This window comes from Hyaena hyaena, unplaced genomic scaffold (genome assembly GCF_003009895.1).
Source record: "Hyaena hyaena isolate Hyena2069 unplaced genomic scaffold, ASM300989v1 scaffold_359, whole genome shotgun sequence".
NCBI classification, from domain to species: Eukaryota; Metazoa; Chordata; class Mammalia; order Carnivora; family Hyaenidae; genus Hyaena; species Hyaena hyaena.
In genome coordinates, this window is record NW_024080994.1 from 715,712 (window position 1) to 839,142 (window position 123,431).

Below are 123,431 nucleotides of genomic sequence, written 5' to 3' on the forward strand. Positions count from 1 at the left end.
CGGACATTTTAGTGTTGCTCCCCAGAAAAAATACAAAACAAATTAAGAATATTGTTCTTATAAAAAGTTTGCTTGTACCTTTGGAAACTTGCTTTTCATATAAAAAGCAGGATTTCTTTAGTTTCGCTTTGGAAGTATGGAAAAATGATAAGAAGTCTAGTTTTAGAGGGTGGTGGATGGGCAAAATGGGTGCAAGGGAGTGGGAGACACAGGCTGCCAGTTACAGAATGCATAAGTCATGGGGATAAGAGGTAGGAATGTAGTCAATAGCATTATAATAGCAATGTGTGGTGACAGATGGTAGCTACACTTGTGGTGAGCACAGCATAATGGATAAACTTGTCCAATCACAGTGTTGTACACCTGAAACTAATGCAGCAGTGTGTGTCAACCATACTTCCATTAAAAAACTATGTTCCATAAAATAAAACAGAGGATCATTTCCCATATTTCTCGGTTCTCCATTTTACTTAAGCTAAACATACTCTCTTCTTATTCTTCTGCTAATCATGAATTCTGCTTTTATCAGCACGATTCAGAGTTTGTTTCCAACTGGTAGGATGAAAATTGAACATATGTGACACCCAAGTGCTGAATTCCCTGTTGAAGAAATGAATGATAGACCTTATCTATCATTTATTCGACTCATGTGTACACCCATGTATATTACAGACATTTTTATTTAATTATTCAGGAATTGGCCCATGAGATGCATTACCAAATTCCTCTGGGGTCTTCCGCTGACAAAAATAAATGCAAAGGCTGTGACTGTCAAGTGCAATTTTCCCTTTTTCATATATTTTAAAGTAATGTCTTTATTACCTCTACATTTAGTGATTCATTATTAAAAAATTTTAAGCAACATAGAAAAGAACTACAAAGAAAAAAATCAACAAAATCCTGACATGTAGGAATAACCATTGTCAGCATTAGATGAACATCTTTTTTGACATTCCTATCTATGTAGATGCACAGGAGGAATGATAGATGAACACACGCAGAGATAGCTTAGTACACAGAAATAATTTTCTAAAACTGGGTACATACTGTGTGTGTTGTTTTTAAAATAAAAATATTAAATCTAACGCACAAGAGAAACAGATGAAACTAACAGGTAACTATTTCTTCTTTACTAAGAGAGTAGTCCCTAAAAGAGCCTTCTGACATTAAGGGGGGAAAGTACTTAAAAACTTGAACATTTTAGGGGTGCTTGGGTGGCTCAGTCAGTTAAGCATCTGACTTCAGCTCAGATCATGATCTATCTCACAGTTTGTGAGTTTGAGCCCTACATCAGGCTCTGTGCTGACAGCTCAGAGCATCAGCTCAGAGCCTGGAGCCTGCTTTGGATTCTGTGTCTCCCTCTCTCTTTGTCCCTCCCCTGCTCACTCTCTGTCTCTCTCTCAAAAGAAATAAATAAATAACCATTAAAAAAAATTTTAAGTTTGGACATTTTAGCAACTCAAATGTGTTTTTCCATTTTATGAGTGCCCCTAATACTACATAATCTTAATTCGGAAAGCTTTAAGTTAACTCTATTTGTTCTGAGTTCAAACTGTTAATTATGTTTTACAACTAAAATTTGAAGGGAATGGGAGCACCTGGGTGGCTCCGTCGGTTAAGTATTCCACTTAGACTCAGGTCATGATCTCGGTCGGTGAGTTCGAGTCCCATGTTGTCAGGGTCTGTGTTGACAACTCAGAGCCTAGAGCCTGCTTGGGATTCTGTACCTCCTTCTCTCTCTGCCCTACTCATGCTCTGTCTCTCTGTCTCTCTGTCTCTCTCAAAAAAATAAAGATTAAAAAAATTAATAAAATAATAAAAGAAAGTTGGAAGAGAACAGAATTGAAAACTCTGAAACTTTTATTTACAAATAATCAGGGGCTAGCTCACCTTTGTCTTCGTGATGCATATGAAGTTAGGAACAGGTATAAAGCAATACTTTTATTCATCTTCGATCATTCAGACTGAGGTTCATTCAGTTCTTTGGTATAATAAAATATGTAACATAGTTTTTGTTTATGAGACTCGTTAAGAAATCTGTAACTTTTTTAAAAGCTTTTTTTAATATTTATTCTTAATTGTTAAGAGAGACAGACAGAACACGAGCAGGGGAGGAACAGAGAGAGAAGGAAACACAGAATCTGAAGCAGGCTCCAGGCTCTGAGCTGTCAGCACAGAGTCCCACGCAGGGCATGAACTCACAAACCGTGAGACCATAGTCCGAGCTGAAGTCAGACGCTTAACTGACTGAGCCACCCAGGCACCCTAACATTTTTTGTACAAACTATATAATTTCCGAAATTCAGGGCCAAGCCAAAAATCACACACTTTCAATAAAAGTAGGCTTGGACAGTTCTTGGAATGCATCACCATGTAACGAATTCCAAAGCTTCCTCAGAGGCACAAACACAGCTGGTTTTGAAGTTTGCAAAGGAACCATATGCTACTAGAAAAAAAGATTATTCTGGTTATATGTGGGCTTTTATTTGCTGTCAAAACAGAAGAATAAATCGGGCTTCTTGTCAGGTTAATCCAAGGAAGTTTAAATTGTTTTTAAAGTGGATTAAAGATTTTTAGGGACAAATAGTATGTTATCCTTGTTTGAATAAGATATATATTTTTAAACTGTATTTGTTTTGGGGGGTTTTGTTTTTTAATTTTTTAATGTTTTCTATTTATTTTTGAGAGTCAGAAAGAGACAGTGCAAGCAGGGGAGGGTCAGAGAGAGAGAGAGACACAGAATCCGAAGACAGGCTCCAGGCTCTAAACTAGCTGTCAGCACAGAGACCGACGCGGGGCTCGAACCCACAAACTGTGAGATCATGACCTGAGCAGAAGTCGGACGCCCAACCGACTGAGCCACCCAGGCGCCCCTAAACTTTTTTTTTTGAAAGAGAGAGAGATAGGGTGAGCAGGGGAGGGACAAAAGGAAAGAGAGAGAGAGAGAGAGAGAGAGAGAGAGAGAATCTTAAGCAGGATCCATGCTCAGCACAGAGTCTGACAAGGGACTCAATCTCATAACCATGAGATCATGACCTAAGCAGAAATCAAGAGTCAGACACTCAACCAACTAAGCCACCCAGACACCCCAAAAATTTTATATATTTTAACTTGTCCTTTGTAGCTTGTTATATTTATTTACTTTGAATCTTTATTTTCCACAATTCTTTTATAAGCTAGTCATTTCTTTTCTTGCCCCCTAAGGTAAAGCTAAAACACTTCATGAATTTGAAACATAGCTCAGGTTTCAAATGTAAGAGAAGATATAAACATTTATATATGATAGAGTAATTACTCATACATGCAACTGAATACTAACACTATTTTGACAATCAGGTCATAGGCATTTAGGAAAAATAAAAGACTTTCTATTTACATAGGATTATCTTGCCTTAAAATATCCCTCTACAACAAGCTTTTCTTTCTTTCCTTCCTTCCTTCCTTCCTTCCTTCCTTCCTTCCTTCCTTCCTTCCTTCCTTCCTTCCTTCCTTCTTTCTTTCTCTTTCTTTCTTTTCCAGTTTAAGGGCAGTCTTTCATAAACACACAATGGAAATACTTACAGGTTTATGCACAGTAAGAAAATTCATGATTCCTCACTGCCAGAGTAGGTAGAGGGAGGAATTTCTTCTTTCTGTAGCAACAGAATCAAAAATGTGGTTGATCCTATGTTAACTTTGATGTCAACAGAACACAGCAACCAGAGTCTCTTTTTATCTAAGGTTGATAAATTCAAACCTGGGGAAGTGCCACAATGTAGGAAACTCATGTAAATCATCACTGCAATCTAATTTATGACACCCGACCCTCAAAATACCATGTGTGTGAATTCACATGTCCTTTTGGATAGGGAAGAATTGAGCAGATGTATAACGGACTTAAGTTTTTTGCATTGCTTGGAATGACCTAGTAAATTGGAAGCAAAGGTCAATGGTCTAATGCCCCTTTCATCCTTTATTTCTCCCTGGGTGGGATCTTCTAAGGTCTTGGGATCTTAATTCAGTGAGTACTCAGCCATGGCTCTCAAGTATTCCTTAACTACCATTTTACTTTAGTCTGTTATCATGTACCACCTATAGTTTGCTAATTTTATCAGTAACCCTAAACCTTAATTATTCACTCCAACCCGATTCCCTATAATTCTTTTCTTTTCTTTTTTTTTTTTTTTTTTTTTTTTTTTTTTTTTTTTTTTTTTTTTTTTTTTTTTTTTTTTTTTTTTTTTTTGAGAGAGAGAGTGAATCAGTGTGGGGAAGGAACAGAGAGGGAGAAAGAGAAAGAGAGAATCTTAAGCAGGCTCCCGACTCAGGGCTTGGTCTCACAATTGTGAGATCCAGACCTAAGCCAAAATCAAGAGCTGGATCTTCAACTGAGTGAGCCACCAGGTGCCCCTGATTCCCTGTAATTCTTGTTCCCTTCTCTGTATCTCTTCAACTCTAGCTGTTAATACTCTGTGCCTGGCACTTAAGAGCTCAATAAATATATGTTATATATATATATATGAATATTTCTCTCCCTCAGCCTGTGTCTTTCCAACTTAGTTTCCTGTTATAACTCTCATAACCCATCAATCCTGTATTAATAATTCGTGAATGTTTATTAAGCATCAGACATTGCGTTAAGCAATATGCATGTGTTGCCTTTGTTCATCCTCACAACTCAATGAAATAAGGATGCTATTATTCCTGTCTTTAAGGGAGGAATGGAGGGCTAAGTGACATCGCATTATCCATCCTAGGATTTGCTCCCAAGCCTTTCTGCCTCCAACATGCATTCTTATAACCACTACATTTAATTGTCTCCAGACCCTTCTTGAGAAACCCCACACTAGACCTTGTTTGGTTTCAGAAATCCTCTTCCAATGGTTCTGTTCCCATAAGGTACTCAAGTTCCCACACAGTACTCAAGTTCCCATAAGTTACTCAAGTGATTATAGTAAGTAATGAATGCAATACAGTATATTACACCTCAAACAGCAACCAAAGTGTATTATACATTATATTCTATAAGGATGAAAGGGGTCCTTTTAGATAACATTCACAGTCTCTGTTGGTTTGCAATATATTCAATAAAAAGAATTTGCTTCACCTGGGTGGCTCTGTTGGTTGTGGCTGACTCTTGGTTTCAGCTGAGGGCATGATCTCACAGTTTCTGAGTTCTAGTTCTAGCCCTGCATCAGGCTCTGTGCCGACAGGGCAGAGCCCCTTGGGATTCTCTTCCTCTCCTCTCTCTGCCCTTCCCACACGCCCCCTCTCTCAAAATAAATAAATTTAAAACAACAAGTTTAAAAAAATGTGCCTTGAAGCTCAAGGAGGGAAGTCTATAGTTCATTCTTCACCTCCTTGCCTCCTATTGGTAGTTTATTGTGTGGTCAAGAAAAGCTCGTGTTCTTCTGTGAATAATGAAATATAAACAATAATAGGGCACCTGGGTGGCTCAGTTGGTTATGCGTCCAGCTCTCAGGTTGGGTCATGATCTCACAGTCGTGGGATTAAGCCCTGTCAGTGCAGAATTTGCTTGGGATTCTCTCCCTCCCTCTCTCTCTGCCCCTCCCCTGCTAGTGCTTGTGCACTCTCTCATTCTCTCTCTCTCTCAAAATAAGTAAGTAAACTTTGAAAAAAGAAAAGAATACTCAGCACGAGGCTCCTGGCTGGCTCAGTCAGTAGAGCATGTGACTCTTGATCTCAGGATAATGTGTTTGAGCCCCACATTGAGCACAGAGATTACTTAAAAAAAAAAAAAAAGAGGAACACTTAGCAAATAAATTGTTATAATGTTCCTGGCAGAAGAGGTGCTTAATGAGTAGCACTATATGTGATGATGCACTAAAACTGCATTCAACATTCAACAATGAATACAGAATCACTATTATCTAAAAGGTACCCAATGAGAGATAAAATGTATAACAATGGAGAGAAAACTAATGGGGTGGGGGGGTGGGGGAAAAGGGAGACAGTGGCAGGGAGGGAGAGGGAAAGAGAAAGAGATCTCAGCAGGGTATTGTAAGTGCTGAATGAGCAATACAAACAAATGCTACAGAAGCTCAGAGTTCACCTTAAGTGTGCATGGTGCAGAAAGATGCCACAGTGATGAGATTTGAGATGTGCCATCCAAAGATGGCTTTAAATAAGCAGAAAGAAGGTGGGAGATAATTATGAGAGAGGAATGGCTTAAGAAAAGGTTCAGAGGCAGAAAAAGCATACATTTCCTTGGGAAAAAGAATGAAGAGATCACATTAACTAAGGTGAAGTTTCTATGTCAGGTGTGAGATTAACGTGGATGGACACAGACGATGAGAGACTTGGATCTCAGGCTAAAACATTTGAGTTTCTCCCACTGGCAACCAAGAACTGCAAAGAATTTTAAAAAGAACAACATAATGAAGACAGGGTTTTAAAATGGATTGGCCAAGGGGCACCTGGGTGGCTCAGTCGGTTAAGCGTCCGACTTCGGCTCAGGTCATGATTTCACGGTTTGTGGGTTTGAGCCCCGTGTCGAGGTCTGTGCTGGCAGCTAGCTCAGAGCCTGGAGCCTGCTTCAGATTCTGTGCCTCCCTCTCTCTGACCCTCCCCTGCTCACACTGTCTCTCTGTCTCTCGGAAATAAATAAAACATTAAAAAAAGATTTTTTTTAATAAAATAAAATGGATTGGCCAGGAGGTCAACTGCAGGCAAGGAGGTCAACAGGGCATCCATGAGTAGCCAAATGAGAGATGATAAAGCCTGAACCAATGGAGAAGGAAAGAAGGGGTGAGACATTTTGAAGGAAAAATAAGTAGGGCTTGGTGACTAATGGAAAGCAGGAGCAAGTTGGACATTTGTATCTCTTTTCCTGAACAGAACAGAGTATTTACTTTGGAATCCCACGTATCTTAAAGGAAGAGAAATTCAATATTATTTCGCTATTCTGAAAGCTGTCGACTTTGAAGTATTAAGAATAAGGAGATTGAGGGGCGCCTGGGTGGCTTAGTCGGTTAAGCGTCCGACTTTCGCTTAGGTCATGATCTCGCGGTTCGTCGGTTCGAGCCCCGCGTCGGGCTCTGTGCTGACTGCCAGCTCAGAGCCTGGAGCCTGCTTCAGTCTGTGACTCCCTCTTTCTCTGACCCTCCGCTGCTCACGCTGTCTCTCTCTCTCCTAGAAATAAATAAAAATATTAAAAAAAAAAGAAAGAAAGAAAAGAATAAGGAGATTGAGAATCTGAACTTGAAGCACTGACACACATTTGAAAAAGTTTCTTTTTAGACCCTAATTTATCCATTCAAAGGGAAGTGGTAACTCTGGGGGAAGCTATCACCATTGTCAGCTCTTTTGTTCAAGTTAAGACCAATGAGAAACATTACCTAGTTTACACATACACACACAAGTAGGTGAAAATGTAAAGGCTTCTTGTTGATGCTAATCTTACACAGCTACATACTGTTAAATAAACTTTTCAGTAATAATCAGCAAAATAAGGAATTGTGGCAGAATACTAGGGTGATATGGAAACTTGATGATCACCCAGACCAAACCCCTCTGTTTTATAGAAGAAATAGAGACCAGGGAAGTTATGTTCCCTTTCACTTAAAAAACACAACTCATGCTAAAAATCCACATGTCCTCCCTTAAGAATAATGTTCTCTTTTTTTCCAGTCCTTTACCTAAGCTTCAGTGATTCCATCCTTCTGGGAAATGCTTAGAAGCCAACTGTGTAGCTGTGTCCTCTCCGGTTCTATATTTCTCTTCTGTTTATAACACTGAGAAGGAAATACAACCAAAAAGAGCCTCCTGGATGAGGTAGAGCTCCTGTTACAAGACAGTGAAATAGTTCAGCCAGCCAGTAGCCCAGAAGAGCAGAGTGGGATTGAGACACTCAGTTGTAGAACAAAGCCCCAATCTGTTCTTGTCTGCATTATCTACTACTTGATGTACCTAAAAAGGAGCAAACAGACATTCAGTTTCCAAGATGTTAGAGAGAAGCAATCATTGCTATCATCTTACAAACAATGTCTGGATACTGGGAATGAGCAACAGTTTCAGGAGGGGGCAGATAGGGATTTACCATGAACCCAGAGAAACTTGGGGCGCCCAGGTGGCTCAGTAAGTAGAGCATGCAACTCTTGATCTTCCAGTTGTGAGTTCAAGCCCCATGTTGGGTATAGAGATTACTTAATAATAGAATCTTAAAAGAAAGAAAGAAAATTAAGCTTAATGAAGCTTAATGAAGTTAATGAACTTGGGCCCTTTTGGGTCCTGGAAGATACCCTAGCAATTTTGTATTCGTGATTTTTTTTCTTCTTAAAGACACCCCCCAAATTGTAGTTTCGGCTCAACAAAACCCCTAAGAAGGAAATATGCTACTTAGTCTAGCGCCCTCTAGAAATGCCACAAAAGTGTCAGTGACCTGCTATGTTAGCTATTTCCAAGTTCAAATGACCAGTCTTTGGCCACCCTTTGAGTTTATTAAATTATATCAATAAGACCAGTAGAAGTAGAAGAGATAATGTTCAAGTCTTTACAGTCTAAGCAATAGACCTTCCTTTTATGCCAATATTTAGGAATTCTTTCCTCCTGGTTCACTATTGAATGTAGTTAAAGTTAATATTTAATTTCTATTTCTGCATAACAATTAGAACCTTCAGAAGCAGTTACAAGTGAGATGTTAAATAGAACTATTTTGTATGTTTGTTGCATGTTCATGCTCTGGAAATATGCTATAGAGGTCAAAACCATGAAAACCTTGATTTCTATTTAGAAGGAGATTTATCATTATTTATGAGATATTCCCAGTATGATTTCACTTTAAAACCACAAATAAAGTTTTAACAATGGGCATTTTTCTTGTTGAGAGGTCTGTGGTCAGACCAAACATCTCTCTGAACCTGATTAGGTCCTGGGGTTTTTAAATTCAATATTCAGCAAATATGGAGCATTTGTTAGGCTGTAAGAAATAATTAAGAACTCCAGAGCTACTGCAGTTCTCCTGAGTCTGCCCCTCTTTTCTGATGATATGATAATCGGACCTAACCTTGTCTGGTCTCGGTCCTCACCGTGTATGAGACTGGGATAGAAGACTCACATACAATTCATTTTGAGGATTTAGGTGACATTGCTTTAGGTTTTTACATGAGCAAGCCCTTTGTTTGCTAGTACTCAAGTAATGGAAATTTAAATATTATTTAATGTTTTATTTCTTCTTCCTCATTCCCAACTATCCTGAATCCAGAAAAACAGATACGTGGTATTCTGTGAAGACAAAAGAACATTGAACAGTACATTATACAACAGCCAGGACGGTCCACTGTGTATTCATTCTTGTAAAGGACTGCTGATGGGTAAATTAGCATACTTAGTTTGAATCTTTATAAAATAGAAATGGGATTGTTCTAGCAGTTTCACAGCGTGCAGAGCTACCATCATACTCCACGAACGATCTGACTCAAAATAATGCAAGGCTCTGAATAATTGGAAGGGGAAATGTTCTATAAACAATTCACATGGGTTAGGTACCTCCACTGACAAGATATATTTAACAAAGTCTAAAATTCACTTTTCCCAGGGATGTGTGGGTGGCTCAGTTGGTTAGGTCAAGTCATGATCTCGAGGTTCATGGGTTCCGGCCCTGCGTAGGGCTCTGTGCTGACAGCTCAGAGCCTGAAGCCTGCTTCCAATTCTGTCTTCCTCTCGCTGCCCCTCCCCCACTTGTGTGTGCACACAGGCATGCTCTCTCTCTCTCTCTTAATAAAGAAACATTGGGGCGCCTGGGTGGCTCGGTCCAGTTGAGTGTCCGACTTCAGCTTAGGTCATGATCTCATAATCTGTGAGTTCGAGCCCTGCATCAGGCTCTGTGTGGACAGCTCTGAGCCTGGAGCCTGCTTCAGGTTCTGTGTCCCTCTCTCTGCCCCTTCCCCACTCACACTCTGTCTCTCAAAAATTAATAAACATTTTTTTAAATTTTAAAAAAAGAAAAAACAAAAAGTAAAGAAACACTAAAAAAAATTTAAAATTCACTCTTCCTGTACAAACACAGTATCACTGTAATCCTATGGACTGCATTTACTTCCTTAGGACTGAACTTTTTTCCAATGATAGGCTTAAAATAAAATATGCAGAAGTCATTGAATTGTTTCTGTAGCACTTTCATTGCTGGAAGGGACCTCCAGAGGTCACCTAGTTCATCCCATCTCCAGCCAGGACTCACCCTAATACTGAATATAGCTATATAGTGATCTGCATTAAGAAAGCTTTTAAAGATCCCTGGGGTTGGTCAAAAAATAGCTAATATTGGCCTGATTCATAGAACAACATAATACATATGTCAAAACAGCCACCCTCATCAAGGAAGATATCCATCAGGGTTAAGTGCTAGCCGTAGCTTCAAACGGAAAAGCTTTATTTTCTCAGAGAAAACGGGCGGGCGGTAGATTAAGGAAATGACCAAGCGTGTTGGTATTTATTGTTGTTGTTGTTTAGGTATACCTTTAATGCTTATCAAAAGGGAAACATGGTCTTGTCAAAGACCACTGCGGGGAAGCCCTGAGGTGGCTAGAGCCAGGAGATCACACTCCTGTAACTAGTCCTTTCAAATAGCTACAAAGCTGGGAGTGGAAGGGTGAGATGGGGCTGTTGTGTCAAGATCTGATTAGCATCAAGTCAATGAAGGGCAGATGGTGAAACACAAGAATAATATTGACAATCTGAAACTACTATCATACTGTATGTTAACAAACAGGGATTTAAATAAAACCTTTAAATAAGAGGGTGAAACTGTGAGGAAAAAAAAAAAAGAAGGATATTGACAGGCCTGCGTTCTAAATGATCTCTTTTCCCCCTAATCAGCTGAGTTTATTAGAGCTCATTTTTATTTCAACTCCACTGTGGGTGTGAAGGACAAAAATTTAAGTGTAATTTCAATCTCCTATAACAATCACATCACAGTTTTACAAGGATAATAATCCTCCACAACTGCTTGACTTTCTAAATTATTGGATTAAAGCACGACACTAGGGGCGCCTGGGTGGCTCAGTCGGGTGAGTGTCCACCTTTGGCTCAGGTCATGATCTCGTGAGTTCGAACCCCACATCAGGCTTGCTGCTGTCAGCTCAGAGCCCTCTTCAGATCCTCTGTCCCTCTTCTCTCCCTGCCCCTCCCCCGTGCGCTCGCGCGCTCTCTCTCTCTCTCTCTCAAAAATAAATAAAACATTAAAAAATAATAAAGCACTACACTAGAAATTAGAAGTCTAGGTAAAAGGAGAGCTGAAGTTCTTATCTGGATTGTTTGGGCCTTCATGCTTTTTGGTTGACCTATAGATACAGCTTAGCTATTCACAAAGTGAGGACTTGCCCTGACAACTGTCCAGAGTATCCACTTGGCTTTGTGTATTAATGTTGCATTTTTTCACATACTATTTCCGTAAGGTTGCATGCAAGCCTGGCCAACCAGGAGTGCTTGCAGGGTTAGGAGCTAGGGGTTTGGGGTGAAAATAAGTTTACCACATACCCACCCTCTTGCCAACTTTCAAATTTTGTGCCTGTACTTCTTTCAAAGAATTCCTTTGAAAATATTTCACTTTTAAAAACAGAGAGTCACCGGGGCGCCTGGGTGGCTTGGTCGGTTGAGCATCCGACTTTCGCTTGGGTCATGATCTCGCGGTTCGTGGGTTCGAGCCCCGCGTCGGGCTCTGTGCTGACCTCCAGCTCAGGGCCTGGAGCCTGTTTCAGAGTCTGTGTCTCCCTCTCTCTCTGACCCTCCCCTGCTCACGCTGTCTCTCTCTCTCTCTCTCTCCTAGAAATAAATAAAAAACATTATAAAAATTTAAAAAAAAAAAAAAAAAGAGAGTCACCTCTGTGCTCTCTTATTAGGCCAGATGCTTAGTCTGGGTTACAGGAAGTGGAAAGCCTTTGCCAGCCTCCTTTGTAATTCCTAACTTTGGAAATGGGAATTCAGCCACTGGGAACTTTTTGATATGCAGCTGCCTTTCTCAGACAATGCTAACCCACTAACAGAATCTTCAGGTTGCCTTTTCCTCACCGGAGAACAAGAGACAAAAGAATAAGGAGGCCTTTCTGCGGTGTCTTTTTGGCTTTATGACATTCCCACAGTGGACATCTTTGAGTTAATGTGCAGTCTCCGTATTCACCATCAAACTCAGGCACTTTATGGTACCTCCTTAGTCACTCGAATATTTGGCAGAGTGGATTTTTTTCCTCCCTTAAGCTGCTCAGATAATTGTCTGTTACTTGTTTGTGTAAACAACCTATTAAAAAATTGTTCTTTTTTAAAGTTATCAGTCAAAAAATTCCCAGAGTCAAGAAATTCCAAATTGAAGAAACCCAATTAGCTCTTCAGAAAGATAATGGAAATGAAAGGAGTGTAAGGAAAAACAGAGAGTGGCAGATTCTGTAATTTTTATTACAAAAAAAAAGTTCAAACTCTTTACATGCTCTGACATTCAATGCCATGTAGAAGTTCATTGCAAGCAAACGTTTTAAAAAATATACATACTGTATATATTTACATTCAAGTCTGAGTAATTGGTGTCAAGGTGTAGTTCAGGTTCGAATCTTCACCCATCCTGTGGATTTGTTCAGCTACTAACTAAACAGCGATTGTATCTTCACTCAGGCACATGAAGAGGTAGAAACTGCTTTTTAAAGGAAAAAAAAAACTGGAGTGCAAATGTGAAGATCATCTTTGAAGCAGCTTAGCTACATCAAGGAGGCCCTAACTAGCTTTGGTCATCTCCAGCTGAATACACGTAGCCCGTCCTTTAAATTAAAATCAGAAAAACTTTGGGTAGACGTTCTTCTGAGCACATCGCGCAGGTTGGCAGAGATCAGCAACTCCACCACTCTGCACCCAAGACTTGCATATGACTAAGTTAGGCAACATAGCAGCAGGGCTGGGCTAACAGCCGGGTACCTTTTCCCTGATAAGACACAAATAAAACAAACGAGTGGCTTAAGAGACCTCACATTGATATCTGTACACCCACAGCCTGGAACTCAGAAGCCGACTAAGATATTTCGTTTCCCAAGTGCAACTCCTATCAATTTTTGCCCATGCCTACCTCCATCCCAAACTGAGCTAGTGAGTCTAGATAGGGGCGAGGTAGCCTATGACTTCTGCAGGCCAAGGCTTCTCATTCTCAAGCCTAAACCTCATGAGGACTCTTGGGCCTGAGAAGGGCTCCCTGGGTTCTCGCCAGACTTGGTGGTGCTGGTTCCTGAGAGGGGGAGCTGGAGGGAAGCCACAGGGGTGGCAGAGGGCAGAAGCCCTTCTCGTTCTCTTTTCTTCTGTTTCATCCTGCGGTTCTGGAACCAGATTTTGACTTGCGTATCATTCAGCTGCAAGGAGTTGGCTATCTCGATGCGTCGGGCTCGAGTTAAGTACTTATTGAAATGAAACTCCTTCTCCAGTTCTGTCAGTTGCTTGGTGCTGAAATTCGTGCGGATCGCGCTGGAGGGGCTAGCGGCTCCACACTCGGCGAGTTTGCCTGCAACGTAAAGACAGGGCATCAGTGAGGTGACAGCGCGCGGGCCCAGAACGCGGGCGAGCAGCGGGGCTAGTTAGAATCAAAATCACAGCGCAGGTCCCCCGGGCTCCGGGGACACAAGCTGTGCCAGGTGAAACCCTCCACGGAGAGCTCCTTCCCGAAAATCCTCAATGCCTCAATGGCACACTTTCGGAGCGTGTACTCGGGGCACGCTCAGTGGAACGCGTCTCCTCTAATACTTCGGAACGCATTTCCTTCATAAATCCTAAATCGCCGTCCAGAGGGGCAGCTGCAACGCGCTCCCAGCACAATTCTGCGGAGGCGGCTCCCAACCCCAGCTGCGTCCGTCCAAGGCCCAAGTACTTACTTTTCTTAGGGGCGTTCCTCTTCACTTTCATCCACTCGAAGGTATTGAAGGCGGCGGGGAGGCCGGAGGCCGGCGACGCAGACTTGGGGTAGGAGCCAGGGGCCGGGGACGCGCTCTGGAAGGTCCCAGGGTGGCCGTCGGCTGGCTCTTTCAGACACGCCGGCAAGGGGCCAGGGTCGCCGAAGGCCGCGTAATCCACCTGCCCGCTGAGGAGAAAGGAGCCACCGCCGGAGAAGACGGCAGAGGCGGCGTAGTGGACGTGCGCCCCGCCGTCGTCGGCCGGCCGCCCGAGCGCGCACGGGAAGTCGTACGCCGGCCCCGGCCCCAGGAAGCCGTAGTCCGCGCCCCCTGCCGCGGCAGGTGCGGCGCCCGCCTCGTAGGCGCCCTCCAGGGTGCACGGCGCGTAGGAGGGCGCGGCCGAGGGCGGCGCGGGGGGTGGCGCTGGGGTGGCCGGGGGCAAGGGCGCAGGTCGGGCGGCGGCCAGGGGCAGGCAGCTGACGAAGGCGCCGTCGCCGCTGCCCAAGGGGAAGGCGGGTTGCAGGGCCACGGGCCGGGCGTCGGCGCGGCAGAACTTGGGCGCGAAGCTGAGCACGTCGCCGCCGCCCCCGCCGCTGGCGCACGACACGTACTCCAGGTAGGAGCTCATAATTCCGGCCCACCCGCCAGAGCGGGGGCCCGAGCGCGGGGCCAGGCAGGACCGCCGCGGGCTGCGCCTCTCCGCCTTTGCTCTCTACCCGAGCTGCCTTCGCCGAGCCATGGCGAGAGGGCCGGAGGTAAATAGTGGCCTAATATAGCGGCGGGGGTGGCCACGTGGCGCTGGCCGGCCAATGGGCGCCGGCCCCGCACGGCCGGGGTCCCGACAGGCGCGCTGCTCCAAGCGCCTGCCCCGCCGCCAACTTTGCCAAACCTGCGGGTGGCCGCCGTCCAGCGACCCCCCGGCCGCTAGGAGAGCCGGCGCGGCCCCGGGGCGGCGTGGAGAAGGGCGGGGCGAGAGCGCAGGACGCCTGCCCCCTGGGACGGGTACTGGACGAAGCGGGAGGAAAAAGGCAAGACTAGCGACCCGGGTGAGGACGAGAGGATAGAGAAGCTGCTTCTTCTGGATCGGTGGGTGGCAGATCCCTCGGGGGCGGATGGTGGGCACCGAGGTGGGGAAGGGGTTAAAAAGGAGCGTGGAGTTCGACCCGAGGGCACTGCTCATAGTCCTTTTCTTGCTCAGGGTCCTGTGCGCTTTCGGTTTTCCTGGCACCGGTGTTCCCCTTCTCCTAAAGCTAGAGGACATGTTTACTTTTCCCTCGCTTTCTGCCTCCCGCGGATTCACGGGACTAAATGTTGTGCCGTAGGCGTTGTGTACCTGGGGCAGCACTAGATCTTGGCGTTTAGACTAGATTTTCACGTTACTTCGGCAGATTTCCCATCAGTTTCCGCTCGATTTCCATTTGTGGCGTCATGGTGCGGGCGAGGGCTAGAAAGCTAGGTTTTGATTGGGACAAAAGACCAGGCTTCTGCCTTGCAGGGAAGTTTACCACACTTCCCCCATAACTGGGTTGTCCAAATAAAGCGTCTGCGCTTGGGTGGGGGTGGGGGGAACTCTCGTGCTCCTCTCTGGAAGGCTGGCCCCCGCACCCGGGCTTTGGCTGGGACGCTTGGCTCGAGGGCGCAAAGGCTTCCCAGGGACCCGTCAGATCGCAGAGGTTTGGACGGGCTTGTACCTTGAAGCAATTAAAGCTTCTGTTCCATCAGATAAGTGCTGCGTCGTCTCCTGCGAGTGAAATCTGAGGGCTCACAATGTTAATGGGCTCACGTCTTTCCCTTGATAATATGGTTTTGTTTACTGAGTGTGGAGAGACGGGAAATAAAAGTGCAATTGGCACAGGAAATGAAGAGTAGAAAGGTTACGAAGACCGGCGTTACACTGACAAACTTTCCAGCTTCCTTGAACATTTCTTTGGGGCTGCAGGAAAATAACAAAATTATATAAATAAATGTTATTTACACACAGCAGTCATGAGAGAGGGTGGCTTCCTAAAACTGTGTGAATAGGGTCTACTCTTGGCTTATTTAAGTGCCCTTGAGAATTTCATCTATTATAGCCTCTTAGTTATGGTGACGGAGGTTTTATTATTGTTTCACTGATCCACTTGTCATGAAAGAGCGATTGAGCCCTTGCTTAAAATTCCACTCTGAGGAAGCCTGGAGAATAGAAGCCATCACAGTCCTGGGGAGCCAGTTCCTTACAGGGATGTGAACTTGTGAATAAACAGAGCCACACCAAAAGTGTTCCGCTAGTGAGGCTGAAGTTGAGCCAAGATGGGGAGCAGGTAGGTGGAGGGTACCCGCCTAGGAGTGAGCACAGAGCTAATAGTTCAGACGTCCCTGCAGCTGCTGGAGTTCTGGGATTTGATTGGGAAATGGAATCCCGTGCTGAAGATAGCCCTTCAAACTTGATGTTGATACTTCAGTCTTCTCCTTTAGCCAATCAGATGACAAAGGTGCTAAATTGTTTTTTGAAAGAGAAAAATAGAGCTCTCTGGACATGGTAGAGAAAAATACCATTCTCTGGAAATGGTAGAGCTCTTCACATCTAGCTCAGACTTCAGATGTAGAAGCGCTTTTTTGCTGTCCCCCACTCCCGTCTCCATACAAAAATATCAGCAACCCAGGTGCTGCTGAGTTCACGTAACACCTCTTGTGCCCCTGCCCCTGGCTAGACTTTAAGAGCCAGTTGTTGCCAGTAGAATGACCCAGTGTGCACACCCCTGTCTCAATAAGTGTTTCTCTCTCTCAAAAGGGTCTCAGTTAATCACAATTCCTAGGCCCAGAAGCCCCAGCAGGTCAAGAAGGAGGATGGCCTTGTAAACCTTTCTGGAGAAGACGTCCAGAACGTCTGCAACTCAGGACATAGGACCAAAAGCTCAGTCTGATTGCCTGGCAGATCTGACCCAAACCTATCACATTAAGGGCCTTTGCTCTAAGGTTTCAGGAAAACAGGCAGCCTAGGTGCCTTGGCAAAAACTTCATTGCAGCAGACACCAGGTTTCTGCTGCAAAGCACTTGGGGCGCAGGTTGGGTCCTTCCTGTCCCAATTAAGCATTGACTTTGATCCACCCATAACTTTGTCCACACTGTTTCTCTGAAGCAGAGTTTTGGAGATTGAATTTTTGCTGGTGGAGGAAATGTTCCAAAAGAGAATGAGATTTTTTTTTAAATTGTGTTGTTTTGTTTTCAGAGCTATGAGTGGGGGGAGGGGTGTTCAGTATTTGTTCAGACCCAATTGCAGTTCTCTGATAATCGCCTACAGAGAGCTACATTCTGTTGGTCCCTCTCTCTACTCCCTTTAACCTCTCAGGCTTTGGCATATCCTACACGTTGGGGCCCAGAGCTGCCATCTCAACTCCTGAGCTGGTTCTCCACTTGCTCAGATTGGAGCCAAGACTCTGGTCATCTCAGACTCAGAGTTAACCTTCCCCAAGGACCTACTGTGTAAGAACATTTTGTTAGGGGAGGTCTAGGCTGAAAAAAAAAAAAAAAAAAAAAAAGGAAAAGAAAAAAACCTCTCAAACCAAAGGAACAAGGGATTCATTTCTGGCCCGGGTCTCAACTATGCTATAAATCTACTCCAGAAGAATCTGAATCTATATTTCTCTAAGGAGAGATCGGGTGATACTATTGGAGGAGCTATATGCAGAAAGATGTGAACATAGGATATTTTGCATAACTTTAAAGTTTGTCTCCTAGATGTTCACAGAGTATGGGAGAAATGGCTTACTAATTTTATTGCTTGTTCAAGTCATGAATTCCCAAGGGTCACTTGCACTGCTGGGTCCTGGTGCTGTGAGTTCTCAGCAGGAGGTGACAGCAGAGGGGCCTGATTGCCAGGTTGTGTTTGATGTAGGAATGCTTTGAAATCTCTCCCATACTGCTAACCAGGGCAGCCACCCTCAAACACCCTCCACCATCCCCCCCCCACCCCATGACAACCTTTGTCTCTTACTCGAACAACAAGCTTTTTTTCCCCTGCAGACAGAAGACAGAAGTGATGGAGGGTGGCACTCTGGTCTTCTGTGTTTGCAGTTGTCCCTAAGAAGCCTCTTGCAACCCTTCTCCACAAGCCTCTTAGTGTTACTCCCTGGAGACGCTTTGAGCACATGCAGACGCTTGGCTCCACAGCTCCAAAGGGTAGAAAGGCTCTTGCTTGTTGGGGTGAAAAGGGGGGAGCAGTGGGCTTTTCTCTCAAGTAAGATTTGTAGTTCTCTGCAGAAGCCTTCAGTCATCCCATGATGGAAGCAGGGGTGAAGGGGATCCTAAGGACAGGAATTCTAAACCTATCAGAAGCCTGATAACATGACCCTCCCTGAGGAGAACAGTTTGGAGGGCTGCGCCTTTCCTTGAGAGCTCTGTGAGTGAAAGGTTCATGGGTCAAGCTTTTGCCTGGCACACAGTAAACATACAAGAAATCCTTGTTGGATAGAAATAAAAATGCACAAAATGGTGTGTTTTTACCATGATGGATATTGGATAAAGGATATCTTTAGATAATTGGCTCCCCAAACCAATTCATGTGGGTGGGAATCCGTGAAGCTTTTTTTTTTTTTTTAAGCTTCTTTAAAAGTGCAGGTCCCTGAGCTCACCCAAGAGATTTTAATCTAGTATGTCTGACTCCAGTAGGAGTTTTAGTAAGTCTCTTGAGTGATTCTAAAGCAGGGTTCTTTGGAACCATTATTTTGAGAATTTCTGCTTCTCAGAAATTGAGGTGGGCAGTGTGGGAAGAGAGGGGTAATTCTGTGGGAGGGGCCCTTGGCCAGCATCGTGAGAGCTCATGGCTAGCTGGAACATGGTATACCTCAACAGTGCCCAGAGGCCTCTGGGCAGTAGGGGCACAGAATGTGAAATGGCTTTCACATTTCAGCTTGGCACCCCAAGTCTAGTTGGGGTAAAGTTTTCGTAAAATATCCTTAAGTCGTAGTCAGTAGAAGTTTCCCAAGTTTTGCTGATAAAATAGTGCTTTGTAGAGACCTGGCTTCGGCTCCTTGCCACTTTCCTAACTTGGCTTTAGGGATGTCAGTAAGGTAGGGAGTGAAAGGGGTTTGTCTCTCCCAGTGTCTTTATATATATTTTTTTAATGTTTATTCATTTTTTTGAGAGAGAGAGAAAGATAGAGCACAAGCGGGGGAGAGGCAGAGAGAGAAGACGACAGAATCGGAAGCAGGCTCCAGGCTCTGAGCCATCAGCACAGAGCCTGACACAGGACTCAAACCCACGAACGGTGAGATCATGACCTAAGCCAAAATCAGACATTTAACCGACTGAGCCACCTAGGGCCCCTCTCCCAGTCTATTTAGAGAAAATTTAGAATATTTTTGAGATAATGGAAAGAAGGAAGGGAGAGGAATGGGAGTCTCAAGAGCCAGCTCTTCTTTCCTTCCACCTCTCCCAATTTGTCTGGAACAAGCATCTGAGCGTCAGGGATCCAGAGGGGATGAAACGCCCCTTGGCCTAAGCTGTAACTCTTCCTTTGATTAAAGATGGACGTTTCATGTCATAAAATGTCAGTACAAGAAGGCCCCTTAGAAATAAGTGACATTGAATCCCTCATTTTAGAGAGGAAGTAACTTCACTTAGAGGTTAAAAGACAAAAATGTCCTACAAAAATAAGGGAGCTAATGTGGGACTCCCAATGGCCCACAGTCTACAAAGAGGAAAGAGTAAAACAGCCCCTCCTTTGCAGTGTGGCAAGGTCAATGCTGAGCACACAGCAGTATTCAAGGAGGCACCCTTGTTTCTGGGAGACCGCACAGCCAGTGTGGCTGACTGGAAGGTTTGCTGCCCTTCCTTTGCAATTTGTTTGCTGAACTGGTGCTCCAGATTTCCGGGGCCCCACCTTGAGCTACTCCAGCAAGAGAAGGTAGAGATGGGTCTGGGTCCCCACCCTCTCCACCCAGCAAGGGTAAAGGATCCCCTCATTTCCTGCTGAGCTCGATCCCTGGGGGATCAAAACAAGAGATGTCTTTCTGAATAGTACAAATTTAGGACAGTGTGTGAATACACACAGGTACCCAGATCAGTTACATTTGTACTAATCTTTTACTTTTTTTTTTTTTTGCTCCTTTATTTTTTAAATAGGTTATACATTTAAATTTACATGGTTCAAGATTCAAAGGGTACAGCCAGTCGTATGCAGTGAACGTCTTACTCCCATCACCTAGTTCTCCTTCACATAAGCACCAGCTATGAGTTTTTATATATCTTTCCAGAGATACTTTATACGTTTCTATCTATAAATCCCCCCACATTTTTGGGGGCATAAATGATAGCATATCAGAAAGACTCTCCTGCACCATGCTTTTTCCCCTATTGTATCTTGAAGGAAAATGATTTCATATAGATGCATACAGAAGTTCCTGGCTTATTTTTACCACTTTGCGCTGTTCTGCTGTACACACCTACCACAGTTTATTTAACTAATCCCCTGTTAATAGATATTTAGCTCATTTTCAGTGTTTTCCTATTACAAACGCATGTTCAAGTTTTTAACCTATTAGAAATCCCCAGACATGGAATTACTTAGTCAAAAGTATGTGCACTGGCAATCTTGATACAAATTGCCATATTGCCCTCCTTAGAAGTGAATCAATTTATGCTTTTGCCAAGTCAGTGGGATAGTAGAGTTTTTTATTCTTGCGGATCTGATAAATAAAAAATAATACCGTTTACTTACCCTTGTAGCATCTCCAAAAATGTCATTCTTCCTTATCATGTTTGATCCTTTCATAATTGTATTTTACAAATGGTAATACTGACATTACAGAAAAGATACTGTTTATTGTTATCACACCCAATGTAAATGCCCAAGGTCAGATGTTCAACACTCTTTCCTATATTGCACTGTGCCACAGGGAAGCCTAAGGTTCAAAGACAGTGGGTGGCTTCAAGCATTCCCTGAAAGACACATGATATAAAAAAGCTTTCTGACATCTGCTAAGAGGCCTCCTCTTTAGTGGTCTGATACCAAGACCACATTTCTGCATGTGTCCCTGGAGAGTACACTCCGGAAGCAGAGGAGCTCTAATTAGCAATATGATCTGACCTAGTCCTAAGCATTAGCCTGTATTCAATATCTGAGAAGCAGTAGGTTGTTGTTTTTAATTTTCCTGAGACTTATTTCTCACTGGCCACCCAGGACCTAAATATTGATCAGCATGGGGTGGGTAAGAGTATATTTTCCCTAGGTTTGCCTACAACTCTCACTTAGACCTCGTGGAGATACCTGGTGAAGATAATACACACACACACACACACACACACACACACACACACACTACTCTACTGATAAACTTATGAGGTAGATATCTATAGACTGTTTCATTGATGATGCAACTGAAGGCCAGAAAGATTAAGAGAATTGTTTAGGGTCATACAATGTATCAGCAAAACAGAAAACACAGTGTAGACCTAAAACGGGACTTCCTGCAAAGTCTTCTCTTCCCCCTCCTGTCTTCATTTTAATGAATGACCTGACTACTTTATCAGGGCCTCTAAATAGAAGCCTAGGGATTAACATCCATAACTCCTCTTTCACTCATCCAATTAACAGCAAGTCTCGTGAATTTGTCCTCCTAAAAGTCTTCTTCATCCTTGTTACCTTAGTTCCTCTCTAGGCTGGATTATTGCAGCAGCTTCCCCTTCTTTTTTCCTTCTTGCCTCCTACCTCTCTTCCAATCAGACAGTATCCCAAAGAGCAAGCTTTCCAAATAGATAAAGGCATGTCCCAGCTTAAAACCTTCAGTGGCTTCCCACTGCCTGCAGATTAATTCCAGACTCCTTTCCATGAACCTCATACAACTTCTTTTGCCAGCCAGATGCTCTACTCCCAACTCTCTTTGTTCCAGGTCTAGACCTTGCTCTTTCTTCCCTCCCTGCTTTGTGTGTGCTGCTCTTTCCACCTGGTATGTCCGTCCTTCCTAGACCTGAAAAACTCATACTTCAGGAATCCAAATTCACCCCCTTTGAGCAGCTTTTTTTGTCACTACACTTGTGTTAGTGGCTCCTTCTCTTTATTCCAGGAACCTTTTGGCCACACCTCTGATCTAGCATCTGTCACACTGTTTTATGATTCTTTTTCTTCCCCAGTAGATCAACTATACACTATTAGTGACCTATTTTTAGATCTCAGAGTCCAACACAGTGCGCACAGGAGCTGATCAGGAGATACTGCTGAAAGGCAAGGATCGAGAGACAGACTCTGAACCAAGGGCAAGAGAACCAGTATTTTAATTGCTTAACGAATTCAGGACACTGTGCAGGACCTAATGCTACTGCTTATATCTTTATAGAGTAAAATGATAGTAGGACATCTCTCCAAAGCAAGTTAACTGCCACCTGAGAGGATGCTGAGAGGAGAGAGAGGGAGGAGCTGGGATTTTCCCTCTTTCAAGGGCTCTTTCCTATAGGCTAAGGCAACACTTATAACTGACTTCAGAAATTTATCAGCTGATGTCACTCAGAAAAAGGGTAAAAGAGAGGGTAGCCTGAAACGTTCTGGAATTTATCGAAGACTACAAGTACCCCTTAGAATGGTTCACCATCCACTTTACCCAAGCCCTCCTGCTGTAAACAGCTCTAGTGCTAATGACCGACCCCCCCCCCCCACCGCGCGCGGTGTTCAGTCTATCCCTTCATGGTATTTATAAAATGAGACCCAGAAGAGCTCAAGTAAAAATACTCCAGTCCTTCCTTCACACTAGAAAAGAGAGGAGAGGCATATCATTGTGGTTGGTATTTTAAGTGTATTTTTATTGTTCTTTTTATATGGCATTCAGGTTTAGTTCCAAGTGTAAGAGGGGTGTTACCCTGCTTCCTTCCACATAAATTAGTCCTGCAGGTAAATAAGGGAACTAAACCGGCTCCGCCCGGTCCCTGAATTCTAGTCACTTGGGAATCCTTTTTTAAAAACTCTTAGGGGCGCCTGGGTGGCTTAGTCGGTTAAGCGTCCGACTTTCGCTTAGGTTACGATCTCGCGGTTCGTGGGTTCGAGCCTCGCGTCGGGCTCTGTGCTGACTGCCAGCTCGGAGCCTGGAGCCTGTTTCAGTCTGTGACTCCCTCTCTCTCTGACCCTCTCCTGCTCACGCTGTCTCTCCCTCTCTCTCCTAGAAATAAATAAAACATTTAAAAAAATAAAAATTAAAAAAAAATAAAAACTCTCAAATAGTGTCTGCAAAAACCTTCTGGGATTTTCCTCGTCCCCTTTAGGGGTAGCGCGGCGTTAAGGGTGTGACGGGGGCGGGGACGGGAGGGCGGGCGGGCGTATGCAGAGTCTCGGGGTGTCTGGGGCGGGCGCGGGGGCCGCCTCTCTGGAGAGCCGTGGGCCGCACGCGGTCGGGAGGCGGGGCCGGCAGGCGGCGGGGCGGACCCGGAATGAGGGGTGACGGGCCTCGCGCTGCCGAGCGTGGGGCGGCGGGTCGCGCCCCCCGTGAGCGCGCTCACCCCGCGTGCCTGCGTCTCCTCTGCTTGCGGTTTCTGGTCGGCTCCCAGCTGGCCCAGACTTGCTCTGAAGTAGGAGGAACCGCTGTCGAGCGAAAAGTGCACACCGGGTGATTGATGAATTCTTAATAGGACTAACCTCTCCCGCCACCACCGCCCCCGCCACCCTCGACACACACTGAGAAATCCTTCACCCAAGCCCCCTTCCCCAGGCCTCCTCGCGGGCGAGTGGGGACGCGGCCGCCAGCCGGTTGGGTGATTAACTCACCGTTTGTCTTTCGGCAAGTGTGCCAGGTGGACGCAGGCGGCCCGGCCGCGCCGGCTCTCTGCTGGCTGCGCCGCGCTGCGGGCCGGGGAGCGCCGAGCGGGCGCGCGCGTCACATGGTGGCGCGGCCCGGAGCCGGCCTTTGTGCCGCGCGACCGCCTGGCCGCCCGCGGGAGGCGGCGGCTATTGTCCCCCGCGGGCGAGGGAGGTGCTCAGACTCGGGGTCCACGCCAGCCTCCTCCCCAGAGTGTCCCCGCATCGGAGGACGGGTGGGGGCTTCCTTTGTGTGTTTCGGGCCTGCGACGGGGATGGCGCGTCGTGGCTGCCCCAAGGGGCAGCGGACCGGGCTGAGAGAGGTTGGTGCCCGCGCCGCAACTACCTCGAGCTCGGCCCAGCCGGCCCAGTTTCTGCCCTTGCGCAGGAGCTGGGGAGGAATGTGGTATTTGTAGGGCAAGCGTTTCGAACAATAGAGCCATCAAAAGGCCTTCTCCCTGGTCTCCTTATGAGGCAGCTAGGCTCTTCTCCCTCCTTCAGAAAGGCCTCCGCCCAACAGGTCCTCCTGGCCTGGTTTTCGGCCTGCTTTCCCAGCGAAAACACTTCAACTGTACCACCAGGGTTCTCCATGAATCCAAATTTAGGGTCTTCTCCTTGGGCTCTTACTAATGTTAAAACCCGGTTTTCATTATTTTCCAGGTAGTAGTAGTCTTCCATACAAATGATCCAGACTAGCCAAAGGAACCAGTCAAGATATTTTGCCACAAGATCTAGAACAAGAGGATTTATCTAGTATTGCCTGCCTTGCAGATCTCCTAGGGACCTTTCACCTGCTTCTGCTACAGGAAATGATTGGACATCCATTTGCATTTCCTCCTCTTCATGTGTGGAAACTTTTGTTCACTGTGCTTCAGGCTGGACCTGGCCTCAAAGTGGGCCCTTGAATTCCCCATGTACCATTCCGACTTGTCAAGCTGGTTATGAGACCTGAGGGAAGTGTTGAGGCATGGACTTGGTACCAAGTAGATTTACCTTGGTACCAAAGTAAATCCACTTGATACCAACTTTGGGCCCCAAAGACAAGGGCATTTGTAGTTGTACCCGAAGACAAGGGAACAGTGAAAACTAAGATTTCACCCTCTGATGGTCTTCACCACCACCAGTACCCCCAATGCCATAAGTACAGAGGATTCGCCTACCCAAGTCATTTTTCCTCTCCATCCATGACCTCTGCAAGAGAGAGCTAAGTGAGCCAGTGCTCAGAGATGGTGAAGGGTAGGCTAGTGACTCAGTCTCAGCTGTCTGTGCCCCAAATGTCTAGGGAGAAGTTTGCACACCCAGGCAGTAGCTCTGTCCTCTCTGGGAAGTGACAGTGCCCTAAAGTGGTGAGGCTGTAAGCCTCTGGGAACTGGGGCCTCCTGCCCCTCTTTATTTTTATTTAATACACAGAAACTTCTGTTCATCCTTTGGTTTTGTTTTGTTTTGTTTCCCTTACAGTTTCTGAAAGAAGGACTAAAGTAACGCCAAGGACTCCCAGATGAAGAGGACCTTCCTGGATCTGTAACTGGGAATAACCAGTTCTGTACTTGGAAAGTTTCAGCGAATTCTCAGGATAAAGCCAAACAGGCCTGTGACTGTCCCTTGCATAGCGACATTGTAAACAGGCTTCTGGCTCCTCTAGGTCGAGCAGAGAAACACTTTTCATTAGAATGTTGGGTTTCTTCTTTGTTATTCAAACATACACCCACACACATCCTCTTCGCCCTCCCTAATGAAAAACCTCAACAGATGGAGAGCCTAGGCTCCCAAGACTTATGGCTGGGAAGATGCACTTCACTCAAGGGTGTTTGGCTGGTACAGAATGGGGGAGGGAGAAGAAATGAGTAGCGAGTATAGGTAATCACTATCTTTCAATACTCCGTACAGATAGAAATCCGAGAAATCCTGTTCAGCAAGGTTAGCAGCCTCCAGGGCCTGGGAAACCAATTTGGCTGTTGAGTCTCTGATAGGGACTAGGTTTGGGGCTGCACCAGGGGGAAGATACTCACTCTATATTCTATCATTCTCATTTGAAAGCCTGTACAAAGAAATGGTACAAATGGATGGTTAACTTAATGATTCCATCAGAGGCGGATTTTTCTCTGTCAGGTCCCTGGATGAGGCTGAGGTCTGAAAGCCAGGAGGCAGAACATTTACTTAATCGCCCTTTCTTACCCCCTTTCCAGGGGCCAGGACTGCTCTTCAGACCTTTCCGCTGCAACTTCCCCAGACCCCCCGCTAGCTCAGTTGGGTCTCCTTACCCTGCGCCTGGCTGGGACTGAGTTTCTCCTGGTAGCCAGGGCAGGTTCTCCTTCTGGCTAAAGCTTTCCCCGCTCCCACTTCCCATCCTACAGCAGGACATTCCTGCAGCCTCATCCCTCTACCCAGCTTTAATTCACATTTGATGCCTGGACAGAACAACCAGGGGCTCCCAAACAGCTGCCACCCCCATCCATGGGCCTGGGCTTTAAGCCCTGAGCCCTTTCTTCAGGGCCCAAGAGGATCCCCCACAACGTCGCTGTTCCCTCCCCCACCCTCCACCCCCAACCTCCCAGCGGTCTCTACCGGAAAAAGCAGAATTGGTCCAGGCCTGAGCCAGAGAGCCACCTCCTCCCCTGGAGCAGCAAACGAGGTAAACCTCCCAGAGACCAATACCCAAAGCGAAGCCGGGGCCCTTCCCCACCTCCAGGCGTGGGCCCAACGGCGCTATTGTGAGGCCTTTCCCCGACGCAGAGCCCTTGGGGAAGCAGCGCACACAAAGGCGCAGTGGCTCCTGGAAGCCGGGGTTGCTCGGGCGCCCTTAACCTAGCGCCGGACAGTCGAGGCCTTGTGCGCTCCCCCCGTTGTACCCCGTGCGGCCGTCACGGGCCCGCGTGGAGGCTTCCTTCTCCTGCCAACCTTCCCCTTCCCGCTCCAGGCCACACAATCCCCACGTTCCCGGGAAGGAGAGGCACGGGCCTAGGGCGCCATTGCCCAGCCAGGGCTCCCCTCCCCCACTCTCTTCTTTGCTTATCCGAGACCCGGGAGGGAGGAGGCGGGCGCCTCGGCCGATAGAGCAGCTATTGTGACCTTCCCTCGCCGAGCGGGAACCCAACCGAGTGTACCGCTGGCGGGGGAGGAGGCGACTGTCTGTGCAGACCTCGGGGTGCCGAGGGGGTGGTGCTGGGAAATAAAGGTTTGCAACCTTGGGCGCTTGGGCCCTTCGGAAGGCGTTTGGTTATGTTTAGACTCCGGTGCTTCCTAACACTAATTGCAGGCTCAAAAGGAGCAGAATTTATGGCGAGGGCCGAGGCGGCTTGTTTATAATTTATGAATTTTTAAATGGCTGTGCTGCAGGCCCTCCTCTCGCCCTGGCCGGCGGCCGCGCTGGAAGCGCCTCCCCAGGCTCGCCACCGCGCCAGGAGCGACGGAGTGTGCCCATCACATGACACGCCAATGGCAGGAAGGAATCCAAGCTATTCTGAGAAGCCTCCGGGAAACCTTTCACCAAAGGTGAGAAAAAGCCAATTTGTCCCAAGCGAACTCCCCGCCCCATTAGAGAGGGGTGCCTCCGGGCAGTTTCCCGGAGAGGGAGCCCCCAACCCCGCACCTCTTTGGAGCCTAAGTGTGAGAGGAAGCTGATGTCAGCCGGCCTAGACACCGTTTAAAGTCTAATCCATGAAACCCTAAGCCACAGATGACACTTGGGGCCTTGCAGACACCCGCAGACTCAGCACATACTCCTGCGGTAACACACCGCGCTGGAAAACGCCTGGAGCCATAATGCATTATGTATTTTTATTATTATTTATGGTAGGAAGAGGAGAGGAGGGAAAACCGGGCTGAATCTAAACAGCCTGATAATTCATCTATTTAATATTTAGCCAGTTAAGAAAGGTGGTTGTAATCCCTGCAAGGCAGCAAGCTCTTCTTTGACTTCCCTAATAGCTTAAAAAATAATTTCTTACAAGACAATTAGAAATTCTGCCTATGGATGCAAATTTCATAGAAAACCATTTTAAACCTTGAAAATGGGTAAAATCTCCCTTCAGTTGAAGTCATTTATTCTGTTGATACACTTGTACAACATATATACTCTAAACCTGCTCAGATAAAGTGAGATTTTGCAAAAGGATAATCCCTACCACCCCCAATCTAACATGCCATTTTAAAAACAGCACAAAGGAACAAGGGAACTAAATATTATTTGAGCTAGCATTATTTAGCGAAACACAAACATCCAAATAGAAACGATTGTTGTTCCACCAGAAGACTAGAAGTTAAATTATTTCCACACAATGGGAATTTCACCTCATGTCACGGGGATGTAGTAGGAGCTGTATTATTTGTCAAACCAAACAGAGATGCGTGGGCCGACTTTGCTGAAATACAAAAGACTTGAACCTTATCTGAAGGCGCTTTCCAAGTGTCTCCTTCTAGAGAAGCGAGTGGACATTGTCTGCCCCTAGCTGAAGCCAGGCTAATATTTACAAAATGGATATAAAATTTGAAGACATTTTTGCCCGTTTTGTACAAAGAAACTGGAATAAACAAGGTGTTTATACTTGCTGTGTTCCATTAATGAAACTTTTATTACTTTACATCGTGGGGAACGTTTGTTTACTTGAGAAAGGAACCACCAACCATTATAAAGGAAAAAGTCCTGACAGTATTTCCCAGAGAAAAAGCTTAGGTGCGTGTCTCCAAATGATCGTTTCTTTCTGTGCACCTTAGCTTTTTCAGAGCTCGGTTCTTCTTACAACTTCTCTTGTGCCTTTTCTTTGATTGTCAGTTTTCTTTCAAAGTTTATTTTTTATTAACGCAGACACGTGAGAGCTGGCCTCCCCAATGTAAATGCAGCCTTAAAAAGTCGACTTGTGTCTAAAAAGAAGGTGGTGGAGATAGCATAGCAGGCACAGCGCAAAGCCCTACTCAAATTTTCCCACCCAGAACATTGCTGGGTTTGCATCCTCAGATTTCCACCCCCCCCCCCACCAATGTCAATAGCTGCAGTGTAATCAAGGATCTCCAGAACCAAGTCGTATACCAGATCCCGAATAAATGAAAAATAGATCTATCAGAGTCAGCCTATTTGGGGGCCTTCTACTGGGATTGTGCAAAAGATAAAAGGCAGAGCGATCTACTTCCAAGTGTGTTTGATTAACACAGATACACTTCCGACTGAGAAATTTTTTTTATTCTAAATATTTGTTCAAATAGTACCAGACAATTTGAAATCAATAAACTGTGTCGAGTGGTGAGGGCTGCGGCTGTTGAGAAATGAGTAACGGGTGTCGTGCCACGCCACGGGGCCGCCTGACTCTATACCCATGAAGGACAATTTGCGGTCTTAGTCCTTTACAACTACAAACACCAGCCACGGTTACAACTGTTCAAAACTACTCTCTCAACTAGTTCAGACCAAGGGGACTAAAGAGGTGAGACGTGGCCCCCGCGGCCTGGGAGCGCGTTCCTAAGCTCGGCTGGAGAATTCTACAAATATACACATAAATACATTAAGACGAGGATAAATAATCAGGGAAACGAAATGACTCGCTTCAAATAATAAATACGGTCGTTGAGTCCGATGCAATCCTTACGGGACGGGAAGGAGCATATAAATTAAGGTCTCCGCAACTAAGCTAGACGCGGGCCAGGCCCGGGGCTGTTCGGGCTCTGGTCTCTCTGCAGAGGGCACCGCCGATGGATCTCAGACTTACCTTCGGGACACCATTACCAGATTAGAGTCCCTCGGTCCGCAGTATATGGCACTCACTGTCAGGGTTACAGAGGAGAATCCTTGCGGCTGATTTACGGCGAGTCACCCAAAGGAGGGAGCTCCTGGAGCGAAGGCCCAGTCGCCTGCGCCTCGGCCGCTGTTGGCCCGAGACCCAGGAGGCGGCAACCGTGCCAGAGCGAGGGAGGGGGTCACCGAGCTGCCCCGCGGGCCCCGCCCGCCACCCCCGCCACCAGAGCAAGAGAGGTAATTGCGCCGCGAGTTCGGGCCGGTGGCGGCCGCTACAGATGCGTCAGTTTGGGGGCCTCGGGCAGGCGTCCCTGAGACGAGTGGTGCGCCGAGAGATCTGTGTAGGTGGGATGAGGGTCGCACGGTCCATGGTGGTGGTTGCCAGGAATCTGCGCGGCGCAGCTGTAGTCCACGCTGGCCGAAGACGGGTGCGAGAGGTGGCCCAGGTTGAAGACGGGCCCGGACGCGGGCGCCATGGAGTCGACGAAATTGCCACCCACGTACACCGGGCTGCCCTGCAGGTTGGCGCTGGCGAAGCCGCCGCCGTTGCTTGCCATGGGGTGGGGCTCGAACTCGGGCGCCGCGTAGCGCTTCTGCTGTGGCAGGCAGCTGCTGAGCGGCGCCGTGTAGGCGGCCAGGCCGTACATGTTGGGCTGAGATTTGGCGAAGGCGGGCGGCGAGGGCGCGTCGTAGGCCAGGCCGGGCACGGGCGGCAGCTGGCCGGAGTAGGCCACGTGGCCGGCGGCGCTGCCCAGGGGCGGGCTGCGCTCCGGAGACTGACCGGCCGGCGAGTGCAGGATGCCCTTGGCCTTCTGGTCCTTCTTGTACTTCATGCGCCGGTTCTGGAACCAGATCTTGATCTGGCGCTCGGTGAGGTTCAGCAGGTTAGCCATCTCCACGCGGCGTGGCCGGCACAGGTAGCGGTTGAAGTGGAATTCCTTCTCCAACTCCACCAGCTGTGCACTCGTGTAAGCCGTGCGCACCCGCTTGGACGCTGGGCCCGGCGGGCTCTTATCCTCGCAGCTCTCTCCTAGGCAGGAAGGGAGACAGAGGGGACAATGAGCGGGGGGGGGGGGGGGGGGGGGGGGGGGGAGGACACCCAGGGCCGGAGCGGGGTGCTTCCCTGGCTCCCTCCTCTTCCTCCACCCCTCCCCCCACCTTAGCCGGCTGGAATGAGGGAGGGGCGCCTGAGACGTAAGATTCCAAGAGGGACCTCACAGGCCCCAGCCATACCTATGAGTTGCACCTGAACTCCAACCACACCCCCACATTTGCCTTCTGAGGTCCGATTCACTCTGCCGCCCCCTCCCCTCCAGCCTAGTCCATCATCCTGTCCCTAAGGCTAAGGCCGTGGAGGAGTTTAACGAGAAACCAGTAGCAGCTGGTAGGGCCTACCCCCTCTCCCAACCCCCCATTAAAGAAGGAACAGACTTCTTTGAATATTCTTCCCAGCCTCTGCTGGGGTTGGGAGAGGAAGGCAGCCCCAGCTTGCCTTGCTTAGGGGCTGGCTCCTGGGCAAAGCACCCCAGGAAGCATGGAATGAGGATAGAGATCATGGCACCTCACCCAGGCTCAGCTGCACCCAAGGGCTCTGCACCCAAACCCAGGGACGTGATAAGCCATAAAAATACTGCCCCAGGGTTTTAGGGGCTCCCAGGCCAGCCTGGGTGCATTTTGAGTATTGCAGCGCTAGGAGCAGCAGTCTCGACACTGGTTTCCACTACCCCCGCCACCTCTCTGGCTTGTCCACTCCCTCCTTGGTTACACAAATGGATTTCTCCTGGGAGGGAGGGGCCTGCACTTGCAGCTGGGAGGGAGGGGCAGGAGAAGGAGCTTACAGGCTGGAAGGCACTTTACCCCAAGAGCAGCAGCCCCAGAGAGTTGCAGGCAAACCAGAGATTTGGTAACAAGGTAGTTACATCCCATGCCTCAAACTAGCCCTGGACCTGAAGTATATTCATCTACCTGAAGATAAACTGCGTCAAAGGACACAAGGCCGGAAAATTTCAGGATCCAAGCAGGCTAAACAGAGACAGGCAGTAGGCCTCAGAGCTCCGGGCCCTGCCCCTCTTGTTCTGCCCACCCTGAATAGACCCACAGGAGATCGTCTCAACTCTAGGGTCTTCCTTTTGAGGGAGAGAAATCCAAGGCTGCTCCTGTTCCAGAGCATATCCTCTTCCCTTAGGATATGCCCCTCCCCATTATAGATTGGCTGGGATGGGGAGCACTGGGCTGGGGTGGACTAAGTAGAGTCCATGGCTATGTCTTGCAGGCTCTGGTTGGATTCCAGTGTGCCATTCTGTGGTTTTGTGATCTTGGGCAAGTGTCTAACAGTTTATCAGTAAAATGGGGATGTTATCATATACCTACCTCAAATGGTTCTCTGTAAAATTATATAGTGCTTGTAAAGCATTTACCATGGGTCTTAACATAGCACGCTACAGACTTTAGCTCTTCTTAACTTAAGGGAGTGGGATTCATATGATATGGGACACGTAAAAACCCAGGCGTGGGGAATCACCAGTTTTGAAGAGGATGTTAGAAGGAGCTAAGTTATGACCAGCTGCCCAGGAAAACAGATATTAGGTCAATACATGAAAGCGCTATCTATTAATAACTACGGGGCTTGTCCAGCAATGGCACCAGCAGCCCAGAGTGGAACACCCTGTCACTGTAAGGGCATGGGTCCAATCAGGGACACTAAAAAGAAAGGACATTTCTGCATGGGTAGGAGTTTAGACACAAGGCCTCCAAAGTTGCACTTCTAGCCCCCAGTCTCTTGATTTCCCGGGTGAGCTAGCTTCTAGGACTCAGTCTGGGGGACTTAGCCCAGGGCGAGCCCCCTCAGGGAGCTACCTGCAGTGGCACAGCTGTTCTTCTGCTTGGAGTTCTGTCGGGACTCTTTCATCCAGGGGAAGATCTGCTTGCTGATGGTGGCTGAGGAGCCAGAAGCATTGGGCCCACCCTTGGCCTTCTTGGCAGGCACTCCGCCTCCAGGATTGGTGGGCGAGGATGGGGGCAGGGTTGGTGGTGGAGGAGGGGGTTGTGGTGGCTGCTGCTCTGAGTTCAGGCCAGGAGGCTGGCTGCCACCACCGCCACCCTGGCTGTTCCCAGTGCCAGGACGCATACAGCTGCCGTTAAGTTCAGCTCCTTTGTGGGCTGGGGCTCTCAGAGGTGCGGAACTCTGGATGGAACAAGCGGAGCCTGTGTAATCAGTGTCCAGGGAGTTGGCAGCAGCAGGGGGTGGGTAAGGCTGATGGGGGGTGCCATAGCCATAAGTGTCGGTGGCTTTGCTGTAGCCATAGCCTCCGAAGAGTCCTGGGTTTTCATAGTAAGCAGCCTTCTGCATCGTGCACTCAGGAAGTTCCAGGGTCTGTTGACCCTGCTCAAATAACATTGACCACCACTTGTCTCCTTCACCACCACCTCCACTGTCTGCCGGATCCTGAGAGGGTTGGGGTAGCCACAGGCTACAGGTGACCTGCGGAGAAGAAAAGTGAAAGGCCCCAGAGAGAGTGTGACTGACAAGACAGTGGATCCATAAGGACTAGCTAGCCCAGGCTCTCGCTACCCACCCAGTTCATAGTGGGAGGAGCTGAGATTTTATGAAGTTCAACTTATCTGACCCACTGAAAAAGTCAGAAAGAACTTCTCATAAACATGAAAAGACCACTCCTTCTCTTTAGCTCAACTCCATCCAAGAGAAAGGACTCCCCCCACCACCACCACCCAGATAGTGTTCTCTTTCTTCAAGGTTGTCAAACAGCTTTTGAAAGGTATGGAAAAGCATTTATGGACTCATACATTTTAATGGCTGATTCTCCCACTGGACTTGGAGCTCCTTGCATTTTATTCATCTATATGTTCCTAACACCCAGCCCAGTGTCCTACATGTAGTAAGTGCAATAAATGCTTGTTGAATGAGTGAATGATTGGATCTATCAATCAGTCTTTGGGTCATCCCATGGTTTCGATGAAAAAAGAAAGTTCAGAACAGCCAGAACTCTCAAAAGAAGGAGGGGGAGGAGAAGAGAAGAAGAAAAGTATCTCCCTCACCTGGTTTCAAAATCACAGCCTCTTTCATGGAGACCCAGAGAGTCCACTTTCTGATGCCAGGGTGAGAATCCACCCAGTTAACTCTGCAGGTCAGCACTGTGAAATCTAGATAAAAACCAAGAAGATCACCAAGAATTCCAGACTTATTTTGAGGTTAGAAAAATGTTTCTTTTCTTTCATCTACATTTCTCTGTACTCTACTTTGTCCTCCACTGCTTTTAAATGGATATCACTAGAAACTGGCAAAGAGATTTAGAATTTGAAATACATGGAGCATGGGTGAATGTAGAATGTTTTCTATTTCAACTTTTTTATCATTTTTATCTTGCATCTAATTGTATAAGTAAATATTATAATTGACCTCTGCTCTGGATCATACACTGCACCCCACCTCCACCCAGTCCACAACCAATGAGAGAACCTCACGAGGTCCATGATGAATGGACCCAGAATTAGAAGAAGAAGAAAAAAAAAAAAAACTAAGAAAAATTCTTCCCCTTTTGTGTCCTCTGACTCTTGACGGAGGTTTTCCTTCTCCACCCCCATCTCCCGAAAGGCTCCTAAGGAGTTAAAGTATAACTAATAGCATTCAACCACTTTTGTCTGCCTGATAAAGAAAACTCATAGGTCAGCTCCCTGGTCTTAATTCTTGATCTCCTCTTTCAGGCACCTTTCCTTCCTCAAAACTCCCTGCGCTTCCATCATGGTCATCATGATGGACCACATTGTCTGGACAACTTATGTGGCCTAAAGGATTTGACCACTAGAACCAAAACCACTCCGCCGTTCACTCATTTCCCCTCCACTTTCACCAAAGAGCCTAAGCCAATTTTTAAAATCCTTTATATTAGCCTTTGTTTGGCAGTATTGTTGCCCATTTTGTTTTAATTAATAAATCAATATGGTATTTATCTTGATAAGACACAAGCCCTTTTCAATGGGATAATAGAATACTAGGATGTTATGTTTTAGAAATTGTTTCTCTTATGGTTCTGAAATGTAAGCAGTTAAGATATCTACCCAGCAAAGCTGATGTGAATTTTTCTTTCATTCAATTTCTATATCATTCTCTGACTATTAAAGGCACTGAATACCCAAATGGAAAGCTACAGCCTCATCCTGGGACTAACATTTACATATGTTTGCCCCCAAACCAAAGGCCTGGTTTAGTTGTTTCTGGACTTTTCTGGGATCCTGCTTCCAGTCTTAAACCTTGGGCCCTCTAGATATCAGAATGGTCACATTTGACACTCAACCCACCAGAACTCACTGCTACTTCTGTCATTTCATTTACAACTGTGGAAGCAAAATACTTTCCCTCTTGCCTCCAGGTTGACCAACGTTACCTCGATAGGTGGACCAGTCACATTAAAATAACTTCTTTAGGAAGCTGTTTTAGGTTTTGGAAACAGAGGGCTTCACACATATATTTTTCCTATGGTATATTCTTAGAAAAAGCTCTGTGTACTGGGCCTTAAAAATGCAAATATTTAGCAGCTTCATGAATAACCACAGAGTCTGTTCTGCCTCAGTTTTCATTGTCATAAGGAATTTCAAGGCCCATTCAGTGATGATCCACCACTCCAATGTCTGGTGCCCCAGAAGCAAGGGTAGTAGCCCACTCCCCATCAGGAAGGGCTGTGCAGCCTCCCCACACCTCCACAGCATAATACCCCCAAAGAAGCCACATCTCCTAAAACAGAACCCAAGAATATTGTTACAAAACTGGTTTAAAAAAAAAAAAAAAAGCTTATTTCTTTCTAGAAATCCCTACTCCTTGTGAACTCTGCTTGAACCTAAAAAGCAGGAATGGGTCATAAATCACTTGGACAATGGTCAACTGTTCAGTGGCTCATCTTTTCCATCACCCCCCCCTTTTTTTTTTAAAGGCTTTCTTTTCTCGCCCTTTGGTACCTCTGCTCATTTTTGCTCCGGGACCCAAATGCCTTGGGGTGAAGACTAGCCCATGTAGGGGGAGGGGCAGTCTTCGAAGTCCTCAGCTGCCCTTTTCTCTCATTCCTCCTCCCCTCAACCCCCAGGGCACCGGCCAGGGCAGGCTCCCCAGAACCCCGCCAGCACCAGGTTTGGCCCCTTCTAGGGTAGGGGCACGACACAGGGTCTGGCCCGACCTTTCTTGCGGTCCCGGGAAGTTGCCCCACTCAGCTTGGAGGCCCAACCACAAGCTGGGAGTGCGAGACCAAAGGATTCCTAGCCCGACGAAAGCGAGGCGGCCTCAGAGCGACCACCGCCCGCCGCCTGGGCCGCGATGGACCGCCACACTCGCTGCGCCTCTCAAACAGCCGAACACTGATGCTTGCTCGCTGCACTTAATTCTGCCCAGGATCAATACCTAATATGATACCGAATAAATAAAAGGCGCTCACAGCGGCCGGGGACGGGGTTATTAAGCAGCTGGAGCTCTCACGGTGCATATCAATGCACCTGTCATTGTGGTTTGTAACAAAATTTATGACTGCAAGCACGGCGGCAGTAAACGCTTCACTAAGGAATGAAAAGAAAAACACTTCCCAAGGCCCGGCACTTTTCAGAAGTGGAAAACAGGCTCCGCGTAGGAGGAAGAGCAGCAAAAGAATTCCCTACTCCGCACTTTTCCCGGCCCCGCGCCCCGCGAGCTGGGGGATTATATATAGTGGCCCGTGCCCGGCTCTCCCAACAGCTCTGCCGCGCGGCCAGACGTAGGACCGGACGCGCGCGGCTCCACCGGGGGCCGAGGACCCGCTGCCCGCCGCTGACTGGGGACGCCGGAGGCTCGCTGGATGCTCGGAGGCCCGCCCGGCGCTCGCGCTCCCGCCGGGCCGTGGAAGACCGAGGGGCTCGGGGAAGGAGGGGGCGGCAGTCGCTGGGCTGTGACTAGCGCGGCAATTGTAGTAAATTATGGGCGGGTAGAGTCAAGGCAAGTTGAAAGAGAAGAGGGAGGCGATGATGTGCCGGTTGCTTCTGTTGCTCTCAAATTTTTCTAAGGTGCCAGTTGGCCTTGGCTCCTCTCCTTTTTTTTTTTTTTTTCCTTTTTCTTTTTCCCCAACCCCCACCAAACCAGGGCTTCGGAAGCCCACAAATTTTCTGGCGGACATGACTCTTGCGGGCCATTCCCGTTAATTCACTGGAACATAACAACGATTCTTCGCTCCCGGTTGGCCTTACTATTTGGGGATTCCGAAGCCACTCCTTTTCGGGTTTGCTTGGTGGGGATATATTTGCTGCAGAGCTGGGATAGCTCTCTGCCCGAGTTCTCTCGATCTCTCAGCCTGAGCCTCTTCTGCCCTATGGGAAGCCCTGGACGCGCCTTCTAAATCATTCTTATTTAGCCCAGATAACTCAATACGTAATACACCCTCCATTTAAGGCACTGGGCTCACCCCATTAAAGCGCCATAAATTTGAAGGCCGATGATCGGTTATCATGTAACGGGCAGCAGTTCACACGGAGGTGATCCACTTCAAAGCGCCCTTTGTTTTATGTCTTGATGTATGAATCCTGAGATGGCTACCTTGAGTTGCAGGACAGATGGAAATGTAGTGGAAATTATTTTTTTAAATCACACTACTCACCACGGTTTGTGTGGGTGTGTGTGTGTGCATGTGTGTGTGCGTGCGCGCCTGTAACTCTTTTTAGGTTCTTCGGGGTCCTTTTGATATACTGTTGATGCGGATCTGGAACAAAATGGAAAACTCTCAGTGGCAGCCGCTTTTTTCTTGCACACATGTTGAGACGCTCTCCTCCCTTTGAGGGTGTCATAATCAATGTGACTATTGTATGTTGCCCGAAGCCATTGCAGGCACCCTCTCCCAGGCAGAAAGGGAGACTCGATTGGCTTCTAGGGATGAGTGGCCTTTAATACCAAAATCTTTGGCTGGATGGGGGAAGGAGGAGCTGGGACTTGAGGGGAAGTGCCAGACCCTCAGGCAAAGGGTGAGCCCAGTGGGTCAAAGGCACTAGGGGAATCTGTCCTCTCCTCCTGTTTCAGCCCAGCTCTAAGTGCTCCAGGTGCCCTAATCCCCCAGGCTGCGCCCTAACCTTTTAGGAGCAAAAGAGAAGGGCTGTACAAAATCGGGGTGGGAGGGAGGCTACAGCATTAGGTCACCTGAAAAAGGACGAATACGTAGATGGGCCTGGCTGGGTCCTAGTCAATGGCTGCCCTACTCAGCCCCAGTGGAAAGAGAGCTGGGCACTATTTCCTGGTTTGTACTTTGTATCTTGAATGGTTCCTCTGAATTTATTTTATTCCAGTAGGTAGTCACTACGCTCCTGGCCTGGGCTGCCCACGCCTGGGTAGGGATTAGGTTGTAAACAATCTAAGAAACAAACATCCCTGCCACCCAACAGACCAAGCTGCCCACCACTACTACGGGCACTTAGCGGGTGCCCGCGCAGGTCAGGTGAAAGGAGAGACACAATCCCCCCTCTTGCATCTGCCCTGTGCAATTTGTCGACTCAGTAGTTTGCAAACACTAAACCGGGCAGGAGAAAGCCCCACACAAAGCATTCCGGTCCCTTCTAAAGACCAGAGCTCACAGCCATAAGCCTTTGAAGTGACCTTTGGCTCACACAGCAATAACTCACCCCTTAATGAACACCCAACGGAAGCGCCTCAGAGAGATCCCAGCCCGGTAGGGCTCCTAATATCGAGCCCGGGGTTCAGCTTCCCAGCCGGTCTGGGCCCAGGGGGCCCAGGCCGCTAGGCCGACCTCGAGGGCTGCACAGTGGGGGCGCGATGTACTCCAGTACTCAGACCGGACCTGCGAGCCCCGAAGCCACTTTATATGATACATTCACGTGAACAAACATCAACTTTCGCCGCTTGACTATGTTTTATTTTTTTTTAAGGAGGTTCTTTAAAAGTAGGATCTTCCCCACAGAAGAGGGCTAAATTGAGAGGTCACCAAGGCCGCGATGCCTATAAGCTAGATTTTGTTTTTCCAGCCGTGGATGATCAGGGTAAGTTTGCTCCTAGGCATTCTAGGATGCCCTGTGTACCCTGCGCTCTGGGCTCAGGAGGCTTGGGAAGGGAAAAGGAAAGAGGACCCCAAGGTGGCCAGAGTTAAGCGACCCGAGTCCCCACTGCCTTCTGCGGAGCTCCCTGTTCAGCCCACCCACCCTCCAGCACAGGCCCAACTTCAGCCTCCTGCTTGCCCAGAAGCGCAGGCTTAACCCTGCTGGCTCTGGGCCACCAGCTCAAGTACCCTTTCCATAGCCAGGAACTGGGGTAGCGGGAGGAAGACCCATCTGGGAGCTGTCAACGAAGAACCGGTCAGCGGCGGGCAGGGCACTATACCCCATCCCCCACCAGCATCCCCGGGAAAAGTCTTTAGGATAGGGAGCCTTGGTGCGGATTATTGAAATTTTCGGGGAAGTTATAAGTGAGTGCTCCATGGGGCCAAATGAAATGCTGCTCGCGGTAATTGGATTCAGCTGACTAAGTTGGCAGGCGCGCTGCTCCAAGGCAGCAGGCGAAGAAAAATGTCCAGTGACTTTAAGTTCTGATGGAGCCAAGAGCAGGCGATTGACAAAACAACTTTAGTGCTCTCCTTTGATGGCGATGTCCTTGGAAGTCGGGCCTTCTCCAGCTGGGGCCTGTCCCCACCTAGGTGAAGGGACTGCTCCTTGCTTTCTGGGACCCTTCCCCACAGAGGTCCAGTCTGGCCCGGCTGTGTGTCATTCCCACAAGCCTGGAGCTGCTCACTCGGACTTACAGAGCTGCTCACTTGGGCTTTGGCCCCGGAAAAACCCAGGATGAATTGCCCTGTCTTCCTCAAGCAGGAGCCACAGGATCCAGTAAACAAAAGGATGTATGGGACGCAGGAGCCAAAATATGATTTAGCGTTCATCTTGGGTTCCTTGGGGAGAAGAACCCAGGAGCCCTAAACCTTTTCTCTGCCACTCTGGAAGTCAAAACCCAGATTACTGAGGGAGCATGTACTGTAGAGGGGCCTCTCAAACTCTTCTGAGTAGTTTGGGGGTTCTCTTGAATTTGGGAGAGAAGCCTGAAAAACACTTTAACCTCTACAGGAAAAAATATTAAGCCAACAGCAAGAGATAAAGGCGTGCGTACGTGGAGCTAGCTCCCAGAACAATGCAGGGAGCTGGCTGGTCACAGAGTTTATTTTAAATACATATAAATCAACCTGCCTATGCCCAGCCAGGCAGCCCAAGACACAGAATTAATATGACGCTCCATCTTACTTTGGCAGTGACAGTGTAAAAAAAGTTTCTTTTTATTCATTTCATTTTCCAGCCCATTCTTATAACTGTACATTTACCCCCAAAATACTTCCCTCAGCCCCCAACCCTTCACCGACCCTCACCTCAAACTGCCACCTCCCACCCCCCACCACGCCATCAGCCACCCCCCAAGCCTGGCAAGGTAGTGTGTCCTCCTAACCTTTGGGTAGGCGGGGAGCATCCCCACAAAGCGCACCTCCTTACGATTAATCACGTCTTCGATGTATATGTAGAAGTGTATCTAGGTCTACGCGGACTGCCTCACCAATTGGCAATAATCAAGATCACAGATTACACAAAATAAATCATATTTAGTATCCCGCTCAGGGCAGCAAGCAGCCCGGTGCCCAAAGATTTCCATTTTGTCATGCAATTGCTTACCTGGATCCCAATTTATCATAAGCCTGGTGTCCTCGGCCTCAGAGTGGGCGCCAGTGGGGGGCAGAGCTAGCCTTCCCCCTTTGTCTGCAGACAACACTGTCCCAACCCTGGTCTTGCGCGCTAGCAGACGCGGCCATATACCCGAGCACACGGAATTCCCGGTAGAACGGAACCAGGCTGAGGTTCAACTACCAATAAACGCAGGAGGAACGAGTTCGCAGTCCCCGAGCTGGCTTCGCCTGCGCTGCGCGCCCGTCGGTCCACCCGCCCGCCTGTCCGCTCCCAGGCCCAGAGCGGCGGCCACCCGCGCCCCCACCCACTCCTGGGTTCCTGCCCAGCCCTCCCAGACCCCCCAGAGCTCGGGGTTTGTTTTGCTTTCGGAATGTGGCCCTTTCTGGATTTGGAGAGAGCCCCGGAAACCCCCTCATAGTCGGGAAATACAGACGCTGCCTTCAAATGCGAGCATATTTGTTCACGTGACCCCAAGGGAAGATTGTACTGATTGAGGCTGAAACTTTCACGCCATCCAGCCCCGGAGCGCAGCCAGGCCTGGGGGCGAGGAGGAGGGGCGGGAAGCGTGGGATCCGGGCCCCTTCCCCGGAGCAGACATGAGTGGGTATGGAGCGCAAAGAAAGCCCCCATCTCGCAGCTCGAGTCCAACCCAGCCCCAGTCCGGCCACCGGCAGTAGGATGAGGGGCGCTGAGAGTCTCACCCCCACGACCTCTGACCCTGGCCCAGCCTTCCACCGGACCAGCCCGCGGATTGGAAATTTTAGAGGCTGCCTCTCAGAGGCGTCTCCGGAGGTGGCTAGGGAGCGTCGGAGACCCAGGGTTCCTTCTCTTAGTTCCCCGGTCGAGCCCGATACCTCGCATCTGCACGCACCCGGGCCAGGCTCCGCCTCGGCAGACCGGCTGCTCTCCCCCCTCCCCGGTCGAGGCAAATAGTTGTGGCACAGCGCAGGATCCGGCCCTAAGGTGGGTGACTCCAGCTGCCAGACCAGGCCTGTCACCCCGGAGAAACCCCACCCCACGCCCATCCCGCTGGGTCTCTGGCTTGTTCCGCGGACGCAGCAGACAAGCCTCCACTCCTCAGAGCCAGAAAAGGCGCATAAGCAGCCGGCCGGACCCGTAGCGGTGTCCCCGCTCTGCGACTCGCGCGCCGCACTCGGGCTCTGCGCGGCCTGGAGCCGCCGGGCCGCCGAGACTGCGCGCCTGCGACCCCGGGCAGGGCCCGCGGAATCCGCAGGCCCGGCGACTGTCAGGCCGCGGCTTCCCGCTTCCTGCGGCGCCTCCAAGAAGGCGAGGAGGCTGAGAATCAGTCCTCGCCGGGCTTATTCGGGAGTCATGGGAGCTGCTGTTTTAGAAACATTACATCGGGACCTGTTCCCAGCACTCTCCGAGTGGTCAGGCGGGATTTACGGTAACAATTCTGCGTGTGAGAAAGAGTTAAGCTCCCAGCCGGGGTGAGCGACCGCTTCCAGGTCCCCGCCTGCCGCAAGTCCCCCAGGTCGCCTCCCATCCCGCGCCCTGCGGAAGTCTCCACCCCACCCCCAGGTCTCCTTTTCCTGGCCAGTTCTGCCTCCCGACGGCATCGGGCACGGAGCAGATGCCCTGTCGCCGCTTGTGAGGTCTCTCCGACCGACGAAGGCGAATGTGCTCTGCAGCCCCAGAAGAGCCTGGGAGAAGGGGGTAAAGTCCTCCTCATCCCCACTGCAGACGCACAGGAAGTCCCGGAGGACAGGTCACAGGCTGCTTCGAGCCCTCAGACCTGCCGGGGAGCTCCTCCTTTTGTTCACCTGGACGGGCCTGCCTGGAGGCCCACTCGGGACGCCTCTCGGAGCCGGACCGTGGGTGCCCCCAGTTCACCCCCATCGGAGTATCCCGCCCCCTTAGCCTCCCGCCAGGGGCCGAGCAACGCGCCCGCAGCAAGTGTTAATCTCCTGCCAAAGAGGGGGGCCGCTTTGCGGGAATTTGTCTCCAGGAAAGGATCTAAGCCTTCTTCAATCGGAGCATATGTTCATAGAGCAATAAACCGGAAAGATTTACAGTCCTCGCCCGGCCCCCAACAGCCTCGCACCCTTTCAGGAATTACTTACGATGATTTATCACATCAACCCGGGCAATTGTCACACTGATAAAATAGCCCGGGCCGGTGCCCGCCAAGCCCGGGACTTGGGAGGCTGTGGGCTGCCGGGCTGCCAGCGGGGCTGGGGAGGCTTTTTGTGGGTTCCCTCTCTGGGCCTACCAGGGGATGGGGAGGTGGGTTGGGGTGGGTGGGGTTGGGGTGGGAGGGGAGCCAACTCTCATTGAGAAAAACGCAAGCAGCTCAAAGAAAGCACCCGGAATCTGCGTCGGAGTCACTTGCAAGGCACATAAACATTTGTCATCTTTGAATAATTGAATTAATGTATTATTGTTTGAATGTATAATTCATAACGGAGGAAACTTTGTCTCTGTCCTGACGGGGAAATATACACACACCAAAAAAGAAGTCAAAACATACACACAGTCCCACAACCACCACCAAACGCAGCCAGCCCCAGCTAGCGGAAATCATCCTCAAAGCCAACGACAGGGAAGGAGGCGAGTAAAGAGGCTCTCCTCCCGGCACCGGCCCTGAGTTTCAGGCTGAAGGAGGAGAATGCCTGCTGCCGCCTCCACCCGGATCGCGGCAAGCCGGGGGTGGGGTGGCGTGGGGTGGGAGCGGAGTGGCGAGTGGGACCTCGAATCTCCTCGGAGTGTGGGAGAAGAAAGGCTGCGACGGGAGGCGAGCGGACAGACAGCTTTTGCACCTCTCCGGGCGCCTCTCGCACATCCCTGCCCCAGGCTCCCCATTCGCCCCAGGGTCTCCCACCCTGGCGGCAGGGACTTCTAACCCGCGCCTTTATTTTACAACTTGCCCCCAAATTAAAACGACAAAAATAAAGGGGAAGAAGGAGAAACTCCTTGCTGGGGTGACAGAAACAGCAGCGCTTGGGTGGGAAAGGAGGGGAGTGGGAGAAGAAACTCGGAAATCATTATCTGTTGGTTAAAACCTGCCTGGGGTAAAATTTCAACTCGATTTTATAGCCTTCTATTATGACGCAAAGAAAAAATTTACGACCCTCGCTTGAAAAGAGGGCCAGGGCCTTTTCTCACCGGTTTAAGAATAGGCAGCAGATGCCGTGACAGCGACCATTGTTCCCGGTAGACACAGGCGACCGGGCAACCTCGGCCCCGCGTGCGCCAGGCGCGTCCCCCAGCCGGGCGGGTTTTTTTTTTTTTTTTTTTTTTTACAACTCCTGTTGTTTCCGAGCAGCCCGCGCACCCTCGCCCCTCGCCCCCTCGCCCCTCGCCCACCCCACATGCTCACACACACCCTCTCTCTCGCTCACATCCACACACTCGGCCGCTCTCGGTAATTTTTCATAAGTGCAAAGCTTTGCTGAACCAAAGGTCACCATCCAAGCCACTAACAACTTCTCGCCGGCGCGCGGTTCCAAATCAGGAAGCAAAGGGAACTATTTGTCAGCGGCCCTGACAGCTAAGTTCATTAAGGATTTAAATCCGAAGAAATAAAAGTCGCCAAAATATTTACCTGCTGGCCGCACTCCCGCGCCCGCCACTGGGGGCCGGGGGTGGAGGGCTGGGGGCGCCGCGCAGCCCCCCTCGGCGGGTGATATTCTTGGGATCCCTGCACTTTCCAAGTCGGAGAGAGCCCTTTGCGTGGCAGATTAATGACGACTCCGTGTTTCTTAAGGGACGTGCTGAATTAATTATTTCGCCAATCACGTGGTCGGGACTTGTAGAAATCTATTCTTATCATCTTCCTCGCACTTTGAAAATTCTCCGGGTTATGAAAGGCCCTCCCCCGGCTGCCGGCGAGCCCCGGCCGCCCAGCCAGGCGCGGGGGGCAGGGAGGGCTCCCCAACATGGCGGGCGGGCGGGAAGCGCCTTCTGCCGAGGGTCCCGATTTACTGTACTGTATGTACTCAAGCGGGCTCGGCTATGGACTCGCTTCTTCCTCGTCCCTGCCCGTGATTCAATACACACAGCGGTATTGATGTATTGGTGGGCACAGGAGGAGCCATTAACCAGAAGACGGGCAGAGGACAATCATAAAATGTGTCTGAATATTTAAACTTCTGTCTGCGCACTTATAAATACACATGTCCACGCGTCTGAGGCGAGCCCTTCCATATATTAAGGACACATGTCTGATTTTATGCATTCTGCTCATTTCCTGTCGCGAGCACACCCCCACCCCCCCCCTCCAGCTAGTTTGGGACTCCTGTCTTGGTCCACTCTCCAAGGCGAGGCAAAGAGGAGAAAAAGCCTTTGGGGGGTGGGGGGAAGCGCAGGCCACTTTTTATAGTGGAGAGTATTATTGTAGTCTGGAGGGCGGAGGGGGCTCTGGGCGAGGAGGGGCAGGTGCTGGAGACCCCAGTGGGACGGACTAGCACAGGAAAAGTAGGAGTCCAAGACTGGAGGCCAGAGGGTCTGGTCCGAGCAGCCACTGGCCAGTCTTAGCTTGGCCCAGAACCCAGCACTCTCCCAGAGTTGGGGGACAGGGAGGTCTCTCACCCACCACAAGACAAAGAGAGATTGAGAGGGTCTGGAGCTAACCAGGGCCAGGCAGAAAGCCAACCTGGAGCCTCCTGTTAGCCTGGGAAGTTACTTATTTTTCTTCCAAAAAATAATGCCCTGCAGCCTGAATCCAACGTTAGGCTTCCCAATACTCACAAAACATGGTGGCCAAATTGGGACTGTGTATGTGTGGGGGAGAGGTTAATGACAGATTTGCTAACCCTTACACACTGTAACTTTCACATGTCAGGCACAATGCAGAAAATAATAAATTGTTTATACTGAATGTTAGCTTTTAGAAGACTTAATGAAGAATGCTTCTTTGGAGGCAACAAACAGGATGGAAGTATCGCTACACCTTTTATTATTTCAAATATAGATCAATGAGTTACATCAAAACTACAGGCAACAATTAGTATAAATAATACTTTAATCAGTGGCAGCAGAACATTGGTCAATTCTATTAAAAAAGGATCCTGTGTGAACAGACACCATGGGGCTGACAGACAATGTCATCTCCCAACAAAAGGCTGCAGTGGACAAAGTGAGATGGGGGTCTGAGGAGCAGTGTCCTCAGTAAACACTTCACTCCTCCCCAGTCACGACCCCAACACAGCTTTAAAAAAAAAAAAAAAAAAAAAGCACCACCACCAAAACAAACACTTCTGGCTCATATTTGGGGGAACAAACTGGAAACAAATGAAAGCAAATGGGCACTGAGCCTTTCCACATCTAGGGTTCCCCAGAGTATGTTCCCAGATGGAAACTCATTTCCTTCCTTGCCCTAGGTGGTTTTGGGAAGGGGGGGGGGGCGCTGCTTCTTCCCTGCCCCACTCCTGTGGGCCCAAATGGATGCTGGGGTCCGATTGGGACCACAGGGTTGAGGACTGTCCCCAGGGCCATCCAAGCTCCATTAACATTTCAAAAGACAATCCCTGGAAGCTGAGGGGAACTGAGATTTATAAACAAAGAAGCTGTTTCTCTGATTAAGTTAGTTACTTTTCAAAGTAGTGAAGCTATGTTTGAGAAGGAGCATGGGTTTTCTTCATCAAAACATGCCTCTTGGCTTTCCTCCGGGACATGGGTGAAGTCAGTTAAGTAGTTTTGGCATTTGGTCTGAAGCTGGGGTGAATAACCTGAACTTCTGGGAATGGGGGAATCTATCTAATAATCTTTATAATATATATGTAGTTGGGTGTTGTGAAAATATATACTTTTCCCCCTCCCAAGGAGAAGGTTCACTATATTCACAGATTTGGGCTTTAGGAAAGAATCTCAGCAACTTTCCAACTTGCCTAACGATAGCGGCTCTTTTCAAATGCTACATCCAAAGACTGCTCTCCGTGTTAGAGGGGGGGAAAAAAAGAAGAGAAGGGTAGTTAGAGTCCAAAAGGTTAAGGGTTTAGAGGTCAGTCCTCCCGGCTGAAATACAGCTAATCGAATAGAAAATTTGTCCTCTGGATGAACCTGATTCTGTAATTTAGCCGAACTTCAGTAAAATACCTTTTCAGCTTCTCAACGTGAGGGCGTCAGAAAAAAGACGTCTTGACTATGTATGAACTCTTTGCTTTTTGTCATAGAAACAATGATGCGAATAATGCAGGAATATCCATCTTTAATATCCCGACGTGGCGATATTCAAGTATTGCCATGTGCAAGTCTGAGAGCCAGGCTCACCCCAAGGAGGAACAAAGAGCTGTCCCCAGGGTCTAATACAAAAGACCAAGGCTTGGAAGATACTTTAGAGAAGTGGAATTTCAGCCTAGGGACTCCACTGAATACCTGCTCTCAGCTCTCAGGGGACACCAAAGAACATGCGTGTAGAAAAAGTATTTTTCTTTTTCTCCTTCCACTTAAAAATATTTTAAAAATTATCTCTGAACTTCCTAAAGCATTCTGAAACACTGGGGGGAAAAAAGAGCTCCAATTCTTAACCTCTCTTTCAAGCTCATCCTTTTTCTCTCCTCTCTTTTGTCACTTTTTGGTGGCTACAACCAGGGCTTTCTTTTTGGAGCCCACAGCTTTGGCGTTTAAACTCCCAAAGTCTGTTTCTGAGCTCTGGCCATTACCTTTGACTCCTTCCCCCCTTATCCTTAAGGGTCAGCATTTCAGAAAAATGAGCTTTGAATCCTTCTCAGGCAAGGCATAAGAAAAATGACTGAAGAACATCACTCCTGTTGTTTGAGAGTGAATGTTTTGAAACCACTATTCTTAGGACAAGGAGGAGGGCCTGAAACTTTTATACTTTTACAATCTCTGCTTCTAATTAATGGGTTGAGAAAAACTTCCTTACATTTGTTTAAAAAATAAAACTAAAAAACTTCAGGGGAAAAAAATCCTAAGACCAACTTTTGTGGGCTTCTAGATTCAATTAGTTTTCTTTTTCTTTTTTAAAGCAAGACTGCCCCACCTTCCCACTTTCTCCCCACTACATAACCCCTCTCCCAGAGAAGCCATACACCAATTCCTATAAAATACTGCTATATGGGTTATTTGGGATCCAGCATTTGGAATCCAGTTGGAACAGAAAATTCAGTCATTATCTAATGACCCAGAACATAGAGGTTTTGTTTTCTTTCCCCAGAAGGAAAATGTTGGACCATTTGTTTCTTTCTCTTTTCCCTTTCCTTTAATCACCCAGAACTAGTTGTAAGCATAGTGCTGAAAAAAGCACATGTGGAAATATATTTTCAAGAACTCAACTTTGAGTGGACCCTTTGCTTCCCTCTAAAAGGGTTAAGGGCCCCCTACACACATTTCCGGGGAGTGGGGAGAGGGTGGAGTTCAAAATGCCAGTTAGAGCCAGAAGTTAGTCCATACATCTCTGATTCTTCTCCCTGAAACTCTGCCCCTTTCACCGTCTTAAGATTTTTGGCATTAAGATGTCAGTTATTTCTGTCCCCCATCCCCCAACAAATAAATATTTAAGCAAATATAATCTAAACATAAAATAACCCGTTTCCACTTCCTTCTCAGACTCATTTCTTTGGGCATGGGGCCACTGGGAGCAAAATATTTTTTTTTTTTTCACACCGGAAATTATACAGACAACCCAGAAAGTTCAGAAATCCTGGCCCAGCTTTCCTGCTTCTACTGAAAGCACCTAGCACAGGGGTGGCCAACCTTCTGCCTCAACTCCCCCACATTATTTAACCACCAAGATCCCTGGAGGGGTGGGGTGGGGGAGGATGTTCCAATTCGCCCTGGGATAAAGCATCCAACCTTCATTTGCAAATTCAAAATCCAACAGCAGAGATTTTCATGAGTTTAATGACTCGCCAAGGTTTATGTTCTCAGTAGCTCCTGCCATATGATTATATACTTAGAGAGAGAATCCCGCCCCCCTCCCACCCCCATCTCGCTTCAGGGAGGGGGCTGCCCTCGGGCAGGATGCTAATCTAGTCCGAGGGCGGCCTGCAATCCCGGGTCCACCCCACAGTACCTTAGAGCCCTGGGAGGTGACAGCAAGCCCGGCCTGCCCCCGCAGCTTCGGCTCAGCCGGGAGCGCAGGGAGGAATGGGCCCAGGGTCCCCACTTCTATAAGGTCGTCAGGTCCGTGTGGTGGTCCTTGGCCAGCTGCTGCAAATGCTGGCCGGGGGCCGCTGAGGAGGAGCAGGAGGAGGAAGAGGAGGAGGAGGAGGACCTGCCTTTGGTGTTGGGCAGCTTGTGGTCTTTTTTCCACTTCATCCTCCGGTTCTGGAACCAGATCTTGATCTGGCGCTCAGAGAGACACAGGGTGTGAGCAATTTCAATCCGACGGCGCCGGGTCAGATACCTGTTAAAATGAAATTCTTTTTCCAGTTCTAGGACTTGCTGCCGTGTGTAGGCCGTCCGAGACCGCTTGGGCTCCCCGCCAGTGTAGTTGGGGTTCACTGCGAGACAAAACAGCACGGTCAGGTCAGCGCCCAGCCCCACGTTAGGCCCCCTCGCCACTGCCGCTCACTTCCCGGCGTGCCCGCGGCCGCGGCCCTCCCCGCGCACTCCCAGCCCGCTGCCTTCCTCCCTCCCCACCCGGCTCACTCCCACCCACCCACTCCCCTAGGCCGCCGGGGCGGGGATCCCCTTCTGGGCTCCCGTCTTCCCAGGCCCACCGAGAGCTCCGGAATCCCCTAGCCTTTTGGAAATCCGCCCCCCTCTCCTCTACCAGGTTCCGTGCGCTCTGAAAATGGAGTCCTCCCCCACCCCACCCCCATCTCCACCCCCTTTTTCGCCCACAGCCAAGCAGCCGGCCACATGGTCCGGGCCTGCTCCCTCAGCTATAAAAATTTATGGAGAGAGTAATTGCGGCGCCCATTGAAGCCCCCCCCCCAGCCCCCACCCACTCGCACCCCCTCTCAGGGGCCCAGGCCTTCAGGCTGGGGTGGGGACTGAGAGGTCGCTGGGCCTTGCCTTACCCGAATTCACGTGCACCTTCTTCATCCAGGGGTAGACTACAGCGGGCTGCTTGAGTGCCGTCCCGGGGGGCGGCTGCTTGGGGCCGCCCGGCTGGCTGCAGGCCCTGGTGCTGGGCAGGGGTGCGGGCGGCGGCGCCGGGGGCGCGGGGCACGGCTCTCCTGGGGCTCCGTAGTGGCCACCGGGGCCGCCGGGTTCTTGCCCGTGACCCCGCGTGGGTAGCGCCGAGCCGGGCCCGGGCCCGCCGCCTCCGAAGGTCTGCTCACCGAAGTCGGGCCGTGGGTAGAGCCCCGGGGGCTGGAAGTCTGCACCCTGCACGCCACCGCTGTAGTAGTCGGCGCCCTGCTCGCCTAGGTAGCTGCCCTGCAAATATTCCTCGCACGGAGGGAACTTGGGGTCCACATACTTGGAGTTCACCATATACGAACTCATGGCCATTAATTTCAGAAGGTAGAAAATACTAATTTTTCTCGTGTTGTCTTTTTTTCTCCTTCCATAGGGCCCTCCTACTTGCTGTCAACTGAATAAAGTTGGCGGCCATGTGACCAAGCCAGCCAATAGCGAGGAAGCGAGTTTATCACCGGGTTGGTGAGCATCTCATAATTTTCACAAATTTAACTACATAACATACGTGTAATCAAGTGCCTCGCCATGGCACATTTGAGGGCCTCTGCCAGATGTTAATGTAGTTCTCCAATTCCCGGCACCCTCATCCCTGGCAGGTAGTCCCGGCTTTTGTCTGCCACTGACTTTGTTAACCTCCAGTGTCCTCTCCACTCGCCCCCGCTGAAAACAGCTCCCCAAAATGGGTACAGTTCAAGGGGGGAAGGGAACCCCAGCTCTTTCAGGCCCGATGCCAAAAGGCGGGTGGGTTAGGCAGTCTCTGAGTTGGGCAGAGTACACCAGGCAGGCAGGGCTCCCGCCCGCGGGAATGGGGACTGTGCCTTTGGGGACTGTGCCATACAAAGGCTGAGTCCTGGCTTTGTCTTCCTCAGGGTCACCCAAAAGTTACAACAGTCTGGCTGGTCCGAATCAAATCAGGCGATGAGTAATTGCCAAGCTTTCTGTGAGTGCCCAGGCTGGAGTGTTTTTAGCCAAAGTCTGTCTCACAGGTATGGCAAGGCTACCCCCCACCCAGCTCATGCAGCTGTGGGGTGGGCCTGGAAGGTGATGATGGCACCCCCACCTCACCCAGATGGGCTCCAAAGGACCCTGCACTCCCTTTTCCCACAGGGCAGTCAACGACCTGTGAGCCCCCTCACTGGGCACCCTCTGATCTCCCCTCGTGCTTCCTTGAGGGCAGAGTTGAGGCTGGGGCTACCTGGCCTTCCACCTTGCTCCCCAGTCCCCCTAAACCTAGCCCTTCGGCCCTGCATTCATGCAACCAATTAAGGGTTTACACAGGAACCTTCGTTTAAACTTGAGGGGCTTTGGGGAAAAGGCTCCCCTGTGTCACCAGGCTCAGTTCATCCTCCTGGAGTCTAAGGTAATAAAACAGAAAGGAAACCGACCCGTGCCCGGCTGCCTCTGGCCTCAGCTTCCGACTATGGCTATTTCGGAGAAACATGAAGTTTTTGCATCGACCATATATTCCCCTAGAATCGAATCTGTGACTATGTGGACACCACACAAATTCGGTTCTACAGGGTATATATAGACAACGTTACTACCTCCGGGCTCCACCTAGAGTGGGTACCCAGAAGGCTGCCAGCCCCGGCCTCTTCCTCGGAGCCATCACCGGCCCGACGCAGCCACTCGCACTCTCACAGAGGGTTCAGGTAGCTTGAAGAGCTTGGTGACAATTTGCAGCAACGAGTTCCCCATCCGTGTACCAGACCCAGAGTTACTGAGCAGCCAAGGAGACAGGACAATCCTCTTAAGAAAGAAAGAAAAGAAGAAAAAATAATCCATCCCAGAAACGGGGGGTTTATTACCTTCCTCTCTAGATCCACCCCCCCCCCTCCCCTTATCAAGTGGTATTTTCCAGAAAGGAGCAAATGCCCTTAGTGGCAGGAGAAAAGATGCAAGAGGGGAATATCCTCTGCCCATTCTTCTTCCCAATGCAGGGGCAAGCCAGGTTGGTTGACAAAGCCAGTTCCCCAAGAGGTCTTGCATTTACCTTCCCGGGCCCTGTGCCGGGCCGGTCTCTCCGTCCTGAGCTGTAGACCCTGCGGCAGGCACTCCTTGCAGGCACCAAGCTGCCCTGGGCTGGGGTCGGCGTGCTAATGGTGAAGGGCAGGGCGAGGGGTCATCCGAAATCATTTACAAACATATCACAAAGTTTCATTATTTTTGCTTTGCCGACAGCAGCACACAAGAGTACAAAAGTTCACCCGTTGCATCCGCCCCAGTGCCTCAGCGCTGTCTAGGGCTCACCCCTCGGTTTAGGGCACCGGGAACACAGACTCACTCAGGGCCGGGATGGGTTTCAGGGGCAGAAGGATGCCTGACCTCCAGTGGGGCTTTTGGATCTCTGAGCTTAGGCCAGAGGTGCTAAAAAAAAAATTTTTTTTTTATTGTTTTAATTTCCTCCTTAGGATTCAAAAATTAGTTTCAGCCTTAGCCTTGGTCTGGTGGGGTAGAGCAGAGAAACTCCCTTCTGCCTCTCAGCCTGGCAAAATTGGCTGCCTGCTTCTACTCTGCACTTTGCACACTCCCCAACCCTCCCCCCCCCCCAACCTCTGGTTCCAGTGCTTTGGCTATTTTGTAGGGATTTCCTGGGTGCCAATTCTCACAAGAGTCTGAGGCTGCCCCACGCCAAATTTCCTTGTTCAAGGGGTGGTTTCCTCCCAACTTCCCCTAATGCCAAGTGCTCCCACATACCCACCTGCCTGGGGACACTGGGCCTAGGCTTTATCCAGACAAATTGGGGGAGCCTGCTGGGCCGGGTGGGGACCCGGGTGAGGGTACACATTTTCATATTTGTTAGACGCTGTGACCTGCATTTCACCTTATTGCTCCACTCGTTCAGACAGGTCAAAGCCAACGAGTTATTGATGAACAAAAGCGTTAAATATTCACCTCCCGCTCAACTGCCCATACAAATGCTTTTGATCTCTCGGGCTTTTTGTGCTGTGTTCAGCTCCAGGGTGCCGAATGTGGGTTTGCAAGTGAAGAGCACTGGCAGAGATAAGCACCCAGAGCAGGGACAGCAGCAGGAAGGGGGGCAAAACCAGGGTGTCCTGGGGACGAACACCAGATTTTCCAGCCTGGAGCCCAGAGCCGGTTTCACATAACCCAGCCTGATTAACAGAGAGAAATTATGAACTGGGCGTTATCTCCACTCCTGGGGATGAACACAGCCCCCAGGAAGTTAACTAGGCTGCCCAGCCTGAAGGGCAAAGAAACCTGGCCCAGAGCCAAGCCCCAGTTTCTTCCACCCTGGAGAGAGTGCCTCTCACCAGAGAGGATGGATGGGTGCCTGGCTCCTACCACCTTCCTACATTGCATCTCCCATTAAAATAAAATAAGCTCCATTTTGCAGTGACGGAAGGGTCACTATTTTTTCCTTCATTCTGCCACTACCATCACCTTAAATGGGATAGTCTCTCTGGAGACCTCACAGGCCTCCTCGGAAATGTACCTGTCTTCCGCGGCACATGCAACTCAGATCCAAAGTTGTGAGCTCATGACCCCAAGAATCTCTGCCCCCACCGCAACTCTACCACCACCAAAACCACCTTTGCTTGCAACACTATTGGCTCTGGCGCGAAAATTCTCGAATTGCAGTTACAGAGAAGCAGAAGTGAACCAGAAGCTTCGTATCTCTCCCTCCTTGCTCAGCCCGTGTCCCCAGCCCAGAGCCCAAACCTCTGGAGCTGGGGCCGGTGGAGGGGCGAGGAGGGATTTCCACGTAAAGCTCAGAATTCGCAGCCCTTCCCGGAAGCGGGCCAACTCCACGCACCCGCAGCCAGCCGTAGAGGGTTAAGTCTTTCTTTCTTTCCTTCTTCTTTTTATTAAAAACAAAACAAAACAAGACAAGGGAAGGTTGCGTCCAGGCTGGGTGGCGTTAAGCTAGGCTGGGGGGCGGAGGAGCATCGCGTTGCTTTGGTGTTTAGCAGGTTGGTTTGAGCAGAAAGCGATGCTCGCCGCAACTTGTTAATACAGCGGGCTGCTAATTAGCTGCAAGCTCCTAACAGAAGCCTAGGCTGCTGCGGAGCTGCACCTGTGCGGGCTGGGAAGGCCTGGGGAGGCCCAGAAGGCGCAGAGAGGCCCGAGGACACAAGGGCGAGAGGCTGCGGTGTGTTTCTCTCGGATAGGTGACTGTGAACTAGGCCCCGGAAAATCTATCCAGGAGCTCAGTCAACTTAGAGCCTCCACCCCCCGAAGAGAGCGCCTTGCACCGCCAGGCCAGGGCAGCCGGCCGGTCTTCCACCCGCCCACTCTTCTGGCGCGGCCTTTCTGCCGACACCTCCCCAGTTACCGGCACCGCCTCTTCGCATTTCTTTCGGAAGAAACGGGAAGGTACTTACAGCGGCAGGCTCTCATGGTCCGGAACCTGTTGCAATGAAAACGGGGGTCACTTAAATTCCACAGGATAATAAAGCAGAGATAAGAGGATACACAGAAAAATGACAAGGCCCAGACACCCCACCAATACCCAGACCTCCCTGCTTCGGGTGCCGCCCCCAGGAACTGCGCCAAGTTCTCCGCGGAGCGGGAGACCGCAGTCCTCAAGGGCAGACCCGGGGAGTAGCAGAGTATGGCCCCCATCGCCTCCCCCCCCCCCCCCCCCCCCCCCCCCCCCCCGCCCCGCTCCATGCACCTTTGGGCAAAACCTTACTGGTCGCTTGGCCAGACTCGGGCTGCCTGTAACAGGGTTTCCCCAGTGGGAAAACGGGAAGCGAGGAGAAAATGGGCCTTTGTGTGTTTCCTTCTGCACAATCAGCCGGGTGGGCGCAAGTCCACTGGGGAGGGGGCAGCCGCTGCATCTGTCCCCTGCCCCAGCTCCTGTCTGCCTCGCGCTGGGAGCAACTCAACCCCTTTTGCCAGTTTCAGCTTAGTTTCAAATTGCCCAGCCCCAACTAGCGCCCCCCAAACCTGTCTTCTCCTTTCCAAAGAAGGACCAGGCATGACTGGGACTTGCCTTCCCACTTCTGCTCCAATTCAAAACAAAGAGCAATTTCCAAGGGGAATGAGGACCCAAATGATAACGAAGGAGGAGGAAAATCAATGGGTTTGAAGGTAAATGGCAATGCTTTAGATTGTTATGCGGCTATATGGATTTGACAGTATTTCGTCAGTATTGCTTCTGGAGAGCCCACAGGGCAAAGCAGTGATCCTCACAGGGGCTGGTGTCCAGCTTTAAGTTTTCATCCTTCCTATGATGGCCGTCTTCTCTGAGAAATCTCAGAGGCAAAGCCATCTCCATCCCCATCCTTTCTCTCTCCCTCCCTCCCCCCCCCCGCCCCCACTCTCTTCACCTAGACCACCACAGTTTCATTCCACGTCTCAAGCAGATGTTCCATTATGGGGAAGAGAGAGACAGTAAGTCCCTTTTGTGAGGAAGGAGCCCTCAGTTCCTAACTTCCCGTGTCCAGGAGGGAGGGGAAGAGCTCAGGATTCCCCTTCTATGTGTTAATTTAGGTTTAGGCTAAAATGAACATCAACTTCGATGGGACCTCTCCTCACCCCAGGCAGAAAAGACAAGGCAGAGAAATCCCCCACCCCTGGAGTTGTCCTGGAAAAAGTAATAAGTGACTTACTGGTTTTCTCTCCCAGTGGGCAGGGGAACTGGGAGTCGAACTGTCTCCGAGCCTGGCGCTAGCTGGAGCCTCTCACTTCCCCATCGCTGCTCCAAGGACCAAGCATCTGCACTTGTATGCTCTTAACCTAATTTATGGTGGGAATTATATTTTGGCTTGTCAACTCTCAAGCCATAAAACAAAGTTTATTGGAATCACGTGCTCGTAAATAGCCACTCAGGTCTCATCTCTGCACAACCATAAATAACCTTCAGCTTTAAACTTTTATTCACTAAATAAAGGTTCACTGAAACTGTTCTCTCACATTTAAATCGTTCCAAATATTCAGGATGCAAAGGGGGTCATATTCATATCAATACCCTGAGCTTTTCAAATAGCATCTTTTCAGAGAAGTCCCTTTAAGTTGGGAGATAGTGCTATTTCGAAAAGACTGGTTGGTGGGCATGTCTTATGATTCTTTGGCTGCATTCACTGTGAGTACCATCAGCTCCTTTATTTCAATCATTTTCTAGCTCTAGATGTGGTAAATAAAGAGGAAAAGCAAAGACTACTTCTTACTTGCTTATACCAGAAGTTATTTGAGATTTTACTCAAACTTCAACACAAAAAGGGTGGTTAGAGAGAGGCTGGGTGGGCTTATGGGGGGCAGCTGGAGTTACCACTTGGCTCTGTATTGTTGTGCATGGACTCAGTGAGAAAGGTGGAGGTAGCCACATGCCTAGAGGTTTCTATAATTTGCTTAGATCTGAAAGGGGAGCCTTTGCAAGTGACCAAACTGCTTAAAACAGCAAGACTTGGGGTTTGGTAAAGTGAGAAACTAGAGAATAGCCCCATTGGAATCTTTGGCAACTGAAGCTCTAAAGAAGGTTATAAAACAATAAAACAGCCGTGGTGTGAAGGGGACAGGGTGTGAGGAAGCAAATGAGGCTCTCAAGGAACCCAAGCCCAGGAAATCAGATGTCCCTACTCTCACAGGGCTCAGGGCTCGAGGTCCTGAAATCCAAACCTGAGCAAAATGCTTCACCCCCACACTGCCACTCCTACTAGGGGGAGAGCCTAAGAGCGGAGAGAGAGAGTGCGCTTTCCTGCTGAGAAAGCCTGGAAACGGAGCTGGGGCCTGAGCGCTGCTCTCCCGGGAGGATGTGACAGTCTATGCCGGGCAAGGTGGGACTGTGGGAAAGATGCCCCCAGCTCCCACCAAGGGGGGTAAATAAAAAGAGAATTGGCCCCAGCACCCTTCCATAGCCCGCCAGACTTTCCACCAGTGTGAAACTATGTGTGATTTTGACTTTTCTGATTAAAAAAGAATAGGTGTTACGTGTAGGTTCGGAAAGTACACGCAAACCTATGATTTCTAAATCAAATGCAGTTGCAAAAGTTCTCATCAGCAAGTCCCACCAAGCCCATGAAAGGAATCCCTCTCTGCAAAGATCTCTTTGCATCCAAATTTCTACCCATTCTCTGTGTATTTCTAAACCCATTTCCTGATTTGACTTTCATTAGCTAGAGAGCAGGGAGCTGTTAGCTCTGGACTGTAGGACATCTATTTCTACCCCCCTCCCCTATTAGCCACTCAGGACAACCTTTTTCTTTTCCAGTTGGTAGCATCTGTCTTTAAAATCTGTAAAGATCAACCCGTTAAAAAATGATTTCTGATTCTGTTAGGACTAGATGAGCAGCTTCAAAATTAGTCCCAGTTAATTCACTGTAAAAAAAAATAATTAGAACTTGAGAGGTTGAGAAAAGCTTTATTTTTTCCCTAAGTTAATAAAACAGAATTAATCAAAGGATGTATGACCTTCTAGGCAATTGTGATGAGCTTTTCATGGGGGGTGGGGTATAAGGAGGAGACCAGGCTGAGGAGGTGGTTGGAACAATGCATGCGCCTAATCACCTAATCCGCCTAATCCGGCTCAGTAGGTATTTTCTGAATGAATGGTAATGAAGGATGGTGACTGGGCTTGCCTGCAGTCTTCACTGAGGCTTACACAGGAAGATGAATAAAATGGCATAGCCTACTCTGTATACTTCCATAATAACAGGAAAGTGACTAGCTATGCATATAGAAAAGGAGGAAAGGAAGACATTAAGGCAGACATCTTCAATTAGTTTCTAATCTTAGGGCAGCCAGGAACATGATTAAAGAGAGAGTGTCCACTTTCCTACAGTCTTTGCTTGCCCCAAAGCCCCCAGTGTCCTGGGCTTCTGTGAATGAATGAGAGAGACTGGGGATGGGGAAGAACAAACTTGGTTTAATAAGAAGACTGAGCATCAGGGGTAACGACATACTAACTTGGGCCAGTTTGTTGGAGTTTTCTCAAGGAGTTTCAAAGGTGGTGGTGGTGGTGGTGGTGCTGGTGCTGGTAATAGAAGAAGAGGTGGGGAAGGAGAGGTTGAAGCCTTCTTTAAAACTTGTAAGGAATTATTTATGGTGGAGAGTGGGACTCTGGGCACTATCCCTCCCCATTTGGGTAGAAAGAGCCAGTCCTGGAAGTTCCTGCCCAGAGAGCTCCCATCAGGTAGAGTCCCATGTAGGGCTCCACCAACCTAGAAGCCAGAGCATCAGCAGGTATCAGCTATGTTCCAAATGTAATGAAGCCCACCCTCTGTCCACCCTAAGGGTCCTTGCTATGTGGCTCCAGAAAAGAATATTGTGACATTGACTTTTAAGAGGCATCTTGCCCAGAGGTATTGTTGAGCACTCCTCTTTTTTTAAAATGTGTATTTATTTGTGTGTGTGTGTGTGTGTGTGAGAGAGAGAGAGAGAGAGAGAGAGAGAGAGAGCGAGCGCATGAGAGGGTGAGGGGCAGAGATAGATGGGGACAGAGGATCTGAAGCGCACTCTGAGCTGTCTGTCAGCACAGAGCCCAATGTGGGGCTCGAGTTCATTAACTACGAGATGATGACCTGAGCCAAAGTCAGATGCTTAAACGGCTCAGTAGCCATCCAGGCATCCCATCTCCTCTTAAACTAAGTGTCTGTAAAACTAGGATAGGAAGGGATGGGACTTTGAATGAAATCCCTAGATGGGGGGCACATGGAAGAAGAAAACCCCCAGGCCTGGCACTTAGAATGGGGGGCGAGCCAGAGAAGGGCTGAGCAGGGAGTCCCCAAGCAGGAGAGAAACAGGATCCCCTATTCCCAGCACTGTACTCCATCACTGGAAGAGGAACACTTCTCCTGCTACCCTTACCCCTACCCCCTACAATGGAGTCTTCTCATTGGAGGTCTGACTTGCTTTTCCTCTGGGAAGAAAAGGTGACCCCAGAAGAAAGCCCCAATAGTGAGAGATGAGATCCAGAAGAATTGGCCCTTTGATGATGGAGCCAGGGGCTACAAAGGCCCCAGTGGTCACAAGAAAGGTAGGGTCTGGGGTGGTCACCTTAGTACTTTGAGAAACAAGAGTGGAGGTTAGATGGCACAGGGGTTGGGTGTGGCTGGTAATGCAGCTCTGCCCTACCCCATGGGCCAAACCCCATCCGCCATGGTTGATAGCTAAAGAGACCATATGTGTTTTGAGAGAAAAATCTGACCCAGGTGAACTCCTGCTTAAGCCAAGAGAAGCAGTTAAGCCAATGGCTGTGGAGGGCCTGTTAGGATAAATCTGTAAGTAGAAGCCATGGAAACCAGGACTAAAGGGGTGGCACCTGGTTACAAGGGGTGTGTGCATGTACATGGGTTGCAGCATGAAGTAGTGTTTACATGCTTTTTTAAAAAAAAATGTTTTATTTATTTCTGACAGAGAGAGAGAGAGAGAGTGAGCAGGGGAGGGTCAGAGAGAGAGGGAGACACAGAATCTGAAACGGGCTCCAGGCTCTGAGCTGCCTGTCAGCACTGAGCCCGACGAGGGCCTCGAATCCACAAACCCTGAGACATGACCTGAGCCGGACGCTTAACCGACTGAGCCACCCAGGCGCCCATACATAGCTCTTCTTAAAAGATACAAAGAATCTCCAAAAATTGCAAGGGCTGATGGAAATTGGGGGGGGGATACGGCCACTCTAAGATACACCTTGGCATCACTGTGATCCAAGTGGCCCTGGAGCCCAGATCTTGAAACATAAGCAGATTGAGAAGGAATGGAACACGTCTGACATCCCCTGCTGTTGCCCACTGGCCGTTTGCTTTTCTATCCTGCCCCCAGATTTCAAGAGATTAGAAAGAAGAGACTTGCTCTGGTGGATGTGACTGACAGGTGGTGGTGGTGAAGGTGACTTTAGGAGCTGCACAGTGGGGGGCAGGGCATGCTCTCAGGAAAGGCCTGAAGCCTTCTGTAGGAATCCAAGATGTGCCTGTGTGGGTATAGAGCCTCTTCAATCTGACTTCTGTCCACAGAGGAGCTAGGGGCCCTTTCTTTCTGAATGTGACCCACAGGCAGATCCCAGACACTGACTGAGACCCAAAGGGGCAGGGCCTCCAAGGCCCCCACAGCAATAGGAAGAGTCCTGGATCTATGTTCTCCTGGGTGACCAAGCCAAGGCCTGTTTTCTCCTCTGTAGAATTCAAGAATTGGGTGGACGAACCAGGTCTCTTTTAGCAGTAAAAGTCTGGGCCTGATTGTTGAGCAGAAAAGAGATACTGACGATAAGCAACACTGAGGATAAGCAACACGTACTGAACGCTTGTTATGTGCCAAAATACCGTTTTTAAGTACTTAACCAGGGAGTTAATGTACATAAGGTGGTTAGAATAGTGCATGGCACATAGTATTGTTACGTAACTAAGTATCTTCATAATGACCCTTGAAGGTACTCTCATTCCTACTTTACAAATGAGGCAACAGGCCCAGGGAGTTGGCCTTACTTGCCTTAAGTTATATAGCAGGTAAGTGGTAAAGATTTGAATCAAAGCAGCCTGAACTTCAAAAAGTTCAAAAAAATCTTCAAGTTAGTAAGAAATCAATGTTCCCCTTCCCTAAATGGGAGCAATTAATCAGCCTATGGGATAGTGACATTTCAAAACTTGATTAGGGACGGAGACCCAGGAACTACGGGAGGTGCTGAGTAGGAAAGGGAACTTGGTGCCTGGACACCAAAGAACCATAGAAGAGTCAGGAGAGACTCTTGACCAGTAGTTCACAAATGTAAGCATGTTTCTTAACTGCCTTGTGAGAGAGTGTTTGCAAAACGCAGATTCCGGATATTCTGATTTCATGTCTGGCCTGAGACCCAGGAACCTGAATTATAAACAAATTTGAATGCAGGCCTTCATTAAGAATCATTGCTCAAAAGTAGGGAAAAGAGGGACGAGAAAGACTGCATTGCCATGGAGGATCCGTGGGGTTGGATCAGAGCCAGTTGCTGAATGTGGGTGTCACAGTGGTGCAAGAAACACCCCGTGGAGCCCACCAAAGTCCTGAAATGGGCGCAGTGGTGACAGAGGTGTGTAGGGATGGTGTGAAAAAGAGCAGAGAATCTGCAGTGTCCTCAACCTGCAGAATCAATGAGATTCGCCCTCACAGAGCCTCAGGGAAGGCCAAAGGGAATCCCGGAACCCAAGCCGGGTCACAGGAAAGCCAAGGTTAGGCCCTTCCAACTGCGTTGGGGTGGGGGTGGGGGTGGGGACTGAACGGAGTGCTTCTCAAGGCTGTTCATCCTGCGTATCAAGGATCGCAGTAAGGAAAACGGGCAAGACAGCAGCCCAGCCCGAGGGGGCTGGTTAAACGCGGCTCGTCCAACCGCGGACCCCTAGTTTCCTGCTCTTTGCCCAGTACGCAGAAATCGCGCCACCTCCGGGAAGGCGGAGGAAGTGAGGTGGCCTGCCACCGTGGACTCTACCTTCAGGCTCCGCAGCCTCGGTTCTGCCTCGGCTGCCCCTCCCGGGAAGCGGCCCCCTGGGGGTGGTCGCTGTACCTCCGACCCTCCACGAAGGCCGAAAGCACCCTGCGATTAGAAGAGGAGGGAGGGGAGTCACATGTCCTTCCCTCCCCCCGCCCGCGCCCGGGGCACCTCCCGCGCTGCGGCAGCGGCGGAGACGCTTGTCCTACAGCGCCTCCTCCTGGACAAGGCCCCAGACAGTCGAGCACGGGGAAGGAGCCTGCCCCGGAAACCCGCGGCTGAGGCTTCTTCACGCGGGTGGAGGTCTTCCGCACCAAAGGCTGTGAGCTGGTCCCTCAGTGTCCCCTGGGGCGGACCAGAAGTCGAAAGGATCCAGAGAATGCCTCCCGTCTCACCCCCCACCCCACCCCGGCTTGCGGCCCAGGAGCGTGCATCCCTTATTAATTAGGCGAGTCCAGGCGCAAAATCCCTCCAGTTTGTCCGTTTGTTTGTTTATTTGACCGCTCTCTGCTGAGCCGCTGGCCCCCACAGAGCCCTCGAACGTGCTGCTCTCGAGTAACAAAATCCGGGAATGGTCCGCCTGAAGGACTGGCCTGAAATCTGGCGGTTTGAGCAGACGCCAGGAGCAAAAGGCCTTCTCCCTAGCGGAGGCACCAGGCTGAAAAAAGTCTATCCACTTCCCCGAGGATCACACATATAAATCTTCTCTTAAGGTGTTAAAAGTGTGTGCGTGAGAGTGTGTGTGTGTTTCTTTTAACACCTTGAAAGAAGATTTGGCTTCCCTCTGGCCACTCATTCCTATTTGCAGGCTCTTTCTAAAGTATAGATTTAAATTGCGACGGGGTGGTGACTCAAGATGCTTGAGAATAACGTAAACGACAACACGTTTGGCTATATTTAGAACGCAGGCTGGAATAAAAGCACGGTGAGTAGCGAATACTGAGGGAGGGAGGAGTGGTGAGATCAGGTTCTATCTTCCTGCTCGGAGTCCACTCACCCCTCCCCCCATCTGTGCCTGACGGTTGGATCCCCGGGCTGGGCTATTTCACTGCACATGCGCCAGACGCCCAACGAGCGTGCGTGGCAGGCGCTGAGAGCACTGAACGGTAAGAGCGGCGTGCGCAGCGCCGTGCGGTGTGCGCCACCGCGCACTCCTTGCTTGCTTACCTGCGGAGCAGCTTGGACGCCCCGTCTGAGAGAGGCAGAAAAAGTACTTTTTCGTTCTCTTTTTTTTTTTCTTCAGGAAAACCTGTATTAAACCCTCAACTGTCCTTTCTGATTTGCAAGCTCTGTTCCGCCAAACCAACAAAATCGTCATGTTGTCAATGAACACTCTCAAGGCTGCCATTTGGATCAGCAATTCCACGTCTAGTGCACGGCTTCTTTTGAGTCGTTAATCAAGGCGGGGGAAAAAATCACGCCCTACGGTCAGAAAGCACGACCGATCCCCTCGTTCTGCACAGCCATCAAGTCTAAGGGACCATTTCCTAGAAAGAGGGTATCTGTTCACACCAATTCCGGAAAAGTGGCCCCAAATTGGACTTACATCGGAATTCCGAGTTCTTGGTGGCTTCTCCCTAGCTTCCGGTGCCCTCGCGTGCCCTGCCCCGCGGCCGCACTGCGGCAAGGCCGTAAATACCTCTAACAGCTGCCTGCCTGCCCAGAGTGAAATACTGTCTTTGTTCCGATTTTCCCCTGCTTCTCTAGTTCAGAAAAGATAATTCTGGCGAAATACATTTATTTGGAGGAGCGTCTGACAGGAAAATACGTTTGGTTTTCAGCCCTGGTGCTTAGCCACATATATAATAGCGAGCTCCGTTCTTTTCGCCGGTCCGCGTGAAAAGTGCAAGCCCAGCTCACAGCCTGACCCGTAAACACCAAGGCCCGGACGTACCATCGGCTGCCTGAACTATAAATGGATGGAGGTTGCCCCTGAATACGCTGGGAGTTACGCTTCCCGGCTCGTGAGCTCTTACAATCCAAATGTTGCTTAATTTTTAAAAATTGATTTTAATTTTTTGGGTTATCCGGGACAATGGGGGTATTTCCGGCAGTAGCAGAAGCGTTAACCGGTCTCCTCCTGGCCCGAGTTCAAATGTGATTTGCAGGTTATTTATTCCCTTAAATGCAATCGACCATTTAGTTCCAATAAGCTCTTAATGCTACCACAGGACTTACAAAGAACCCTTCAGTCCTCCATATCTGCCCATGACCTCACCCTCTGCTTTGTAAAAGGACCTGCAGGCCGCCCAAGTTCTTAGTCACTTGGGTGCTCTCAGCCACCGAACCCAGAGAAAAGTGAACACTAGGGCTTGGCCATCATGGCCACAACTCCTCCCCACCCCCCACGCTTATCCCAGCCCACCTAGGGGGCTCCTTAGGCCGGGGGACAGGCCTACGTGCCTGGCCAGGGGCCTGCTTTTCAATAGGTAATGCTTTCCACCAATATGAAACAATAATCTCAACAGCCATTGTACCGTAGTAGCGAAATAGTTACAAAATGCAGACATTCCAAATAAAGACTATCATTCAGTTTCTTATTTCAGAGATCACAGTGATCCACCATAATCCCTCAGGCATCAACTGGCCACAAATAGTGGCCCTCCATTTTGAAACCAGCGTGATTCCATCGTTAATTACTAAAAATATCTTTCTACAAGGATGTCATGTATTGTTTAGAAATACTTTTATGGTCAAAACGATTACAAAGAAATATTTGGAATACTAGGATTCGCCGCTGGGTGCTTTGGAGACGGTATTCAGCGGTGCGCAGGTCCATCCCATGCGCAATGCGGCAGACTGTCCACAGGTTTTAATATTTCGCAAGGTGTACATGAGGGAAGAGTCAAGAGGACTTTGAGAACTGCTTCCTTAAGTGCTGTTCAGAATAGGTGGGATATAAACATTTTTTCTGCAGAGGATTTTCTTTTGATGCATAGATAATGTTTCAGTTCAGTAATTTTGAAGTAGAGGCTAAAATGTTGCTATGTAACGTTTATTTGTAGGCAAAAAAACCACGACAATGCATTTAGAGAGCAAAATATCTACTCTTTTCCTATTCTGGAAAATAAGAAACACACGCGATATTTGAACTTAGACATGCTTTGCATCTCTTAAATATCTATTGTTTTTTACCCAAGACCTGCACCAGATTTTCTGATACTATTACCTCCCAAAACACGTATACATTTTGCGACATAAAATAATCCAAATTCGCCTAATAGATTATTAGATATGGGAGGAAACGTTCTCGACTTGTTACAAAAATTCTCTAAAAACTAGAGAAACGGTTAAAAATATTTAAGATTCCATCTCATACATAAAGCTCAAAAAACCATAAAGCCTAGAAATTAGCGAGCATCACTCACCAAAGCGTCGATGAACAAACCAAACACATCCTGGGTACAGAGAATCCACCCCGCCCCCACCCCAAATCCCAACCCTCAAAAAACACCTGTTAGCCTCCCAGATACCTTTGACCACAGACCAGCCGCAAAAACACTGCTCTATACCATAGAGTGCCTTCAGTGATCCACAGCAAACCTAACACGTCCAGGAACCATCAACCCATTCTTCCCAGGGTGGGGTCTGAGGAGCTCTCGATCCAGCCAGTGGGGTCCTATCTGCTGCTCTCCACCTCTCGGAAGCTCGAGAGGAAATGGGGCTTCCCTTCGACTCTGTGCTCCCCTGGACCCCATCCGGGGCCCCAGGGGATGCCTGCTCAGAGATGGAGTGGAGAGGAAGCTGGGGGCGCAGACAGCCACCCCAAGGTCCCGGAGAAGTACAGGGAGTCGGGGCAGGCTCACTGGGCTGCCCGAGGGGGTGGGCGCCTGGAGCTGCTCGGTGGCAGCGCTGGGCGCGGGGAGGGGCGACTCTTACCCGGAGGCTGCCGAGCAGGAGGCGGCGGTCGGCCCGGGAGGCTGCAGTAATCCATCAGGCGCTGCCCGGCTGCGCGCACTCGGGGCGGCAGGGATCCGCTCGTGTTGGAGAAGGACTCGCGTCGGAACCGCGCGGCTGCAGTCACCCGGAGCAGGCCGGCTGCGCCTGGCGAGCGGTTGTCGGCGCCGGCGGGGGCCTCCGAGCCCAGGGCCATTTCCGGGCTCTCCCGCCCGCCGGGCTCCCCACCGGCTCCGGAGGCGGCAGCGGCGCGGCCCGAGCGAATCGGCGGTGGGGCCACGTTGGGCGCCGGGCGGGAGCGGAGGCCGTCGCGGACCCCGCAGTCCCGCAGCCGGCGACTGGATCCCACCTCTGCAGAGACAAAGGTTAGAAAAAGAGGGGGTGAGGCTCCAGGAAGGCAGAATGCGGGGGGAAATTCGCCTGGGAAATCAGGAAAAAGGCCGTGAAGGCGAGCGGCGCCTGCACATGACCAGCCGCAGCCAATGACGACCGCAAATAGGTCATAAAAAGGTCTATTACCAAGTTGTAAATTTTCTTCAAACAAAAAGGAATTTGCTGCAATTCCTTGCGGATTTTGCACATACAGCTCGCAAGCGCCATGTTTTTTCCTCTCTTTCTCTCCCCGCTCTCTTCTGTTCTCTCTCTCTCTCTCTCTCCCTGCTCCTTTTCCTTCCTTCTTCCTCTCCTCTTTCTTCCTCTACGTGCCTCTCTGTTGTCTCTGCGTCTCTTGCCTCCATGGTTCCTGACTCTCACCTCTTCTAGGAAGTATTTCTTTTGCTCTTTTTTGATTTGGCTCGAAACCTCTGCTGAATAGGGCGTTGTGTTAGAGGGGAAATGAATGCGGTGTACGGCCCAGGCGCTCGGGGAGGTGATCCTGGCAGTCACCCCCCTCTGACTCTCCTTGCGCGGGTCACTTGGCTTCTCTTCCCCTCCCCTCTCTGAAAGGCCCGCTCCTCAGCGGCAGCCAAGCACTTTCGGTTTTTGCCCCTCTCATCTGCGGACAAGCCAGTCCCCCCCCCCCCCCCCCCCCCCCAGTGATCTTGCGCAGGAAACCTGGGCTCTGCAGGCCAAGAAAGCCCGCCATCCCCTGTTCCCTCTCCAACATAAATTGGGGTCCGTCCCAATTCTTTGGGTTTCTAGGGGAAGGAGAGCCACCAACCAGCTCAAATCCTGGTGACAGTGTTAGGTTACTTGCCAACTTCTCCAAGATAACAGTGCTTGGCATTTATCTTGGCAGAAACAGCCTCTGGACAGTACCGGGTTAAAGGAGAAGCCGTCTTTCTGCATCCCCTATGAAACCCCTTGCTATGTCTTCCCTAAATGCAATCCTTATTTCTATGCAATTTAATTTCCCCCTCTTGCCTTGTCCCCAAAATGTTTGACCATTGGAAAGCCTGCTCAAGGCAACATTGAAGAGGAGAGGGGCTCCATTTGTTTAGGAAGAGAGCGAATCCCCAGTTTCAACCTTAGGGGGGAAATAGTCCTTTTTCTTCAAAGGCAGGAATCACATTCCTTTTGCACTTCTGATAGGAGCTGCTCCCTAGAACACCCGTCAGCTGAAAGTAAATGTCCTTGAGGGCCCCAGCATTCTCTTCATTAATGCATGCATAGGCATGGCCATCCAGGCTTCAGAACCTGTGTGAAAGAGGTAATCCCCCCCCCCAAGCTTTCAAGGACACTGTCTTTGAACTTCTAGTAATGCATTTATAAATATTTGCATTGGCTGTCTATGTGTAGGTTCTCTGCTATTAACATCCTCACACCCAGTAAGTACCTAAGTGGACATAGACTTAAGCAGGAAATACATAGCACCCTCTGGAGCAGGCCATTTGTATCTCTTGAAAAGATTCCGATGACCTTGGATGTTTTTTATTAAAGGAATTCTGTTGCCATCTGTCAGCAAACGTCATATTCTTTCTAGAAACAGTGTGCTCTAACTTTACTGAAGGGAACCACAGCAGTAGCCAAAGTCCATTAAAATATTCTCTCTATTCCCCTGTCCACCCCCAGATGCCAGAACATTGAGCAACACCAGGAAAGCAGAGGACACAAGCTTGGATGTGAAATAGCAACACCTTCTGCATTGAAGAATAATAAAACAATATTTTTAATTACAAAAGACAATGTGTAAGAAAAATATGAAAATATGTGGGGCAAGTTTTGGGGGGGGGGTCCTTCTAAGCTACAACGTTTTACACTGGTCTGTACACGTGGAACTGATCAGAGACTGCTCACTTCTACAATACTCTAAGAAATAATCTCAATTGTGAGTTTTCTTCTACCCAAATAAAAGCGGAGCTTTGTGGCCCTCCTTTTCAGCTGGGGGAAGGAGGGATGGGAAAAAGACATTGCATTGTTGAAAAGGCAGCCATATTTGTACTTTTTCTCCTGTGCAGAGGTAAGCGGGTGCGCTGGGCTTTGTGGAACCTCACAAAATGGCAGTCCCTGAACTGACTTTTCTCTAGAAACCATTGAGACCCACACCCTCTTTTGTGTGTTTCTGGTTCTCAAAAGCAGAGAACCTAAATCATTTCGAAGGCTTGGTTCTTTCATTCAGTGTTAACATTGGAGGGTCCTTTTCTCTGAACGGTTTACAGACCTAAGCAGACTCTAAGCAATCCAGAGCTGAAAGGCATCCTCTGGCCTTGCAAAGGATTCTCTGAAGGTTTATGCAAATTTCTGCAGCAAAAATGTTTGCTCGCTTTTTGCCGCATCCCTCAGATGTTTACAGATTTGAGCCAATTAGAAAGGTATCTTCTGTGCTCGTCACCTCGAGTCTGCATGAAATACCAAGATGGGGGGATTTCTAGCCACTATAAGAAAGACAGCGGTGTGTGCAGTGTGTGTGTGTGTGCGTGCGTGTGTGCGTGTGTGTGTGTGTGAGACAGAGAGAGAGACAGAGGGGAGGGAGATGTGTAATTCCCCAAACTCATTTGGAAGCAGATCTATGATTTTCCCAGCTACAAAAGGTAATACATATACCTACATTTATGACCAATATTTTCTGCAGTTTGTAACCTATATTCATGTACAAATACACCAAATACATACCCCAGAATCCCAAATTTGTGTATGTGCAAATAGTCTCTAATGTACCAATTGCTGCAACAGAGTTTCTTTTGTATAAGAGCCACAATTTTACTATGGGTTTGGGGCCAGTGGAACAAGAAGGTACAACACTTCCAGAGCAACACAGAATAAGGAGATGAGGACATTACTACTTGCCCTCTGTTTTCTTGATTTCCACATCCATTCATGTACCAGGTCCCCTACCTGAGTCTTGCCCCAAATCAGTAGCTCTAAAACTGGTATTTAGGGGATATTCTTGAGCGGGAGACAGCGAATTTTGCTAATTGAGGAATCCCTTAAATGGAGGGCAGCTGGAGTTTAGCCAGCGAGCAGCTCTATCCAGCTTGCCACCACCATGGCCTTTGCCACCACCACCACCTCCATCGCCCCCCACCCCCACCCCCACCCCCCAGGCTGTTCTCCAGCTACGCTTTCAGGCGCTTGGCATCCTGGCTCCGTAGACACCAATAGCAGAGTCTCAAGCAGCACACGGAGCAGAACGGTTCCAAATCCAGCATGGACATTTGCAGCTGTCTCCTCTCGTGCAAATGTTTCTTAAGCCGCAGGCCGCCCGTGACTTAACATTGTCTTTTCTGGCTCAGGTCAGCGAATGCCACAGCCACGGCCTCTTCCCTGGATAGAAAGCTAGGTGGTGCATCGCTTCTGGCCCCACCCATGCCAACATTTCCCTGGTCCTTGAAGTGGCAGGCAAATAGCCCCCTCAGTGCCTGAGAGACTGATTCAGGCCCACAACAGATTTTTTTTTTTTTTAACCTATGCCATAAAAACCACTCTGGAAATTAAAATGTACCTCCTGAAAAATAAACACTTATGGAAAAAACAAAGAGCTCTTCCGTGTCTACCTGATGAGGTGCTGTCCGTTTGGGGGGCAGAAATGCTGACTTACTTGAATTTCTCTTCTTTTCTACTACCTCTCTTCCCCCTCCTCTTTCCTCATAAAATGGCAGCTGCAGAAGCCTCCAGTGGAAAATGGATATCTTGTTAATAATACAGCCCAAACCCCAGCATCAGCACAGGCTCAGCGGAATAAGCTGTGGTGTAACCTGGACTCTGGGTCTTCCCCCACTGGGCCCACAACTTTGAATCCTCTGCGAAGTTCAAAGCTCTCACAGTATCTTGGGCAAGGTTATTTACAGCAAGACGAAGCTAGGACAGCCTAGCCAGCCCTGTTTGGAATGAAAAAGAGACCCCATCCCCTGCATTTATTTATCTTTACAGCAGCGCAGTGCTTGTAACCCCACTACTGTCTTTTTGTTTTAAAGCAAATAGAAGCTTTAGAGCTTCTAGTGAGCCCAGGTGGTGTTTCCTGACTCAAGGAAAGGGTTATGTGCGGCGCTCAAAGACACTAGCTCTAGAAAAAGATTCATTTCTTTATTGAGGAGCTAGCTATGTTCTGGAGCGGTTGTTTACACTCAGATTTTTCTGCATTTGCTCTCGGCGCTTCTTTCAATAGGTGAGGCCATCCTGGAGAACAGCAGAGGACGTACCAACCGACATCTGAGACGCACACAAGTTGGCTCAAAATGGGCGTGCAAACAGAGCGAAGGGAATACAAATAAATATGGCACCTATTCAAAAAAAAAACGGAATCACAGCAGCAGCCACAACATAGAGACCTAGCGATTTCAGGCGATGCCAAGCGCAGTTCAAAACGAAAGCAAGTTGAGAAATGAGAGGCATTCCACAAGGCGACTAGCCAGAGTGAAAAGTTAATGAGTGAAAATGTTATAATTGGCTTTTCAAGTATTCATTCACTCTAGATGATTAAATTGCTATAATTTGTATACACTATAGAAAATACTAAATGTCAACTTCGACATTTTCCTGAAACTTTTACCATTGGCCCAATGTTTTCCCCAAGTTTAAGGAAGCTGCAGAGCCGGACTACACGTTACACTCTTCAGCTAACATGTGCTTTTTGAATATTTGGCCCAGACTTTTCCCAGAGATATTACATTTACAAACTACCCAAAGAAACCATTTAGGAATAAACAAAAGGCACCCGAACCATTCATTATAAAAGCAGAAAGAAAACATAAATAATATGTTTTAATCAAATAACATAAAGTAAATATTCTGCAGGCATAATTTTTAAAAAAATTAATAGATCTCTTTTAATTTACTCACCATAAAGAAATGATTTTAAGTGTTCAAGTGCACTTGCTTGATTAATAAAGCATTTTATATTCAATTATTTAGTGCTAATCATTAGGAAGTTTATGTTGTTGAGGCGAATCACCAGCTCAGACATTAAAAACTACCATTATAAAAATATAGCAACAAGGTCAGTATCAAATTACCCTTACATAGGACAGCTCAAGGGCTGCTTCTATTCGATACTAGAAACTTTTTTTTAACACCCAAACCCCTCTCAAAGCGCAGAAACCTCAAGAGCAGTGACATGAAGGTAGCTTGAAATACAGGTAAAGTCCTTTCCAACAAAGAAAATAGATGGTGTCCAACAGCATATGTTGATCATTAGTTTTAATAGTCTGTGGTAAAAATTTAAAGGTAGAAGTTAATTTGTGAGGCCTTCGGCTCTGTCTTCTTCCAGCTCTTGGGTTTCTTTTTTGGTTTCTCCATCCTTTGCCTCCTGTCGGGAAACTGGGAATTTGTCCTTGTTGTTCTCTTTTTTCCATTTCATTCTCCTGTTCTGGAACCAGATTTTTACCTGTCTCTCCGTGAGAGCTAGGGCGTGGGAAACCTCAATTCTTCTCTTCCTGGTCAGATAAGGGTTAAAAAGGAATTCTTTTTCCAGCTCTAGGGTTTGGAAACGACTGTAGGTTTGCCTTCCTCTTCGTCTACCAGGAGCTGCTGATTGAAACAAACAAAAGAGAAAAATAAACGTTTTAGAAATGAAATGGTGCCTCTGCAGGTTGCTGGAGCTTTCTGGAACGGGTCTAAAGAACGAAACATAAACAAGTCTCTTTAGCTCTGATATATATAGGATATGCAGGCAAGAGCAACAGAGGGAAGATCTTCACAATTACTGTCCCCATCATCTTTACGCGGTTTCTACTTTGGGGGGGGGGAGTATTACTTTATGAATAAGAGCCACTATAGCTACGCAAGAAGAAAAAGGAGAGAGAGAGAGAGGAAAAGGTAGTTTTTAAAGCTAGAACGTGAGATGAAAGATTTCTCCCCCTCTCCCCGCATTAAAAAAAAAAAAATGCATCCCAACCTTGTGGTCTCATCCAGGGAAACATTTGAGAAGGAGACGAGCTCTGATTTAAGTGGTCTGGGTCCTCGCCAATATTACCACTGGACGATTTACAGTCAGGATATTGTACCAGCTCGGCCTCTTGCTGGGTCGTAAAAATCGGCTGTCTCTGTAAGTTATCGTATCCGTAAAACTTCGCGGTCTCCCCGTGACAGGCAATCCCGCCGCAGGGGGGAGGCGGAGGCGGAGGATGCGGAGGAGGAGGGGGGGCAGCCTGGTAGGCTGCGGCCGGGCTGCCCCCGCCGGGGTGGAAGTAGTCCTGGCCGGGGCCCGGGCCACCCCCTCCACCGCAACCCGGCCGGGCGGGCGGCGGTGACGGATGCGGGTGCGCGTGCGCCTGCGGGGGCGCGTGCGGGAAGCCGGCGGCACTGTTGCCATAGAGCTGCAGGGCGGCGGCGGCGGCGTGGCGGCTGCCGACCTCAGGCGCGAAGTGACAGTCGTAGTAAGTGGGATTGATGGCCTCGCCCGCCGCGGCCGCCGCCGCCGCGGCCGCCGCCTTGTACTTGGAGTACAGCGGGTTCACGAAGTAAGAGCTCATCGGGGCGGCGGCGGCGGCGGCCAGGGGCCGAGGTAGGGCGGCCCCGGGCGGGCGGTGCGGAGCAGGCAGGGAGCGCGCCTCAGCGTGGCCGCACTGCCGCGGGGGCCTCTGGGGCGGCTGCTCCCGCCGCCGGGGCCGCCGGGCTACGTTGCCGCTGCCACCCGCCCGCCTGCGCGCGCGTCGCCTCTGAGGCCCGGCAGCCGCGGGCACTTGGCTACTGGGCGCTCATGCCCGGCTCTCGCGCCCGCCGACTCGGCCTCGCGCCGCCTCCCTGGCGGGTCGCGGGGCCTCGCCCAGCCCCCGCGCTCACGCCCGCCCGGCCTCTCCCGGCGCGCGCCGGCTCGGCCGCAATATAATCGCCGACGCCCCGGGTGACCTGCCCCGCTGCCTCCACTGTTTCCTCTCAGGCACCAGGCGGCCCTAAGCGCACCGGGACAAGAAAAAAAAGTGCGCCCGGCCCACGGGGACACTCTTTGGCTTCGGCTTACAAACCCCCGCTCTGGAGGGAAGAGAAAAAAAACACCCTCTGCCCGCCGCCACCTCTCACCTTGGCCCCCCCGCGGCCCCCTCCCACCGCTCTCGCCGCCGCCGCCGAGGCTGCCGCCCCGGTGCGCCCCGGCGAGGCATTTTCGCACCACGCCACTGTGTGGAGAAGAAGATGGGGGCGAGATAACCACGCGGAGGGATCCGAGCGGAGGCGACACCGTCGCTCCCGACGGGACGTCTCACGCTGGCCGGGAGATGCCTCCGCCGGCCTTAAAGGGGGCCCATAAAGCCGCACTGCCAAGGGCTCGCCTTGCCCCCCTGGGCCTAGAGAAAGCGGCCCGCGGCCGGCGAGGCGGGGGCTCGCGAGAACCTTACACTTGGGGGGAAGTAGGGAGGCCACTCCCAAGAGGCTACAGGGGCAAATGACTCCTTCCCTTGGCCCCTAGAGCAGCCCCCCAGAGGTTGGCCATGGCTTTTGCACCTCTGGATACGCGGGCGCAGCCCAGGGGACAAGGGCAAACGGTGTAGACAGACCAGACGGCCATACATTTGGGATGGGTCCTAAGGGGTTTGATTAAAGGCCGCAAGGGTGACCCCCAAACCTGGCATTATCAAAGCGAATCTAGGCCCTTCTTTTCCAGGCGAGCAGGCCTTGTGGAAATGAGATGTACATTTACCCTTGACGCACTGCACGCCTGGCTGAGGCTCCCAGGTTAATTGATATTTAATGGAAATCATGCCCATGAATATAGTTTCCATCATTTCACCCTTGATAGACGTCAGCACTAGGCTCTGGGGGGAAGCTGAAGAATGTGGGGCCGGTGGGGGGGGGCAGGCATTAGCATTGCTGAGGGAGTAAATAGAAAAGCGGACAGAAGTGTTCCAAGGCGGGAAGGAGGACTCACGCTGGGGTGGGTGGTGTTTCCTCGAGCAGGACGCGCGGCTGCGGGGTCTCAGCCCCGGCACTGAGCGGACCAGGGCGGGCGGTGGCCCCGGGCAGAGCACGGGGGGCCGACGCCTGCGAGCCCCCCCCCCCCACGGAGCCTCCGGGCCGGCTTTCGGATCGCGCCGGTTCCAGGCAGCTGAAGGCGGCGCCCATCGTCTGCAAACGATTCTAGTCCGTCTGCCAAGCCTGTGAACTTACTGCTGAGAGCGGGCGCTAGACTCAGCCTAAAACGTTACTAACTTTTCCAAAAGAAAGGAAAGAGAAGGCTCATCCTAGTTTGTGAGCGGTGAGGAAGAGAAACGTCCCAAGTCATGCGGGCAAGTCCAGTGTGAATCGGCAAAATATTCCTGATTTTAGAAGCTCAATCTAAAGCCGCTTGGCGTTATACCACCAACTATCTTCTCTCCCCCACGTCCCTCCTTTGCCCCTCTCTACTCCCGTGTTAATGACCAATAAATGTAAGAAGTCTATGCTGAATGAGTTTTCCCTCGCCTCCTCGGCCTTCTTCGTGGGCCCTTTGGGTGACGGACCCTCCTTCCCCTAGGGGTAATCCGCTGTCGTGAGGGCACCGGGCCCACACCAGCCTTGGGAACCGACCTCGGGAACGCGCCCCGAGCCCCGAGCCCCCGAGGACGCTCCCGCTCAAGCTGAAACAGCACGCCGGCTTTTCACGCCAAATGCAAATGTCTAAAAACCCGAGACGGCCCCCAAAGGCGCAGCAGGGCGAGTCATTTCAACTACCCCCTGCTCCGTGCGGGTTGGTCCAGTTTTGAGAGCGATCCTGAGGTCTGTCCTTGTGGACTGAATCATATTTTGCAAATGGAGAAAATGAGGTCGAGATGGAAAGGCGTAACAAGATAGTGTCTAATACTCATTCAATTGTTTCCACTGGGAATGCTTGGAAATGGTTAAGGTAAATGGATTGTTAATGAATTTCCAGAATGAAAAAGGCATGCTTTATTTTTTAAATTAGTATGGAGTGGAGGAGACCCGGGGCCGGGAGGGAGGTGGAGCTGTTGTTTTCTGCCGGATATCGCCAGGTAAAACTTCCTTGAAATCCGAAGGCGAACAAATAATAAGTTAACGATTTGTACTTCAATCTTGCACATACCCAGTTAAAAGAGAATTGTTCTCAATAAAGCCTTGGAACCAACTTTGTAATGGTGTAGTGTTTTGTTTTGTTTTGTTTTTAACTTCAGTGCTTGGCGTGTGTGCGTGTGCGTATTTAAACTCTGGATCAGTGAGTGGGTTTTGGAATAGAATGGGGATAAAGAAGAACAAGCCCAGATGTCAATTATACAAGGCACCTTCCAGAAGTGTGTGATTTCTAGGGATGGGGGGCGAGAAAGAAACATAAACACTGCGAAATTCATTTCTACATGTTCTGGCCTAATTAAGAAAACATTACAACATAACATTTCCTCTTGGGACAAAACAGTTTCACCGCTCCCCTCCCCCCAAGCATTCTATTTATAATCTGAATGGGAAAAGGGCACGATTAACTTTGTAAATAAAGATCTATGCTTCTACACGTTTGTTCTGATAGATGCATTACTTTAACCGTAACATTTTATAGTTTCAGCTGTGCTGTAGTCCAAATTTTCTGAAATCCTGACGAATCCAAACTATTATACCTAACAAAAACACGGGTGGAGAACCTAATAGTGTACATTGCTTCTTTTCGGTTAAGTTTATCCTAATTTGGAGTTAAAAATAAGATTGTAAATATATTAAATCAAAACCTTCCTCCGCCGCAACGCCAGCTTTACGAGATCCCAAAGTGGAGCAACAGCGCTCTCTAGTGGCAAAATGCCGCCTCCAACTGACCGAGTTTAACTTCCCTTTATTCGACTCAAAGCAGTTCTAATCTTCTTTAGTTTGACTGGGGCTTGGATCACTGACACTAATAATGCTTCATCCCTTTGATTGTCAACAAGTCAAGTGCAGCAAGCTGGGGCTCCTGAACGCCAAAGATATTTGTACTCCCGAGAGCTTCCAATAGTGTCTTTTTCAAAAGCTTCCAGCCCTTCTTTTGCCAGACACAGTAGGTCCCCATTCCGTAATCGCCCACAATTACAGGACGGACTAGACTGAAAAAATGACAACTTTCTAAATACTGACTGTAACACGATTTTTTTTTTTTTTTTTTTTGGTCAGAGGAACCAGGCACTTCAAAACGAAGAAATGACCAAAGCTCATTTTATTATTTTCTTTTAAAGCTGTTACTCTTAGCATTAAATCCTGAATATTTGCCATTTTAATTTCCTAATTTTAATCCCTCGCGCCCATATCGCTGGGCAATCTGGGAGCAGGGGAGGCAGAAATAGAAACCGACTAAAAAGCTTTTTGCTGGATCTCTGAGCGGCTATCTGGAAAGGCCCTGTTGGGCTGTGTTTATTGGAACTTCCATACGCAATAAATGAGGTTTTAAATTTATATCAAACGTCACCGAATGAAATGAATTGACTAAGCGTTCCACTTGAATTTTTGTTAAAGCAAAGCTTTAACCAGCTTGTTCCCTTCCAGGTTAATCTTTTTCTCAATTTCAAAAATGTTTTCTTCTAATTCAGCTATAAGAATCACATTTTTTATAAGCAAGCAGATATCATTTCCAACAGTACTTTTGCTGCAAAGTTTGGAATGGAGGGCCAGGTATTTTTATGAAAGGCACTTAAGTAACTTCATTTTTTTCCCTGCCGACTCTGCGACCATGCCGCTGGGAGACCCTCAGCCCCCGAGTAAATGACTCAAGATCCAAATAACAGGCCAATTAAAAAAGAAAGAAAAGAATGAGCTAGACGGAGACCATGGTGAAATATTATAAAGAGCCACCCACCGTAGGCTAATTTTAATACCAGGCCCGTTTTAAAAAATCAGAACTGCACCATCTCCTCCTTTCTACCCTCCCCCATTTTTATTTCCTAGGTGCATACACCTCACCCGGGGTTCCCAAGCTCCTGCCTTCTTGGTCCGACACAGTCTTGTTTATATTTTATTGTCCAGATTTTAAGACCCAGTTTTGTCTGCATTTTTCTCTTCCTCCCACAAACACAACATCAAAATGAGATGGTTTCAAAGCGAAGCGCCGAGCCTGTCGTAAACTCATTACCTCCAGACGTCTCGCCGGCTCGATGGCTTTATGACACCTTGGCTCTTCCTGTTTTCAAAGAGCCCTAGGTATCGGGTTGGCCGCAGGGGCGGGAGTAAGCAGCACCTTCTGCCGGATCTGGGCCTTGGCTTTCCCTCCCAGCCCCCCTCTGCTTTTTCTTCAAGTCCCCTCTTTCATCAGGATCGCCCCCAAACTCTGCCATCGCCCCCGCCTTCCACCCAGCCCAGGCCACACGGCGCCGCCGCCCCTCGGGCCTGCAAAGGCCGCGCTGGGCCCGAACCCTCACTTACAATGACCTTCATTTTAGCCTCTGAAGGCGGCCCTCTGAGGGCCAAGCTGGGGGCTAAACAGTCACTGAAACTGAATGGGGGGGGGGAGGGGACGTGGAGAAGGGGTGGGGAGAGCTGAAGAGGAGAGACTTGACCATTTCGGTCTGCTAAGGTCACTTTGGGGCTCTTGAGGGTAGGGCGGAAGCTCCTAGCCTAACTGGCTCAGCCCTCCGGGAGCCAGCGTGTCTGACGAGCTTGGGGGGAGCTGTTCCCGAGTACAGAGTGCGCCTTCCCCTTGTTTAGGGTGGAGACTGGTACGACCCGTGGGGCGCAGTGTGCCAAAGCCCCCGGGGAGAGGGTGCCTGGCCTTGTGGGGGGAAGGGCGTGGGCTCTGCCGGGCACTGCTGTGAGGCCGACACTGGGCCTGGGGCACAGCGTTCGCCGAGGAAGCGGGAAGCAGGCTGGGGGAAGGACGGAGCAGCCAAGGGCGCCCCAGAGGCTGTGCTCTGGCTGCCTCTGGCCACACAAAGGGAGCCGCAGAGGCACATCAGACAGACCTCTCAGGTGTAAGTGCCCCAGATACTTAGCGGTGTCTCCGTCCCAGGGGTGGGGGAGCAGTCCTGTGAGGGTGATACTTTGCAGAGAGACAGAGAAAGCAGGCACACAGTGTTCAGGGCCAGCGTCTGGGCTCCATTTGATCAGGTCAGCATTTATTGGTAGGAAGCGGTAACATTTACAACTGGTCCTCAGGCAGGAATCCGGAGGGCCTACACCCGCGGCTGCCCACGCGAGCCGAGCCCTCCCCGGGAGAGAGCCGCTCCTCCAGTGCACTGAGAATAAACCCCCCGACCCACCAGAGGCCGTGGGCTCCTCTCTCGGCCTCATTTCAGGTCTCAGTGGACAGCCCGCGGGCTCCCTGAGGAAAGAGGACTTTTCCTAACTGGTGGGCAACCTGGGCGGCCTCCCACGGCTGTCCTGTCGCTCTGCCTTCATTCTCAGAAGTGGGGCGCACTTGGCCCCCTGCTTGAGCAGCGCTGGGGGCTAAACTACAGCACTTTTCAGAAACACAGGGGACATTTACACAAGAGAGGGCTCTTCGATCCAGCGTGCACTCACAAAATATAGCATTTCCTATGGAACCAACGAGTGAGGAAAGAAAGGGAGGGAGCGGGGAAAAGGCAAAACCCCAAAGCCACTTCGTTTCTTCAACACGTAAGCGAGCAAATACAGAGTCCCCCGAATACCTCACAGAGACCAACCACACAGTCACTTCTACCTAAAAAAAATAAAGAGGGGGGGGGAGATGTCCGAATCGCTGGAAAGTTTCTGGAAATCAAGCACCCACAAACAAACACAACCCCCCACTGCTTTTGCAGCGCAGAGTGGTCCCGCCGGCGCCGCGCCGGGTCAGTCTCCTTTGGGGCATTTCTCCTTGCTCATCTTTTTCATTTTCATCCTACGATTCTGGAACCAGATTTTGACTTGTCTCTCTGTGAGGTTTAGAATCCTTGCCACCTCGTAGCGCCGGTCCCGGGTGAGGTACATGTTAAAGAGGAATTCCTTCTCCAGCTCCAGCGTCTGGTATTTGGTGTAGGGACAGCGCTTTTTCCGGGTGGAGCGAGCGTGGATCCAGTTTGCTGCAGGGTTGTCTACGAAGAGGGGGGTTTGGAGAAGGGGATCGAGGGGCGGAGGGGAGGCAAGGAGAGACGACAGGGTGGGGGGAGAGAGGTCATTAAATTAATTTCACCAAGGATGGCCGCTTTTCACAACTTGGGGGGAATTATCATAAAAAGCCTTAATGCCCGCGCTCTGTTTACCGTACAAACCGCGCGCCTAGGGTAGGTGGTTATGGGAAGCTTTTTATGGATGCGTGTTGCTCGCCTAGGCTAGAGTAGGCGTCTAGACGTTTTTATAGGTTAGTAAAACTATCAGTTTTGCACATTCGAGCCTTACAGGTTTCAGCAATAAATCAGGGGGCAATTTCTTTTGCACTTACTTGGGTCAAGTTGCTGCTGCGGCGGCTGCGGATGCTGCTTCTCCTCCTCCTTCAGTGGGCAGCCTGGGCTGGGGTGGTCGCTGCAAGCCGAGGGCTCCGACGAGCCGCCTGCCCCAGACCCGGACCCGATCCCTGCCCCGGGCCCGGTTCCCCCAGCCGCAGCTGCTGCCTTGTCCCGTAGGAACGAGTTGCAGGAGAACTCGGGGCCGCCGCTCCCCTGGGACTCCCGGGCCGCGGAGCACTCAGTCCGTTTGGAGGAGGAAGACGTGGAAGTGGAGGAGGAGGTGGAGGTGGCGGCGGCGGCAGGGGTCGGGGCCGCTCCGGTTTCAGGCTTAATCCCGTAGTGGCGCCCGTTGGGTGGGCCGCTGGGGCCGGGGCTGGGACCAGGGCCCGGGCCACCTCCGCCCCCGCCGCCGCTGCTACCGCCGCCGCCGCCCGCGCCGCCGGGAAAACCGGGCAGCGGCTCCATCCAGGAGCGCACGTAGCGGCCGGGCTCGGAGGCGGCGGCGGCCAGGGGCGGCGGGGGCACGTACGGGTGGTAGAGGCCGCTCATCGCCGCCGCCGCCGGGGGCTGAGCGGGCACCGCGGACCACGAGGCGGAGAACACGGCCGATTTGGGGGCAAAACTACACGAGGCGAACTCGGCGGCAGCGGCGGCCGGGCTGTCGGCCACACCTGCGGGCCTGCCCTGCGCGCCGGGCCCCGGCGGTCCAAAGCGCGCGGCGAACACCTCGTCGCCCTCATGGCCTATGAGCGAGTCCACGTAGTAGTTGCTGAGGGTGCCACTGGAGGACATTTTGAGGCGCCGTGCGCTCCCACCCAAGGTTACACTGCCCGCCGCGGCGCCGCTCCCCGCCGGCGCCCGAGCCGCCGACTAGTTCGCAGGCTGCAGCTTCCACCATTGGTCGCGCGGCCCACGTGATCATATTTACCAATACCGGGAGTAAATCAGTCCGCTAAACTGGGGGCTGCTGTGATTTAAAATATATATATATATATCATCATCAACATAAGCGCCGCAATTAGAGCCCAGGAGCCCGGTCCGTGCGTCCGGCTGGGTCCGGCCGGGCTCGGACAGCCTGGCGGTGGCTGGAACCCCTGCGCCCGACCGTGGCCGGAGGCGGCGCTGGGGACTATTTGTTCGTCTCTTCCTGCGTCCTCGGTCTTGCAGTTCGGTCCGAGGCGCTGCCTCCTTAGCGTCTGGGCTCCGAGCTCCCGGCTGCGTGTCCAGCGCGCACCGAGCGCTTGGCCGGAGCCCGGAGCGGCCCGCGGAGCGCAGGGCGGGACGAGGCCCGAGGCAGGCCGGCCTTCCGAGGCGGCCCCCTGGCGCCCGAGGGGAGTTTTTTTCCTTGTGCCTCTCTCCCTGCCCAAACCCACCCCTCCCTACACATACCCACACACGCTCTCTCACAGCTTGTCGTGTTGTTTAAAACAGGTGGAAGACCTCTGTAATGATATTATGCCTTTCAATAAAAATTTTATGAGGTGTATTTGATTATAGATTAATGTGTCCCTAATAAAACGGACGGATGGAGCAGCTCGAGGGCCTCCTCCCCCTACCACACTCACACACGCCCGCGCAGCCACACACACCCCCGACGTGAGGCTGAGCACACGCCGCGGCCCGAAGGGTGAGCTGGGGAGGCCTGGCCGGCCGACTGGGTGCTTCAGTGGCCCCCGGTGGGGCTTCTGTGTGCCCTCGGAAGTGCCGGCGGGCTGTCGAGTAGGCAGTGCGAAGACCGTGGCGGCCAGGGTGCCTTGTCTTCTCCGGGGCTGCGGGAAAGGCCCTGGAAGAGAACATGCCATAGGGCAGAACCCAAATGCTAGCGCAGGCCCGCTTCCATCCACCGCCCCAACGCTGCCTTGAAGAGGCCAGCGGGAACCGCATCTCCCTCCCCGGGCCAGGACCTCTTCTTGTGGTTGTCCATGGGCCACTGTCTTCCGAGTTCTTCTTCTTCCTTCCCCCCACTCCCCCAACCAGAGGTAAGACTGGGCAGCCTTGAATCTGAGGGAAATGCCCATTGTCACTCCCAAATCCATGGTACAAAGCCTCGGAAGCGCCGCTGGGAGCCAGGACAAAAGCAGCCCCAGAGCAGGCGGCGGAGAATATATTCCTCACTCCACAAGTTGCCCAGAGCACCCTTGGAGGGATCCCAGCCCACCTCGAGCCCCGGAAAGGAAGGGGGTAAATGGCTACTTATGGCCTGATTGATTGCCTTTGCCAATGGCTTTCTGATTTTGTTCCAGAGGAGATGCCGTTGCCTGTAGCACAGGTTTTCCTCTGAGACAAGGCCCCCTGTCAACAACTAATGGTGCTCCCCACATTGCAGGGAGGAAACGGATAAGTCAAAATTGCCCTCCTTCTCCTGCCCAGCCAGTGGAGGTCTGGGCAAATCTATTCCAGTGTTCCCAACCTGGCATTGACTCGGAGCCTTCTCTCTCCCACCCCTAGGAAATGGCTCCCCTAACGGGTTCTGTCTTGGAACTGGGGAAGGTTCTTGGTTTTCAGGGGGTAGTTTACAACACTGAATAAATGCTGAGTCTCCCAACGACTCCCTGGATGCGAACTGTAAGGCCTAGAGCCCCTAAATAGATAGTTTTATGGGGGGAAAAGAAAAAGTAGAAAGGCCGTGTTTTGTGAGGCTGCTTGAGGCTGGAGGAGACCTTTTGAAACCACAGCCCAACCTGGGGAAACGAATTCTCTGTCCGCTCTTCTCCCTTCTCCCCGGGCAGGACTAGATAAGTCTGGACTCTCCCGGTGAAGGCTGGCTGGAGGTTTCCAAGCTGTGTCGGCAGCTGGAACACTGGACTTTGTGGGAAGTCATGTTCATTTGCAAATTCGTTTTCAGTCACCTTTTGTACGTTTTCTTGCCTCCCAGAGACAGTGGCTCCAACCAGCGTTTTGTAATTAAATAGAGAGAGCATTACCTGGGGAAAATACTGTCTTCCTCTCAGAAGATTTCACGTGGGCCACTAAAAGGTAATGACTGAACATAACACCCTTCCACAAGGAAACCAGGGCCAAAGTGGGATGGGAAAACTCACCCATCCATCCTCGGCTTCCCTGTGGCCTGGCTTCTCTTGTGCTGGGGATAGGGGTGGGGGTGAGGGAAAGGGGAGTGGAACTGGATCCAACACAATGCTAGCTGCTGGTTGTCCTTGTTCCTGTAATGGAGGCCCGGTGGCTTCCAGGTGGGCAACGCTGCTTTCGACCTAGCCCCTGACGGTGGCATGCCAGCCAGAAATCGCCAAGACCCCACTAAAAGTATTGCAAAATAACACAACCCAAACCAAAGACAGGAAAACACACAAATGCGGTGCTGTGAGGAAAAAAAGCAGCATGGGCAAAGGGTTACTTACCAGGCTCTGGTTAGAGGGAATCTCACCCCCATCTAGAATTCAGTTCTGTTACTACCGTGGGGAAGTGGAGGGGGGCGGGGAGAAGACTCCCCTTCTTCCCAACTCTGAAGACAGCACACCCAGGTTGGACTATCATTCCCCAACCACTGCCAAATTTCAGCGCCCTAGGCCTCCTGCAGTTTCTCTCCTCTTCCTTCCCCTGCCTTCTATCACCGCCCCCCACAACCGCCCCAAACAAGCAGTTTAACAGGAAGATCATCTCACCAAAGGCTTTCATTTCCACCGAAACATATGTCCATTTCAGAAAGCAGAGGGCGCGAACTCGTTTCCAGAGTTTATTGCATTATACATGCGACCAGAACATGCACAGAAAGGACAGGTTGCTCTTGTACGTCTACCAAACCACAGATGCACCACAAGGGAAGGCTACAAGGCATAAGTCGTCAATATTCCATCTCACCAAGGACAATTGCTAAATTCATTTGTGAAAAGATACATTGTAATGTGCTTTTTTAGTCCCCCTCCCCCCCAAAGCTTGTGGGTTGTCTTAATCTTTTTTTTAAATATATATGTAATTTAAGTACTTTAAAGTACTGGATGTATTCAAAACGCCATGAGATCATGGACTAAACCACACACACAGACCTTTTGTGTTAGGAAAAACATGAAAAAGCCACATTGCTGGATGGATGAATGGACTGATGGAGGCTGTACAGTTCCAATAAGTTAAGACCCAAATGAAAATGCGCAGTAATAGTTACCCTGCATTACGATGAAAAAATAATAAATTACACGTGCTAGTTTTTTTTTAATATATATACTCAGAGGGATTACAGATCACTTGCAGCACGAACAGAATGACCCCAAAGTCACATTCTAGCAGGAAACAAAACAAAACAAAACAAAAAACAAAGAGCAATGAAGGTTTTGTTTCCGCCTTCCCAGTCCTCCAGCACTCGGCCCTGGAACGCGGTGCCCCCTCTCCGATCCTGGCCTCCGACGGGCCTGGGACCTAAGAGAAGGTGAGGTTGGCGGTCAGTTCTCGGATCCGGTTCTCTCGGCTCATCTTCTTGAGTTTCATTCGGCGGTTTTGAAACCAAATCTTGACCTGCCTGTCGGTGAGGTTAACGCTCTTACTGATCTCTAGGCGGCGCTCGCGGGTGAGGTACATATTGAACAAGAACTCTTTTTCTAATTCCAGCGTTTGGTGCTTAGTGTAAGGGCACCTCTTCTTTCTGCCACTCTTTGCAGTGAGCCAATTGCTGGTTGGAGTATCAGACTTGATTTCCTCTAACAAAATTAAAAGGAGAAGAAGAAAAAAAAATCAAGATTTTTTTTTTTCTCTCTCTCGGTCTGTTCAAATGTACCCTTGGCCATGACCCCGCTGGCAGCCAGGCCGCTTTGGGAAATGCTGGTATGAAACATTACTCTTACGAAGTGGGCCCTGGAAGGGATTTGTAATTGATGCCAGGTTAGTTCAAATGCCCAAAATGACACGATGGGAGGGTACTCTTGCCCTCGATGTTAGGGTTGTCTCTCCCTCCCTCTCTCTTTTTCTCTCTCAACTTTCTGATCTGCACAAAACATGTGTACAATAGTAAACTTTCAGGATCTCCCCAGCAACATTCCAAGTGGTCAGCTCATAACAGGGCTGGAGTGGAAGAAGCAAAACACAGCCTGAACAAGACTACCAACCCCACTGCTGTCTCATGCCCCCAAGTCTGCCACTTTTCCCCACTTCTCCTGCGCAGCCGGGGAGCCCCACGACCAGGTTTATAGTTGCCCTTCTCTTTCAAAAGATAACCAAGGAACCGAGTACACCTTCTCCGACCTGCCTGGGCATTGTCGTACTCCCCAGAATTTCTTGAATTCTCATGCCTTCTTGTCTCCGCACAAAAGCATTCCCCAGCTTCTTACTATGGCCCACCTCTGGACACTGGGGTAGAGGCTCAGGGGCAGGGTTCCTTCCCAAAAAGCCTGAGCCCTTGGCTCTTTGCCCTAGCCCAGCCCTAAGGCTGGCCCGCCGGGTGGGCCATGCAGATTCCATTCTCCTCCCTTCAGCCTTTGCCCTCTTTGCAAATGGATTGCAAAGCTTGCGGCACTTTCCCCAGACAAAGCCCAGGTTACCTGGCCCCACAGAGGTAGGGAGTCCGGTTCCCCAGCCCAAGCGCCAATCAGCCCAGTCATTTCGATCCCATTGCCACCCCAAGCTCGCAGGATGCGGGGTGCACACACTTGAACACGAACACGGTGCCTTGGACCACCTTAAAATCATCACTGGGTGAAAGGCAAAGCTGGGACTGCAAATCTGAGCGGGAGAAAGGAGGTTCTGGGGCCGTGTTTACGAGCCGCAGGTCTCATTTGCCCTCTTTTGTTGCATTTCAGGTCTAGCTCAGGAAAAATAAACCCGGCAAGCCCTTCCTCTGCCCAGGCGCCATCAGCGTGGGGCCAGGACTAGCCAGGAGGGTCAGGGCAGCCGGGAAGAAGCCGGGACCACCTCGAGACTGGGACTGCCCCTCTAAAAGCCGGGAGGAGCGGCACCTGCCAGTCGGGCCCCGCCTCAGCTGCCCGGGCTCGATGCTGGGCACCCAGGCGCTCCCTCTCTGCCGGGTTCCCGGGCTGCACGCCCCGCTGGGGTGGCAACTTGCTCATACCGACCTTTGCTTTCCTTCTCCTGTACTTCGGGACTGGACACGGAGACCTCAGCCAGGCAGCTCCTTTCTTCCGGAAGGCCGCCCTTGGCCTCGGGGCTCTCCACCTGGGAGACTTTGGTGGGCTCCTGGCCGCTCACAGGCTCGTTCATCTTCTTTTCCATCTGCAGCTGGGCGGCCGAGAGCTGCGGCTTGGCCGCGCCGCGAGGGTTGAGCTGGAGCATGACTGTGGAGCTGCCTTCGGGGCTGTTATTGTACTCTTGGGTTTTCCCGGTGGCGTAGGTCTGACTCAGTCTAAAATATCCAGGGACAGGAACCTCGGGGTTCTCAACGGGACAGGACTCAGGGACCAGCCTCTGGTACGAAGGGACCTCAGCAGAAATGAGTTTGTTGCGCTTATCAGAATACATGCAGCAATTGGATTCTTCCTTAATGTTGGTGGTGAAGGAGCAAGTGGGGACTTGCTGTGTAACAGGTTGCTCTATTCGACAAGATCTGTTCGGGTCTGTCCAACTGTCTACTTGAGGTATATAAGGATGCACATTCATACCCATATTTTGGTGGTTCACTTCTCTTTTGGCCAGAGACGGGAGCAGTCCACAGGTTTGCATTCCATAGGTCCCCATGTCTGCGCTAGGTGGTGGCATGTACATGCTGGCGCTGCTCGAATAAAAACTGTCACTCCTGCAGGCACTGATCAAGGAATCTACTAAAAAAGTATTAGCAGCAGGAGAGCTGTTGGGAAAGGACATTTTGGGGAGGAATTTGAAGAAGAGAGATTGTGTCCTTTGTAGGCTGACATCTCTAGGAAAACATTCCCCGTGTAATTGTGGATGCCTCTGCCGACCACATGACAACCAAGCCAATGAGATTTGAAAATGGCCTTGAGCCGCAGCCTCCTCGCAGGTCACGTGCTCCAGAGCCCGGCCGGCCGGCCGCGTAAGCACGGACAACAGCGACATCTACTACGCGCCCGCGATAGTGCGCGCTGGAGACGACCGGCCCAGCGCTCTCCGTCGCCCGCCAGCCTACCCGGGGCTCGCTCGGCCGGCCGGCCCCACTCGCGTCCCCCCGCTCCGGCCTCTGGGGCCCCGCTGGCGGAAGGAAAGTCTCGGCTAGAGGGGCCTCCGGGAGGACACGCGCGGGGAGGGACGCCGGAGTGCAGTGGCGCCGCCAGCACACAGAAGCATTCCCCGCACACACCCCGGGCAGAACGCGCCCCAGAGCCGGGGCACGGGCGGGGGGTGGGGGCCCGGCTGGTTACATTTCTCCCGGGCAGCCTGGGAAGGTGAGTCGGCTTCCCCGGGCTCTGAGACATCCCACCCCTGGGGTCCACAGAAAAGATCTCTCACGCAAAGACGCGGCCAAGTTATGGTGGGCAGCGGAGATGAGAAGAGCCGAGAGGGCTGAGAGGCCAAGCGGCTGGCCAGCCCGGAGCCCCGAGGACCGGCCGGCTCTGGCGCTGTCCCTTCCCTCCTCCGGCCCGAGGGAGATGCGGGCTCCCGGCCCCTCCGCGCCCCCGTGGGCTATCCGAGCCCTGAGCCTTCGGCGGTCGGAAGAACCACACCCCGACCTCTGCGGCCGGGCCGCTGGGAGCTTTCAGCCCCGTAGACAATCCCTCGCCAGCAGTGGGCTATCCTTGAAAGCGTCCCTCCGGCTCCCAGCGGGAGACGAAACCGAGGTTTCCCTCCCCACACACCCTGATAGTAATGAGCAAAGAGGAAGGAAGGAAGAGAGAAAGAAAAGAATTTTTTTTTTTTCAAGGAAAGGGGGAAAACTCGCGCCCACAGGCTCCAGAAGTTTTAGAAAACTGACTGGGCCGAGTACGAGAGCGATGGAGACGCAAAGGTGTCATTTGGTTCTTCTGCAAAGAAAAATGTTTTCCTTTTATGGATTTTGTAAAAGCATTGGTTTCTGACAAGTGCAAGGTACAAAAGGTTGTGGAATTTATTAATACATATTAAGAAGAATCAGGGCGATCAATAAAATTCTCATCTACATTCTTGGGCTACTTGGTAATTTTCTTGCTTCTGAAGGTTTTTAAAGAGTTATACCCGCTGTTGCCACACACGGGAAGATATTTTATTAACAAATCAATCGAGACTTTGTAAAGGATAAGATTAATAGTTAAGATTTAGCATAATGGCGTTCGCTTTATGAATTATTGAAAATTATACTATTGATTTTTCCCCTTCGCTACTAACCAAGAAGGTCAATTTTTGTTTTAACACAAATCGTCAAATATTAAAAGCTATACTTTTGTCAGAAGTTGAGTTTTATCGTTTTGGACAATTCCTAAAATTATTTGACACCGGTTTGCTTGGGTAAGGGGAGGGAAGAGAAGAGGAGGTGGGAGAACCTTGGTCCTCTGTTTCCTTTGGTGACGGAAAGTTCTATAAAGAGGATTTGGTCTGGGGTTGTGGTCGAGCTCATTAAAGCACAACCACCATCACCACCATGGAAACTCAGAGTTTTATGAGAAACTTCTCCAACAACTTCCTTTCTTGTTCTCTGGTTGCTAGCGGGTGAGCCGCCCTTCGGAAGCCCCGGCCGGGGGCAGCAGCAGGGAGCTTTAACCTTGATTTCCAAAGGCTTGCCCTAGGCGAGGGGCCGGGCCAGGGCACAAGAGCCGTCCTCCGGCTTCCCAGATCCCCTTACCAGCATCTGAGAGAGGAAAAGGGCCCCAGAAACCCTGATTGTGAACCAGTTTCTCTCTGTCCAGGAAGGCGTCTGTGTTTTCTTCTCCCCACACTCGCCTTGTCATGGGCTGGCCTTGGATTTCAGGCCCAGAGACTGAACTTGTGGGCAAATTGGGTTTCCGCCTCAGCAGAACATTTCTTTGGAGCCCGATGCTCATTAACACGCCTCAGCATTCTTGGGGAACTAGGAGCCTGCTCACTCCTTCACAAAAACCTTTTCCAATAAACCCTTTGTCCCCCCTCCCCAAAAGGCATCTCCCCTGGCCTGGTGGAAACAGGCGCTGAACATTATTTTCAGCCTTGGGACCACTTTGCCTGTCCCCTCTAAGTGCACTCGCCCAAACAATAACCCCTTTTAAAAAACTCCACGGTGGCAATGAGACAGACCTTTTAAACCTTTACGCAGCTGTTCAAATACAACATCATTGTCAGGTTAAAAGCCTGGCGCCTCTAACTGCTCCGGCTGCGGGATGCCGGCTGGCGAAGCCCGAGGTTTAAACATTACCTTTCCGCAGGGGTGGCTGTTTTTAAGCTTGAGGATGGGGAGGTGGCGGTGAGGGAAGCAGGGGGAAAAAAATGCAACTCTTGACTCTAGCCTACTACAGCCCTGGTCAAAGCTAACAGCCACTGACCACCACCCCCAAAATGGTTTTATCGCAAGGTGGAGATCATGATCCCGGCCACAGTTAAGCGTGCCCAGGGCTGGACAAAGTGCCCGCTGCACACACTCTCGGCAGGCGCCCTGACGCCAGCCTGGCGCTCCAGGACCGTCGTCCCTCCGCATCTCAGCCAGGGAGCCTGCCTGGAACTCGGATGTCCAATTCTCCCTTTTCCACTCGCGAGACAAGACTGTTTAATCTAATCGGGAATTTTATGGCCATCAAAAGCCCTTTCATAATCTTTATTTATACATGAAGAAAACATTAGGCTAAAACCCCGCAGTTCCTTGCGGAGCGTAGGTCTGCGGTGCGCCAAAACAAACAGGATCTGCCTTCCGAATTGGGGGGCCTTTCTGTTTCAACTCTCAGTGGCTTAGGGCTCGATGTCACCCCCACATGAGAAGCTTTAAACAGGTCCCCTTCGCTCACAGAAAACATGTATCAGATGTAATTTGGAATCCGTTATCGCAAAATTCTATTTTATTCTTTCTCAAATGTCTGCCTTCCGACCAGTTCTTTGAGGCCAGAGACTCCAGTGTTTCAGAGTGATTTTATCATAAAAATGGAGCAAACCAAAAAACCAGAAACAACACAGGAGGATGATCTGGACCTGGGAGGATGGAAAATTTGGCTAAGACTCTAAGGCTAAGATGGAGCAAACGGAATGAAAAGGCAGTGACTTTCAAGGCCAGCCTGTATTTTGCTTACGAGTATTTAATGTAGGTCCATAGCTGCTGTTTTCGATCATCTTTAGATCAGTTGGAGCAGTTACCATTAATAATAAATCAGTATCGCGCTATAAAGGAGATGAATATCCATATTTGTACCAAAACATCCTTCTCCCTGGCACAGCTCTTCCCAGAGAAAAATTAATAGGGTCGCTTTAGCAAGAAATTAGCATTTGTAATCAAGAAGTGGCTTGCATCTGCGCTCCTCTGTCACCAGGAAGAAGAGCAGTGACCCTGGGCCTGAGTAGACCTGGGGACGCCTAGGTTCACCCTGAATTTGGGCCCTGAGTGGCCGCAGGGCCGTGTCATTCTTTGGGGGACAGAGTGGATGGGGACACATTCTAAAGGCTTCTTCCCCAGGGAGCCCCTCCGGGTTGCACTGTGCACCTCCCAGCCAATGTGAAAAGAAATCAGGGGGGCAAATGAGGAGGCTGGGGAAGCCACCACCAACTCAATGAAGAGTCTGTGGAGATTGTGCGAAAGGGCTGGCCGCTGGGGAGCCTCTTTCCGTTACAGACACAAAAGACTCCTACTTGGCTCATTTTCCTTCCACTTCAGGATCTGAGACCTCGGTGACTCAAGATCCATGGCCACACTCCATGAGCCCCACAGGCTCTGAACAAGTCAGGAGGCATTGGGTCTGCAGCCCCCCAGAAGGTCTTAACCCAGTCCTCTCTCCTTTTCCAGGCCCGAGTAGGGCGCTGCTGGTAGGAAAGGAACTGTGGACCGTTGTCTGAGGAAGGCTGCCAGCCAAGGCCCAGGGACCCCGAAAGGCCACGTGCACCCCCGCTAGAGCTGCCTAAAGAGGAACGCAACGACATTTGGGGAGGAGGGTTCTCGCCCCACCTGGACGGAGGCCCAGGTTAGGCTCCAAGAAACGTCGCTTCACAATGGAGACCGGCGGTCAGACAGGCAGGAGCCAGGGGCGCCCGCGGGGAACACCTATGCCTCTGGCTGGCGCCTCACTTGGGGGCCCGTGGCGCGCCAGCCTCCACGGAAGCCGGTGCCAGCTCCCAGGGGTGGACCCAGGGCCTTTGGTCTAGGGTCTGGAGAAAGGAGACAGAGACAGCGGAGCCGGGAGGCCAGCTCTAATTCTGAGGGAGGGAGGCGCTTCACAATGAACTTCGGGAAAGAAAGGACAGCCACCCTTCCTTAGAACAGCCCAGGTCCTGCAGCCCTCCCTTTTGGAACCTCCCTTTTGGACCGAGGATGGTGACACGGGCCCTCCTTAAAGCCAGCGGCTTGGCAAAAGGGGGGTGGGAGGCAAGGAGGACATGCAGCAAGCAAATTGCTTCCCAAGAGCTGGTGCCAAAATCAAACTCCGTGCTCAAGGCCAGCAGACGGCTGGAAAGAATGTCCAGGATTCTGTCAAACCCAAAGCTCGTTTGCTTCAAATGCAAACCCCATTCTCTGCCGCCTTGTAGTGTAAATGTTTCCCGGGACAGGCTGCCGCTGCCCACTGTCGCACCAGCCCAGGTTGGCCCAGACGCCCCAACTCCTAGTTCTGCTAGAGCCTCCTATACCACCCGGCGCCAGGCACGGCCGGACAGGGGGACACTCCCTCACCCAGAACGATCCCCTCAGTCCCAACGCGGCTCATGGCTCATTTTCTCTGAGACCACACTCGGCTAAGTTGCCGGCGCCCTCATCTGTCTTAAACAAAAGCCTTTTAATCATCACAGGCGGTCGGAGAGCGCACAAGGCGGATGCTGTTTTGGGGAGGGGTTAGTTGGTCCTACACTCCTACCGTTCTTCATACTCAAACCAAAAAGAAAATTGATTTTCTCTCATTTAATTAACTCGCAGTGGCATGGCTTATTTCGAAATGCACATATTTGTCTTTTAAGAACTCTCCCCTCGACACCACCAGGTTATACTAAGGTATTCCTTGCGACAGTCTTATCTTTAAGGAGACAACGATTAGGTGATTGTCTATTTCAGGAATCTGGGTAGCCCCCTTTTCCCTATCTTTATACAACTTCCCACATCTCGTGGCTGCTTAGAACAAACAAATAGCGAACAAATACCTTAGTGGCCGCCGGTTTCTAACGGGCTAAGATTGCCTATTAGAATCCAGTATTGGAAAGATACGGTACCGCGCGGCCTATTCCGCCAAACGCGGCTTCTGGAACGTGAGCACGCCCCCGTGTGGCTCTCCAAGGCCATGCAAACGGGAAATGGTATCTCTCGGTTCGGCTTACCTAAGGGTTGGACACACAAGCTTGCTACATTTAGACGCGGTTAAAAAAAAAAAAAAAAAAAGATAGATGGAGAGAGAAAGAAATAAACCAGTTTTAAGATCCTGCAACGACCATACTACTAGGGCACTGACATTTTAACGGACGCCCAGAAATCCACACAAAGGAATCCCCTTCCGAACGAAATTATTCGATTGTAGGCTTTGCTTCTCTTGCAATTTTCACCAAAGGTTGAGGGGCACTTTGGAAAACAGCATAAATATTTTTAGTTTTGTTGCATATCATGGAAAGTACAATAATTTATCTGATGGGGCAACAGTTGTTTTTTTTTTTTTTCAAATGTAGCAAAGGTGTAAATCTGACTAGAGCTTCCTCTTTCAAATGCCTGCTTTTAAAGTCATGGTTCTTTATTACAGCAGAGGAAACTGCTATCTATGACACCCCCCCCCAAAAAAAGCCCACCTCAGTATATACCAGCTGTATAAAAACCATGCTGGTAGACACTTTAATCTAACCAGTATTTTAAAAAGAAGTCAATTGCTATCGAGTTACACAGACGTTTGAAGGGAAATTAAGGTTATTGATCCTGAAATTAGGAATTTGCTTAGATTTATGGTGAGTCCCCGATATGATTCTGTGTGGTCATAAATGCATGTGGGGGTCTGGATGTGTGTAAGCATGTGTGTGTGTGTGAGAGTGGGTGGCGGCTGAAAATCACAGAAGAACCTTAAGGCGCCTAATTATTCAGAAAGGTTAAAGGTGATGACCTTGACATTTTGGAAGTTCAAAGGCATACACTTATGCACTTATGTTTTTCCTACCCCCCCCCACTTTGGCAATTAAAAATTTGTGCATTTGGAAATGCATATTCCCTCTGAAGATGCATGGAGTACTGTACCTCTTGTTTTTATTTTTGTTTTTGTTTTGACTTTGGGCTTAGGAGAGGTTAAGAGTCATAAGATTCACTTTACTTTTTTCAGAGAAAGAGATGCTTTTCTCACTCCTACAGTTTATTGCACATTGCGGAAATCTCTTTTGGGCCCACCAGAAGGTGTATAATATAACCCAATTAAGCTGTTTAGAACTTTGGCTTTTATGGTGTTGTCTAGACAGTTCAAGGTTTTGTAAACAGCCTGGCCTGGCCCTGCAACATAAAGTGCAGTTCAGCCCCCACCACATTCTTTAACTTGAAGCGATAAATGCAATGAGAAGTGGGTCTGCAGCCTAGGCCCTCTTCCAGGGAGGGGTCTTACCTTCTCTACTGCAGGCCCGCTGTGACGCTAGCAAAGATCCCAAGCCTTTTCCACCATTGGGGACTTCGTTTTGGCAGACTATTTTTGTTTTCAATGAAGGTTTCTAACTTTGGTTTCTTTTTGAAGGGACCCTGGCTCCTTGACAGCTTGTTAAGAGCAAATTTGGATTGTCTAACAAGTTTTTTAAAATGGGTTTTGTCTTTCCAGAAATTCCAAGTTCACTAAACTGGGACTGGGGGGGGGGGGGAGGAGATGCCCTTCCTCGGTTCCTGCTCTCCCAGACTCATTGCCTGGAGGAAGCAGTACCAACATGGCTGGGTCACATCCTCGGTTCAGAAACTCATCTCTACAGTGATTTTTAAAACCAGTGTAACCTAGAGAAAGTGGGAGACAGCTGCTCTTATTTCAGCAGGATCAAAAAGCAGTTAGTTCACTTGATTTTCAGTTGCATATGGGGGAAGGTTCTGGCCACTAAAATACCCTAACCAGACACTAAACTTCTTTAAAGAGGAGAAAATCATATAGTGTGTTGAAGCTGTAACCTCCATTTTACTAGAAACCATTTATTCACACAAAACACAGTGACTTATGCCTTGATACGACGGACCAAAGTTACATTTCCCAGAGTTTAAATAATCTGCATTCACCAAGGGGGAAGGTCGGGTCCCTTAAACTCAGAACAAAAACAAGTGCCTTCCAACCCAGCGGCCTAACTCTCTACAGATCCCACAGCGTCCCGACGGGGACTGGGAGTGACGGAGGGAGAACAACAGCACATTGGCGGTAAAATTGTAAAGGGACGTTTGCATTTACCATTTTCCCCTCATTAGGATCCATCCGGCCAAGTCCCCGGCCTCGTCCGCAGGCAGCAGTGGTCGCTGGGAGGTCCCGAGTTGACCGTGGGAAGGAATCGTGGAGTTCCACAGAGAAGAGGCGTCATTAAACCCAAGGACAGTGGGCCTGCCAAGGGCAGGCTGGTGGGGAGGAGGGTGGGTGACTGGGGTGTTCGGGGAGAGGGGTGCTTCCTGGAGCTCTCAAAATAAGGGGTTTCCAGTGAAATACTGCAGACGGTCTCTGTTCAGTTTCTTTTCTTTCATTCTTCGATTCTGGAACCAGATTTTGACTTGCCGGTCAGTGAGGTTGAGCATCCGAGAGAGTTGGAGTCTTTTCTCTTTGTTTATGTACACGTTAAAGAAAAACTCGCGTTCCAGTTCGCGGATCTGGTACTTGGTGTAGGGACAGCGCTTTTTCCGGGACCGCTGGGGGGCCACTGCAAGTCAAAGAAACCAAGAGGTGAGAGAGGCCGCTGACTGCTCACCCCCACCCGGCCTGCCGCCCAGGCCCGCGCGAGGGCCAGGCCTCGGCCCGTTGGGGACGTCCCCTGCCGCAGCTGAAAGGCCCTGCCTGCGTCGTGGGGGATGATATATGGGCGGGCACAGGAGAGTGCGGGCGTGGACGTGTGTACACGCCCGGACACACACACACACACACACACACACACACACTGGCACGGAGACGGAGAAGCAGAGGACAAGGCAGGCTCTGAGTTGGAACCCTAAGGGAGAGAAACACGAGCGCGCCGGGGCATCTGCTCCGACTCCAGCCAGCAGCGCGCGTCAGCCAGAGGCTTGGATAAAGTCCAGTTCAAGGATCTCCCCACCCCACCCCCCCTTAAAAGCAGGAGGCTCCAGTGTCCACACTCACCAAGTGGCTTGAAATCTCCCCTCCCTCACTCCATGATCTCTAGCACCACCCCCCCCCAAACTGGGGAAAAGCTCTCTGCAGCGATTAATGTCCCCTCGAAGTCTACCTTAAGCCCACCTAAATTGGTTTCCTATCGTAAACACACTTTACAACGGCCCGGGAAATCTTATAGGATGTATAAACCCCTTCGAACGCTTATAAAGTAGCACATAAAACGGCGCAAGCAGAGGGAGGCCCCCGCCGCCCCCCCGCGCCCGCGGCCCCCCGGCCCAGCCGCCCACCCCGCACCGGGTGCCTACCTGTGCCGCCACTCTTTTCAGCCCCCGCCTCCCCCGGGGGCCCCTCGCCGTCGCCGCCGCCGCCTTCTGCCGCCCCCTTGGGCTCCGAGCCCGGGGTCGCCTTGGCGCAGGGACTTCCCCCGCCGCCCCCCGCCCCCGTCTTGGGGTCGCCCTTATCGGCAGCGCCCTCGGGCTGCGGCGGCGCAGGAGGCGGAGGGGGCTGCGGCCCGGCGAACGGGGGCCCGGGCGCAGCCTCGTAGAACTGGTCGAAACCCTGCGGCAGGATGCCGTTGCGGCCCACGGCGCTATAGAAGTTGGAGGCGGCGCCCGCCGGGCCGTGCGGCGGCCCGGGCGCGGCGCACACTGGCTCGGGCGCCTTGAAGAGCACGTCCGGCCGGCGGCCCGCGGGAGGGAGCAGCTCGCGCTGCATGGCCGCCTCCTCGGCCGCCGCCGCCGCCGCCGCCGCCGCCGCGGCTGCCGCGTAGTAGGGAGCGTAGCCCCCGGCGCCGCCGCTGCCGCCCCCGCCGGGGCCGCCCCCGCCGCCGCCGCCCCCCGCGCCGCCGCCGCCGCCGCCGCGGTACGGCCACTTGGCGCGCTCCAGGCCGTAGTCGCGGAAGGCCACTTCGCGCACGGGCTGGACGTGCGGCGCCAGGTTGGAAGAGTAGGGGAAAGTCATCTGGCAGGACGACGGCTGCGATAGGAACGACGGCTTGCTGGCGAAGTCCGACGGGGCCACATAGTAGGCGCAGCCGGGCAGGTACATGCTGGCTGCGCTCGGGCCGCACTCGTCAAAGTCGTTCATGGCTCCGCGGCGTGCGCGCCGGCGAGCCCCGGGCCGCTCCCCGCGCCGCCAACCTGAGCCATCGATTGCACAAGAGGCTTGGGCCAGGATCAACTAAGCAAAAATCCCCACCGGGCGCTGACGTGCAATTCATCTTGATTGATTCTGGTGGTAATTATGTCACGTGACGCCATGGAGAGAAATGTCCTCATATCTATATCAGCTCTCGCCAACACGCCCCGGGACGGCTCCTGGCGCCGAGACACGCGCGCGCTGGGGGCGGATCGGTCTCCCTCTCCAGCCAGCACTCTCCGGGCGCCCCCTGACCAGGCTGCGCCGCAGGCCGGTCACCTGTGCGCCGCCGGCGGCTGCCGCTGCTGGGTGCATCTGCCACCGCCCGGCTGGGCCGCCCGCCCGCGCCCGCCCGCCCGCCCGCCCGCGCCGCTTTAAGTACGCGGACCGAAGGCGGCGGGTAGGAGGAGGGAGGGGGAGGAAGGGGGAGGAAGGGGGAAGGGAGAGGAGCGGAGAGCGGAGGGGGGAGCCCCAGCCCGGGGCACAGGGGACTAGGTGTGAGGTTGTGAGGTTCCCACCCCCTACACCTCTTCCTGCAGCCGCTCCCACCCCTGCGACGCCGCCACCCTCTGCAGCTTGCCCGCCAGGAGCTTGTTGCTTCTTGCTCAAGGGGCGTAATTGCGCCACTCTCGGGGAGCGAGGAGCCCTGATTTACATATTTCTCAGCTCTGCGCGGTTATCGCGGAATAACTTGGCTCTCTCCATCCCTGACCCCAGGAGCGCGAGTGCCAGCCTTGAAAAAACCCACGCCCACCCGCTACCAGGGGCTCGCCCAGGCCAGGGCCTCGGTGCCCGCTCGGGTCTTTTCGCCCTGTCTCCTCCTCTCTGTTCCTGTCTCTTTCTCCTTCCTTCGTCTCCCTTCAGTCTTCTCACATCTGTCTCTCCTGTCCTCTCTTCTCCCACTCCCTTCTCTTGTTCCTCTTGCCTTCTTGGGGCTCCTGGCTGGCTTAGTCTGTAGGGCATCGGACTCTCGATCTTCTTGCCTTCTTCCTCCCTCTTCCTTTCCTCATTTCCTTTCCCCCCGTCTTTCTCTGTGTCCTGATCCCCTCTCTCTTCCCTTCCCCTGCCTCTGTGTCACCACCTCTGTGCTCTCCCTGTCGCCGCTCTGCCTTTTCTCTCCCAACGCTCAAGCAAGGAGGAAGTTCAGCCAGCGGAGACGCCCCGTGCTCTTCTAGAAGGTGGGGGGTCTGGTGAACAAAAGGATCTGAAGTCCTACTCCAAAGGTGCCTGGCCTCCCACTCCCTACCAAGCCGGAGACGAACCACTGGCGCCTCCACCCTCCTCACCCTCTCTGCTTTTTGGCCTGGACTGGGACCAGCCCGCCTCACATCCAGCCCCTTCTCTGCTTCGGAGCCCCGCCAAGGCCTACGCATCCACGCCGCCGAGTCTCCCCTAGGCTCCTGCGGTGCCCCAAGGCCGGCATGGTCACAGCGGGGCTCCCCTAGGTGGTCCGTCGCCTCTGGGAGGGGGGCGTGCTCTCAGCAGCTCTCTCCTCCTTGCTTGAGCCTCTCCGCAGCACTTGACCCTGAGGGCCCCCCATCCATTTGCCCCAAGGCCTCCCTTTCCTCCGCTACCGCCGCGTCCCTCTTTCCTAACCCGGGGGTGGGGGCAGGCGAGGCCTGGACTCCCACCTCCGGGAGAGCCAGCCCTTTCCAAGGGAAAAAAATCAGCCTCTCAGAAAGAAGCTCCCCAAACCCAAATCCCAGAACCGAGGGCAAGAAGTTGCCCCTGTCCCCGAGATTCCTCTGCCCAGGCAATCCCAGAACTGGGTTCTGGGCCTCAACCCTACGCTCAGGGCAGGCGACGCAGGCTGTGAAGCTGGCTCCCTCCCTGGCCCCGGCTGCCGCAGTGCCCGTGTGGTGAGCTCTGCCCACCATACCGACAGACAGAGAAAAGGCGGGTGATCAGAACTCATATCTATTTTCTGGCCGATGTCCCCCCCCTCCTCTTTTCCGCCTCCCTCCTTTTCTCCCTCCCACTCTTCTTCCTCCGCCCCCCTCCCACCTCTGCTTTCCTCCGAACGCTGCGCAAACAGGTCGGTGGCGACTGGAGGGCAAGGAGACTCCCCCAGCCCCCTAAACTACCCATCCTTTTGTGCACCCTCCTCCCAGCTGGCACCCTCGCTCAGATTCCCGCTCGCCCCTTTCTCCTCCGTCCAGACCGCCAACACACTTATCTGCCTCCTATCTCCATCCCCCGCCCGAGCCTCTCCCTTTCGGGCTCTCTTGTGGTCGACGCCCCTGGATCTCTCTCCTAAAATGGCTCCCCGGACACTGCACACTGGCCCTGCGGCCGCTCAGGACCCAGGGCAGCGGCTGCGGCCCCCACCCCCCCCACCCCCGCCCCGCCAGCCGAGTCTTTATGGGTCTGGGAGTGCGGAAAATTCTCGCACCTTCTCTTCGCACGGGGTGGGGCGCAGGCAGCCCGCTGCCCCCCAAAGCGGAGCCTGATGACCGCCGAAGAGGGAAATGGGGAGGACGGAACCATTCAAGTTCAACGACATGGCGATGGCGGCTCCTCCTGGAGCCGCGCTTTGGCGGGGGAGGGTGCGCCATCTGCAGCGGCGCGCGGGTGCATAGGGGAAGGGGCAGCGGACCCCTCTCTGCGCATTAGCGCGAACCCCCGCCCCCACGCCCAACCTTGGGCTTTCATTTTCGGCCTGGCCCTCTTCGGCCTTTCGCCCGCCCTAGCTCCCTCGTCGATCCTCGCCCCGAAACCTAAGGAAAACCGCAGCTTCCCGACCCGCGCGTCCCGCGAGAACCTACCATGAAGACTCCGGCGTTGTGGCCTTGTCCTTGCCTGCGAGGCCCCACTCGAAGCACAGAGAGCGCATCCGACCCTCCCGGCACATCCAGCTGCTCCGCGAGTGGTAGCTTTCCGCGCAGCGCCCAGACGCGATGCGGTAATTTTGAGCCACCCAAGATAAGACACTAACTTGACCTTAACTTTGTCAGGGCGCCCCTGGTATCTGGAGAACGTGAACAGACACTGTCTGGCAGCCCTCGTAAAAGCTGACTGGGGAAGGGATTCTGAGTCATTTCATTTATTGCCACTACAGTTCTGCAAGAAAGCTTTTCCTCCCTGCCAAACTTTAATTATTTATGCTCTTTTAGGAAACGAAAGAAGAGGAGAAATGCGGGGGGGGAAACACCCAGAGCCAGTCCCTTCCCAGCAGAACCTTCGGAATGGACTCCCTAAGTCAAATGACTGGAGAACAAAAATGTGGGGAGATCACCTTTGTCCAAGGACGATCGGACAGGCGCTGTCCCCCCCCCCCCCCCGCAAAGCGGGGTTGAATGCAGCTGGGAGAGGCGGGGTGAAGAGGCAACCCCCCCCCCGCAGGCATGAATATTTACAACGGTTCTGAATTTCTCCTCCACCCGCCGGCCTCCCGGAAGCCTCCCCAGCCCGCCTCCCTCGGGAAGAGCCCCCAGGCCTTAAGAGTCCCCCGGTCGGCCCTCTGAGCTGGCCCTCTGAGCTCGCAGCCGATTGAACGCCAGACGAAGCCATTTTTCTCCTTTAAAACCCCTTTTCTTGGTCAAGAGGCCTGCCTGGACTGCAGCATTTCGGAGGACGCATTTGTCTTTGTGCGAGGGAATGTTGAGCACTCAGATTTCAGCATCATTTCTCTCGGCGTTTGTTTCTTACGAATTTCGTCGTGGTTCCAAATCCCTGATAGGACTTCGGCTAGGAAAGGAGAGAGGACACCACCGCCTTTGTATTTGTGCGGGTCAGTAAAAGGGATAGATTTGAAAAACACTGCTGAAGCCCCAATCAACAGTCAAGATTTTACACTTAGAATCCTTTCAATCTCTTTGGGGAGTGGTCTCCATGAATTTCTCCTCCCACCCCACATCCCAGGCTAAAGAGAAAGAACATGGTGATTTAATGATATACATTGGAAAGAAACTGTCTCTCTGTGTTATTGTAGGGTCTGCATCTAAGTCCGGTTTCCTAGTCCTTTACCCAGCTTTCGGGACCTGAGGTCTGAGTGTGGCCTCGGCCTTTTTTCCGTTGTTCTGGGGGAGATATCCAGCTTGGGGTACCACCGCCTACCTGAGCCCATCAGGTGGGAAAAACATTTCTAAAGATAGGGCTGCTTGCTTCTCTCCCCACCCCCCACCAATGTAGTTTCCTTAAAATAGCTACTTTAAAAATATTTTTAAATATACCCATCAAATTGGCTTCAGGAAGGGAGTTGGAACCCATGAAAACTTGGTCTTAGAGATTTAGTGGTCCTTGGTAATTCTTCCACTTGCTAAAAGCTGGCAATTCTCTAGTTTCCATCTCAGAGCTAGATGGGAGTTGGGGTCTGCAAGAGGGTGGCAGCTTTCCTGGCCTCAGCTAGAGGCTCCTAAGGCGTATAGGGTGCGGAGCCCACGTTCCCCAAGGGAATGTGCTGGGCTCCAGGCAGAGGTGCCAGCATGGAGGGCATAGCCTATTTGAAAGAAGCCTGACCAAAACATGGCAAGGAGAGATGCTTTGTACTGAGATCTGAGGAGCCTCATGTATTGTCAAGCACCTCCTCCCCATAATAGCAAGCTTTAAAAGTGGGGAATGGAGGCAAAATACAGAAGCCCTGGCGTGCAACAAGCTCACACTTAACGTGTGAGACACGCTCAGATCTGCCCACAGTCCGACCCCCAATCCCCCCACTTGGATGTTTCATACACACTTTGTTCATAGGCTTTTATGCACCATTTTCTGACTGATTTGGAAGCCATTTTCTCATGTAATGAACAGTCAACACCCACAGTGAAACCACCACCAGAAAAGAGAAACGAATTTGCTGGCCTAAAATCATTAGGAGGGAATCTGAATCGTTTTTGAAAAATTGACATCGGTCCCTTGACAGCTTGGCTGGGACTTGGATATTTATTTCCACTCAAAACATTTCTATGTATCTGATATGTACAAGCTATTGTGGGGTTTTTTTTTTTGAAAAAATCAAAACAACATAAAACATGCACAACTATTAGATAGCAGAGAAAACGCAATTAATCTAAACATCAGCTGAGGTCAGTTGGGTTGAGGCTTGGGGCTCTGTGGGGTGCCCACTCCAGATCTAGGGCCTAGTCCCCCACTAAAAATAAGTCATCGGACTTTGGGAAGGAATCGACTCTTTGGCTGTCATACATCCCAGTTGTTGTTGATGGTGGTGGTGGGGGGGCGCTACTTCTCAGAAGAAGAGGGAAAAGAGGTAGGGATGGTAGAAGGAACCGGAGGGGGGAAGTGCTCAGTCTCACTGAGGTTAAGGCAAGACCCCCCAACACATGCAAAACAACTCCATCTGGCATTCAGGAACCCAGCTGAGACAAAGCAAGCCCAGCAGGGCCCAAGGCCTTACAGGCTCCACTGAGGCAGGCCAGACATGGGCTCAGAAAGGGCACAGCGCTGAGACACAGAAAGGCCCCTGCGGAGTTGTCCGGTGGCGAAGAGGGTGAGCGAGGGGAACTTCTCTCTACCTGGTCTAGAGCAGCGACCAGGGGCTGAGGATTTGAAGGGCCTCTTCCTTCGCCCCCTGACTACTAGAGGGGCTCTCACCTCTCCCTGCAGTAGCCCGTTATTCTAGTTTAAGAAAGGCATGTCCACACCCTTACCCACCTAGACAGGACAGCCATATTTACAGTTGGAAGGTAGGACACCCTTCTCGCCCCGGTCTCATCCCCCTGGGTATTTTCCCCACCTTCTAGTGCACCCCAGCCTCCAAGCAGACTAGCAGCTGTCCTCACCAGAGCCGAGTCCAGTTACAGAGTGCAGGGCTCTGGCCTGGGTGTGTGTGAGGAGAGAGAAGTAGGGGAGTTTTACCAGTACTGTCTAGAGATTTCAGTTTGCGGTGGAGACCGAGCCTCCCTGCTCGAGTCCATGGGAAGGAAGAAGCCTCTCCATTCTATCCAGCTGGGAGGGTTAGCCCAGCTCAAACTCAGAGGTGTCCATGAGTTTGTCTGGCCACCCCACCCTTCCCCTAGCCTTTCCTCCCCAAGTCTGAAGGTCTAGGGTCGCTTTTGTCCTCCGGAACCAGCGAGGGCAGACAGGAGGGGGGCGGCGCCCTTTCCTCACTTCAGAGCCAAGACTCTGGCTTTGCCAGAAGGAGCTTTGGCCGCAAAGAGACAGAATTGTACCCGCAGCCCTTTCTACTCCTTCCCGGAGGACTTCTTAAATTCAATGCCATTCTGCGCTCTAGTGAGGTGTCTGCTAAATTACAATAGGACTGGGGAGAAAAGGAAAGGGAGTCTCTGTGGAAGCAGAAATCCAAGTACAAGGGTGCTAGAGTGAGCCCCCGTGTAAATGCCCCAGCCAAGAGCTAGGACAGGTGACCCCAGGCCCCCACTCGGGGCGCCTCAAGGCCAAGGTTGTGCTGCAACTTCTGCAGGCCCCTCCGAGAGATCGGCAAGCGTGGAGGCCCAACTCGCCAGGGCTCCTGGGCTGTGGGACTGAGCAGGAGGGTCCTTGGGACCAGCGGAGAAGGAGCGGAAAGAAAAGCCCCAGTTCTTCCTCCACGCCAGGCCTCGGCTTGAAAGGACAGGCCCGGCCAGCCGCGGCCACGCCGGGGGCTAGTATAGCGCCAGCGCCTGCTCGCGCAGGACCACGCGCTTCTTTTTCATACGCCGGTTCTGGAACCAGATTTTGACCTGCTGGTCGCTGAGGTTCAGCCTGTTGGACAATTCCTTGCGCTTCTGGCGGTTGATGAATTCGTTGAGGAGGAATTCGTTCTCCAGCTCCGCAATCTGCTGCTTGGTGTAGGGTTTCCGCTTCTTGCGGGTCCTCCCTGGGGCCGCCCCCCACGGCAGGCCTGCAACACAGCCCCAAGCCAGGTCAGCCCTGCCAGCTGCTCCCTGTTGTCTGCCCGCCCCCAGCGGCTCCCTCCCTCTACACACTCGCCCCTGCACCCCACCTCCCAGCCCAGCCCAAATTGGCCCAGGGAGCATGGCCACCGTTTACCGTCGGGCAGCGAAGGTCGCAGGCAAGAGGCGACGCCCGCCGCCTGCACTGTCATGTTCAAGTTGAGCGGGCCCTTGGTGTCGTCCTTGAAGCCGGCAGCGCAGGGGGTCCCCTCGAGCAGGGCTGCAGAGCCCGCTGCCGCACGGCCCACACCCGCGTAGTCGTACTTGGCCGCTTTGAGAGCAGCGGCCGCGGGGGCCAGGCTAGAGTCGGGGACGAAGGGCGGCCGCACACGGCCACGGTCCTCCGGCCCCGCGGCCACATCGGGCGTGTAAAACTTGGCCTGCTCTTCGGGTCCATCCTTGGCGCCCAGGGGCTGTAGGCCAAGCGGCCCGGAACCGGCCAGGTAGGGCTGCGAGAAGCTGCCGAAAGCGGTGGCACCGGCAGGCTGCGCTGGGGCGCAGGACCCGGGCGTGGTGGCCCAGGGCAGCGCGCCTCGCGGGTATGAAATGGGGGGGAGCGCGGCCAACTGGCCGCCATTCGGCCTCAGGTTGGAGAAGTAGAAGGAGTCAGGCGACTGCAGATTCAGAAGCGAGCCCACATAGCCCGCTCTGTAGAGACTGCGCTCACACATCTCCAACAAAGGGCTTCAGCTGCGCTCGCAGCAGTATTTAGTTACAACCGGGAATAAGAGGACAGGCTCAGACGATTGGACGAAACTTTGCCTGCAGGTTCTTCAAAGCCGGACATTTCAGCACCGCCTACATCCCCCGACCCGTTTTCCCCCCCTTCAGGGTATTATGATAACTCCCGCAATATTCGATGGAGAAGGACGAGGCTGCCAGGCAGAAGAATCGAGGCACGTGGAACGAAGGTGAAACCACTGTGAGTTTCCGGGCTCAGCTGCAGGAGCTGGGGACATTGGGTGCCTTTGCCCCAGTGTCCCTTGGGATCCCTCTTGATCTTGATTGGCTTTGCACTCCCCGTTTCCACCAGCTACCTGGGCCAGGCTTGCTTCCACGAGCTTTAAGTTGCAGCTAAGGCCTTTTCCAGTACTGTGCACCTCTAGCGAGGCTTGTCCAGAGAGCCCACTGTCTGGTGGGGCCACCAGCTCTGTCCCTAGGCCCGAGCTATGCTACTCCTAGGCCGATTCTTTCCTGCCCCTGTCCCTCTGGGGAGGATTCCACATTGGTCATGTTGCCGCGAGAACCCACACACCGCCTGAACCCGACATAGTCCAAAGGTTTGCTGATGGAGGAGAAATGCATCACAAATCTGCCCATGTTTGGTGCCCAGGAAAGTGGTTTCAAACCAATTCTGGCGTGCTTCTCTATGGCCAAGCCCTCTGCTCCCAGGAAAGTTGCGGCCATCCCCGGTCCGTGGAGAACGCTGGCCCAGAAAGGGGCAGCTGCATTGGTCAATCGTGGCCAAAGGCTACATTCTTTTTTTTTTTTTTTTTTTTTTTTTTTTGCCAGGAGTCACCTTAGCGACTACATGCTGCCAACCAGAACTCCACGCTCTTCAAGTCCTCTGCAGCGGGCAGAGCAGGACGAACTCCCCGGATCTGGTGTGGAAGGACAGACGAGCCAGAATCATCCCGCGGGGAACAGGACGGCCCGCCAAGGCAGCAGGCTAGCGGCGTTGCTCTGCCCAGCGCCTCCAAGGCCGCTGGCGGGTTCGGGGTTCTGGCGAACAGGGCCGCAAACAGGAGGGGCGGCTCTCCCTCGCCGGGAGCAATGTGGCAGCCTCCTCCGCAGGCCCTCCAGTTTAGCTTGGCCAGAGGGCTATGGGTCCTCCTCTTCTGCCTCGGTCCCAAGAACCCCAGCGGCCGCGTGACTGGCGGCCACCCCAACATGCAGCCCGCCTCGCTGTCCCCGAGCCAAGCTGGAATTGGTTAGACCGCCAGCTCCGGCACGGAGACCACACAGGCGCCGCCGGAGGGCAAGGCTGACCACCGCGCTGCGACTTTATTGTGAGTTATGGCGACCAATTGGGCGGCTCTGGGGAACGCAGTCGGTCTCTTCCTCCTGCGCTAGGGCGGGGGTAGGAGGTGGGGATGGGGATGTCCGGACTCCTCTGCGTTCTGTCAGAGTTTCCTTAGGAGCTCAGACACAGAGAAGAAACAAACAAAACTCCACTCCCCGTCCTTCGGGGGTGGGTGGGGGTGGGGGGAGGTGTAGGCATAGCTGCAACCTCAGTTCTTAGGGACTTAGGGGATCCAGGCTCTCGTTTTGGGAGACTCTCCCTGTTTTTCAGGAGCTACAGCCTCCCCAGGCCCCAAAACTCCAGCTCCAGGGATCCCTGCAGTCGCATCTCCTCCCGTCTCAGCACACAGCGACGCTCCGGTATTTCCGAGTCCAGGGATGTCTTCTCCGGACCCTTAGGCAGCCGCACAGCAGCGGTTTACCCCTGGGGACTAAAGATACAAAGTGAGAAATGAAAAGACTAGAACCATTGGACTCCCTTCATTTCTCTTTGGCTCAGAATGGTGTCCAGCCGCCCCACCTTATCTCCTGCGTTTGTAATTTCCGAGGTCCAGCGGGCAAAGTTGTACGCTCGGAGTTACGAGCTGGGAGCTGAGGACTGCGCGGCGGGGCGGGGCGGGGCGGGGGGCGGGAGGAAGGGGGGCGCGTTGGTGGGAAGGGCAGGAGGCTTGGCTGGTGAACTGGAGGAGAATGGGCGAGGATTTGGCCGCAAAGCTAAACCGCGAGTTCTGCCAATGCCGCCGACCGCCCAGGAGATGGCGAGCGAGCTCCACGCCTGGCGAGGCGCCGCCGCACGGTCAAGATCAACAGTGAAGGGCGGCACAGCCGGCCTGGGGTCGCCAGCCCGTGCGGTCACGGCCCGCTGCCGGGCTCCGCCAAGCGTCGCGGAAAGCCGGGGATCGTGGCAGCAGCAAGACTGGCGGGGACAGCGGAGTCAGAGGCATCCGGCAGGCTGCCGGACACGGGGCAGCGTCGCGGCCGCCCCTTTGTCTGGCGGCGCGTCCCGGCTGCAAAAGCCTTCTTCGCCTCTTGAATCACGCGTAGACGCGCGGGCCTCGACTCTCCGCCATCGGCGCTCCAAACCTGCTAGGTTTCGGAGGCGTTCTCCCCGCGGCCTCTCCGTCTCCACCCGAAGAAAGGCCTCTCTCCGAAGCTCCTTTCGCCTGGGCTCCCCGTGGGCCTCCCTACCAGCGCTCCGGCCACCTACCGGCTCCCCTCCTCCCTCCTCAATTCGGAATATAAAAGGAGTGCATGTAAATGGCGAAGTCTTCATCTGTTCTTGATTTAGCCATCAATTCAAATTCCACCGGAGAGCATTTGAGCAGTTTTAATCTTCAGCAAACCTCCCATGTTTCCTGGGCAGAGATAAACTGACCAGTAAACTACGGGTGAAAGGAAAACCTCCAGGCAATCTCCGCATCCGACAGGAAACTTCAGAAATGGACCTGGGAAATGGAGTGCGGCCCTGGAGTCTGGAACTTACAAAAAAGGAGGGAAAGCGACGTCGGAAACGAAGGGAAAACAGGCCTGCCTCCGATGAAAGCACATCTTACGAGGAAAAACAGAAAATGGTAGAAACTCTTCCTGGAAGTGGAACGTCCGGGTGGATGTGTCCCCATTTTTCAGGGTTATTTCTTTTCCAAACTTTGAATGTCGTCCGTTCTCTCTCTGTCTGCCTCTATTTCCCTCTCTGTGTCTCTCTGTCCCTCTCCGTCAGTGGAAACGAAGTGGGCCGCCCACAGCCAACCATCGATGCAAGATAGGAAAGAAATCAAGACGGGCCAGAGAAAACGAAAGTAGCGCTGGACCTTGGGTCCTGCACTTTCTCTAGCGGACCCATAAGGGAGCCCTCCCGCCAGAAGAGTTTACATATTGTGCGAGGGTTTAAACCATGTGTATTTAACTTACATACCAAAAACTTAGCAACCACTAAACTGTGCCTCGGCGCTAACAACATGAGGTACTCAGTTCCTTAGCGGCCATTTCCCTGAGTGGCAAAAAGGCCTCAAAAAAGAAAGTTCATTGGGCCTAAAAATTGCGTCTGGAGGTTTAGGGTGTATAATTATGGTTTGCAGTCCTCAAATGCTGTTCGGAGTCTGCACGGAGAAGGCGATAAGGGATCAGCCTGAAATGTTTCTTTTTCAGTTGCCAAATATGGATATGTCTAATTTCAAGATCTTCCAAGAGTAGACATTTATAATGGCCTTTCTAGGAAGAACACCTTCAAGTGAGCACAGTTTCCTATACCCAGACACAAACACACGTATCGATTTAAAAAATAAAACTATTTGAATAAAGTGATAGTATTGAAAGAGAAGTAAAAATTTTATTGGAGACTTTTTTTGTCCGGTAAAAAATATCATTTTAGACACCACAAATTATATTCTCATTTAAAGACATCACTACTTATGTTAAAGCCACAGGGAAAAGGGTGGAGAGGGGTGGCGGAAATGGAGTGGAGTTTTCAGAGAGTAGAACTGGTATTGAGTTTCCTTCATCTATAGTGAACATCATAACGTTCATGACAACAAGATTTTATAATAAATAAGAACACAAGAGGTAACACAAGCTTGGAAAAAGAAAGCAATATGTAAAGACGAAGAAATAAGAGTTCTGTTTATTTGCATCTCCCTAGGAATAAAAAAAGGATGTTTAAATGTCTGAAGCACTGCGCACGCATCCCAGCTCACAGACATTTCATCTACAAAAATAATCTCTCGGTTGTATAAATATGCAGCACTTTAAAAAGCAGTTACTTATTGTCACTTTCAGAAACATTTGTGTTTCTTGAGCTGTAGAGCTCCACATTTTCGTATTTGTTAGATGGTTTAAAATTCCATGAAAGGCTCAATACATCGTTCAGACAGTCAGGTTCTTCATTGGGTTCTGGATAAACGTTCCCACCCTTGGCCACATTGATTCAGTCTCTTTTAGGGGACTGAGGAGATCACTTCAGTTCTAGTCCCACAGACCCAAGGTCAAGGAGAAGGTGTACATTTATACCACCCGTGGATTACTCTCACAACTGCAGTCATTTAAATATCTGCATTTAGAGCTGGGGAAATGAAGGCATCCATGAGGACAAAGTATTTTCAAATTAAAGATTATAAAAGCACAAATCGACAACATATACTAGACACATATAAGTACAACAGCAAATGAAAGACCCGAAGTAGGAAAGATTGTCTTCATTCCAATATCAATACAAACCCTATTTAATAAGGTAGCTGCTTTAAAAGCCAGCAGAGTACCTCCAGCGCCTGCTTTTAGATTTTCCCAGTGACCTTAGAGTGCTGCCTGCCCAGAGCTGTTTCCACTTGCCTCAGGGTGACTGCTGAGAGCTAATGATTAAATAGCCCAATCACAGGATATGAATGACTGCAAATCGTTCTGCCCTAATAGATTATGAAGATAATCAGTGCTGGAAACAGGCATATGAAGTAATTTAAGGGAATAAAACACTGAAATCATAATGGCACTTCTGAAATTCTTTGGGGGGGGGGATTATTCAAAAGTACTTCAAGTCCTTTATACTGGCCTGGAGGGAGAAACAGAACATTAAAAACATCATAAAAAATAAACCTAGACAAGAACAAAATCAATAATAAGCAAGTAAGAAACAGAACTACAAAGTCAGGTTGGGGCAGCAAAAGGTTTTAGAGCCGGATAGGGGAAGAGAGAAAAACAATTCACAAAATTGGCCTTGATTGGCAGGGAGATGGGGAGAATTAAATACATATTCAAGTCTTTCCGAAGGTCTTTTGGAGACAACTGAAAGCATTTAAACTCTCTTTGACCAGTCTGGTCCACATCAGGAGACAGTATCTTTGAGCTTGGAGACGATTTTCTTGTCTTTCACTCTTCGGTTCTGAAACCAAATGGTCACTTGTCTCTCGGATAGGTTCGTGGCGGCTGAGATCCGCCGCCGCTTGTCCTTGTTAATGAACTTGTTAATGGCATACTCGTTCTCCAGTTCTTTGAGCTGCAGTTTGGTGTAGGGCACCCTCTTCTTCCTCCCCCGACGGTAGACACACATGTCTGGCTGATTTAGAGCTACATCCCCTGATATTTGGAAAAAAAAAAAAAAAAAGCATGGAAAAATTAGACTAGGATTTCTGGGGGCACCACTGGGGACTGTGTGTGTACATTTGGAGTGGGAATGGGGAATAAAGAAAACCGGGCTGTTTGCATTTTATTATTGTTCACACAGACATATTATTTACACATTATTAAAGAAAGATTATTTGCACTTCAAAGTGAAGGCCATTTGATGTTGATGGATCATCATGTTTTCTCAAACCAGTATCTTAACAGGCCTTCAATTTTATGGCTTGGTTACTGGGGACAGTTATAAAGACAATTTCTGCAAATGCCAGTTGCACACATACGAACAGACTTTAAAAAATCCAGTTTTTTGTTTTGTTTTGTTTTTTGGTTCAGGCTTTGATTTCTAGTGCTCCTGTGTTTGTACTTTGTGAGCTCTTAGGAGCTTTAGTGGTCACCCTGGAGCAGACATATCCTTCAAAAGTGGGGCCCAACTCTGTGACACTTCTTTGGAGAGGAGGGGCCAAGGCCTGGGCAAAGGGCACGCAAAGACCTTCAACTGTGGGGGAAAAACAGGCTTGCACCCGCACACAAGAAGGAGAGGGTTGTGAGAAAGACAGCTGAAGTCAAAGGGGAAACGTACAGATTTCGGGCAAACTGCACGAACGGTTCCATAGGTTAACCCTGGCTGGCCGGGGAGGACTCGTGCAGCCCCCCAGCAGGGGCATACACCACTAGCGATTTCTTTTCATTCTCTCTCTCTCCCCTCCCCTCCCGCCCTGCCTCCTGGCCTCCCCTTTCCACCATCGCCCCTACCTGGAAAGGAGGATTTCCAAAAATGGGAGCCCTGTGTCTGGTCCTTGGCGCAGTACACCTGGCTGTTCCACCCGTTGGCCAGCGTCCAGGACTGGTAGCCCTCCATGGAGATGTACGCCTCGTGCCGAGGCTCCCCGGAACCGAAGGTGGACACCATGTCGATGTAGCCAGGCACGTGCTGGTAGGGGCTCGTGTAACCTTGGTAGAAGGACACCTCCTTGGCTCTTGCGGGCACCTCGTTGGCCGGCACGCTGCCGCTTGCCAGGCCCGACACGTCCATGTACTTCTCCACCGGGAAGCCTCCCAGCGAGGCGTGCGGCGACGACTTGAGAGCGTTTTGCTGTAAGCCCACGCCGTGCGACATGCGGCAGCTATAGTAGCCGTTGCCGAAGTGGTAGCCGTAGCCCAGAGCTGGGGCGCCCGGAGGCGCCGCAGCGGCCGCGCCGGGCGCGGGACACTCTTTGGCGGAGGGAGCCTCGGGACGCGCTGCGACCACAGCCGAAGATGACGACGACGAGGCGGAGCCCGCACGCTCCGAGGTCCCCGGGTACGCGAAGCCCGAGGCCGCCGCCGCCGCCGCCGCCGCCGCCGCCGCTGCCGCCGCCGCGCGCCCGGAGTGTGTCCCGGCGAACACTGGCGCCGAGAGGAAGCCGCGACACTGGCCCGGCGCCGCTGCCGCCGCCACAGAGGAGGAGGAGGAGGAAGCTGGGGCCGCCCCGGCGGCCCCGCCGTCCGCCCGCAGCCCGTCCATGTCCCAGCTCCCGGCGCGGCTCATGGCCCGGCCCGGCCCGGCCCCGGCCCCGGCCCCGGCCCCGCGCAGGACACCATGGCGCGGCGCGCTTCCTCCCTCCTCTGCTTTCTCTCTCGTTCTCTGGCTCCCGCCCTCTTCCTCTCACCCTCTCTCCCTCTGCGAGCCTCCCGCCTCCCGCCCGCCCGCCCTCCAACAGGTTAGCTCATCGCGGGACGTTTATAAAAACGAAGTTCAGGTTGGGAGGGGGCCTGGGCCGGTCGGGGGGCCTCCTCCCTCCCCGAGGGCTCCCGCTCGGGGCCGCGCCATTGGCTGCGCGGGGCCACGTGGGGGTGGGGGCGCGGGAGAGTCTGGCTCCGGGCCCAGGCCCCGCCGGACCCACCCACCCCGGCCCCTACCCCGTCCCAGCGCCTAGCGCAGCCCACCGCCCCTTCCCGCCCTCGCCTGGACCCTGGCGTTTGCGCCGAAGCCAACCCCCACGAACCGATTGCGCGACCGCCCATCCTAGGCCCTGTCTGCGACTGAGAAGGGCGCCGAGGCCTGCGGCTTGTTTCGGCCACGGCTGTTTTTGCCACCTCTCCTGGGATCCCCGAGCTGTACGAAGGCGAAGGACCGAGATGGTCAGAATGATGTGAAAACAGGCTGATTTTTGATCCTGTTGCTGAATCCCTTGGATTAGCTGACCTAGACCCCAAACCCGAGGGAGCTAATTTTCCCTACCTTGAGCACTGCTGAGGGGCAAAGGCATTTCAAGCCTGTTATCACACAGGATCCTCCGAATTAAGACCAATTGGAGCAACCCTCCCTACACACACACACACACACACACACACACACACACACACACACACCCACACACACACACACACACCGTCTACCAGGAAAATGCCCACGAAGCGCCCTTGGTGCCGGTACAGAGACTTACAAGTAAGTTAAACGGACGAAAAAACTCGGCCTTGACGCGGCGAACCTGACGATCTGCCCCAGGGAGAAAAGTACGGATGCCTGGTCCACACTATTCGCCTCTACACTCAGGGCAGCCGGGAGTCGCCTCCCGAACTGGGCTCCCCGGCCCTTGCGCAGATTCCCCCCCTGGCCGGCAGAGAGACCCTGTGGAAGGCACTTGGAGAAAGCCACTCTGCTGCCCGCCACGAAACTTCTGCGCCTCCCCTGCAGCCCAACTGCCTCTTGCATTTTGCAGCCACCACCCGCCCCCGCCCATTACTCACACCAATTAATTGAAAACTTCACTTTCCCAAGGACCTTTGTTTCGCTTTCTTTTCCAAGCTGCCAACTACAGAGAATTGAAAAGGGTAAATTGAGAGGATGGTTTTTTTTCCCCCGGGAGCAAAGTTGGGGCTCCTGATAGGAGCAGCCCAGAGCAACTGGGTCTGATCTCCAGGGAAAGAGTGGGCTCCTGGAACAAGCCTCATAGCCCTGACCCGATTCATCCCTTAGTGCCATTTCTCAGCCACAGAGCCCCAGCCCACCACACGCCCCCCATCTTAGCCGTTACGGGGAGCTGGTGTGTCTCCTGCTGTAGACTTAAGGCTACACCTTAGGAGCAACATTTCATCTGAGGAGTTGAAGGTGCTGGGGTGGGTTCAGGAGGCCTCAGAGTGAGCCCATTTGGTTCTGTAGCATCAACTCCCCAGCCCAGCCCATCTCCAAGAAAATTGCTCCCCTGAGCCTTGATCAGTGAAGCCAGCTTGTCACCCAGCCCTGCCATTCCTGGACCCAAGACATGACTGGATGGGGCAGGTAAAAACGCCAAGGAGGCCCTCCTGGGCCTGGCCTGGCATTGCAGGGTGGGCTGCTGGTGTTGGGAGTGTTGACACGCAAACGCAGTAACCATAAAAGGCTCAAATAAAGGGGTAAGTTATGAGAGGGGCGCTGGAAAGGAAAAGCCGGGGAATTTGACCTTTTTGAAGTCCTAGATGTGTTCATGATCAAATTTGAGTCAGAGGGGGCTGAGCCTTTGCAGAAAGACATAGCGAATAGAAGTTTTCTGGCGAGAACAATTTTGGTTACTTGAAACAAGGAGGCAAAAGTTAGTAACGGAAGATGAATCGGCGTTTTAAAAACACCAGCGGGGCCAGGTGACAGAGTTGCTGACTTTTTCAAAGAGTTTGGCTGGGTCGTATTTCCCCAACAATTTAGGTACCAAACCAGTCACAGAATGCCTCCCTGAAACACTTATTTTTCCTTTGTCTTCCTTGCTTTTTCTTAGAGAGAGAGAGAGAAAGAGAGAGAAAACACAGGCACATTTAAAAGTTTTTTTCTGTGACCTCAAAAAGCAAATTTGTTGACACAATTTCTAAGATGTAACTGGAACCAATGAACTTTCAGTCTTTTAAAACTAAATATCCCTGTGATTTTGCACCCCAGGACCTCTGGTCATATTCTATCAGATAAATATATTTTATTAGGCAAATATATACCCCAAAAAGGAAGAAAATGAAATTAAGCTAGGAAGGAAAAATTTGTCAAGTTTTGCTGATTTGAGATGGCTCTTCAAGTTTGGTCTGATTTTCCATGCAGGAAATTAAATTGTGCAGGACTGGAAGCAAAATCCCAATTCGTTCTCTTTTTGAAAGCCCTTAATGCTCTAATTGAAAGACGCTTCTCAATAGTGGTCCTGCCTCCAGTTGCCCTGTGGGACTCTCAGGACTTGGGGTTTCTCTGCTCATCCTAGCGGATGTTCAGGGACCAGGGAGGTTTTGAACAATAAGGAGCTTTGGCTTTTGTTACCCTGCCGCTGAACCTGCTTCCAGTATGGCCGCCTAAGCCCTGGCATTGGGGAAGGGAATTCCCCTTGGGAAAGAGGTTCAGAATGGACCCAGCACCCCGGGCAGCTGCTGCTATTGGATCATAGGGCTGTGGCTGAGTACCAGGCAAAGTCAGGGCTGCTCTGTTTATGAACTAATAAGACACATAGTTTACAAGCCAGGGTGGTAGGTAGTGGAGGAATTCTGAGGCTGAATTTGCGGAAACATTTCATTTAGCTTCTGTGCCCTGTGTCCGAGTTGATTTTAGGTTTAAACTTAATGGGCATAATTTTCTTAAACTGGCCAGGAGCACAGACAGAACCCTGTGTATGTGTGGGGATGTATTATGTTGGGGCTTGAACAACAGACATAATCTTTGTTAAATGAAAACCCTTTGCCACCAGACATAAATGTCTCCAAACACTGATGTGTTATTCGGTAAAACCAGTGTTGTCACATTTCCTGATTTGGGTGAGAAACTCTTCATTGCCCAAGGTCCCACTGAGGGAATGGAGAGACAGGGAGAGGGAGAGACGAGAGAGAGAGGTCAGCTCTGCCTTCCTTTCTATCACTTGCTCTTCTCTCTCCTCTCTTTCCATAGGCACCCTTTTTGGGAATTCATAATGTTCTGAAAGTTACACCCTCTCTTGTTCTCCTTGTAGATGATCTTCCAAATCATGTCCTTGTTCTGGGTTGGGGAATGGGTGGGTGAAGGTTGAGATTTAGACTTATTGTCGAGCATCAGTTCCTCTGCTAGTCAAGACAGTAGTGAGCTCAATTAACCACATAATCGGTGACCATTAGGGCAGGATAACAATTACCAAGTCCTATCAGAGTAGGGTGCTGGAAATTCCTTTGAAAGTGTTTTTCTTGATGGCCACACCAGGAAATGAAGGACACCTTCCTAATTAACTCGTAAGATGCCAAAAATACAGTGTAGAAATAAAGTCTTAATTCCAAAATTAAGTCTTAAATCCAGTGGAACTGGCTGGACAGTGTTCTAACTCTCAACCAAGTCTGTGCCCTGCCCACTTTGAAGATAATTTTTCCTCGGTAGGTAATACCCAGTTTCATATATATATATACATACATACATGAATGTATGTGTATATATATATATATATATATACATACATACAAATTTATAAGCAACAAACCTAGGGTAAACGGAAAGGGGTCTCTAGCAAAAGCCGGACAGTGGCATCCTCAGTTTTGGCACTTTCTACGTCTGAGACGTATTCTGCATTCCATTTGAATTTGACAATACAATTAGTCTTTATTAAATGTAAATTGTTTGCAATAGCGGCAACAGAACACTCTCTAAACCCGAAGCGCTATTTGGTGAACTCAGGTCCTCCTCCCACAGGGCAGTGGGGCCTTGTTTGGGATGGAGAGAACACCTCCAGTCCTGGCAAAAATTAAACACAGCAAGAGCCTTCCCTCTTAGAGAAACGCTAGTCTCCCGGAGAAGAGGGCACTGGAAGGTGGGCCCAGAGCTAGAGGACGCTGGTAAATTGCTGCTCCGCCCCCCGCCCCCCCCCGCCCCCCGCCCCCCGCCGAAACAAAAGCTGGGACTGCAATCTTCTGCTGTTTTGTTCAGTATCTCAAGGTGTGGGATTGTCCTCGGGATACACTTCTCTAGCAATGTCATTGTTAACTAAAGTCCCGTAAGTGCTCACTCTGTGGGCCTTTGGAGAAGAATGAAAATAAGCGTTTCTCTCTCTTTCTCCCCACCTTCTGTGTGTGTGTCTCTCTCTGTCTCTCTCCATTCCGCAGAGCAGCGATCTCTACGAGGAATCCACGTGTGGTCACCAGCACGGAGAAGGGGTGAAGGTTAGGGAAATGCCTAACCACGAAGGTGGGAGGGGTCGCGGAGGAAGGGAGGGGGAGGGGCAAGTGGTCAGGCTGAGCTTCGCGGCCGGGCAGCTCGCAGTTCCTCAGGCCTGGCGCTAGATGTCCCTGCAAGTTTTCCTGTCGCGTCCGAGGCGCACGAGCTTCAGGCAGCTAGCGGGTCTGGGTGAAGTCCGGAGTCCAGGGAGAAAGTACCCCACCTCCACTCCCTGACCGTCCCTGGTGGGGTTCGCAATTGTGTCGGGAAGGAGGAGAACCAGAAGCAGCCAGAGCGACCTGTAAGAGACAACGTGAGGGCGACCTGCCGAGGGATGGCCCCAAAAAGTTGCCAGTAAGGAGTCTGGCCTGGAGTCGCCAAAGAGACGGCTCCTTCCCTTATAAACCGAAACCTCCAAGCCGAAAGCCGAAAGCCGTGGGGACTGCATTTGCCCAAAAGAAAATGCACCAGGGGTTTGAAGCCCAGGCTTTTGCGGTTCTGCGGTCCCACCACACCCAGGCGGTCTCAATCCCCGAGCGAGCTTGCGTCCAAACGTGGGCCCGCAGGGTTTGGGCCCGCTTGTCCGCGAGCCTACGGCACGCAAGACCCAAGCCAGGCCCCGGCGGACGCGGGGTTCCGTTACAACTCGGATGTTACCGGTGCCCCTCCCCTCTGGCAGCCTGGACAAATTTTTATTACCTTCAGTCGAAAGCCAAAAGTGTTTACCACTTCACCTCGGAGGACCTGCTGCTGCTCAAGAAACAGTCTGGAGCCTAACACACACACACACACACACACACACACACACACACACACACACACAAATTAGACGTCTTTCATGTAATTCCTCCTTTCGATCAAAAAGTGCTTTCCAGTCCATTTGGAGAAAGTCCTTCCCACACCCTCACCCCCAATGTACCTTAAAAATTCCTGCCAAGCCACGGGGGCATGGGTTGGATTCTTGTCTTGTTTTATTAAGTGATTCCTCCACCTTGGTAGTGGGTAGGAGGGCTTGATATAGCCCGGACTCTACCTTTAAAAACTAGGAACATTTGACAGGCCCACCCTCAGTTTCAGCCTCCACAATCTGGAGAGAGGCCCAAGGTTTGGGCATTTCATTAACAAACGTCAACAGAACTATTAATCTTCTCACTACCCGCTATACAAGCTCAACGTTTTTGAGATGGGCCTGTACTTAAGGAAGACATATGTAACGTGAAAAAAAAATCGGCCAAAAACGCTGCCCCAAAGCTTTTAAACTTGGATGTATAACTTGGATATTATCAGAGAAAAGTTTAAATCCGCAAGTCCTTCAACCTCTCTGTGGGGAAAGTTTCTCATCTCTGTAAAAGGGTAATAGAATGGATCTTTAGAGTTGCTGTGAGTTTTAGAGGAGATAATATATATAAAAAAGCACGTGTAATTATAGTGTAAAAGCTGTAAATAAATTGCCCAATATTATGATACTAGTGGGTATAGGATCTAAATAAAATAAAGGACATTAAACGTTGTTATAGAGTGTTCACTGTCTCCCGTGGAACATTGCTAAACACAGTTTAGTGAAAAATTATGTGTCTTTTTCTGTGAGTAGTTTCTCTGACACGGTCTCCAATGTACCTTTTATAATATACGTGCTAGAATATGAAATATTAGTTTTATTTAAAAGGTGCAAAATAGTTTTCAAACCCACTAATGAATGAAGGTGTCGCCTAGAAATAGTGTTTTACCTTTTCAACAGTCTGAGGTCCGGTTTGGCGCAGGCCTTGGGACCAGAGGCGTGAGGTCCCAGAGGAAGGGAGGAAGCGCGGAGCGAAGGAGGAAGGGGTTGCCCTCCGCACCCCAGCCCCCAGCGGCGGCTTCTGCGATTGAAAGCGGCTCGCAGCTGCCGAAACCGCGAATAAAACAGACGGGGGCGCCAAACGACAGCAATAAAGGCATCTGCGACTTCCGCCCCGGTTGCGCCTCCGCAGGTCCCACCCCCCACCCCCATCCCCCGCCGAGGCCTTGGCCACCCACGGACCTGAGCCTGGACCGAAGTGTCCCATTCATTGCCCTAAGCAAGTGGGACTGGGGGGAGGGTACCCTGCCCAGGTTCCTGGGACAGCGCCTTCTCTTTGCCAGGAGCACCCGACCAGGGGTGGCAGAACTGGGGGCCTGGACTGTGGAGCAAGCGGGGAGGGGTGGGGGTATCCACAAGACGAATCTTTGACCACGTTAATGGCCAGAAAGCCGGCTCGAGGAGGGGGTCATAGTGCTCAGAGTCGTGTGACCTCTAGGATAGGGTGGGAGGGGGACGCCGAGTCAAGTCATCTTCTGGGTTCCTGACGCCCACTCCGCGCGTCCCCCCCTCCCGCCCCCTCTGGACACCGCGTGCCTATCCAGCTTTCCATTTCTCACCTTGGGGGAGAATTCCGTTTATTACCTAAAGAGGTGGAACTGATTTTCTAAGCAAAGCTCTCGTTGTTGAAGTGAGTTGGCGCCGAGGGAAACAGGAGAGAAACTTTTGGCATTGACTATGTGTATAAATGTATATAAATATATTTAACACCTCGTCTCCCTTTACATTCCTGACGCGCCCCCAACGGGTTCAAGGTTAAAAGGAAAGCGCCAACGGAGAGATGGGCAAATAGATTCTGGGTTTGACCCTAACACACCCCAATGTGCTGGGTGTGGCGGCAGGGAGGAAGGAGGGGGGCTGGGTTGGGGTCTGAATTGGCGCCCGGGCGAGGATGCAAGACCCGAGCCCAGCGCCCAGATTGCCAGGGTCTCTCGGCCGCTTCGGAAGCTTGCAGGCCGCCCTGTGTCCTGTCCCTGTCTTCTCTTGTTCCCGCCTGTGGCCGCGGGTTCTCCTCTTGTGCTGCTGGCTGGCAGACCCGCACAGTGCACCGGGGGTCTGGACAGGGTGGGGCGCAAGCGCAGGAGGAGATGTGCAACGGCCTCGAGTGAAGATTGATCTTCGTTAAAATGGTTGCCACCGGCGTCATTATGACCATCAAAGTTATCGCCAAGAGGCTCAGCCGCCAGGCTCAGGCCGCAAGCAGCAGCAGCAGCAGCAAGGCTGGTCCGAGACTCTCCGCGCCCAGACTCAGCACCGGGACTACTCAGGGCCACAGGTAAGAGGCCGGCTTGGGGGAGGAGAGGAAGGAGAGAAGGAAGAAGAGCAGTGGAGAAGGGAGGATCGCAGGATGGTAGGGGAAGGAGGCTGAGTCCCTTCTTTCCCCCTTTGACCTAGAAATTCGGCAACTTTGCCACAAATAATTCGATTTGAGGAGGGAGGGGGAAAGCTGGCAACGTAAAAAGTGGATCTGGGGCGGCCCATATGGCGTTGTAAATCGCGACTGTGTTTAAAGTTAGCTGTCGAATTCTACTATGAAATCGTCCAGCCGAGTTCATTTCCCCCAGGGAAAATGCGTAGGCGAGAAGCCTATCCATCATCAGGGTTATAAAAGTAAAAAATCCAGGACTTCAACTTCAGTACTCACTCTGCAAACGGTGTTAAAAAATCAGAAAGGACCTAATGGTTTCCGTTTGGAAGCGCGGGCCCAACGCACCTCCCCAGCCACGTAGCACTAAAGTGCTTTCGGAACTCTACGATATTTCCTTTCCCTTTCTGTCTCTGTCTCTCACTCTCTCTCTCTCTCAGCTGGGGTGGGAGGAGAGCAGCCAGGCTGGGGCGAAGAAGTGGAGAGAGAGAAAATTAGGCATCCTCTTTGTTAAATAAAGTACATATTTGATCCTAAAATCCGAAAGATAAGTAATCCAGACAGGAGCTCAAGGTCTTCTCCTTACGCAACTCTTCTACATCCTCTCTCTTGTCCCCTCCCTTACCCTTACCCCCTCCCGCTTGTAAATGTAAAAAAAAAAAAAAAAAAAAAAAAACCACCAACCTTCCCGATGATCTACTCTGGAAAATCAAAGCATTATCTATTATTTAACACGTATCTGTGTCCGAGGAAAAATGAGGAAGGCGCTGCATGATTAGGACCTAAGGGGCAACCCAGCAAACTGAGAGCGTAATGATGCCCCTAAATGAAGGGGGAAATGTGCCGCGGAGCGGTCTATTAATCAGACTGTCAATTTCACCCCCGAGGCCAAACCCCCGGGCGAACAGAACCGGCTCTGAGCGGGCAAAGGACCGGAGCCTTCCTCCTCACTTCTTGTCTCTTCTCGCCTCCTACCTGGATCCATTTGTCTGCTCCGAAGCCGCCTTCATTACCCACTGACAGGAGCGTGTATTTATTTGCTTATAAACCTGTTACAATAAATGATTATTCGAACGGCGTCATTCGTACCTTAATGACGAGCGAGCGCTACTTTTTGATGAATGACATCTCGGGCTCGGAAGGATGTATGGGTCATTTTGACCAGTCATTCCCTCGCTCTGGCATCCCACAATTTTTCCGCCTCCCTCCAAAAGAGATAATAATATTTAGAGGCGCTCGCTGGGGCTGAATGAGAATTAGCCCTGGGCGCAGCCCATCATTAGGACGGGACAGCCGGGCCACTGTGACATTTTTTAAAAAGCTGAGATGATGGAAAGAATAAGAAAAGAGATGATTCTGATGGAGAGAGGGCTGCACAGCCCCACGGCCGGCAAGCGGTTCTCCAGCTTATCCGATTCGGCTGGCAATGCTGTGCTCGAGGCCCTGGAAAATTCGCAGCACCCGGCTCGCCTCAGCCCGCGCCTGCCGTCCGCCCCCCTGCACGGCGCCCTGGGAGACCTCCCTGCCAAGGGCAAATTCGAAATAGACACTTTATTCAACCTGCAGCACCCGGGCAGCGAAAGCACCGTCTCCTCCGAAATCTCGTCCGCCGCCGAAGGCCGTAAAAAGCCGGGTCATTATTCAGAGGCGGCCGCCGAGGCGGACATGAGCAGCGACGTGGAGGTGGGCTGCTCGGCGCTGCGCTCCCCTGGCGGCCTTGCAGCCGCGCCGCTCAAGGAAAACAATGGCAAAGGTAACCGCGCCGCCCCTGCCGCGCTCTCTGGTCCTACCCTCCCCGTTCTTCCGCGGCCCCCGCGGGTCCTTGCGACTGCTGACTTTGCCCCTGACCGGCCCTCCGCAGGCAAGCTGCACCCAGCGGGCTCGGGCGGGGGCGGGACGCATGCTGGGGACCTGGCCCTCCCGCTCTGCTCCTGGAGCCTCCCAGCGAGGCGCAGGCCTGGGAGGTTCCAGGCCCACCCGCCCGCCTTCGCCCGAGTCCGCGAAAGTGTTTCTTCGGGCTGGTCTCAAAGCCCGTGCGAGCCGACTGACCTCCAACCAGCCGCTGAGCCGCGCTAAGGGGAGGGTGCCCTGGGCAGCTGCTCTGAACCCCTCGCCCCTGATTCCCCAAGGCCGAATGGAGGGGGGCATCCTGAGGAAGTCGGAGGGAGCCTCGCCGGGCGCCTCTGGGAGACCCGCTTGGGTCAGCGGGAGAAAGAGTTGAAAAGTAGAGTCCACCCCCTAATGGTTCTGGTTTGAGCTGCTGCTGCCTTTTGACTCTTAAAAATATTTTTAACCAAACCCAAAAGACTATCAAAGAAAGGTTGGAAGCCCTACGGATTGCTGCCCTGCCATCTCCTGACCACGGTAAGCCCAGAGTTTACCAAACTACGCCTAGAGGCAGGCATTTTCCCGTGGCCAGTTTTCCTCCCGAGCTGAAAATTTCTAATTATTAAGAAAAAAGAAACTTCCCAATTGAGTTCCTTATTATTTGGTTAAGAAGGGCTCCCCAAACTTCATTGATTCCATTTGCGGCAGCAATTTGTAAGCATGACAGACCCCATCAATTCAGGCAGCTGCTTGCCTTCCTCTCCCGGCTTCCCCCATCCGCGCTCCGCCGCAGCGCGGAGATCTCGGCCCTACGGTGACTCTCGCGCTGTCGGCCGTTTGTTTGCCAGGCTACTCGGAGAGCGGCTCCGCCGCGGGCACCACGACGTCTGCGTCGGGCTCCGGCCTCGGCAGCCTGCATGGAGGCGGCGGCGGCGGCGGCGGCGGCGGGGGCGCGTCGCTGGGCGGCTCCGGCTCCGGCGCGGATCAGGTGCGGCGCTACCGCACAGCCTTCACCCGCGAGCAGATCGCGCGCCTGGAGAAAGAGTTCTACCGGGAGAACTATGTGTCGCGGCCCCGCCGGTGCGAGCTGGCCGCTGCGCTCAACCTGCCCGAGACCACCATCAAGGTATCGATTCCAGCACGCGCCTTTTCTAGCCTCCCCGGGGGTGTCTGGGTTGATTTTTGTTTCTCCTTTCTCTTTCCTGGGTGGCCACATTTAGCCGAAGGCCTGACAATCGGCGGGGTAGAGTCACCGAAGGAATGGGCATATTTGTTTCTCAGCTGCCGAATCCGCAGGGTTGGCCGGCCTGGCTGACCTGGGAGGGCCGGGGAGTGGCGGAGCCGATGCCGCAAGCACGGGTCTCGGTTCAGTTTTGCCCAGCCGCCTGCCCAGGTGCCCCTAGCCCGTGTCCATGGCCCCACGTTCCCCTCGGCGGCAAAGCCGGCTGCTCTTTGTTCCTGTGGCACGAACCCTAGGTGAAACTTTTCATCTGCTCTTGATCTTGGAGATTTATTTTCCACATAAATCGTTACAACATGGAGAGAAGAATACCGTATTTTAAAAATCGATTGGGTTGAGAAAGTAGTTTCCTAAACATTTTTTTACCCCTCCTGGGCAGCAGGAAAAAAGCAACCTCCTGGGGAAGGGAGAACACACCGAAATTGTCCTTACGTATATGTCTCTAAGTGATTAATTTTATTAATCTGGGAGAGATAGCTGGGAGGTTGGGCGATTTGGCGAACACCTCGCGGAGGACCCCACACTCTAGAAAAAGCAAAGAGGAAGCTCCAACGGGTCAGGGAGGTTGTGGAAGTCTCCCTTCGGTTTGATCGGGCTTTCTTTAATTTAGAGTTGTGCCGAATGATGTCTTCATTAGACCGTGTTGGGAGGGGTATAGCAGTCCCTTTCCCAGTTTAAGAGGATGTTGTTCCCGCCACTCATTTGAGGCAAACGATTCCAACAAAACCATGCCTTCAGTATCCAAATCGGACCCGGGCCCTTGGGGCAGGGCCTTGCGGCTCAGAGGACTCCAGACCTCGAGCGGCGACCTTTGACAAAAGCTGCCGCGGTAGCCCTTCCTCAAAGGTGGCCTAGAATCCCGTGCAAATCCTGGGATTGAGAGAACGGTGCTCAGCAAGGCTGGGCACCAGCGGGTGGAGGGGTCAGAGGGAAGGTCGCGTTGGGACCATAAAGCGCAGCGAAGAGTAAGGGAGTCCGCAGCCGTCGGACACAGGGCCGATTATTTTTGCCGAGGAAGGTGTACCCACGCCTGTTCCCACTGCCTCCCTCACTACCAGCTGGGAGAGCAGAGGGTCTCCAAGCTCGGCCGGGTCGAAGGGGAGTAAGTAGGTCAGGCCTTTCGGAGGTCCAGGAAAGGTGGAGAGGCCCAGGGAGGGGGCCGAGGCCTCAGGGCACTCCCTAACTCGGGCCGCCCCGCCGTGCGGCTCTCGCTTCAGGTGTGGTTCCAGAACCGGCGCATGAAGGACAAGCGGCAGCGCCTGGCTATGTCGTGGCCGCACCCGGCCGACCCCAGCTTCTACACCTACATGATGACGCACGCGGCCGCCACCGGAAGCCTGCCCTACCCCTTCCACTCGCACGTGCCACTGCACTATTACCCGCACGTGGGTGTCACAGCTGCGGCCGCGGCCGCTGCGGCCTCCGGCGCAGCGGCCGCGGCCTCGTCGCCCTTCGCCACTTCCATCCGTCCGCTGGACACCTTCCGTGCCCTCTCGCACCCCTACTCCAGGCCGGAGCTGCTGTGCAGCTTCCGCCACCCGGGGCTCTACCAGACGCCAGCGGCCGCCGCGGGGCTCAACAGCGCGGCCTCGGCCGCCGCCGCGGCGGCAGCTGCGGCGGCTGCGGCCTCCTCGGCCGCGGCGGCCGGGGCGCCCCCCAGCGGCGGCTCCGCTCCCTGCTCGTGCCTCAGTTGCCACAGCAGTCAATCTGCGGCGGCGGCCGCCGCGGCAGCCGCCGCGGCCCTGGGCTCCCGGGGTGGCGGCGGCGGCGGCGGCGGCGGCGGGGGCGGCGGCGGCGGCGGCGGCGCGGGGGCCGCTGGCGGCTCGGACTTCGGCTGCAGCGCTGCGGCTCCTCGCTCCGAGAGCGGCTTCCTGCCCTACTCAGCCGCTGTGCTTAGCAAGACCGCCGTGAGCCCCCCGGACCAGAGGGACGAGGCACCGCTCACCAGATAACTACGTCGCCGCCGCCAGGGGGCCGTGCCCGGGGGTCCCCTGAGCGCCCCCAGCGCCCTCCGTGCGCCCACGTGCCCTCTGCGCGCTGCCCGCTGCCAAAGCTGCCGCCAGGGGGCGCCCCGGCGCGGGAGGCCGAAGGGAACTTGCCCCGACCGAATTGGGGGAAAGAGCCGCGCGGAAAAACCCGGCGGCGTGCCCTCAAAGTATTTCTATTTTTGTATTTGCTACCCAGCAGCATCTTTGCCTCTCAGTGTTTCCCACCGCCCATGCCCCGTTTCCCGCCTCTGTCCGGAGCTCTTGGTCTTCCCGAAGACAATCCCCTCGCCCTCAAACTGGTCCTCAGAGGTACGGGGTCCTGGCCGTAAGCCCTCCCGAACCACGTGGCCAGAGGCAACGGAGAGCCACAACAAAGAGCGGGGGGAACGGTGTGCGCTAGTGCTTGGTGCCGAAGGGCAAGTCGCCCCCGAGGTTCCTGCGGCTGCTCCTTTTCTGCCATCCTTTCTTTTCTTTAAACGAGGGTGAGGAGAGGTGGCAATTTTTCTCCCAGCCTGAGCTTGTTAGGGGCCCTGTCCGCAGGGAGCGGAGGAATGGAGGTCTGAGAAGGCCAGGAGGGCGGGCGGCCGTGAGATAGTTTACCGCGTGCGGGAGCGAGCAAGGCCGGCGGGGGCCCCGGCGGTCTCGCCCGCTCGCGAAGGGCAAAGGCGAGGCAGGGAGGAGTGGCTGTCTCGCCTCCCCTCTCGGCCCTCCACCGTTGTCTCTTTTGATCTTCGGTGTGGGATGCAGGCGTCTTGCATATTTCAAGCAAAAAGTAATGGCTAATAAGGGTGCCCCAGCCTGGCCAGGAAAGGAAAGAGAAACGAAAGAAAGGGGAGGGTAAGATTGACAGATCGTTGTAGTATTTGAAGTAGCGTTTCCAGCTCAGTTTTCCAACTACCGGGTTCCACTCGATCTGGGAAATACTTGAATCTCTAGATATATATTATCCTGAAGCATTTCCTTAGATACTTCTCTAAGTTCGAACTCGATCCCCCTCACTCCTTCCCCTCCTCGTTTTCCTTTTCCTCGAGTAAAATGGTTCTTGGCATATTTCTCACGCATGTCTATTGCGCTTTCGCCTCTGCAAAGCCACGGATGGGTTGTTGAGACCCATTCTGCCAACCCCGGCTACTGGAGGGGTTTCCTTGAACTCGAAGAAAGGCACATCAAAACCCACCAGTGTTAAATGCCACGTCAATTTTGATGCTAATAATGTGCAGATTATGACGAAAATTGCCAATCATGCTCTCTGATGGACCTCCTTTGAATGTGGAATTGGAGAAAAGTTCCCCGCACGGAGACCTGCTGTCAAGTACTAACAACCCGCTAAGGGAAGTCATTAGGAGAGACGGATAAGAGACTCGGTACATAAAACATTGTTCTTGGTGCATAGAATGTATGTTACTTAATGTTATCTCTGTTACCTGAAGTGATTTCGCAGAAGAAAGCCACGTTCTTATCATCTCAATTGCCAATTTTCATTTTGGTAACTCGGACGCCCTGGGTAGACTTTTCTCTGTTAAGTTGATATTCCACCAATGTGAACAGCCTCATTAAATCAAGCCCAGATATTTCCATAATGCTCCCCGCAGAGCCACTTCGCTCCTCACATAATGAGATTTTTCTGAAGAGTCGAAGCCCTAAAATAACTTGCTAGTGCATGTTTAGACCCAATGAAGTGGGTATGTGTGTGTGTATTAAAATGTAGGTGTGCTA

The 123,431-nt window shown here is 51.6% G+C and overlaps 10 protein-coding genes and 1 long non-coding RNA gene across 15 annotated transcripts; 1 reads left to right on the plus strand and 10 right to left on the minus strand.

Annotated features, from left to right (window-relative positions):
- Positions 1–13,133: 13,133 nt before the first annotated feature.
- HOXD1 (homeobox D1) lies at positions 13,134–14,481 on the minus strand. Its single transcript, XM_039250113.1, has 2 exons — positions 13,836–14,481; positions 13,134–13,468 (listed from the first exon to the last, which is right to left on the minus strand). The coding sequence occupies exons 1-2, from the start codon at positions 14,479–14,481 to the stop codon at positions 13,134–13,136; spliced, it is 981 nt and encodes a 326-aa protein (XP_039106044.1).
- A 9,335-nt stretch (positions 14,482–23,816) lies between these two features.
- LOC120243901 lies at positions 23,817–26,339 on the minus strand. The gene is made up of 3 exons (XR_005531428.1): positions 26,176–26,339; positions 25,620–25,648; positions 23,817–24,558 (listed from the first exon to the last, which is right to left on the minus strand). It is a non-coding gene; the product is annotated as an uncharacterized LOC120243901 (long non-coding RNA).
- A 2,429-nt stretch (positions 26,340–28,768) lies between these two features.
- HOXD3 (homeobox D3) lies at positions 28,769–32,748 on the minus strand. Its single transcript, XM_039250133.1, has 2 exons — positions 32,192–32,748; positions 28,769–30,365 (listed from the first exon to the last, which is right to left on the minus strand). The coding sequence occupies exons 1-2, from the start codon at positions 32,730–32,732 to the stop codon at positions 29,608–29,610; spliced, it is 1,299 nt and encodes a 432-aa protein (XP_039106064.1). The 5' UTR covers positions 32,733–32,748; the 3' UTR covers positions 28,769–29,607.
- Positions 32,749–47,832: 15,084 nt separating this feature from the next.
- On the minus strand, positions 47,833–50,541 carry HOXD4 (homeobox D4). Its single transcript, XM_039250134.1, has 2 exons — positions 48,973–50,541; positions 47,833–48,450 (listed from the first exon to the last, which is right to left on the minus strand). The coding sequence occupies exons 1-2, from the start codon at positions 49,406–49,408 to the stop codon at positions 48,116–48,118; spliced, it is 771 nt and encodes a 256-aa protein (XP_039106065.1). The 5' UTR covers positions 49,409–50,541; the 3' UTR covers positions 47,833–48,115.
- Positions 50,542–68,789: 18,248 nt separating this feature from the next.
- HOXD8 (homeobox D8) lies at positions 68,790–72,440 on the minus strand. 3 transcript variants are annotated; one of them, XM_039250116.1, is made up of 3 exons: positions 70,621–72,440; positions 70,111–70,250; positions 68,790–69,007 (listed from the first exon to the last, which is right to left on the minus strand). In XM_039250116.1, exons 1-3 carry the CDS (start codon positions 71,195–71,197, stop codon positions 68,852–68,854), a joined length of 873 nt encoding a protein of 290 aa, XP_039106047.1. In that variant the 5' UTR covers positions 71,198–72,440; the 3' UTR covers positions 68,790–68,851. The 3 variants fall into 3 exon arrangements, with proteins under 3 accessions (XP_039106047.1, XP_039106045.1, XP_039106046.1); XM_039250114.1 differs by having other exon boundaries at positions 70,111–70,253; XM_039250115.1 differs by having other exon boundaries at positions 68,792–70,253; positions 70,621–72,019.
- Positions 72,441–76,678: 4,238 nt separating this feature from the next.
- Positions 76,679–81,505, minus strand: HOXD9 (homeobox D9). Of its 3 annotated transcripts, none has more exons than XM_039250118.1 (3): positions 81,364–81,505; positions 78,004–79,790; positions 76,679–77,656 (listed from the first exon to the last, which is right to left on the minus strand). In XM_039250118.1, exons 2-3 carry the CDS (start codon positions 78,797–78,799, stop codon positions 77,415–77,417), a joined length of 1,038 nt encoding a protein of 345 aa, XP_039106049.1. In that variant the 5' UTR covers positions 78,800–79,790; positions 81,364–81,505; the 3' UTR covers positions 76,679–77,414. The 3 variants fall into 3 exon arrangements, with proteins under 3 accessions (XP_039106049.1, XP_039106050.1, XP_039106048.1); XM_039250119.1 differs by lacking the exon at positions 81,364–81,505 and adding an exon at positions 80,166–80,268; XM_039250117.1 differs by lacking the exon at positions 81,364–81,505 and having other exon boundaries at positions 78,004–79,909.
- A 179-nt stretch (positions 81,506–81,684) lies between these two features.
- HOXD10 (homeobox D10) lies at positions 81,685–85,144 on the minus strand. The gene is made up of 2 exons (XM_039250122.1): positions 84,022–85,144; positions 81,685–82,653 (listed from the first exon to the last, which is right to left on the minus strand). Exons 1-2 carry the CDS (start codon positions 84,974–84,976, stop codon positions 82,376–82,378), a joined length of 1,233 nt encoding a protein of 410 aa, XP_039106053.1. The 5' UTR covers positions 84,977–85,144; the 3' UTR covers positions 81,685–82,375.
- Positions 85,145–92,164: 7,020 nt separating this feature from the next.
- HOXD11 (homeobox D11) lies at positions 92,165–94,335 on the minus strand. The gene is made up of 2 exons (XM_039250126.1): positions 93,555–94,335; positions 92,165–92,821 (listed from the first exon to the last, which is right to left on the minus strand). Exons 1-2 carry the CDS (start codon positions 94,333–94,335, stop codon positions 92,586–92,588), a joined length of 1,017 nt encoding a protein of 338 aa, XP_039106057.1. The 3' UTR covers positions 92,165–92,585.
- Positions 94,336–100,940: 6,605 nt separating this feature from the next.
- HOXD12 (homeobox D12) lies at positions 100,941–101,902 on the minus strand. The gene is made up of 2 exons (XM_039250121.1): positions 101,329–101,902; positions 100,941–101,179 (listed from the first exon to the last, which is right to left on the minus strand). The coding sequence occupies exons 1-2, from the start codon at positions 101,900–101,902 to the stop codon at positions 100,941–100,943; spliced, it is 813 nt and encodes a 270-aa protein (XP_039106052.1).
- Positions 101,903–107,064: 5,162 nt separating this feature from the next.
- Positions 107,065–108,888, minus strand: HOXD13 (homeobox D13). Its single transcript, XM_039250139.1, has 2 exons — positions 108,114–108,888; positions 107,065–107,315 (listed from the first exon to the last, which is right to left on the minus strand). Exons 1-2 carry the CDS (start codon positions 108,886–108,888, stop codon positions 107,065–107,067), a joined length of 1,026 nt encoding a protein of 341 aa, XP_039106070.1.
- Positions 108,889–117,986: 9,098 nt separating this feature from the next.
- Positions 117,987–121,679, plus strand: EVX2 (even-skipped homeobox 2). Its single transcript, XM_039250125.1, has 3 exons — positions 117,987–118,413; positions 119,336–119,613; positions 120,945–121,679. The coding sequence occupies exons 1-3, from the start codon at positions 117,987–117,989 to the stop codon at positions 121,677–121,679; spliced, it is 1,440 nt and encodes a 479-aa protein (XP_039106056.1).
- Positions 121,680–123,431: the final 1,752 nt, after the last annotated feature.

Excerpts from the sequence above, each read along its gene's own strand:
- HOXD1 (XM_039250113.1), bottom strand. The coding sequence starts at position 14,481 with ATGAGCTCCTACCTGGAGTACGTGTCGTGCGCCAGCGGCGGGGGCGGC. Across the intron at positions 13,469-13,835 it reads GAGGAACGCCCCTAAGAAAA|GCAAACTCGCCGAGTGTGGA; the intron begins GTAAGTACTTGG and ends TTTACGTTGCAG.
- HOXD3 (XM_039250133.1), bottom strand. The coding sequence starts at position 32,732 with ATGTTATTTGAGCAGGGTCAACAGACCCTGGAACTTCCTGAGTGCACG. Across the intron at positions 30,366-32,191 it reads GAACAGCTGTGCCACTGCAG|GAGAGAGCTGCGAGGATAAG; the intron begins GTAGCTCCCTGA and ends CTTCCTGCCTAG.
- HOXD4 (XM_039250134.1), bottom strand. The coding sequence starts at position 49,408 with ATGGCCATGAGTTCGTATATGGTGAACTCCAAGTATGTGGACCCCAAG. Across the intron at positions 48,451-48,972 it reads GAAGGTGCACGTGAATTCGG|TGAACCCCAACTACACTGGC; the intron begins GTAAGGCAAGGC and ends TTTGTCTCGCAG.
- HOXD8 (XM_039250114.1), bottom strand. The coding sequence starts at position 71,197 with ATGAGCTCTTACTTCGTGAACCCGCTGTACTCCAAGTACAAGGCGGCG. Across the intron at positions 70,254-70,620 it reads TCCCTGGATGAGACCACAAG|CAGCTCCTGGTAGACGAAGA; the intron begins GTTGGGATGCAT and ends TGTTTCAATCAG. Across the intron at positions 69,008-70,110 it reads TAGCTCTCACGGAGAGACAG|GTGCCATATTTATTTGTATT; the intron begins GTAAAAATCTGG and ends TTTTTTGAATAG.
- HOXD9 (XM_039250118.1), bottom strand. The coding sequence starts at position 78,799 with ATGTCCTCCAGTGGCACCCTCAGCAACTACTACGTGGACTCGCTCATA. Across the intron at positions 77,657-78,003 it reads GCAGCAGCAACTTGACCCAA|ACAACCCTGCAGCAAACTGG; the intron begins GTAAGTGCAAAA and ends CCCTCTTCGTAG.
- HOXD10 (XM_039250122.1), bottom strand. The coding sequence starts at position 84,976 with ATGTCGCTGTTGTCCGTGCTTACGCGGCCGGCCGGCCGGGCTCTGGAG. Across the intron at positions 82,654-84,021 it reads ACAGGAGAAGGAAAGCAAAG|AGGAAATCAAGTCTGATACT; the intron begins GTCGGTATGAGC and ends TAATTTTGTTAG.
- HOXD11 (XM_039250126.1), bottom strand. The coding sequence starts at position 94,335 with ATGAACGACTTTGACGAGTGCGGCCCGAGCGCAGCCAGCATGTACCTG. Across the intron at positions 92,822-93,554 it reads TGAAAAGAGTGGCGGCACAG|TGGCCCCCCAGCGGTCCCGG; the intron begins GTAGGCACCCGG and ends TTTGACTTGCAG.
- HOXD12 (XM_039250121.1), bottom strand. The coding sequence starts at position 101,902 with ATGTGTGAGCGCAGTCTCTACAGAGCGGGCTATGTGGGCTCGCTTCTG. Across the intron at positions 101,180-101,328 it reads GCGACCTTCGCTGCCCGACG|GCCTGCCGTGGGGGGCGGCC; the intron begins GTAAACGGTGGC and ends GCTGTGTTGCAG.
- HOXD13 (XM_039250139.1), bottom strand. The coding sequence starts at position 108,888 with ATGAGCCGCGCCGGGAGCTGGGACATGGACGGGCTGCGGGCGGACGGC. Across the intron at positions 107,316-108,113 it reads TTGGAAATCCTCCTTTCCAG|GGGATGTAGCTCTAAATCAG; the intron begins GTAGGGGCGATG and ends TCCAAATATCAG.
- EVX2 (XM_039250125.1), top strand. The coding sequence starts at position 117,987 with ATGATGGAAAGAATAAGAAAAGAGATGATTCTGATGGAGAGAGGGCTG. Across the intron at positions 118,414-119,335 it reads CAAGGAAAACAATGGCAAAG|GCTACTCGGAGAGCGGCTCC; the intron begins GTAACCGCGCCG and ends TTTGTTTGCCAG. Across the intron at positions 119,614-120,944 it reads TGCCCGAGACCACCATCAAG|GTGTGGTTCCAGAACCGGCG; the intron begins GTATCGATTCCA and ends CTCTCGCTTCAG.